Raw genomic sequence first — 144179 nt, 5'->3', positions numbered from 1 at the left:
CTTCATTCAACCACACGACTCCATTATGTAGCCTTGTAATGGCAAGAATGAAAAGATCACGACAGCATACACAACACTATGAGTTATACGTTGGCACTTTATTTTACAGCCCGGTTAAGCTAGTACTTACCTGGTATGTATTAACTCAGAAACGACGTGGTAAATGTATCATTTCTGATACTTAGGGATGGCTCGAAATTTACAGAGTGGTTACATGGAGGAGGGTCATGATTTTTCAATTTCAGTCAAGGGGAGGGTTTAGTATATATATTATTTTGTCCAGGGGATGGTCATGTAATTTGTCATTTGAATTTTCTATATTTCTCAGTGTTTTAGAATTATGATTATTAGGCTATACTGACGTGTGCCCGATGCTACCGCTCGTCTCTTACTCTCCGCTGGGCGCGCAATATCAAGTGTGCCTATAGGCTATTTAGTGTGGTCTCAATCAAAAGATCCATAGCCTAAAGGATAGGAAGTACATGCTCGTAGAAGCACAGAGAAAAGTTACATTTCTAAGATAGCTGCTGGGATGGTGTAATTAAAACAAGGCTGAATTACACACTGCGTTGGACATTCCAACCCTGAGCCCCGGCCTGCTCTGCTCTTGACGATCAAACACTTTTTTGTGTGCTGCCTCACCAATGGCTGTGCTGTGTAGGCCTAAGGTGGCAGTTCAGGAGGAGAGTCAAAGGCTTCTTCTGAAAATAATTGTTGATTAGGCCTAGCCTATAGACCCTTCAAACTCAACCCTGGACCTCGAAGCCAGTTCCACTGCATTTTTTCGTTGTTTTCCCCTAATCAGGGACTGATTTAGGCCCTGGGACACCAGGTGTGTGTAATTAATTATCATGTAGAACAGAAAACCGACATGGTCCGGACCTGGTAGGGCAAGAGTTGAGTACCCCTGCAGTATAGACTATGTTCTGTTCAGTTTGAGAAGGAGAGTTCGAAGATGAGGACTGGAGGTCAGCTTTGAGAGATTGCTACTACTATAATTGATTGAAGAGAAAGGCAGCACAGGCACAAAGCCTTGTTAGCTTAAGATGTTGAATAAAATGGAACTGATCAGATGATATAAAGCGATCTACGGTGTTTTGGTCAGCGATGCTTTATGCGAGAAACAAGCTGGAACTCTGATGGAGATATCTTTGTTTCCTTTCTTTTGACATTCAAAGGCTGAGCTACAACCTTCTATAGGCGAGGAGACAAAAACATAGACTTTGCTTGGGAAGTCATCTAATTCTGTCCCTAGAAATTGATTAAGCTATTCACTTTCTGTACAATAGAATATGTTTAAACACAGACAGCTTTTAAGGAAACACTTGTGACCTTCTCTCGTTGGGTTAAACCACTGAAGAAGAGTATCCAGCAAGCTTACATTTTTCAGCATCGGTAGGTCTACTCTGTCTGGGGTGGAAGGGTAGGCCTAACTTTTGAAAGTACCATGCTCAGATACCTAATGATGTCTCAGATTTAAGTATTTGTAAACGGACAATTTCATTACAAACGAGACACACTTATTTGTCAGTAGAGAAATATGATGAGCCTGTAATTTTGGTAATTTTTGTGCTATTAAAAAAGATTCTGCTAATATGTAAAATGACGTAGAATTGCATGTTTATAAAGTAAAATAAATTCTCGGATTTCCTAATACAATGATAGATTTATGCAATGCTTTTACTATAAAGGAGATCTTTCCACCCCTACTCTTGTCCAAGGTGGTCTGCGAACCCACAACCTTCCAGCCCGCAGCTGTCACGTCCTGACCATAGTAAGATGTTATTTTCTATGGTAGAGTAGGTCAGGGCGTGACAGGGGGTGTTTTGTGTTTTTCTATGTTTTGTATTTCTATGTTTGGGTTCTAGTTTTCTATTTCTATGTTGTGGTTTTTTGGGATGATCTCCAATTAGAGGTAGCTGGTCCTCGTTGTCTCTAATTGGAGATCATACTTAAGTAGGTTTTTTTTCCACCTGTGTTTGTGGGTAGTTGTCTTCTGTTTAGTTTTCTGTACCTGACAGAACTGATGGCTTGTTTTCGTTGTTTGATTTTTTTTCTTTAGTGTTCTGAGTTCAAATAAATATTCATCATGAGCACTCAACACGCTGCGCTTTGGTCCCCTCTCTACGACAGCCGTTACAGCAGCCCTGTGAGCGATCAAAATTCCTGAGCTGCCATGTAATGCTTACAGGACAAAGTGCAGTTTCTACAACTGCATAAATAAGGCTCTGGTCTGTCCAATATATGAGGGTAAACTGTAGACATGTTCTCTGCTATCTATTTGTTTTAATTATTATTTTGGGTGTAGGGAAGGGTTTTTCAAGCGTTCAGGGTTTAGGTAAAATATATTTTGCTGAAGGGAGGGCCATCCATTTTAATTTCAGGAGAGGTCCGATTTTCTCCATGTAACCCTTATTATAAACAACGTTAACTCCCTTGCCTCTAGGGTGACAAAATTCCAGGAACTTTCAATAAAATCCCTGATTTTCCCGAAATCCCGGTTGGAAGATTCCTGGAATATGGAGGGAGTAAGCAGGACATCTGTAAGCTTCCAACTAGGAATTCTGGAAAACCAGGGAATTTATTAAAGGTTCCTCGAATTTATTTTGCTACCCTACTTACCTCAAAGAATTCAAAACAAATGGTGACTACCTGGTACCAAATGGTAACCCTTTAGTCAATGAATCTTAAAGGAACTGACATGTTACTGCTATGCAATTAGGTAATTACTGTTTTACTGTAGAAAGTAATTTAATATATAATGATATATTCCATTTAACAATATCTAAGTATCTACCTGGTAAACATGATAGGTAAGCAGCGGTCTATAAAGAAAAGCGTCACCGGGTATGCTTTCATTCACCCTTTAGATGAGATGAAATTGTTTTTGTGTTTTCGTAGGCAAATTTACTTGCCCGTGTGCCTGTATGATCTTACTTGTTACATGACAAAAGGTGATGTTGTTATTTTTTTACCAGAGAGAGAGAGAGCTCAAAGTTGAAACACTTTCGTGATGGAAATGTCTCGGCGGCTCTACAACTCTGTAAATAAAGTAACCCACTCCTATTCACAGAGATGATCCTTTGACATCAGGCGTGTACAGTATAGCAATTTGGTTTCTGTGTTTTTCTTGGCTCCTCTAAAAATCGATGCGTAGGTGCACGCGTTTGTGAGCGAGCGAGCGAGCGTGTGCATGTGCATAGAAGTTTAGAGTTCATGCCCATTCGTTTGGAATAGGCTACACGTGTATAGTTACAGTACATGCAATATTTATGTCTCCGTGTCCGGATGTTGGTGCTTAGATACTGAGAGAGTCTGTATTGTGTGCCTACAAGTTGAGAATACGTGTGCAGATGCCTGTGAGTTAAGAGTACGCTACACGTGTATATGATTAATGCAATATGAATGTGTGTGTGTCCGATGTTTGGACTTTTGCGTGCGTCAGAGAGAGAAATGTGTGAATGTATGTGGGGATGTGTGTTTTAGCGTGTGTTGATGTCTCATCATCCCAATACTGTACGTGCCAATGTCCTTTTGAGCTGCCACATGTCTTCCCCCAGTCTGTCTCCTAAGAGGACTGCTGCAGAATGGACAGTGAGAGAAGAGAGATAACGACGAACACTATTTGAATCCACTCGCCCGAGGCTCTCCCGGTTACACACGCAGTATAAAAGCCAATAGCACAGAGCTATGTACTCAAAGACACTGCGCTTATGAATGCAAAAAGGAACTTCGCTTCACACAGTCCACGGCGCAGTGTTCTAAGTGTGGCTCTGCCATTGCCTCTGAAGACACACAAATGCCAGGGTTTACAGTAACTATACTAAAAGTGAATGAAAATTTGAGGAAAAAAACGAACTGTGAATGTCCAAGAGAAAACAAGGAAGGGAACAATGTTCTGCAACGCTCTGAAGACCATATTCCTGTCCATTCTGTCTGATTTGCACTGTAAGTGCTACAAGTACATATGAAAAGCGCGATAGACAATGTGATCATTTATAATAATGGATAACAAATGTTTTAATGAATAGCTCGGCGGAGAGAGGTAAAGGCGGAAGCCTATTGTGACTGACAATGGATGACTTGCTGTAGCTGGCTTTTGTCACTGTCAGTATGATTGATTGACAGGGTTGGTTGGAAGATGATATATGAATGCGCTTTTCGGTCCTTGGGGACTGGGTGAAGTGACATGAAAAAGCACAAGGTCTTTGGAGCCAGGGACAAGGGCACATCCTGCGTGTCTCTGTGTGCGTGTGTGTGTGTGTGCATGCATGGATAGGTGCGTCCGTGTGTGTATAGGCATGCATGTGTAATCTATTCACAATATGAATATCTGCCAGGTTTCAACAGAGACTTGGAATGGCACTCGCTGCCTCTGGAGCTATCCATTGTGAGCGTGAAAAACCTAACATTTCTGATCTTAATTACTGGCGGTGAAAGAGGGAGAGGCAGGAGGACAAAGAGGAAAGCTGAGCTTTGTTCCAATATTCTAAACCTGTCAACCATTATCCATTCCTTGGCTCCCCCCTTTTCCTCAAGACCTCAAAGCCATGAGGAATATCCCGAATATCTAATCAGTCCTAGCCATAAAGATGTGCAGTTCTAGATATTTTATCTTTATGGTCCTAGCTATCACCTGTCAGTGGGTTTGAGAGAAAACGTATATACGGAGATAGAAAGGCAGACGTGAAGTGAAGTGGTAGACTGAGTAAAGATAAAGGCAGACATGTCAAGTGAAGTGATAGACTGAGTAAAGAGAAAGGCAGGAGGGTGAAATGGTAGACTGAGAAAAGAGAAAGGCAGACGTGAAGTGATAGACTGAGTAAAGAGAAAGGCAAGAGGGTGAAGTGGTAGACTGAGTAAAGAGAAAGGCAGACGTGAAGTGGTAGACTGAGTGAAGATAAAGGCAGACATGTCAAGTGAAGTGGTAGACTGAGTAAAGAGAAAGGCAGGAGCGTGAAGTGGTAGACTGAGTGAAGATAAAGGCAGGAGGGTGAAGTGGTAGACTGAGTAAAGAGAAAGGCAGACGTGAAGTGGTAGACTGAGTGAAGAGAAAGGTAGACATGTGAAGTGGTAGACTGAGTAAAGCGAAAGGCAGGAGGATGAAGTGGTAGACTGAGTAAAGAGAAAGGCAGACATGTGAAGTGGTAGACTGAGTGAAGAGAAAGGCAGACATGTGAAGTGGTAGACTGAGTAAAGAGAAAGGCAGGAGGATGAAGTGAAGACAAAAGAGAACACACAGTCTGAAACCCCAAAGGGCCCGTTGTAGTCACCGCAAAAAGTCAAAGTGAGTGCAACAGACGACGCTTTAAACAGAATGCAATACATGCGTTGGTAACAAATAAACACACAGAGGGAGGTGGGCGGGAGAGGAGGGAGAAGGAGAGAGAGGGGGGTGTTTCAGACGATTTGTTTGCTTCTAAGGTGGAACGCAAATCTGACAGTTATAACAATGGGAGCATGAATCAGTGTCATTATTAAATTCGAGTCTTGGAACGGCGTGCGATAGGCACTCCCGATTAGCCCAGCGTGGTGCAGTCAATGGATTCTCCTCGCTGGCCACCGTTAATAGCTCTTGTTTCCTTAAGCGCTCACGTTGGTCAGAGAGAAGAGGGAGATGAGACTTGAAGTATACAGTGAGGTTATGGAGACGGGTGACACTCACAAAAACATGTAGATGGGAAATAACACACACACACACACACACACACACACACACACACACACACACACACACACACACACACACACACACACACACACACACACACACACACAAGCAATATACTGGATGGACACATATCAAGTATATATTGTTTGCAATGGACACATATCTATACAGTACAAATAGATGAAAATAAAAACCACTGATGAAATAAGATAGATACAGCAACTAATGATAGTAGCCCCCCTCGAAAGTTACTGTAAGTCTTCTAGCAGTGACCAGGGCTCTCCAACCCTGTAGGTTTTTGCCCAAACCCCAGTTGTAACTAACATGATTCAGTTTATCGTCCAGCTAAATATTAGAATCAGGTGCGTGAGTTAGAAATGGAGGGAAAAGCTACAGGATGGTAGCTCTCCAGGAACAGGGTTGGAGAGTCCTGCACTAGACACACTCAAGTATTGTAGGTTCCTTTTCTGATCCCTAGGCCAAACCACTGGACTGTCTCCTTTGTGTGCGATCGTTACAGCGAAGGTTTTTGCTCTCTGACTTTGTGTTTTCAGCTAGTCAATATTGAGCGACGATCGTCCGGCCCTGCGACTAGAGAAGAAACGTCCCACGGTGTGGTTTCAATCGACCCGTTTGACAAGTGTTTCGCCATGCTTCACAACACACACCGTTGATCCACGACACTCTTTTCGTGGCGCAGAAACGTCCAACATTCAACTTTTCCCATTTAGTGTGTTGTGTGTTGAGTTACTCGCTCAAACTAACTCGTAGCCTTGTACAGTTGCAGTTACCTTTCCTAGCAGTTGATGACTCGCTCACTCACTTACTCGGGTGTCTGTCTGTCATTCCAACAGTCACTCATCCTCTCACTTATACACTCACCAACTGCATCTCTCGCTAAAGCTTTATTACCAATTCTGTCTCTAACACACGTCCACACACAGGCACACAGGCACACAATCACACGTACACAGGCAGGCTGCCCATCAAAATGACCAAGATGGCATTTGCTGTTTAGCTCTCCTCCTCCCTCTCTCCTTTCTTCCTCTGTCCCTCCCTCGCTCGTTCTTTTTCACACTGCTGCCGTGGCAACAGAGAACCAGGAGGGAGATAGAGATAGATGGAAAGGAAGAAGAGAGGGAGAGAATTGGTCAAAATGAGATAGGCGTCAGGGTCCAGCAATGGTGTGAATCAGAGACGGGGGGGGGGGGGGGGGTAGATTGAGAGAGGGAAAGGTGGAGGGGGAAGAGGGGAGAGATGTGGGGGTCTCGGTCTGCACAGAGTCTGTTGCGTAATTCCCCCCCACCCTGTCGACCAGAGCTAAAAATGGCCACTTTTATGGCAAGCAATCATTCCGTTTGAAAAACACTGAACAAAAACACACCCGGCACACAAGTGACTGCAGTGAAGGACTGCAGTGAAGGACAGCGGGCTTACAAAAGCGATTTGCATGTGTGGAGTGTGTGTGTGTGTGTGTGTGTGTGTGTGTGTGTGTGTGTGTGTGTGTGTGTGTGTGTGTGTGTGTGTGTGTGTGTGTGTGTGTGTGTGTGTGTGTGAAGTGTGTGTGCATTGGCACATGTGTGATTATGCAGGTCCTTGTGTGTGTATGCATGAGCAGGTAGTCCATTATCAGTGTATGAGCGAGAGCATGCATGTAATTTTGTTTGGGTGTGTGTGTGTTAAGAGCTAGTATGTGCATAAGGGTAGTTGTGTGTGTATACTGTATCAGTGTGAGTGCAGGTATTTTTGTGCGAGAGGAGAGACTATTCTCTCTCAGTCTTTGTAATTAAATGTGAAATGTACTCAGTGCGGCAGGACTACATAATGCTCCCTCGTCGTGTTCATTACACAAACAGAAGTCCACCAATCAGGGCTGTGAACAAGCAGCTGTGTACAAATACGTATCCCTGCATTCAAAAGGTCTCCTGGAGGCCAACACTGACTACAACCTCATTAACAGGAAGCAAAATCTCACTTCGGCGCCAGAATCCATGATTAAAGCCCATATTTACCTCCTTTAAATAACAGGATATCAATTTGCTGCAGGGCATTAGCTCCAAATAGGCCTTTATGCACTATTACTTTGCCAGGAAGTCAAGGCGGCTTCTTAGCAGTTAAACATATGCAGGGTTGGGGAGTAACAGATTACAAAAAAATCCGTTACGTTACCAGCAAAAATATTGTAAGCAGATTACAGATACTTTTGAAAAACTAGATGATTACTTCAAGGATTACTTTTAAATTCAGAAAGGATGTTTGCGGAAATGTTTTGGGACACTTCTCTGTTTTCTCAATGACATTCAAATCAGCGTTGAAAAAAGACGCACGTTTAAGTTTGTTCCACTTGAGCGTGTCTGACCACAAGTCAGAGACCACTATGATGACACACCAAAATGTCTTTGATGGATAGCGGGAAAAGAGCAGGAATAGGCTTTTGTCAGCTACAGTCCAAGCTATGTCTTCCAATGGTGCGATTGCTGTTGGCATCCAGAGATGATCTAACTTGAATGAACGCTTAGAGGTAAGGATGACAGCAGTGGTGTAGTCTGCGGCGATATGGATATCACTTATTATTGATATCTACATAGCGCATTGAAGTGAATCACACTGCTGCTCTCTCATTTAGCTATTTGCGCCTTACGGTTTGTGGTTGTTGTGGATGGCAGTTCACAAATCTAAATGTGTATTTGAACCCAATAATAGTTCAATTCAAGAAGTTTAAGCTCCCTATCAATCATTGTTTTTTTAAACCAGTGGACAGCCAGTGAAAAATGCCCTCTTGCAACAGCTGCGTAGTGAGGATCCCAGCCTATGGAATAAAAGTGGGGCTTTTATTGCTCTATCTAATTCATGCTGATAAAATAAATCAATCCATAGGCCTAATGGACATATGCTCAATTTCGCACACTTTTGATAGACTTAAAAGGACAATCTGTAGTTGCTACATCTATTTTTGGACATAAATTATATGTATTAATGTAAAGATGTACTTTAGTCGTATTATATGTAGTAGAAAGTGATGGGTTAGAAGAAGCCTACATGACCAACCCATAAAGTAACATTTTACATCCACATATGGCCAGCCATGTAAACTTTAACTTTGTATTATACTGCAATAGATGTAATTCAATTGGTAACATACATTTTTGTCTTCTTCTAATGCCTCTTAAGGGGAAAGTAATCTAAAAATAACTGAATGTAATCAGATTACGTTACTGAGTTGGGGGTAATCCAAAAGTTACGTTACTGATTGCAATTTTGGAAGGTAACTAGTAACTGTAACAGATTACACTTTGAAAGTAACCTACCCAACCCTGAACATACAGCATGTTTGTCTAAGTATCTGTTCATATAGGTGTGTGTTTGAGTGAGTATCTGCTTGGATTTGTGACATTTGCCAAGTAAATGCAAGTTCATACACTAGCAAAGCAGAAATAGTAGGCTGAATGACTGAATGGTTGAGTATTATGCAGGGACTGTGTGTTTTGGCGAAGCATACTTGTCCTTACACTGCACTGCATGTTCTCCCTAGGGGGTACTTATTAGGCAGGTCCCTCTCTACACTGCTCTCCATTCAGTGAGCCGAGTAGCGTTGCAGAAGAAAGGGCCCGTTTCAGGATCAGCCTATTGATTTGCTTCGCAAATCCACCACCGCAGGCTAGTCCCATGTGTGTCGTTCTGACTGTGCCGTGGTTATACGCCTGAATCGGTGTTGGAGTGTATGTACCGCAGACATTGTCCTACTTTACGCCTGGTTTGACAATAGCTGGTGGATGGAGGTGGACAGTGCAGAATCTCAATGAGTGTTCGTCTGTTGCCGTGTCTATGATTCAGCATTTCATCCCCCTCCTCTTTCTTCACATCCTTCTCATCCCCCTGTCCTGCCTCCCAACAGGCAGTCTCCCTGGGGACATGATCCGAGGACCCCCTCCCCCTTTCACCCTGCTTGATCAGAGGTGGCTAGTGCTCTGCCTGTCAGACCGGTGGGTTAGCATTACGCTACACAGGGCCATATGCTCACATGAAAGAAGGAGACAGAAAGGAAGGGGGCAGAGAAAGAATAGGAGGAGAGGAGAAGGAAGCCTTAGGGAGGATGGGGAGTGAATGAAAGAACTGGGAAAGACTGTGAATAGAGGGAGATAATAGATAAGCAAGTGAAAACACATTGCTCTGAAATTTGTGAAACCTGATGAGGCCAGTTGTTACCTGTTGTGGCCAGTTGCTACCTGTTGTGGCCTGTTGTGGCCAGTTGCTACCTGTTGTGGCCTGTTGTGGCCAGTTGCTACCTGTTGTAGCCAGTTGCGAACTGTTGTTGCTGGTTGCGACCTGTTGTGGCCAGTTATTTTTACTCATATAACACCTGTGGGTTGTTTTGTCTACTGCCTCTTTTTGAAATGACATGTTTTTCAAATGAGCTAATGACATCTGAAAGAGAGGTGCGAAGGAGATTCGAGAGAGGTTGAAGATGTGAATTCTTTGGAATGACATCAAAACAAGACCTTTGAAGACTTGAGAAAATACTTCAAAGAAAGCCTTTCCTTAACAATATAGTTATTTTCACACTGATGTGTAGTTTCTCATTACTCTGAACAAAGAAACGGAATCATGGTCGGGGATTTTTTTTTTTTTTTTACCTTACTCTGATAACGTACAGATGTAGGATCTTAATTTGAGCCAGTTTACTACACAAGGAAAATAATCCAGGAAATGTGAATTATTATGTGGATTATAATTAATGGACATTTTTGTAGGGGTTGAAACATTTTTTGTTAGGCCAAATCAATTCTGAAATGTTGGAGTGGAAATGACAAACTTTCGAAGCCTTTTTAAAAATCAAATACACTACAAGTTTGTATTTCTTGCTGGAAAATTCTCAGCAACAAAAGAGTTATCAAATTAAGATCCTACATCTGTAGGGGCTCCCGCTGCATTCAAAAAATGATTGAAATCAAAAAGAAGATTATCCTGTTTTTGCAGCGTTTTGAAAAAGACAGATTTAATCGAATGTTTGGTTGAAACCTAACTGTATGTCTTTGTACATGCTGTTTACCTTTGTAAGGTGCAATCTACAGGAGTAGAGTGGTTTCATGGCCTTTGATCTCTTAGTTAATGGCCTGAGAAGATAAGTCAGAAGAAAGTCACTGAGCATACTGATAAAGTAATTAACACCAGCGGTGGCGTTCAATATACACTGATAATACAAAACATTAAGAACACCTGCTCGTTCCATGACATAGACTGACCAGTTGAAAGACATGATACCTTATTGACGTCACTTGTTAAATACACTTCAATCGAATGAAAGGGAGGAGACAGGTTAAATAAATATTCGTAAGCCTTGAGACAATTGAGACATGAATTGTGTATGCTGGGCCATTCAGAGGGTGAATGGGCAAGACAAAAGATTTAAGTTGCTTTTGAACCGGGTATGGTAATAGCTGCCAGGCACACCGGTTTGTGTCAAGAACTGCAACGCTGCTGGGTTTTTCACACTCAACTGTTTCTCGTGTGTATCAAGAATGGTCCACCACCCAAAGGACGTCTAGCCAACCTGACAGAACTGTGGGAAACATTAGGCGTCAACATGGGCCAGCATCCATGTGGAACACATTCAACACCTTGTACTGTAGAGTCCATGCCTCGATGAATTGAAGGTGGAGGACCAAAAATGGGCCATGAGACTCATAATGTCTGTATTAATACAGTACCTTGATAGAGAAGTTAAAACCATACTGCACAGCATGCAACATTTGAAACATTCTACTGCACACGCTCAGTGTGATCCTAGAGCATAGGGTGGCTTCATCCTGTGCACATGCTCAGTGTGATTGGTCTGCTGACCGGTAATTTACAGTAATGCAGGGATGGCGGAACGATATTTTGACAGGGGGTGAGGGGAACACTGTAAAAATGTATTATCTTTTGAATGCGGCGTGAACACAACCAGGCATGTTGTTTTCATCTGACTGTCAAGCAAATCACTTCAAAACGTAGGCTACTTGCGCACGTTCGATCCACTCTCTATAATGATTCCAGCATCTAAAACAGTGTAATTTGGTCAATGGAAAGAAATGTCTATTAAAACACCAAAAGTATACTGACATTTGGCGATCTTCATTAGGCACACTTGTAGTCTGACTTGATTGATGCGTTCACCTGCAGTCCGGGTGCGTCACGGTCCCAGCCAGTGATCTTTGCCTACTCACCACTATTTTAGATATTTTTTTCTCATATAATTTCCGACATTTTGTAGGCTATTTGTTAGTCAACTTGTCTATAATTATATAGGCCTACATGCAGCTTCTCTTCTGTCATGACTTGTTGCCCTAGAAGACAAAAAAGCGGTGCTCACCAGAACAACGTAATAAATCGATAATAAGACGAATCCAACACAAGTTTTCTTTGTGACATTATTCGGATAGTCCAACTGTAAATACTCTACAGACTATTAGCAACATTTCAACTAGCTATCTACTAACCCTAACCTTAACCCTTATCCTAACCCTAAACTTAAACCCCTACCCTAAACCTAGCCCTAAATTTAACCCTAACCATAACCTGAGCAAGCAGTTGCATATCAACAGATAGTTTGTTGATAGTATGACCATCTGTCGAGCTCTTCCATTTGTGTTCGCAGAGCAAGGACATGCAGGGCCCTGGGAGAAAATGCTAAAACAATGGAAAGATTTTCCCTGCAACATTTCCAAATAATTTCAGTTTGACCATTTTCAAGGAAATGAAAAGCTGTGAAAACTCTCCAAAATCAATCTCATTAGATTTCAGTTAGTCTTGGATTCATATTGTATGTGGTTGAAATAGCCTACTGTCAGCTTTTACTTCACTGACAAAAACAGCACGTTTGCACCTTGCATTCACATTCTCTCACGATGCTGAAAGAAATAAATCCGATTTCTCCACTCCTATTCCTGAGACAAAATTAACATTTGTTGTATCGTTATACTGCAAGAACTACTATTATATTAAGCGACATATGAGAGTTATAGGCATTTAGTCTGTGTCCATATTTCCCTTCACTTACTACAGTAGGCAAAAACGTAAGTATCCAAATATGTATTTTCAGTTGAGAGGGGCGGCTTCCTCACTCCCCTACTTCCATCATCTCTGGGGGGGGGGGGATGTGCTAGGGAGACAGAAGCTCACAGTCTTGGGCACAGTATCTGCTCGGACACCCTTTAATGTGATGAGTCATTATGGATTAACTATGATAAAGGCCACCCAGGACACACCGTGGCAGAACAGGGTCACCAAGCTCCACCAGGCCTGAACTATCACTGTCTGATGGTCGCTATGTCAGGGGAATCACTAAATAAAGAGTTTAGTTTTACTTCAATTTGATATCGCTATGGCTGACACCACAGTAATTAGGCCTTTGCATAAATCAACTAGTTATAACTGAATGTATGTACATTGAACAAAAATATAAACGCAACATGTAAAGTGTTGGTTCAGTGTTTCATGAGCTGAAATAAAAGATCCAGTTTTTCATAGGCAGAAGAAGCTTAATTCTCTCAAATTCTGTGCACAAATTTGTTTACATCCCTGTTAGGGAGCATTTCATCTTTGCCAAGATAAACCATTCACCTGACAGGTGTGGCATATCAACAAGCTAATTAAACAGCATTATCATTACACAGGTGCACCTTGTGCTGGGGACAATAACATTAGCAGTTTTGTCATACAACACAATGCCACAGATGTCTCAAGTTTTGATGGAGCATGTAATTGACATGCTGACTGCAGGAATGTCCACCAGAGCTGTTGCCAGAGAATTGAATGTTAATTTCTTTACCATAAGCATTCTCCAACGTTGTTTTTGAGAATGTGTCAGTATGTCCAACCAGCCTCACAACTGCAGACCACATGTATTGCGTCGTGTGAGCGAACGGTTTGCTGATGTCAACGTTGTGCTGTGCCCCATGGTGGTGGTAGGGTTATGGTATAGGCAGGCATGAGCTACGGACAACGAATACAATTGTGTTTTAACAGAGATACTGTGACAAGATCCTGATGCCCATTTTGAGGCCTATTTCTTTTATTAAGGTTTCTGTGACCAACAGATGCATATCTGTATTCCCAGTCGTGAAATCCATAGATTAGGGCCTCATTTATTTATTTAAATTGACTGATTTCCTGATATGAAGTGTAACTCAGTAACATTTTTGAAATTGTTGAATGTTGTGTTTATATTTTTGTTCAGTGTATATTATTGTACATGTATGTACAGGTAACTGACAAAATAAAGGAAACACAAACAGTGTCTTCATAGGTCATTGGGCCACCGCAAGCCATTCAGAACAGCTTGAATGCACCTTGGTATAGATTCTGCAAGTGTCTGGAACTCTATTGGATGGATGCGACACCATTCTTCCATGAAAAATTCCATAATTTGGCACCAGAATCTCCCATAAACGTTCAACTGGGTTGAGATCTGGTGAAAGACACACACTGATACAGCACAGACACACACACACACACTTTAAACCCCCTTTGCTTTTAGCCATGGTAGTCAAAATAATGGGCAACAGGGCATTTGTATACAGTACATGACCAGAAGCACGGTTGGGATGTTAATTGCTTAATTAACTCAGGAACCACACCTGTGTGGAAGCACCTTCGTTTGATACACTTTATATCCCTCATTCATTCAAGTGTTTCCTTTATTTTGACAGTTCCCTGTAGATGTAGGCTTCCTTGGTCATGAATACATACAATGCATTGATAGGCTGGCATGTGTAAGCAGTCAGTGGAGATTTAGCTAACCACTGAAGATTACGTTGGATAAAAGGCGTATTTTGCTCTTCAGCCCATGTGGTAGTTAAACCGATTACATGAGCAAGAGGAGCCGGGGAGGAGGTCATTGCTGAGAAGCGTGTTAAAATATAGATCATAGTGCTAGCTCTGTCTTGACGGCAACGTGTTATATCTGCCTCCCAGCTAATGTCTTCCACATCAAACAAAACAACAAAAGGGATCCTAAACTGTACGCGTCTTCTCTCGACCTCTAGTTTAGGGAAGACATCCCGGCTAAGAGTGCCAAACATTACTCATCCTCTCTCTCTGTCGACTCAAAACATCTCGATGTTACTCATCGTTGTGTTCCGTTCGATTGAAATGTGGATGACTGTCAGTTTGGGGATAAAATGGAAGGCTAGGCTGTCACCCTTCTGCTTTGCAGCCCATGGCTCGGGGCGTTGCGGAGAGCAGTAGTGGTGAGACTGAATGCAGTGTTGGCTATAGACAGCATCTGGAGATGGCTTGGTTGGGGGTTGAGGGCTGGATGCGAGCGAGAGGCTGGTGGCAGGATGGTCTCCAATGGCCCGTGTCGCTCCAGCTGTCACTCAGTGCCCCCAGGACTCTCCGCTCACACCTTGTCATCTCCTCTGTTACTCAGGGAGAGCCGAGAGAGAGGGCAAAAGACAGGCAGAAAGTGAGAGAGATTGAGGAAAAGGCTGATGGAGGAGAAGGGGGAGGGAGCCCATAGGCCTACATAGTCATTGGGAGAGAGTGTATGAAAGAGAGAAAGGGAGACAGACAATGGCTAAGAGAGAGAGAGAAAAAGACAGTCTTTCTTGACTGAGAAGATATCACCGTTTGCAGCCGTCCTTTGATATAGAATAGATATTGTCAGAATGGAGAAGATTAACGGGAACTCAAAACCTGCCAAAGGTGACTTCTTATAAAAAAAAATGTTTTTAAAGGATCAACCATAAGCCCCACATATATCATAAAATCTTGCCTTATGTATTGGATGAAACATAGGTGATATTATCAACACAATTGACTTTGTAATTGGTGAATGGGATTGTGGGGTTATGGCAATAGATAAAGATGCCGAAATCGCTCCCCATTTCCTGGTTACTAAAATTTGAATAGTCACCAAATTTCAGTTTATGTGACAAAACAAGCAAAAGTGTGGAGTATTATTGTACCATCTAAACCGCTGTGAAATATAGTTTCCCAAACCAAAAATATTGTATTTTCAGTTGTTTGAAACTGGTGTAAAAAAAACACAAAAATGCAACTGAAGAACAGGAAGCATAGAAATAGCACACATAGAACAGATCTACTGCTTCTTAGTCTTGCTTTCAATGAGAATGGCAGATCTATAAGTCACATTTCTATGTGAATTTGGTTGGGTTTCCCAAAAAGTTACATATTGCAGTTTTAAAGTGAGGTAGTAATAACAGTTGTTGTAATGTAGTAGTAGTAGTAGTAGTAGTAGTAGTTGTAGTAGCAGTAGAATAAGAGCGTCTGCTAAATGACTAAAATGTCAATGTAGTAGTAGTCTACTGGATCGGCCATTTCATGCAGCGTACACAGTCTAACAATAGCATTAAGCACTTCATTTGGCCGTGTGTGTGGAAAGCTCTGCATGTCCTTTGCTTTACACAGTGTGCTACAAAGGGATATACCTCAATCCCCTTACTGTCTAAAAAATTGAAACCAAGATTCAAGAGAAAAGGAGGGAATAAGAGAGGATGATATGAGAGACTTAATAGCCTATAATACAATTTATATTTTATAGAGAAGTCTGGGTCTGTGGGTCTCAGCTGGGGCCCGTGTTACCGTACTAGTGATATGCCTGAAATTGGGTCTGTATTCACGCTGCTTTATACCTGTAATCCGGCTTTGTTTCTAGTACCTGGCTGTAATCTGCAGGCATTTTGGTAGTAATCTATCTCAAATGCTTTTTCTCCCTGTAACCTGGCTGAAATGGTCCCAAATTATTGACAACAATATTTGTTTTAAAGACTGTATAAAATAAATAAAACATTTTCTTACATTATTTTAGACTAATATAATTGCTCAGAGAAATACACTACCATTCAAAAGTTTGGGGTCACTTAGAAATGTCCTTGTTTTTGAAAGAAAAGCACATTTGTCCATTAAAATAACATCAAATTGATCAGAAATACAGTGTAGAAATTGTTAATGTTGTAAATGACTATTGTAGCTGGAAACGGCAGATCTTTTATGAAATATCTACATAGGCGTACAGAGGCCCATTATCAGCAACCATCACTCCTGTGTTCCAATGGCGCGTTGTGTTAGCTAATCCAAGTGTATCATTTTAAAAGGCTAATTGATCATTAGAAAACTCTTTTGCAATTATGTTAGCACAGCTGAAAACTGTTGTTTTGATTAAAGAAGCAATAAAACTGGCCTTCTTTAGACTAGTTGTGTATCTGGAGCATCAGCACTTGTGGGTTCGATTACAGGCTCAAAATGGACAGAAACAAAGACTTTCTTCTGAAATTCGTCAGTCTACTCTTGTTCTGAAAAATGAAGGCTATTCCATGCGAGAAATTGCCAAGAAACTGAAGATCTGGTACAACGCGGTGTACTACTCCCTTCACAGAACTGGCAGCTTCATTAAATAGTACCGGCAAACACCAGTCTCAACGTCAACAGTGAAGAGGCAACTCCGAGATGCTGGCCTTCTAGGCAGAGTTCCTCTGTCTAGTGTCTATGTTTTTTTGCCCATCTTAATCTTTTATTTTTATTGGCCAGTCTGAGATATGTTTTTTTCTTGCCAAATCTGCCTAGAAGGCAAGCATCCCAGTCGCCTCTTCACTGTTGACGTTGAGACTGGTGTTTGCAGGTACTATTTAATGAAGTTGCCAGTTAAGGACTTGTGAGGCGTCTGTTTCTCAAACTAGACACTCTAATGTACTTGTCCTCTTGCTCAGTTGTGCACCAGGGCCTCCCACTCCTCTTTCTATTCTGGTTAGAGCCAGTTTGCGCTGTTCTGTGAAGGGAGTAGTACACAGCGTTGTACGAGATCTTCAGTTCCTTGGCAATTTCTCACATGGAATAGCCTTCATTTCTCAGAACAAGAGTAGTGTGACAGTTCAGGGCAGGGTATTGTGATGACTATTTAACAGTCTGATAGCCTTGAGATAGAAGCTGTTTTTCAGTCTCTCGGTCTCAGCTTTGATGCACCTGTACTGACCTCACCTTCTGGATGATAGCGGGGTGAACAGGCCGTGGCTGGGGTGGTTGATGGCCTTCCTGTGACATCAGGTGCTGTATGTGTCCTGGAGGGCAGGCAGTGGGGATGCGTTGAACAGACCGCACCACCCTCTATAGAGCCCTGCGGTTGTGGGCGGTGCAGTTGCCGTACCAGGTGGTGATACAGCCCGACAGGAAGCTCTCAATGGTGCATTTGTAAAAGTTTGTGAGTGTCTTAGGGGCCAAGACAAATTTCTTCAGCTTCCTGAAGTTGAAGAGGCGCTGCTGCACCTTCTTCACCTCACTGTCTGTGTGGGTGGACCATTTCAGATTGTCAGTGATGTGTACGCCGAGGAACTTGAAGCTTTTCACCTTCTCCACTGCAGTGCCATCGAAGTGGATGGGGGCATGCTCCCTCGGCTGTCTCCTGAAGTCCGCTATCAGCTCCTTTGTTTTGATGATGTTGAGGAAGAGGTTATTTTCCTGGCACCACTCCGCCAGAGCCCTCACCTCCTCCCTGTAGGCTGTCTCGTCATTGTTGATAATCAGGCCTACTACTGTTGCATTATCTGCAAACTTAATGATTGAGTTGGAGTCGTGCGTGGCCACGCATTCATGGGTGAACAGGGAGTACAGGAGGGGGCTGAGCACCCATCCTTGTGGTGCCCCTGTGTTTAGGATCAGCTTAGTGGAGGTGTTGTTTCTTACCTTCAACCAACTGGGGGCAGCCTGTCATGGAGGTCCGGGACCCAGTTGCACAGGGCAGGGTTCAGACCCAGGGCCCCGAGCTTAATGATGAGCTTGGAGGGTACTATGGTGTTTAAGGTTGAGCTGTAGTCAATGGACAGAATTCTTACATAGGTGTTCCTCTTATGCAGATGGGATAGGGCAGAGTGCAGTGCAATGGCGATTGCATCGTCTGTGGATCTATTGGGGTGGGTCTAGGGTCTCAGGTAAGATGGAGAAAATGTTCCTGTTTTAAAGCAAATTTCCTGCAATTCTACACATGTTATCATGGGGCAGAGAGAAAGATGTGTTGTTGTATAGCTAATCTCATGCTATTCTACACATTTTGCAATGAGACTGAGAGAATTTAGCATTTTTAAAGCTAAATTCCTGCTATTTTACTAATTCTTCCATTAGGCTAAGAGAAAATGTAGCAGTTTTACAGCTAATTTCTTGTAATTCAATTTTTTTAGATGCGCCTATACAATCGGAGGTGTGTGGTACGTCAGTGTCTAAGATCCCTCCCAATGTGTTCTCCAACTCATAAAACATTTTCAAAAAAGGCTCAGTGCCATTATCCTTACAAGGTGAGGTATTGAAAGGTACTCAAAACAGGGTTGTCAATCATTTTGACCCCTAACTTTTTGAGGAAAATAATTATTACTTGTTAAACAAAATATCTTTCTCTGAGCAATTGCAGTAGTATCAAATAATATAATTTGCCATTTTTGTTTTGCATACAATAGCCGTATTTGAATAATTTTATACTGTACAGTCATATTTCCTCATCTTTATAGAGGGTGACAGCAATTTCGGAGCCCACTGTAGTAGGTCAAGTTGTATGCATATGGATTACAACAAGAGGGAGGCTGATTTATACAAACTCAATTTGAATTTGATAAATCTTTCTCATCCATTGCAAAACAAAATCCCCAAAGATTTGCACGGATCAATTAGCCTTGTAAATGTAGAAAGCAAGATATGCTTCAACATTCTGGTTTTAATATGTTTTGGGAGGAAAATATAGAATGATGTTGATAGAAACCAATGAGGGTTGATGATGAGGCTATTTACGAATGTAAAAATGTAAATGTTATTAATTTTGGGATATGACATTTTACTCTAATTACTTCAATAGGTCACACTGTAGCATAGAAGAATCACCACTGTCTCCCCCCTTCTCTAAACCTCTCTTGCTCCCTCTCTCCCCTCTCTTCATCCACCCTTCCCTCCCTCCTTCTCTGTTCCCTCCATGTTAATCTACCACGTTGTTTTGATTCATCTCTCTTTCAGTACAAATCCTGGCCACCTCTTCCCCTACTCTTTGTATAGCGTTAGATGAGGAGCCGTATGTCTACATTTCCTGTTTGCAGTAGACATGAAATATGGATATCAGACCGTATCAAACAAACTGTGATTTCCTCTAATAGGTCATTTCAAAAGAACCAAAGCACTGACAGAGAGAGAGTGAGAAGGGAGAGGAGGAAGAGGGGAGAGAGGAAAGGCGATCCAGGGATTTTTCACTCAGTACTCGCTACCCAGCACACCAGCACAGTTTTGTTTTCTCCACTATCCACCCCGGGGATGGTGTGTTTCATAACCACAGGCTGTGATTGATGACAGACTTGGTATTTAGCGCCCAGATCTGACCATTTTGGAAAATTACATTCTGACAGAAAGCAAAAGGAGGACATTATTGCTATGCGGGGGGGCGGAATGCTCTTTAAGCCATTTCATTTACCTCCCATAAATCTAGCCTACTCACCCTTTTTTTTCTTTGGATGCGATGGGGAGATAAGAGAGGATGGTAAGGGGCCTTGGTGGGGGGAGGGGAGAGGGGGAGGGGATCGGGTACATTTCCATCAAACACTAGCCAGCCTGTAATGAATCTGATATGACACACGTTGGATGATTTCATGCAGATAACAAAGCATGAGGGAAATGTTTTCCTCTTCCTCAGCCTCTCAGAGTATATGCAATTTACTGAGGCAGCTCGTGTGAAATTGTAAAATGTTTGTTTCTTTTCCCGATGGTATTTACAGTTCTTATACCAATTGACAAGACTGAACATTCAGCGGCTGTGTTTACACAGGCAGCCCAATTCTGTATTTTAGATGTTCTGTAATTGGTCTTTTGACCAATCAGAACAGCTCTGAAAAAGTGCGGATGTGAAAAGATCTGATGTGATTGGTCCAAAAAACTATTAGTGGTTCAAAAAGATCAGAGTTATGCTGCCTGTGTAAACTCAACCATACTAGCACACATGACGATATAAGCCTATAGAATGAAGTAACAGACACGCTATACATACTAAGTAGGGAGTAAGTATGTATACTGAGACATATGGTAGGTTTCAATTAAGCCTGGCTGCATGGCACTTCAAACTGAAAACAATCCCTCTATTTATCTGTTGCACAGATTGTGAGGGCATGGCAAAGCTGGTAGAATAAGCTGCTGGCGGCAGAAGCTAGTGGCATATGGAGTGACTCGGTCACTATAGGGACAGCCTGCCGTTCGCAGCATTCCCTTTGTTTCCACGGCGATGGAGGTAATTAAGAGAAATTGTGTGTCCTTAGCGACTCCAGAGGGGTCATTCCCAGCTCCGCTAACTAACTCTCAATGTAAATACTTAATGTACAACAGTTTTTATAAAGCATGCAGCAATGAAAACAACGATGATGCTACTACTGCACTGGGATCCCGCTGCTAGCTACCGGCTCCCTTCTTTCTCAAAAACTGTCTCAATCCCACATCAACCAATTCCAAGAACTGTGTCCTCTGTCAAATCATCCAACTAGAAGGATTGAGAGTGATAAAGAGAGAGAGGGCATTCTCTGTCGAGTACAGTAACGCCGCAGCTCCGTAGAGCGGAAGAACCTGCCATAGCTCGGGGGCCATTTTGTTTAATTTTAGCAGCACTCTGACTAACTCATATTAGACTTAGCATGGCTCTACTTTTATAGGAGTGGTGGATGTGGGGAAGGCTCTAGGGGTGTTAGACTGTCATTTGGCTCTCTGCTGACAGTGAAAGACTGGCAGAGAGCCTACTTTTGCAATTGCAATTTTAATGCACCCCAAATTAGTGAGTCTCTAGTAGCATCCACAATGTTATGACTAGCTCAGTTAGTGGCGCCTTAATTGAATGTGTCTCTGCATGTTCTATCAGGCGTAGAGGCTACTTACTATGTACATCCCTTGATGTTAGCTATCTTTATTCTTTGGCCAAGCCTCTGTTAAATGTACCTTCATTGAATGTGTCTCTGTGTAAGGTATTTTCTTGTTATAGGTTGTACTGTAGACATTTTTACCAGGCTTAGAATCTGTTTACTATGTACATCACTTGTAGCTAGCTAGCTCTCTGTATTCTTAGCCAAGTTCGTGCTCGTGGAATTGAGAACGTTTTCTCAGAACCAGTCATGGTTGTGTTATGTTCCATCCGTAGAACCTTGCCATACATGTGTAACCTTGGTCAAGTTGGACAGCAAATGTTCTATTTTTCTCAAATTTGACCAATTTCTGTGCACTCTAGGCTCAGATTTTATATTGCAGTTACCCTCCTGCCCATATATAAAATATATCCACCCTCCCCCTCTCCTTCCCATCTACCTCTTTCCCCCCAATTTCGTTCTGTCTTCGCTGACACTGTACAATCTCACTCATTCCCCGCTGGTGTGATGTCTCATGTTCTCCTCTGCAGCTGAGCTCAGTCAGGCCACAGAGGTTCAGCCTCACCTTCGCACTGTAGTAGCAGTACCCTCTCCTCTGTCTATCCCTTCCTTCCTTCCTTCCTTCCTTCCTTCCTTCCTTCCTTCCTTCCTTCCTTCCGTCCTTCCATGTTTGTGATCAAGTGCTTTAACAATGATTGGAGTAGAGAAACACACCTACCACAAGAGTAAACCTGGAATGAACAGCTGAAGCAATAAAAAATAGAGCCACAGTGCATGTCTTTAATACATTTATTCACAAACCCTATATATACAGTACAGTCTACAGTGCAGCCAACTGTACACATACACAGTTGGTACAAACAATGGAACAACCATTTGTTGGACTGTGCAATACATTAACAATACAGTTTAGTGTCCAGGTGGTTTTCCCTAACCATCTGTGTCAGACAATGGGCCGCCGTTTAATTGAATAGTATTCAAGAAGACACAGAGACGTCAAAACCGCAATTAGTGGAGTCAATGTAAACAATATAGCTAGTTACCACCATTCACCATTCACTACCCATTCCAAATCAATTTGGCTCACTCTTTCATTTCCTGTTTGTGCCGCATGTGGTGACGGTAGCCTAAAGTGGCATGCTAGTTGTCGGAAGAAAAAGCACAGCGGAAGGGCGTGCTCGTGTTGAACCCATGCCACTGTTTGTAGGGAGAAATTTATGTAATGTGCCTCGGGCTAAATGAAAGGATTACCATGTCATTATAGCGTTTGAGTCAGCAAGACGGCTCCATGATGCCGGCAAAGCAAAACAAAACCGTCTTATCCCCCAGGAATATAATGCTAATATCCTATATTTAGGGACGGTATTAAGTCCCATTACCCAACAGACTAACAGTTGATCCGGATGGATTCTTTTAAATATGTTATTGGACCATAAACATATTTGGCTCATTAAACTATACGGTCCAAATAATGATGATCCATGCTTCTTTGAATATATATATATATATATAATAATTTATCAAGCCTACAAGCAATACAAGACTGGGAGATTATAATACAGTTTTAAATACCTCAATGAATCGTAAATGTCACGCCCTGATCTGCTTCACCTGTCCTTGTGCTTGTCTCCATCTTCCCTATTATCCCCTGTGTATTTATACCTGTGTTCTCTGTCTGCTTGTTGCCAGTTAGTCTTGTTCGTTCAAGCTTACCGGAGTTTTTCCTGTCAGCTCCTTTTGTTTCCCAGCCTCTCTTTGCTAGTCCTTCCGGTTTGACCTTTGCCTGTCCTGACCCTGTACCCGCCCGCCTGACCTCTCTGCCTGACCCTGAGCCTGCCTGCCATCCTCTACCTTTGCTCCACCTCTGGTTTACTGAACCCTGCCTGTCCCTGACCCTGAGTCCGCCTGCCATCCTGTACCTTTGCCTTACCCTGGATTTTCGACCCCTGCCTGCCTTGACCTGTCTTTGTCTGCCCCTGTTTGCTACAATAAACAGTGTTACTTCAACAGTCTGCATCTGGGTCTTACCTTGATCCCTGATAGGAAAGGACACCACATTATAAACTATCCCCCTCATGCACGAATATCATGGATATATTGGAATTAGTGGATATACAGTATGGAGGCTTAAATATCCTGACCTAGTGAGATATACATGGTATACATGATATACATGATATACATTAATCAAGTCATCTTGATTAAATTATGTAATTCTTTAAAAGAAAGTGTTGATAGGTGTCAAAATTGCTGAAAGTCCATGTGGGAGAGGATATTGGACATTTAATCGAAGCCTATTGGATGACAACTTGTTTTTGACTAGGACAGAAAAATGTATAACTGACTTTTTCCAATATACCATAGGTACAGCAAGATCCCCTTGTTGCTTGGCCTTTAGAGGCAATTGAATACTCATCTTTAAAACAAAAGCAATTTAGGTCAAAAGAGTTCATATTAACAAAGGACATTGAGGGACTAATAGTACAGATAGATAGCAATAAAAACTGTACCATAGAGGCACAGAATAAGTTAGAGGAACTTATTTTTAAGAGAGATTAAGTGTAATATTATTTAAAATTAAGCGTACTGGATGGAATATGGGGGAAAATGTCCGAAATTCTTTTTTAATCTTCAACATAGAAATGCTACCAAAAATGATTTACTAAAACGTATTACAAATGATGGAGTCACCCATGATTCACTAAACAATATTTTGAAAGAGGAACCAAAGTACTCTAAGAATATGTTTTCATTTCAGTTTCCTCTATCTCCACTAACCAAAGATAATTGTAAGGATTTTTTTGTTATATTAATAATGTACAAATAACAGCTGTACAGAAAGATTCATGTGAAGGCCAAGTTACAGAGGTGGAACTTGATGCAATTAAAGCCTTTAACTCCAGGGCTGGCATACCAGTTGAGGCATATCAAACCTTTTTTGATGTACTCAAAAAAGGTTTGTTATTAGCATGTTTTAACCACTCCTGTAAAAATGGTAGATTATCAGATACTCAACGAGGTTTTATTTCACTATTACTAATTCAGGACCCAGGGTGGTACATTTTATTTATTATTTCTTTTTTTATTTCACCAGGTAGGTTAGTTGAGAACAAGTTCTCATTTGCAACTGCAACCTGGTCAAGAAAAATAATATAAAGATCCAGTCCATTAAAAAAAGTGGAGGCCCCTTACACTTCAGTGTTGTGCCACAAGAATTTTAGCAAAATGCATAGCGCATAGAATTGAAAAGGTATTGTCGGATATTATTCATTCTAATCAGACAGGTTTTTTACATGGACGATACATTGGAGATAATATAAGACAAGTACTGGAAACAAAAGAACACTATGAAATATCTGGGAAACCAGGCCTGGTATTCATAGCGGACTTTGAAAAGGCTTTTGATAAAGTAAGACTGGAATTTATACTGAACAGAAATATAAACGCAACATGTAAAATGTTGGTCCCATGTTTCATGAGATGAAATTAAATATTCTTTACACAGGTGCACTTTATGCTAGGAACAATAACAGGCCACTCTAAAATGTGCAATTTTGTTTACATCCTTGTTAGTGAGCAGTTCTTCTTTGCCAAGATAATCCATTCACTTGACAGGTGTGGCATATTAAACATCATTATCTTTACATTACACAGGTCCATCTTGTGCTGGGGACAATAAAAGGCCACACTAAAATGTGCAGTTTTGTCACACAACACAATGCCACAGAGGTCAAAGTTTGAGGGAACTAGCAATTTGCAGACTGACTGCAGAATGTTCATTTCTCCACCATAAGCCGCCTCCGTTGTTTTAGAGAATTTGACAGGATGTCCCACCAGCCTCACAACCACAGACCATGTGTAACCACGACAGCCCAGGACCTCCACATCCGGCTTCTTCACCTGTGGGATTATCTGAGACCAGCCACCAAGACAGTAAATGAAACTGTGGGTTTGCACAACCGAAGAATTTCGAACTGTCAGAAACCGTCTCAGGGAAGCTCATCTGCGTGCTCGTTGTCCTCACCAGGGTCTTGACCTGACTGGAGTTCGGCGTCGTAGCCGACTTCAGTGGGAAAATGCTCACCTTCGATTGTCACTGGCACGCTGGAGAAGTGTGCTCTTCACGAATGAAGCCCGGTTTCAACTGTAATGGGCAGATGGCAGACAGTGTGTAAAAGAGTGTTGGAGTGCTGCATCAGATGACCTGGCCTCCACAGTCATCTGACCTCAACCCAATTGAGATGCGTTGGACCACAGAGTGAAGGAAAAGCAGCCAACAAGTGCTCCTTCAAGACTGTTGGAAAAGCATTCCAGGTGAAGCTGGTTGAGAGAATGCCAAGAGTGTGAAAAGCTGTAATCAAGGCAAAGGGTGGCTACTTTGAAGAATCTGAAATATATATTGATTTGTTTAACACTTTTTTGGTTTTTGATTCCATATGTGTTATTTCATAGTTTTTATGTCTTCACTATTATTCTACTATGTAGAAAATAGTAAAAATAAAGAAAAACCCTGGAATGAGTAGGTGTGTCCAAACTTTTGACTGGTACTGTGTGTGTGTGTGTGTGTGTGTGTGTGTGTTGTTATATATATATATATATATATATATATATATATATATATATATATATATAGTAGCAGGCTCAAGGGTGTGGGGTTTCCATGTCACCAAGTTCAATAACAAAACATGCACCAGTAGCACAAATAGAATGCAAATAGGGAGTTTATTAGGGATTTTAGTACACTGGGGAAGAAGGGGGAATTCACCAATCACCTCACAGTCCACAAGCCGTTCTTGTTGTTCGTTCCGTTTTCCAGGGGTAATCCTCACACCCGGGTCCTTAGCCAATCTGGTCCAGTACCCAAGGGGTGTAGTCCGACAGTCCAGGTCACAACGGGTAATCACACAGATATTGTTCTCTCTTCTCCCACTCTTCATATAGCACTTTGTTCTCTCCTTACTCTGCCCCTTTGTGCAGGCTGCTTCCTCCTTTATCCCCAAGCACTGCCCCAACGTCCACAGCCTCGCTTCGTTGGGGCAGGAAGACCATATAAGGCTCGGGGGTGGAGCCAGAGACCTGCAAGATATCTCCCCTCAATAACCCCTCCCCTCACCTCTCTCTGCTGTCTGCCACAATATATTTATAAAAAAAAGATATATGGGGGATTGGAAATGATGCAGACAATTACATTGATAGAAGCCACAATCTATTTGCAAAATTAAAACTGATGCACCCCTAAAAAACATTAAAAAAAAAACTTTCAGTATTTGTGGGGCTATCTTCTTCCACATTAGAGTAGTTTATGGCAACTACTTTTTACTTGAAAGGCAGAGCTAATGTTAACTCAAGTGTTTGCTTTTTGAACTTCTTTAAACTGGACCAAAAACACTTTCAAAGCAGCAGAAATAATGTGAGGTAGATTTTTATCAGGACCGTATTGTTTAACACGGTAAAGAGCTTTCAGATATGATTTAACGATGAGACAGCTCAATGTTGATATTTGCCATTTTATTCATAGGAAAGTAACTCATGTTTGTAATCCCCTCTTGATTTAAAGGGGTAATCTGCAGTTCAAACAATAACAAAGCCGCCACACCACCACTGTTTTGGTAAACAGCTGAGGGATGGGTCTGGTGATATGTAACCACTCAAATTCATAGACAGAGCTATGGATGCAAGGACTTACCATCGATGAGATCAACACAGTTCTGACCATGTTCTGTAAACAAAGCATATCATGTGGGTTCTGATGGGGTATGACAGTTTAACTAAGCTCATGAGGTGTTTAGAAGTTCTACTCTTCAAGAATCAATGGCTATATGTATCATTCATTTAAAAGTCCCCAAAAATGTATGTGCCAATCGCAGATTGCCTCTTTGAGCTAAAGCACCCAGAGGTGCAGTGTTTTGTAGCAGTGTACTGTAACAGCAGGCGCACTACACGGCACCACTTATAGCCTAGCGGAAGCTCCAAATTAATTAGGATCGTTATAATATTTATTTCTACCAGGCACCATTTCTCATTTTCTCCTACAATTTGTACCGTGTCTATTCCTACTATATTTTCTGTCACTCAGTACAGCTGTCTCGTGTGCTCTCTCTCTTCCTCTAATATTAGCTCAGTTCTCTTTCTTGATCTATTACCGCTCATCTCACACTGTCTTGCCCTCCTCTGTCTCTTGCCTTGTCAGCCTGTCCTACTCAACTCTTTCAATTTAAATTCCTTTTGGAATCCAGTTTAAATGCATGCAGGAAGGCGTCACTGTCAGGACAAATAAACATTTAGCAGGGGTAACAAATCAGACAGTTGACAAAATAACTCACTGTCCAGAGTTAAGATGAAGTTATGGGATGTGATGGAAGTATATTAGATTTGTTTTTACCCCGTGGCTACTTCCTGTGTTCAGTTATGCCGGCCCTCCCTAAATCTCACTACTCTAGCTGTAATCTACTTTGAAGATTTTTACACATTTTGCCATCCCTCCTCAACTAATTATCCTATTTTTCGATGCCTTTGTCTCTCCTTTTTTTCTCTCGCTCCATTTCTCTCTCTCTCCTGGCTTCCCCTATTTCTTACTCGCTTTGTGCTCTTTAAGTTTTCCTTGAGTGACTAATTCTGGTAGCCATGTGAGTTTCTATGTGAGTGTGAACTATCTGTGTGTGTGCTGCCTCCTTACCTCTGAAATATAGACATGAAGTCCTGTGGAGCATCTCAATTACATACTCCACAAGTCCTCTCTCCTCACCTCCTTAAAACCCATTGGAGTAGAAGGTCAGAGGGGAGGGACCTCTGGCTTGTTCATCCAATGGATTTTAAGAAGGAGGCGAGGGGAGAGGATGCGAGGTGTATGCAACTGAAATTCTCCCCTAGTCAGGTGTGTATCATATCACTTTGCTCCAGCCATATATTATGTCATATAGTTGTATATTATGTTATAATGAGTCCTCCCGTCCAGCAGGTGGTGGACCAGGCAGCCAGAAGACCATTCTCCATGAGGAGTAGTGGAAGATGCCGGCTCTGCCAGCGCTGCTGCTGTCGATTTACTTCCTCTTCCTGTTGCTGACCATGGCCCTGCTCTCTTTCACCCAGGCTCCCGCGCTCTCCTCCGTCAGAATGGGTGGGGTTTCTACTAGTTACCACAGCCACAAAGCTCTGGATAAGAGCGTCTGCTAAATGACTTAAATGTAGAAAATGTAAATGGGCTATATCATAAAAAGGCATGAAAACTAAAATTAGGTATTTGGTCTTAATTTAAGGTTAAGGTTAGGGATAAGGTTAGCAGTGTGGTTAAGGTTAGGTTTAAAATCAAATTGTATGAAGATAAATTGTAGAAATAGGCAGGGTATATGCCTTTGTGGCTGTGGTAACTAGTGATGACCGAACGTGTGCGATGGGATCACATCATCATGGCTGACAAGGCCATCTACTCCTCAATGTCTTTACCAACTGATTGTGGTTATTGACTTGCCATTTTGATTAATGCGATTATAGTTCATCATATTTACCATATGTATATATATTTTTAACCTTTATTTATCTAGGCAAGTCTGTTAAGAACACATTCTTATTTACAATGACGGCCTACCAGAAGGCAAAAGGCCTCCTGTGGGGACGGGGGATGGGATTAAAAATTAAAAATTAAATAAAAAATATAGGACAGAACACAGGACAAGAGGACATGAAAACACAGCATGGTAGCAACACAACACGGCAGCAGCACCACATGGTAGCAGCACAAAACATGGTACAAACATTATTGGGCACAGACAACAGCACAAAGGGCAAGAAGGTAGAGACAACAATACATCACGCGAAGCAGCAACAACTGTCAGTAAGAGTGTCAGTAAGAGTGTCTGCTAGCACAGGAAGCTGCAGTGCAGTACAGTACTGTTTACAGTACATTGTTCTATCAATGTCTCCATGGATACACATACTGTAGGCTAATTGAAGATCAGGAAGATAAGGCTTGGATCAGAGAATGCCTCATTCATCAGTAATTGTAATGTAAACAAGGGTCGTTACCATAAGGATGATAGAATAATTGATGAACTCATTTGGTTATGTACATCTCGCTGACTTCACCGATGTGATCATCATTCAGTGATCCTCCTAAATGTCAGACGACAGGTTGTCCACTTTTCCCCCTGAATAACCTTTCCTTGAAAATGGCTCTAGCCTGTGTGATTCTCTGTGACTCACCCCTGTCATCCATTTCGCAGATGGGTTGAATGTTAGTCAAAAGGTCAGCCTTATTGGAACATAGATCAGATAGACTTATTTTGAAAGGAACGACAAAACCCAACAGTGGATTTGAATCCATCTGCCCCCGGGTCTGGTTTTTCATGCTCCTTTATCTTCTCGTCTATCTTTCTATCGTTCTATTTATCCCCCCAGCGGCCATTTTGGACGACCAGTCGGTGTGTGGGCGAGGGGAGCGGCTAGCGCTGGCCCTGGCCAGGGAGAACATTAACAGTATTTTTGAGGGCCAGTCCAGAGCCCGGGTGGAGGTGGACATCTTCGAGCTGCAGAAGGACTCACAGTACGACACCACCGATACCAGTAAGCATGATTAGTACAAACCATTATTTTCTAAATTGAGCTGGATAGACATTTTATTCATTCAAATGTGACCGACGGGTTTCAAACCCAGGTTGAATCCTGAGCTAATGCCAATGTTCCACTTACTGTCAACTATATCTGGATAGATACTTTACTCGTACAAATTTGACAGATTGGGTTCAAACCAAAATCTCCTGAGAGCCACAAGACTGTTAGCGCTCTGAGCTAAAGACAAGACATTATCTCAGAGGAGCTAATGCAAGTCTTCTGATCGCAGGCATGGTTACTCATCACATGAGTTACACCGACATACACTCACACACTTACAGTGTACCGCCGACAGAAGTTATTGTCTTGGAGAAGGACGAATTGACCGAGTAAGCTAAGTGTGTGTGTCCAAGATCATTCTTTTTCACGTTATAGCCTTTTGTACTCCCACCATCACAAAGGGAGGCAATATGGTAGTGGGTGTTAACAGTTGCTCTTTAAACAGTGAGTGATCCACAAGTATTCACGTGCAAACACACACACACACACACACACACACACATACACACCACAGGAGGTTGGTGGCACCTTAATTGGGGAGGATGGGCTTGTGGTAATGGCTGGAGCAGAATAAGTGGAATGGTATCAAATACATCAAACACATGGTTTGATGGCATTCCATTCACTTCGTTCCAGCCATTATTGTGCCCCTTCCTCCCCTCAACAGCCTCCACTGATACACACACACATTGCTGATCTGTCTTGGATCTGGGAGAGCAGGTTTTTCTGAACAGAATAATAACACTCATCTCCAATAGACAGAGTGAGGATTCAGATTGCCGTTATGGCTCCAATTAATCAAAAGTGTCCGGCATTGACTCTTAATTTGATATATCATCCAAGAACTGGACCTCGTCCAAGACATTGACTCTTCCGTCTTGCTGGTAAATTGTCTGTCTGTCTGTCTGTCTGTCTGTCTCTGTCTCTGTCTCTGTCTCTGTCTCTCTCTCTCTCTCTCTCCTCTGTCTCAGTGTGTCAGATATTGCCGAAGGGGGTGGTCTCTGTGATTGGCCCCGCCTCCAGTCCTGCCTCAGGGTCAACTGTCAGTCACATCTGTGGGGAGAAGGAGGTGAGCTAGTTATGTCCTCTAAACCACATTCACACTGTTACTCATACTATATCCCCATACTCCCATAAACCACTACTCCACTACTTGTCTGCTTACTGGATGATTACCGATCATTGAAAGGACAGGATAGGTTTCGGACATTTTGTTTATACCTATCCTGCTGGGGTTACATATTAAGGAAATGTACTCTCCAATGTTGTACGGCGCTGTTATTTTTCTGTTTTTGGCCCGCCTGTTAGCTTACACAATTCTTGCCATTCTCCTTTGACCTCTCTCATCAAAGAGCTGTTTTCGCCTATGGGACTGCCACTCGTTTTGCCCATTCTAACGTTCAATTGAACAGTAACTGAATGCATGGATGCCTGTCTGCCTGCTTTATATAGCAAGCCAAGGCCACGTGACTCACTGTCTGTAGGAGCAATCCATTTTCATGAACGGTTGGTGTACCTAATAAACTGGCCGGTGACTGTATGTAGCACTGCAATAAATTCAAATCAAACTTTATTTGTCACATGAGCCAAATACAACAAGTGTAGACCTTACCATGAAATGCTTATTTACAAGCCATTAACCAACAGTGCAGTTCAAGAAGAGTTAAGAAAATATTGATCAAATAAACTAAAGTAAAAAATAATAAAAGTAACACAGTAATGAGGCTTTTTACAGGGGGTACCGGTACCGAGTCAGTGTGCAGTGTACAGGTTAGTTGAGGTAATTTGTACAAGTAGGTAGGGGTGAAGTGACTATGCATAGATAATAAACAGCGATTAGCAGCAGTGTACAAAACCAATGGAGGGGGGGAGGGGGGTCAATGTAAATAATCCGGTGGCCATTTGATTAATTGTTGAGCAGTCTTATGGCTTGGGGGAAGAAGCTGTTAAGGAGCCTTTTGGTCCTAGACTTGGCGCTCCGGTACCGCTTGCCGTGCGGTAGCAGAGACAACAGTCTATGACTTGGGTGACTGGAGTCTCTGACAATTTTATGGGCTTTCCTCTGACACCGCCAATTATATAGGTCCTGGGTGGCAGGAAGCTTGGCCCCAGTGATGTACTGGGCCGTATGCACTACTCTCTGTAGCGCCTTACGGTCAGATGCCGAGTAGTTGCCATACCAGGCGGTGATGCAACTGGTCAGGATGCTCTTGATGGTGCAGCTGTAGAACTTTTTGAGGATCTGGGGACCCATGCCAAATCTTTTCAGTCTCCTGAGGGGGAAAAGGTTTTGTCGTGTCTTCACGACTGTCTTGGTGTGTTTGGACCTTGATGGTTCGTTGGTGATGTGGACACCAAGGAACTTGAAACTCTCAACCCGCTCCACTACAGCCCCGTCGATGTTAATGGGGTCCTGTTCGGCCCGCCTTTTCCTGTAGTCCACGATCAGGTCCTTGGTCTTGATCACATTGAGGGAGAGGTTGTTGTCCTGGCACCACACTGCCAGTTCTCTGACCTTCTCCCTTTTGGCCGTCTCATAGTTGTCGGTGATCATGCCTACCACTGTCGTGTCATTAGCAAACTTAATGATGGTGTTTGCTTTGGGAAAAAGCCTCTGCTAAACGGCATATGTTTTAAGTCCTTTCAGGTCAGTGGATATAAGGGAGAGGAGACGTGGAAACAGTTCATGTTGGGACACAGCCAACACCACTCTAGGAAATGTCCTCTCTGACCTCTCTCGGTCATAGTTTAGTGAACTCTGTAATGAGTTAACTGTGGCTCATTCAGTTCGAACCTGCATGGTCACACTTCGGTCATGCAGAGATTTGACCTGGTTAATACTCCTTCGTTCACTAGCTACGATAATGAATCAGTCTTAAACCATGGTTAGATGACGATCTCTCGTCATATAAATCTGCAACTGGATGCTGTCAATCATCTACTAATGGAAATCTCTTCAGGCATTTTCAACCAAAAAATTCACATTACACACTTTATTTCAGTACGGGCCAAGCAGCATCTCATCCCAGGGGCGAAACATTTCAGACCTGGCCCTTAGCCAGATTAAGTCAAACAGGGTTTAAAATCTCGCCATAGGAAGAAAATGCAAATGTGAAAAAATGTAGCCTGTTTACCTTGGAGTATTCTATGGATGAAATACCAGTATAAAAACAGCTTTTGCTTTGTTGGGTTGAATTAGGTTGAATATGTCAATGTGATGGACAGAGCATGATAATAATGTCCAGGGTTAAAGCTTGAATGCTTAAATGCCCAATGCAGCCGTTTTTATCTCTATATCAAATAATTACCTTACTGTAATAGTTCTCAAGCAAGGATTTTGCTAGGACTGTCTGGGAGTGGTCTGAGTGACAAGGGGAAGGGGGAGAGATATGTAATCTGAAAACTAGCTGTTATTGGCAGAAGTTTTAAACTCACTTTGTTATTGGTCTATATGAACTTATACTGCCTGGTGATGTCACCAGGCAAGCCAAAACTCCACCCATGCAAAACCTGCTGATTAGAAGGTCCTGTATAGATTATATTTTCAACCAGCAACTATCAGGAAATATCCCCAATCAAATGTTTTCCCACTTTTACAGTGTTAGTTTCATCAGCTGTTGTACAATATGATACAAAACACAGGAAAAACATCATTTTGACTGCACTGGGCCTTTCATTTACCACCCAACCCCTTCCTCTCCCTTCCTTTACTCTTTGTGTATGATATGATAATAATAATTTAGCTTATTATAGTATACACAAGTATGATAATAATAATCTGTTATTATCATACATGACCATCCTTTTATAACATACTCACATAAACAATTATGAACACTTCCCATGACCAGTTCGTAATGCCTAAAAGTGCATTTATAACACCTTATGTTGCCTGCTGTCTCAGATCCCTCATGTGAAGGTGGGCCCGGAGGAGACGCCCAAACTACCATACCTCCGCTTCGCCTCGGTCAGCCTCTACCCCAGCAACGAGGACCTGAGCCTGGCTATAGGGGCCATCCTCCGCTCTTTCAGCTATCCCACCGCCAGCCTCATCTGCGCCAAGGCAGAGTGTGAGTGTATGCCTCAGGGTGTCTGATACTGCATTCATGTTCCTATAGTTCCCTACTTGTATAATTCCGTACTACGATACCTCCCTACGTACACATTTTGTGGAAAGGGTTCTACATGGAACCCAAAAGTGTTCTATCTGGAACCAAAAAAAGGTGCTATCTAGAACCTAAAATGGTCCTTTGAACCATTTTTGGTTCCAGGTTGAACCATTTTGGGTTCCAGGTAGAACCCTTTCCACATAATATTTTACATGGAACCAAAAAGGGTTCTACCTGTAACCAAAAGTGGTTCTACCTGGAACCAAAAAGGGTTCTCCTATGGGGACACCTGAAGAACCCTTTTGGAACCCTTTTTTCTAAGAGTGTACAGTCTATTTCCTTTACCTCCATACATCAACTCTCCACGGTTACGGTTTGATCTGAGCGAAGGTTGAGTGTGAGTGCAGGGTGTTGGATACTGCGTTTGTCTCATGCTTCTAGACCTTGCCTATTGTTGCGGTATCACCTGTGTGAGGGTGGAGAGTGTATAAGAAATTATACATTGTATACGTTGTCAAATGAGATGCCCTGCTTTGCTGTTTTCCTCAATGTGCATGTTTACATTTGAGTCATTTAGCAGATGCTCTTATCCAGAGCGACTAACATGAGCAATTAGGGTTAAGTGCCTTGCTTAAGGGCACATCGACAGATTTTTCACCTAGTCGGCTCTGGAATTCAAACCAGCGACCTTTCGGTTACTGGCCCAATGCTCTTAACCACTAGGCTACCTGCCGCCTCCATGCTCACGTAATCCTTTATTTAGCCGGTTCAAGTAGTCCAAGTAGGTTCAAGTAGTGCATCGCTATTTGTTGAGGTTCATGTATTGTGTATGTGTTTTGACGCGTTAGACTTGTCAGCGTACAGCCAATGCCCCTGAAGCTTCACCAGAGCAGTAGTGCGTGTCATTTTGCATTGGTCTGATGCTCCTCTCTCCAAGTAATACAACTCCAACAAAGACCCTGAACTGTACAAAAGTACTCCAGTAGCTCGAAGCCATTCATACTACCCCTCTATCACCCTCCCATCAGTCCTCCTGCGCTCCAGGGTCCCCTGCACACAGAGTGCAGCCGCCCAGCCAGTCCAGGTGGTGGATTAGCCCAGTTCCCCTCCAGAGTGGATTATGCCTTCCACTTATGAGCTGCTGCTCTACTCGACTGCTCAGGTCTAGGCCAAGGTTGGGTGTGCCGAATGCATCTTTTAACAGTCCGCGCCACCCTCCCGCTTTATGGAGCCCACTGTTTTCCACTTGGCTGGTCTGGTCTGCGCTCCGTGTAACGTTCTTTCGCAAAATGGTGTCTATTCTTTCCTCTTCCCTTGGTTTTTCTTGTTTTATTTTCCAGTCGGCTATTTTTCCACTGTATTGGTTTGTCTGTTCCCTGTTCAAGGCCCAGTTCAATTCCAGTCACCCTATTGTTGCGATTATCAAGGTCAGGCTTGTGATAGACTTGGTTTTGGATAGAGTAACTCACTGGTCACTGAATGTTATAAAAAGGGGCAGGAAGTAAAGATGGACATGTACTTTCTGTCCAGGGACGAAGATGAGGATGGTCCTCCTCATTCATTTAAGGAAAAAGTGAAACAATTTAACACGTTCAGAAATCCTTCTTGTAGCTCAAATGATACCTTTTGTTACACACCTCACCTAAAGATCTGATTAAACATACTGGTAACAGAGAATGTGAAAATATGTGTTAACAGCACCATCTAGACATGTACAATTACCTTCTGGTTACCAAAGTAGTTTTAAAGTTACTACCCAACATAATATAAAGTGATGGGGGGACAGAGAAATAGAGCAAAATATCATGTTTTTTCCGATAGCAGTAATCAAAATGTATTTTGAAATAGCAATACAGTGCTATAGTACTGTTTGGTTGAGGTATCACAAAGTATGTGTTTCATCAAGCCTCTGAAGTGCTCCACCTCCACCCCGTAGGCCTGCTGCGATTGGAGGAGCTGGTCCGGCGCTTCCTGATCTCCCGGGAAACACTGTCCGTTAGGATGCTGGACGAAAGCCTGGACCCCACCCCCCTGCTAAAGGAGATTAGAGACGATAAAGTGGCTACTATCATCATCGACGCCAATGCTTCCATCTCCTACCTCATCCTCAGAAAGGTCAGGACCCTCACCAGGCTACAGTCACAAAGACAACTAACAACAGTGTGGTCCTCTGTAGCTCAGGTGAAAGAGCAAGGCGCTTGCAATGCCAGCATAGTTGATTTGATTCTCGGGACAACCCGTACGTAAAATATATGCACGCATGACTGTAAGTCGCTTTGGATATAGGTCCTGCTAAACGGCATATATTAGTATTATATATTTAAGCAATAAGGTCCAAGGGGGTGTGGTACACAGTATGGCCAATATACCACGGCTAAGGGCTGTTCAAACATGACGCAACGCAGAGTGCCTGGATACAGCCCTTAGCCGTGGTATATTGGCCATATACCACAAACCTCCAAGGTGCCTTATTGCTATTATAAACTGGTTACCTATGTAATTAGAGCAGTACAAATAACTGTTTTGTCATACCCGTGGTATACGGTCTGATATACCACGGATGTCAGCCAATCAGCATTCAGGGCTCGAACTATCCAGTTTATAATGTAGTTTAAAATCTTTCAAAGAATCATGTAGCACTTTATTTGAAGATTACCTAGAGCTACATCAGGACTTCATAACACATGTATAACTCATACATAACACATTTGCAAGCAGTACATAAACATTCCATAAATGCTTATGTCAAGTTGATAATTGTATCATAGTGATGTTACCATGATATAATTCATCTACTTGAAGGTGTTGACATGAGCATTTATTACATTCAATAAATGCTTAAGCGCTGCTTATGAATCTGCTATGTATGAATTATTAATGTATTAGCAGATCCTTATGTAGGTTCGCCTTGCCCAGCTCAATGTCATTCTCTGCAGTATAACACATAGCACCATTTATCCTACTCAATATTGTGGCCAGAAGGCACATTATATATGTATGCTTTGAAATGATGTATTATTCTATTCTGTAGTCTACTGGTGGTACTACCAGTGGCGCCAGTACTGTAAGCTATGTAAACGCTAGATGTAGTGTTCACGTATGCTATGTGTATGCACGTGTAATAAACTGTCAAAAATAGCGGATATGCGCTGTTAGCTTTCAAGGTCAAAGCTCTACATGCTAAACACCTGCTCATGTGTCTAAAGCTAGCAAACGTGTTACCTGAATGCCATATGATAAAGTTACTGCATCACCCACAGTCCAGTGCAATTCAGTGTATCAGCACTGTTACAATGCCCCCCCCCCTCTCTCCTTTTCCACCCCTCAGGCATCAGAACTGGGGATGACATCAGCGTTTTACAAGTACATACTCACCACAATGGTAAGAGCATACCAATCAAAATTCTCCTCCTCTCCCTCTCCGTACCCTACCCACAATCCTGTCTGCTCGGCCTGTGGACGTCTATCGCGGCAGACCTCATCTGAAATGCATGATGGGAGTGCATCGCTTGTCATCATTATTTCTGTGCCCGGCGCATGCCCTTGTGCGAGGTGACTTACATAGCTAGTAATATCTTCTACATCTTATCCCGTCCCGTCTACAGTGCAGGGCATTTTTGCTGTGGTACTTACAAGGGGTGCACGCCTCACACACCCATGGGAAAAACGGCAGTTCCCTGAACATTGGAGAGGGACCAGAAATCTCAAAATCATGACCCTTTTCAGTTTCATAGCTGAATGGCACGCCGCTCTACTGTCTGGAACTAGAACCATTGGTGTCCTGCCTCCGGGCACCAAAACGTTGTCCCTGTATTGGACCATGGTCTCCTTACTGTATTCAGCTACTGTGAGACGCTGTGGTACCGTTGCTACTGTTGTCCAACTGCAATCAACTTTTCCAGAGCCGTATTTCAGATGTGCTGTATTTCAAAATGATTTTAAAAAAGAAGAAAGATGTACTTACTTACTACCCTTTTCTACCCCTATTCCACACTGCTATCTCATACCTCACTGTCAGTGGCGGTCAATGCCGTTCATGAGCATGGCCTTATTTCTATTACAGCATGTTGGATGACTGTCATTCATATTCCATTCACTCAGTTCAATGTAACAATGATAGGTTTAGGCTATAGCATGATACAAACATTTTCCCTATACCCATCATGAGGTTTCTACAAACTCGCCTATGAATGAAAGTATACAACATAGGTGCACACAGGTCGAGAGAATTTTGCGATGACAGACAGTGACGCATGGACAAACAGTGACACATTCAATACCTCCTTGCACACTCTTGCCTGCAACTAGTTTATCTTGGGTGTAATCATTAGTCCAATAGTTGCAAATGAGAGTTTCTATTGGACAAATTCAGGTATTTTTATCCCCGTTTCATTTGCTTCCGTTTAAGAAAGGTTTTTCAACAGAATCGGCAGAAGGAATACACATCCCTGATCATGCATAAACACAGTTCACTTTCATAGCAGCCATGTTGTATTCCTTCTCACCTTTATGCACTCTCCTCCTCTCACCTTTTCCCTTCGTTTGTGGACTTCAATGAACAACACATCAGCTTTATGTGGCCAGGCGAAAAACCTTTCCAAGCCAAACCATGTCATAACTGCTACACACAGCCTACATCGTTGTCCCCATATTTGCCAAAGTAACATCCTAGTCAACATAGCTAATAGAACTAATGCGTTAGTAAACCCGCTACAATCATGCAGTAACGTTACAGTGTAAGCAGTTAGGCAATATATTAATAAAACCAAAAGCTTACCTTGACTTGGAAGAGTTTCAGTGTTGTGTTGGATAGTCATAGCCAGCTAGATAGCATCCCTCTGTTTGAGCCGGGTGTTTGAGTAATTAAACTAGCTAGCTACATTTGCTAGCTAAGTAAGTGAAACTGAAACTGAAAGTGAAAAAATGACAATCTCTCTCTCTCTTGCTTCTCCTTCATTTTTGAAGAAATTAATTTGTTCAAAACTGTTCAACTATTGTCTTTATCTCTCTTTGAGTCAACTACTCATAACATTTTATGCACTGCAGTGCTAGCTAGCTGTAGCTTATGCTTTCAGTACTAGATTCATTCTCTGATCCTTTGATTGGGTGGACAACATGTCAGTTCATGCCGCAAGAGCTCTGATAGGTTGGAGGACATCCTCCGGAAGTTGTCATAATTACTGTGTAAGTCTATGGAAGGGGTTAGGAACCAAGGGCCTCCTAGGTTTTGTATGGAAGTCAATATACCAAGAGGAGGACAGAAGCTAGCTGTCCTCCAGCTACACCATGGTGCTACCCTACAGAGTGCTGGTGAGGCTACTGTAGACCTTCATTGCAAAACAGTGTGTTTTAATCAATTATTTGGTGACGTGAATATATTTAGTGTAGTTTTATTTAAAAAGGATCACTTTTTCAATGTAATACCATTTTTGTTTTGGTGAAATTCACTGAGGAGGATGGTCCTCCCCTTCCTCCTCTTAGGAGCCTCCACTGCTCACTGTTGAACAATCATTTAATTGACATGACTGGGGAGGGGGAAAACACTAACATTTTCCCCTACCTGTATGGTTTAGCTAGCTCTCTCAGATTGTTCACTCCCAAGCCCCTCCCACCTTCTTGTGTCAATCAGGACTTTCTCCTGCTGATATTAAACTAACTCCCGAGCCCCTCCCTCCCTCTTTTGTCAATCAGGACTTTCCCCTGCTGCGATTGGACGACGTGGTGGATGACCAATCCAACATCGTAGGTTTCTCCATGCTCAACAGCAGCCATCCCTTCTACCTGGAGTTCATCAGGAGTCTCAACCTGTCCTGGAGGGAGGGCTGTGACCTCAGCCCCTACCCCGGCCCGTCGGTGAGAACCGGAATCCTTGTATGTGGTTGTACTCATACACTATTACTGTGACTAACACTCATACTCATACTCACTCTCTTTCATATACTGTACTCATATACTCTCATATACTGTAACTCAATATCTTCTTCAAACACTCATATATTGTGTAGTCTTACTGTCACTCGTATACTAATTATTTAATAACACTCATACAGTGAGGGGGAAAGGTATTTGATCCCCTGCTGATTTTGTACGTTTGCCCACTGACAAAGAAAGGATCAGTCCATAATTTTAATGGTAGGTTTATTTGAACTGTGAGAGACAGAATAACAACAACAAAATCCAGAAAAACGCATGTCAAAAATGTTAGAAATTGATTTGCATATGAATGAGGGAAATAAGTATTTGACCCCCTCTCAATCAGAAAGATTTCTGGCTCCCAGGTGTCTTTTATACAGGTAACGAGCTGAGATTAGGAACACACTCTTAAAGGGAATGCTCCTAATCTCAGCTTGTTACCTGTATAAAAGACACCTGTCCACAGAAGCAATCAATCAATCAGATTCCAAACTCTCCAAGGATGTCAGGGACAAGATTGTAGACCTACACAAGGCTGGAATGGGCTACAAGACCATCGCCAAGCAGCTTGGTAAGAAGGTGACAACAGTTGTTGCGATTATTCGCAAATGGAAGAAACACAAAAGAACTGTCAATCTCCCTCGGCCTGGGGCTCCATGCAAGATCTCACCTCGTGGAGTTGCAATGATCATGAGAACGGTGAGGAATCAGCCCAGAACTACATGGGAGGTTCTTGTCAATGATCTCAAGGCAGCTGGGACCATAGTCACCAAGAAAACAATTGGTAACACACTACGCCGTGAAGGACTGAAATCCTGCAGCGCCCGCAAGATCCCCCTGCTCAAGAAAGCACATATACATGCCCGTCTGAAGTTTGCCAATGAACATCTGAATGATTCAGAGGACAACTGGGTGAAAGTGTTGTGGTCAGATGAGACCAAAATGGAGCTCTTTGGCATCAACTCAACTCGCCATGTTTGGAGGAGGAGGAATGCTGCCTATGACCCCAAGAACACCATCTCCACCATCAAACATGGAGGTGGAAACATTATGCTTTGGGGGTGTTTTTCTGCTAAGGGGACAGGACAACTTCACCGCATCAAAGGGATGATGGACGGGGCCATGTACCGTCAAATCTTGGGTGAGAACCTCATTCCCTCAGCCAGGGCATTGAAAATGGGTCGTGGATGGGTATTCCAGCATGACAATGACCCAAAACACACGGCCAAGGCAACAAAGGAGTGGCTCAAGAAGAAGCACATTAAGGTCGTGGAGTGGCCTAGCCAGTCTCCAGACCTTCATCCCATAGAAAATCTGTGGAGGGAGCTGAAGGTTCGAGTTGCCAAACGTCAGCCTCGAAACCTTAATGACTTGGAAAAGATCTGCAAAGAGAAGTGGGACAGAATCCCTCCTGAGACGTGTGTAAACCTGGTGGCCAACTACAAGAAACGTCTGACCTCTGTGATTGCCAACAAGGGTTTTGCCACCAAGTACTAAGTCATGTTTTGCAGAGGGGTCAAATACTTATTTCCCTCATTAAAATGCAAATCAATTTATAACATTTTTGACATGCGTTTTTCTGGATTGTTTTGTTGTTATTCTGTCTCTCACTGTTCAAATAAACCTACCATTAAAATTATAGACTGATCATTTCTTTGTCAGTGGGCAAACGTACAAAATCAGCAGGGGATGAAATACTTTTTTCCCTCACTGTATACTTGTTACTCATATCATTTTCTCATACACTGTCACATACTGTTACTGCTGTCACTCATATACTGCTACAGTAATTTACTCATATACGGTCAGCTAAGTATGTTTCTTGTGTACTCTCTACTGCTAAGTTATCCACGTGCTGTTACCCGTATACTCTCGACTATGATAACTTATACTGATATAGTATTATATATTTTATACTATAACAGTATAATGACATCCAATTCTACATTCTCACTCATACACTTACTCGTACGTGCAATGCCACACCTTTACGCGTACATTTCTAGGTCATACACAGCGGAGGAGGCTGGTGGGACGAGCTATAGGAGGACGGGCTCTTTGTAATGGCTGGAATGGAACGGTATCAAACCCATCAAACATATTGAAACCACATGTTTGACTCCGTTAATTCCAATCCAGCCATTACAATGAGCCCGTCCTCCTATAGATCCTCCCACCAGCCTCCTCTGATAGACAGACTTTATCACTATTCCTTTTGACACGGTCAAACTGCCAGTCAAAGTACACATATTGTCATGCTGTCACTCACGATCTGCGTTATTCACACTCTGCCAGGTTGACTGATGCCTGACCAGATGTCATTCCTTTTTAAAGGGATACGTTGGCATTATGGCAATGAGGCTCTTTATCTAGTCAGATGAACACATAGATACCATTTTTATGTCTCTGCGTGCAGTTTGAAGGAAGTTGCTAACTAGCACTATCACAATTGCTAACTAGCCTTAGCGCAATGACTAGAAGTCTATGGGTATCCTATGGGTATCTGATACCCATAGACTTTCAGTCATTGCGCTAATGCTTGTTAGCATTGGCTCGCAAAACTACCTCTAACTTCCTTCATACGAGACACAGAGACATAAAAAGGATATACACGAGTTAATCTGACTCTGAGGAAGTAGATAAAAGGCCTCATATCCAAAATCCTGAAGTATCCCTTTAAGGTTTGATTGAATCACACAGCTTTGGCACGGACCACAGTGCCACCTTGTTGACTGAGTAGCGTTACATCTATCCCAACGTTTCTTACTCTTTTTGTCTTTCTTTCTCTATCTCGAGCTTCATGCCTGCCTCACATCTTTCTCTCTTTTTCTGTCTTTCCTTCTCTCGCTTTCCTTCCCTCCCTCCCTATGTCTTTCTTACTCTCTCTCACATTTGTATCAACTATCCTCTTATTCTCTGCTTCCCTCCCCTCTCTCTCTCTCTCTCTCTCTCTCTCTCTCTCTCTCTCTCTCTCTCTCTCTCTCTCTCTCTCTCTCTCCCACAGCTGTCGTCGGCTCTTATGTTTGATGCGGTGCATGTGGTGGTGGGGGCGGTGCGTGAGCTCAACCGGAGTCAGGAGATTGGAGTGAAGCCGCTCAGCTGCACCACTCCTCAGATCTGGCAGCACGGCACCAGCCTGATGAACTACCTGCGCATGGTACTAACACATGCTCTCTCTTTACCCAACGCTGTCCCAACGCTGTCCCAACGCTGTCCCAACTAGCCCATCTTGTATTAGCCAACTGATTCATTTGTTAAGGCGACAATGTAATGTTGTTGACTACAGAAATTATTAGTTCACCTGTGTGTCCCAACTAGCCAGTTGTGCCACCTGCATATAAGCCAACTAATTGCTGTCTTGCCTAGGCAACAATGTAACATTGTTTAACCTTTTACTGCAGTGGGCTAAATCAGGAGAGAGTGTCCTCTTGATAGTCTTAAGTACACACATGGTTATGGGCTTGAAAATAGAAGACACCTGTACCATGTCAGATATAGAGTTCAAATGTATATTATTTTGAGTTTGCTTCCTAATATTACACTTTATATACATCACAGAAGACTGAAATATAATATAAATATAACAAAACAGTTTTTTAAATTATGTTTATTAATTATGAAATTATAAAAAAATATATATATAATATTCCACCTATGAGGCCACTAGATAATTTGACTGCAGGAAAGAACTACTAAAGATTGTGTCCCAATAGGTCCAAAGCTTAGTTGAAGTATGCAATATGGCATGGTACATTCACCTGTTGCTGAACACTCTCCCAACTAGCCTGGCTAGCTATTTATGCATTTGCCACCTTAGCCAACTCGTTCTCCTGCCAAGGCAGCAATGTTATGTTGTTGAATACAGAACAGTCAGGTACCAATAGATTCCATGCTTAGCTAAAACATGGTCCTGAACTACAGAAGTAACAAGGGTTGTGGGACAAATCCATTTAAATTCCGTATATTTGCGGAATGAATGGCATTTCAGCTCATGAAATAAATGTGATTGAATTGTTCAATTCATGAAGTGAATCCTGAATTATTGAGCAATTGACTGAGTTGGATTGGAATTTACCCCAACCGTACCAGTAGGCTAACTAGTGAATGGCACAGCTCCACTTCGCAATACATTAGTGCTTGAAGCACTGTCTTATTACCTTCCTGTTGCCTTTGGGACTTTCGGTTGTTGCCATGTAAACCACATTGTTTTGTGGGTGTTGTTGTTGTTGTTAGGGTGGTTGGTGTGTGTTGTGGTCTTGATGGTATTCTTCCTATCGTCATTGTTGCGCTCTGCTGGGCAGCGTATTTTCTCTCCATCCTCTCCCCTTCCTTCCTTCCTTCCTTCCTTCCTTCCTTCCTTCCTTCCTTCCTTCCTTCCTTCCTTCCTTCCTTCCTTCCTTCCTTCCTTCCTTCCTTCCTTCCTTCCTTCCTTCCTTCCTTCCTTTCTTCCTTCCTTCCTTCCTTCCTCCTTCCTCCTATCCTATCGGAGTCTGCCACTTATCTTCCCCCATCTGTTTCTCCCCTCATCTCTCCCCGTCTCAGACAATGTTTTCTCGCTCTCCGCACATCATTCCATCATTCCTACACTCTCTTTGGCAGTGGTTCCACTCCTCTCTCCCTTTCTCCCCCCTCCTTCCCCCGCTTTGTTGTTCCTCGTTTGGGCATCTCTTGTTCTTCCTCTCTTTTAGGGTGTAATTCATCCTGAATCTCTCTTCACACCCTCCGTCTTGCTGCATGCCTTTTGTTTTAGCCATACATCTCTCTGTCTCTCTCGCCACTGTCAAGCCTAGCTATTGCCTGTCTGTTTGTCTTGGCTGAATCTTTCCCTCTCTCTTTCTCTCTGTTCCTCTGTCCCTCTTTTCTCTTATTGTTCCACATACTTTTTCTCTCTATTTGCCGCTCTCTCTTTCTCTGGCTACTTGAAATAATAAATGTATGTTTTTCTCTCTATCTTGCTTCCCCTCAATACCTCTCTCTCTCTCTCTCTCTCTCTCTCTCTCTCTCTCTCTCTCTCTCTCTCTCTGTCTCCCCATCTCTCTCTCTATGTCTCTCTCTTGCTCCCTTCCTCTCTCAATCTCTCTTTCTTGCTCTCTCTCGCTCTCCCTCTTTCACTCTCTCGCTCTCCCTCTCTCTCTGTCTCTATGTCTCTGTCAGGTGGAGTATGATGGGTTGACCGGCAGGGTGGAGTTCAACAGCAAAGGCCAGAGGACAAACTACACCCTGAGAATCCTGGAGAAGCACCGTGGGGGTCATAAAGAGGTCAGGGGATCAAGGGTTCATGGGTTCAAATTTCACTGGGTCATGGTGGGGTTGGGGGGGGGGGCTCTATTTTGGAGTTGATTTGACAAGCACAAAACATTTTGACTAAAACATACACATTGATCATGGGTTCAACCTTATTCTCTATCTCTTCCACTTCATCCCCCTCTCCTCTCTTTCTTTCCTTCGTCATCCCCGTGTACAGATCGGGATCTGGTACTCTAACAACACGTTGGCGATGAACTCGACGTCTCTGGATAACAACATGTCGGAGACGTTGGCTAACAAGACGCTCATCGTCACCACCATATTGGTAAAGACATATTGGTTTCGCACATTTGCATTGGTAGATGTGAAACTGTTGGTTTTCTGTTGGCCATTTTGGGTCAAACAACATTTCTCAAGTGTTCAAGATTACTTTGGGGGGTGGCAGGGTAGCCTAGTGGTTAGAGCGTTGGGCCAGTAACTGAAAAGTTGCTGCATCGAATCCCCGAGCTGACAAGGTACAAATCTGTCATTCTGACCCTGAACAAGGAAGTTAACCCACTGTTCCTAGGCCGTCATTGTAAATAAGAATTTGTTCTTAACTGACTTGTCTAGTTAAATAAAGGTAAAAAATATATTTGAAAAAAATGACATTCAATTTACAAAGAACAAAAAAAGGAGACAGTTAGGGGTACACTAATCATTTTATTGTACAGTAACTTGTAATATCAGTTCTATACACCTCATCAAGTCAGTGCTAAGTACTGTAGATGTTAATGTCATTCATGGCTAATAAGTCACATATAGCCCCTTAATGACAAATCATTTCGCCAGTGACCTCTATGCAAGAAATGACAAAATATGTAAATGTAGGTATGTGCTCGCATTACAAGTAAAGAGTCAGCCCTTAGTAAATCCTTCAGGACACTGTTCCTCCTTTGAATAATGATGAAGAAATATTCAGCAGCTGTTGGTAGGATGTTTACTTCCAAGATATATAGTACATATAGATTTCCATTTTAGTCACTGAGCACACAATCTTATCCAGAGCGACTTAGTTAGTAAATTCATCTTAAGGTAGCTTTGAGAGACAACCACATATCACAAGTCATAGTAAGCAAATGTATTCCTTAAAACGTGTCTATTCGCAAAGTCAGTGCTAAAAAAGAAATCAACACGTTTCGGGAAAATGCCTTCCACTTCTTTGAATTATAGCTCTTGAAGGACTTTTTGATCTTCCTTCTATTGCAGGAGAACCCGTATGTGATGCATAAGTCCAACTACCAGGAGCTGCAGGGAAACGACCGGTACCAGGGCTTCTGTGTGGACATGCTAAGAGAGCTGTCGGACTTGTTGAAGTTCTCCTTCAGGATCAAGCTGGTGGATGACGGGCTGTACGGAGCGCCTGAACCGAATGGATCCTGGACAGGCATGGTGGGAGAGCTCATCAATAGGGTAAGCACACACGTGCGCGCGCACACACACACACACACACACACGCAGGCACACCGTCTAGACGACTGACTGTAAAAGTGGGTCAATGAGACGGGTCGTCAATCAGTCAAAGGCAGCCTACGATAATCGCCACCATAACTAATGAGAAGGCTGGCTAGAATCCTTGGTCGTGGAGAGCTATAGGGACGGGCAGGCTTTGTGACGATTTTTTGATTCATTGAATCAGGTGTTAGTGCCGGGATGGAGCAAAAACCGGCTAAGCTCTCTAGGACCATGGTTGGTGACCGCTGATCAAAAGGGTTGTGGAGTCATGCATCTCAATCAAAGTCTGCTGATCGTCAGGTTAACCTGTAGCTCTCTGTGGTAAGAACGTCTGGATAAAGAGCTGGTGTCACAGCTAGGGATGTGACCCTAGTCACCGTTTTTACCACATACACTATATACACAAAAGTATGTGGACACCCCTTCAAATGAGTGGATTTGGCGATTTCGGCCACACCCATTGCTGACATGTGTATAACATCGAGCACACAGCCATGCAATCTCCATAGACAAAACACTGGCAGTAGAATGGCCTTAATGAAGAGCACAGTGACTTTCAACGTGGCACCATCATAGGATGCCACCTTTCCAACAAGTCAGTTTGTCAAATGTTGCCCTGCTAGAGCTGCCCCGGTCAACTGTAAGATGCTGTTATTGTGAAGTGGAAACTTCTAGGAGCAACAACGACTGAGCCAAGATCGCTGTGGAAGAACTTGACTGGGCTGTACAGAGCCCTGACCTCAACCCCATCGAACACCTTTTGGATGAATTGGAACGCTGACTGCGAGCCAGGCCTAATCGCCCCCCACATCAGCGCCCGACCTCACTAATGCTCTTGCGGCTGAATGGTAGAAAGACCCCGCAGCAATGTTCCAACGTCTTGTGGAAAGACTTCCCAGAAGAGTGGAGGCTGTTATAGCCGCCAAACGGGGACCAACTCCATATTAATGCCCATCCTTTTGGAATGAGATGTTCAACGAACAGGAGTCCATATAGTTTTGGTCATGTAGTGTATTTTTATTATGATCAATCGTGTAAGCCGTGCCATATCCTGCAAGACTTGTGATAGAATCTACTATAATGAGGCATAGGACTGGAACCACAGCCGGCATGATGCAACATTTGAGAACTTCCCAGGCTCAAAGATATGCCTATTAAAACAGTCAGATCATTGAAAGGGCACGTGACAAGACGTGTCTGTCAGGGGCTAGTATATCAACTGAAGCTGGACACTCGACATTTATCAAACATAACCCAAATAGTGTGTATCAAGGTGGCTTTCCCTGGCACCCACCTGCGGTTCAGAGGAGGGGTTGAGCAGGAACCGGTCCCTGAGGAAGGGGGAGCAGGCAGCCAGGACCACTTTGTGACGCAGAGCAAAAATGTACCGGAATCCGCAAGACACTCAATGCTCCTTCAACTGCTATTGCGCTAGTAACAACACAGTGTCTAGCACTACTGTTGCTACTACGTTTGTGACTGATAACGATATTTTTGCCACAAACGCCATAGACTCACCCGTTACTTCTACCGCCACTGCTGTCGCCGCAACTAAAAAGGACAATTGCAATTACTGATGCTATCTGTGTGATTGCTGGCCCTATCTCGACTCCCGATAGCGTCTAATAATGCCGTTACTGAAAATGGTAATGATAATGATGATGGCATCCATAATGACCTTACTGGTGGGGTAGTGGAGCCGTGCGTGACCCATCCGGCGCGTTAAGAGGCTAATCAAATGTCTCTCTGTCGCTAATTATATGGTGGTGCAGCTTGTGATGCCCTAGCGTAGGTTGGCAAGCACAAACCCTGACGAACGCACGTGTACACACACGCACGTGTACACTTACAAAAAAAGGGTTCCAAAAGGGTTCTTCGGATGTCCCCATAGGAGAACCCTTTTTGGTTCCAGGTAGAACCCTTTTTGGTTTTAGGTAGAATCATTTTGGGTTCCGTGTAGAATCCTCTGTGGAAAAGGTTTTTACATGTAACCAACAATGGTTCTTCAAAGTTCTTCTCCTATGGAACCTTTTGGGTTCTAGATAGCACTCTTCTTTCTAAGAGTGTACACACTGTAAGTGCACACACGCATGCGCTCATGTGGAGTGAACACGCTCTTGGAGGCACACACGGAGAGACACACACTAATGGATATGCAGAGTGAGCCCTCACACAAAGTTATGTAAATTCCATGAAAATACACACTCACTAGATTTTTTAATATACCTACTTATGCAATAAGCACACACACACACACACACACACACACACACACACATACACACACACACACACACACACACACACACACACACACATACACACACAAATTAGCATTGCCTGAACAGTTCATTGAATAACACACTAACCCACCCCCTTCTCTCTCTCTCTCTCTCCCTCTCTTCTGGTACGGCATGATGAAAGTGGGTGAAACTCGTTAACGAGTCTGTCCTCGTTAATCAATTAAGCTGTAATTAAGGAACTGAGAGGTGTCTGGGGTCTTGTTTTTGTTGGAGCAGCCATGCACTCTATGATGACTATGGTGTTTCCCGCCCCTCTCCTTCCTCTAGACCTCCCTCTTGAAGACTCTTCCCCTCCTGCTTTCTTACATGTCAAGACTGCTTTCAAGTCCTCCTCGATAACATCTGTTTTTTTTATATCTCTCTCCATCTCTGCTCTCTCTTCCTCTCTCTTCGACTCCCCTCTGTCTTATGTCTCTCTCCCTCAATATTTTTCTCTCGCTCTGTTGTCTTTTCTCCCTCTCTCCCTTCTCTATATTGCTCTCTCTCCCTTCCTTCTCTCTCTTCATCTCTCTCTCTCTCGCTTTCTTTCTCTGTCTCTCTCTCTATCCCTCTATTCCTCTCCTCTCCCCCATCCCCCCTCGCCCTATCCATCTCCGCCTGTCCCTCTCTCCTACAGAAAGCAGACTTGGCGGTAGCTGGGTTCACCATCACCTCAGAGAGGGAGAAGGTGATAGATTTCTCCAAACCCTTCATGTCTCTGGGCATCAGCATCCTGTACAGAGTCCATTTGGTAAGATGACCACGGAGACCAGTCCATTTAGTTATGACTTACCACTAATGGTAAGGCACTGTCATTGAGTACAGATTATGTGTGCTGTTACTGTTAATGTTGGTGCTTTTCCACTGTGAGTGTTGTCACAGCTCTTGCCATGTCCTTAGTGTCAGTTCTAGCTATGAAAAAGCAATAGAAAGCAATGGAAAGTAATGGAAAGCAATGGAAAGTAATGGAAAGCAATAGAAAGTAATGGAAAGCAATGGAAAGCCTCCAGCTGGACCAGGGGTGCAGTGGAATATGCACTGTTGTATACATTGTTCCGTATATGGCTTAGTTGTTACTACCTCGGCTAACACTTTATTTGTGTGCCTATAAACTGTTTATAGCCCGTGATAAAATGCTTTGTTAAGCATTAGCAAAAATGTCTATCAGGCGTGTATGTATCTAGTCCCATAGGCAAGTACATTACATGTATCAATCACTCAATCAATCAGGGCGGCAGGGTAGCCTAGTGGTTAGAGTGTTGGACTAGTAACCGAAAGGTTGCAAGTTCAAGTCCCTGAGCTGACAAGATACAAATATGTCGTTCTGCCCCTGAACAAGGGGCACTGTTCTTAGGCCGTCATTGAAAATAAGAATTTGTTCTTCACTGACTTGCCTCGTAAAATAAAAAAATTAATTAAAATTCTTATGAGGACACGTAATCATCTACAAGTCATGAATAGGGATGTATTCAAACTACGATTATAAGCAGATGTTAAAATAAAGTGCCACTCCCAACCGGATTCATCCAAAAAGCAATTATCATATGTGGACAACAAATAAAACAAACCACACTTACTCTGTAGTCGAATATATTCCATTATCAATTTAATTACTCAAGCTGTCGTGGGTTGTATTCATTAGGTACCAAATTGAAGAAAATGGACTGAAACAACTTGTTTCCATTTTCGGCTGCAAAACCTTTTGCTCTGTTAAGTCCTAGTGAATACGACCTTGTACTCACATTGCCCAGTCTGTAATGCAATCAATGCCAATACTCTGCCCCATTGTGTTTGAAATCTGAACTGCACCGTCCACTATTGATCTCTGTTAACACTAGCTTTGTCCTCGTCCTCCAATCAGGGACGGAAGCCAGGTTATTTCTCCTTCCTGGACCCGTTCTCTCCGGCCGTGTGGCTCTTCATGCTGCTGGCCTACCTGGCTGTCAGCTGTGTGCTCTTCCTAGCCGCCAGGTAGCTAACTACGTCACCTAGTGGGCTGGGGGGGACACCTCAACCTGCATACACTAGTTAGAGTAGCCTGGTGGTCCTATATCTGTTGGCTATGCAACACAAACAGATCTGGGACCAGAGGTTATACAAGTCTTCTTTCCCTCATCTACTTATCTAATAGAGAGAAGCGAAATGCAATTTTGGGGATCTTTTTTTTCACTCATTAAGACACGATGCTAGTATGTGTAAATCATATGTTGAAGACTAAAGCTCATAGTCCACCTCTCTCTCTGTCCACCTCCCAGGTTGAGTCCGTATGAGTGGTACAACTCCCACCCGTGTCCTATGGGGCGAAAGGACGTGCTGGAGAACCAGTACACCCTGGGCAACAGCCTGTGGTTCCCCGTGGGGGGCTTCATGCAGCAGGGCTCTGAGATCATGCCCCGCGCCCTGTCCACGCGCTGCGTCTCCGGGGTCTGGTGAGTGTGTATGGGCTGTGTGGGAGGGGGGTCTAGCTACAGTATCAATCTCTGTATTCCTTCCTCCTCCCTTCCTCCACTTTACTCTTCTCTCAAAGCTACTGTTCATCAGATCAAGCAGATGGCAGTCATATACTGATGGGAATTATATTATGCCGCAGTATTGTGCCGCACCCAACCTCACCCACTTCTCACTCTAGTTTGTTAGCTCCATTAACTCTGAATTGTCTTGATACTGCAATGCACTGTTCAGAATAAAACTGGGTTCAACCTAAAGGGTAAAGTGGTGCAATAAGTTACTTTTTTTGATAGCTATGTACTGTAGATGCTCAGACGATCAACAAACGTTTCATTATATCAGTGCAACAGCATTTTGTGAATGGAAAGAGTTCAACAATTTGTCATTTTGACCTTCACAAGGATTCAGAAAAATAGCAGAACTTTGAGGTGTAGTAAAATGGGATGGTCTCCTGGACACAGATGAAGCCTATTTCTGGACTAGGGTTCTGGTAACTTCCCACATTTCCCAGGTTTTCCAGAAATCCTGGGTGGAAGATTCCAAGACTCAGGAGAGAATAAGTAGTGAAAAAGCAGGAAATGCAACCAGGATGTTTGTAAAAAAATTGCATTTTGGGAAAGGTACCATAATTCTTCCACCCTATTCTGGACAACAACTAAGATCATATAGGTATCTTTTTTAGTCCAGGAGTAGGCTAGGCTTAACTTTGCCATAGTGTAACTTGTGATAATATGCCTGTCCCCTGTCTCTCCATCCCAGGTGGGCGTTCACTCTAATCATCATCTCCTCCTACACGGCCAACCTGGCAGCCTTCCTTACTGTTCAGAGGATGGAGGTGCCCATCGAGTCTCCTGACGACCTGGCTGACCAGACAAACATCCAATATGGCACCATCCAAGGAGGCTCCACCATGACCTTCTTCATGGTAGGGATTGTATGATGTGAACAGGTCATACATGTATGTTTAGAATTACAAGGATTTAGCTTTAAATATGAAAAAGGCTCATTGCAATATGTGTAGAATTGCAGGAAATTTGCTTAAAAAAGAACATTTTCTCTCAGCTTCATGGAGAAGTGTGTAAAATGGCATGAGATTAGCTATAAAACTGCAACAATAAAAAAACGTGGTTGGGGCCTTGCTCAGATGTTGTGGGGGGGCCATTCTAAGCTGCGCTATGCCGCTGGTGCAGGGGTGTGTGTGTGAGTGTGTGTGTGTGTGTGTGTGTGTGTGTGTGTGTGTGTGTGTGTGTGTGTGTGTGTGTGTGTGTGTGTGTGTGTGTGTGTGTGTGTGTGTGTGTGTGTGTGTGTGTGTGTGTGTGTGTGTGAGAGAGAGGGGATGGGGGTTCATGTGTATTTGTTGGGGGTATCACAAAAAGTTCAAAAACCCTTCTTGTCTTGCCATGACAACCTTCAACACACCCATTAACAGAACTCGCGCTACCAGACGTACCAGCGCATGTGGAACTACATGCACTCCAAGCAGCCCAGTGTGTTTGTGAAGAGCACAGAGGAGGGCATCGCCCGCGTGGTCAACTCTAAATACGCCTTCCTGCTGGAGAGCACCATGAACAAGTACCACCGCCGCCTCAACTGTAACCTCACCCAAATAGGTGGTCTTCTCGACACCAAGGGCTACGGCATCGGCATGCCCCTGGGTGAGTGGAGAGGGAGTGGGGGGGGGGAGAAGGAGTGAGGACTGCCATCAAAATGCCACTGAGTGAGTGTTCGAGAGGGTGGAGGAGAGAGAATGAGGGAAGGAGAGAAGGATGGGTTAGGAGGCATGCTGAACACCAAGAGTTACGGTTTCACACCCTAACCACCAAGAGCTCTATTTTTATATGGTGTAATTTCCATCTAACTTATGTTAGTACACCTCTCTCATTTTATTTTGATGATAAACATAAATGTGACCTTGCATGTTCTTGCTGGAGGCCCACTTTAACATCAAACCCACCTGGTTTAGATTGATTCCTGGCTATGTATTACAGCCTTGGGACATTTTTTTCCCAAAGAATTCCCAGAATTTAAAAACATCAAAGTAGGCCTCAGAGATACAGTATCACATTTCCCTCAAGGACTGACCAGGGATACGGTTCCTCTTTCTTTCATCAACATGCCTTTACATTGGCCTTCCAGCCCAAAGGTCAGAAATAACTCCCATCTCATCACCCACATTTTCTTTAAGAAACCTGTCGCCATGGCTACAGTTACTTCTTCCTCAGCAACTTTGATGTTACACAAATAGGTGGTTCTCAGCGACAGATTTAAGGACAGGCTTGGATCCTTGTTTTTTGGGGGGGGAAATATGTATTTACATGACTCCAGCTATGTGTGAGCTCTTTCGCCTTCCCTATTAGCCGGGGATGGAATTGGGATGGAACGCTTGGGAACAGAGGTCCCAAAGTGAAAATCTCAGGGGGAACATTTTTGACATTTAACATTTTGTTAGCTTTGTTAGCGGAGATCCATCTGTGGAGTTCACAGATGGTTCCATCCCAGCTAACTAGCCTATTACTGAATATTAACAGTATGTCTGGCTGGCCTACCTTACAACCTCTGACTTACATGTACAGTATAATTGGTGTTTGTTGTATTTGCACAACAGCATGGATGCCAACCTCCATGGTTACAGTTGGCTCACATGTAGTGCAGAGTCCCAATTATAAATTTCTCTCTCTCTCCCTCCCTCTCGCTCACTCACCCCCTCCCTCGTTTTCTTTCTCCATCACCACGTTCTCTACCTCTTTTTAAAGCCCTCTCTATTCCCAATCCTCTCTTGCTTCCTCGCTCCATCTTGATTCGATTCAATTCATTGAACTTTATTGGCACGATAAGTCACTATCTTTAATCGGCAAGCAACGACACAGGAAGTGAAATCAATAATGAGGACATGGTGATACACAATGAGTAGTAAACACAATTAGCAACAGTGATATTGTTCTCTCTCTCTCTTTCACTCCTTCTCTCCCTCCTTCCCCATCTGTCTGTTTCTCTCTCTCCCTCTCTCCTTTCCTCCCTCTCTGTAACTCTTTCTCTCCCGCCCTCTCTCTCTTTCTCTCCCCCACCCTCTATCGCTCTCCCTCCTCCCCCTCTTCCCCAGGCTCGCCGTTTAAAGAGGAGATCACTCTGGGGGTGTTACAGCTGGCAGAGAACAACAGGCTGGAGATCCTGAAGAGGAGGTGGTGGGAAGGGGGGCAGTGCCCCAAGGAGGAGGACCACCGAGCCAAGGGTGGGTACAGCACCACCTGTGCCAGTAGTATTTATTTTATTTAACCTTTACTTAACCAGGAAGTCCCATTGAGGTCAGAAGACTTCTTTCGCAATGGAGACCTGGCAAAGTACCAGAACTAATGATCAGGGGGCCCCCATATCAAGCGTTTCAAAGTGGGCCTGCTCATCTGGGATCAGTTTTTCCTTTTTGATCTTAATCAATAAGATTAGATGGACAGGGTGGACCTGATCCTAGATCAGCACTCCTACTCTGAGAGGCATGAAAATGAATGAAACACTTGTGGGGAAATGAAATAGGACCCTAACCCTCACACACCCTCACAGCTCAGCATATCGTATACCTTAAATGAGGCTAGTAAATACACAACTTTTCCATCCAGGAGTGGATCTCCGTCAGGTCCTGTTCTTGGTAACGACTGCCCAGCAACCGTCAGCCGTCATACTAATCGCTGAGATAATCTTCATTTGTTCCAAACCAGCTCCTATGCAGTCACATTAGAATTGCACACTACTAATGTACACAATACCATTTGTACACAATACAATGCTGACATGTCCTCAAGTAGTAGCAAGCACTTGTTTCTTAGATACTTATAAAGTCAATGTATTTGGGTGTCACAGAATCGTGGACACAAGTGAATTGATAAATGTAGTCCATTCTATTCCCATCACAATGACTCACAGCTGGACATTACATTTGCGTTAGATATGTGTGTGTGTGAATATGTTGGGTTTATTATGCCTCATCCTTAAAGATGGATTCCGCAGTAGGGGGAAACTGCGTCACTGTCCGCTCCACCACCGTTGTTATTGTTTTGTTGACGAAGCATAGGTGACGAGCCACTCGCCACGTGAAAAATTGCGGTACATATAGCGCATGCAATGATGCCTGAGGAGAAAAACAAGGAGAAAAACAAGTGTTGGTTTAAGAACAAACTCAATTTGGAAGATTTATTTGATTAGTGTCATGATTACTGCATTTTACCAGGGGCATATAAATGTTTACATGGTGTGTGTGTGTTTGTGTGCCAAAGCAAATTTCGTTTTTGTATTTGCCTTGCCTGTGTGTTAGACATTTCCCCCCTTTTCTGAAATGTTTCTTATTTTTCATTTCTGCAGTTTCCTTTTGGGACATCTGCTAACCCTTCTCCCATTCCAAATGCTTAGATAGCTACAAGCAACAGACTGGACGATATAGAACAAGACGTAGCACGCTAGATGTTGCTTGTGGTTTGCATATTTGGCAGCCCCGCAGTAAGACACAGGTGCGACCCAAATGGCACTCTATCCCTATATAGTGCACTACTTTCAACCAGACACACTAGTTACGGCTGAGTCATCCATGGGATAAATAAGTGCCCTCAGGTTAAAGCAGGGAGACTTGAGCCTTTGTTTTGATACACTCAACATAACAAGGGTACTTGCTCAGAGCATTCTTATGAGACATTTTGAAGATAAAAAAAAAATAGAAAAACATGTAAAACCTTCGTGTTGAATATTCTGTCTTAGAAATAGAACAGGAAGAGCCAAAGGGGATTTGTGTGGTTGATTGACTTATTAAGTCAATGAATGCAGGCTTGTTGAATTGTACACACCCACAACAAATCAAATTTGTCACATGCGCCGTATACAACAGGTGTAGACCCTACCGAGAAATGCTTACTTACAAGCCCTTAACCAACAATGCAGTTCAAGAAATAGAGTTCAGAAAATATTTACCAGTCTTCCCTGTGGTTCAGTTGGTAGAGCATGGTGTTTGCAACGCCAGCATGGTGTGTGCAATGCCAGGGTTGTGGGTTTGATTCCCACGGGGGGCCAGTACAAAAAAAAAATGCATGAAATTAAATGAAATGTATGCATTCACTACTGTAAGTCGCTCTGGATAAGAGCGTCTGCTAAATGACGAAAATGTAAATGTACCAACAAAAAAAAAAAGTTACACAATAAAATAACAATAACGAGGCTATCTATGTACAGGGGGTACTGGTACCGAGTCAATGTGCGGTGGTACTGGTTAGTCGAGGTAATTTGTACATGTAGGTAGGGGTAAAGTGACTATGCATAGATATTAACAGCAAGTAGCAGCAGTGTAAAAACAAAGGGGGGAGGTGTCAATGTAAATAGTCTGGGTGGCCATTTGATGAATTGTTCAGCAGTCTTATGGCTTGGGGGTAGGAGCTGTTAAGGATACATTTTTCCTAGACTTGGCGCTCCGGTACCGCTCGCCGTGCGGTAGCAGAGAGAACAGTCCATGACTTGGGTGACTGAAGTCTTTGGCGACACACACACTCTCTGTGGGAACATTAGGCCGCTTAAGGTTCACAGAGCTTTTCGGCCCCTAAGGCTTTGTATAGAGAGCATGAAAATGACCTTATGAGCCCGTGGAGGCTATTTCATTTTGTCCTGTGCTTTTTCTGTGCCCTATGTGTGTGCCGGGGGTAATCATAAATATCTGTGTGCGTGCTTGCGTGTCGTGCATGTGTGTGCAAGTGTATGTCCTTACACACAGCCCTACCCTTCCCTCTCTATCCGTGTGTTAGAACTGTGTACATAATTCCTCGGTTCCTCCGCAGGTCTGGGCATGGAGAACATCGGGGGCATCTTTGTGGTGTTGATCTGTGGCCTCATCGTCGCCGTGTTCGTGGCCGTCATGGAGTTTGTGTGGTCCACCCGCCGCTCGGCAGAGACAGACGAGGTACGCCCTCACTCCTGCCCCGGCCGAAACCACAGACACCCTCCAGTAGGTTACTACGGCAACACAACTCCAGTCCGCCAGCTCGCTCTCTCTCTCCCTCTCTCTCGTGTGGTGTGTAGTGCAGTGCAGTGAGTGTTGTGCTTCGGCGTCGTCGTGTCGATGTGTAAATGGCTGCAAGCAAACAGTGGGGGATGGTTGATGTCTGCGTTTCCTTTCTTTATCCTGTGTTTCTCTCCATTTCTCTCTCGCTCCCTCGTCTCTCTAGCTCTCTGTCTAGGCTGTCTGGGATTCAGTTCTCTCTCCCCCTTTCTCTCTCTCTCTCTCTCTCTCTCTCTCACTCCTGTCTCTGTCTCTATGTTTTGTGTTGGTCATTGTTATTCCTCCCGCTAGTCCATTGTGTTGTTTATTTCATTGTCGTCTGGGTAAAACGCTGTTTGTGACTTTCATTTGCCCCTACTTTATCTCTGCTTGCTGCTTTCTTTGTTTTTGTGATTCCTGTCTCCGTCTTTAGCTTCGCTCTGAATGTGAGATCCTTTTGAATGTGTGTCAGTGTCACTGGAGGTAGCTACTTATTTGTCATATTTCCATTTCCCACCGTATTTGAACAGTGCAACAACTTTAGTAAACCTCGGAAGATTTTCCTCTGTCTTTCTCTCCCACATTCACACGATCATCCCCTTCTCTCTTTATCTCCCTATCCCTCCTCTCCCTCTCTCTGTCGCTCTCTGCCTCTATCTTCCTCTTCTCTCTCACCTAGGTGTCAGTGTGTCAGGAGATGCTGACTGAGTTCCGCAACGCCATCTCCTGTAAGAAGAGCTCACGCTCTCGGCGGCGGCGTCCCTTGGCCAGCACTGGCGGCGTCCTGCGCCACCCCACCCGCCTCCAGCTGGGTGTCCCGAGACCCATCCGCCTAGTCCGCGAGATGCGCCTCAGTAACGGCAAGCTGTACAGCAGCTCGGGCCACCTGACTGGCGGAGGGGGAGCAGCAGGGGGTGGATGCGGGGCCGTAGGGGGGGGGCCCTCAGACATGGGCCCGGGGCCACAGCGCCTCCTGGAGGACCCGCTGGGTGCCAACACCACAACTCCCCCTCCCCCGGCCGAGGCTGCCACAGCGCCACCCTCCCGGAGCTGTGCCCACGTGCGGATCTGCCAGGAGTGTCGGCGCATCCAGAGCCTGAGGTCAGCATCGTCCTGCTCACGCATCCCGCCCCACCTCGGCCCACACTCTTCCATGTCCCTGCCCCGCCTCACTCCACCCCCGCCACCCTCCTCCACCAACACCGACAGCGAGGGGGGCGGCTGCGGCACAGCGAGCCCCAAGCGACCCAAACCTAAGCCCACGCCCCCTCCGCGGCCCTTACCCCCGGCGAAGGCGCCCACCACAGACCTGCTGCTGGGGAAACAAGACTGAGGAGGGACGGAGGGATCGGACATGTGACAAGAGTCGAGGGTTAAAAGTCAAAGGTCAGGGTTCAACAGAGAAACGCGTAGGAACGAGGAGCGGAAGGGGCTGTGAGCTTGTAGCGCATTGACACGGCAGGATCAAACCACTCTGACCCGTTTGAGGGGGCGGCGAAGGGGTTATTCTCCAGGGCAGAATTTGCGGAGACACCAACCTAGTCAAGGCTGTCCTCCTAAACCAGGAGTCCTGCTAAGCAATGGAACAGGCTGTCTATGGAGTGGGAAATTACTTTTGACCACATATGACCGTTAGCTGCCTACGGTGCAGTGAGAGACCATGTGGTGACCGTTCAACAGTAGGCATAAGTGTGTTCAAGCTGCCTGCTTTGGCTTTTGACCTTCTCTCTCTCTTTCACTTGGATCTGATGGGAGGACTTGACCTATCCAACAAGCGCCGGAGAGGTTCAGGGGACCATAAGACTTCAAACACACAGAAACTCTAGCGCTTCAAGAAGTTGGTTCTCACAAGAAGATGCATATTTTTTTCCCCAGAGCAGCTGGAAGAGCTTGAACTTTGGGATCTGTGTTTTCGATTTGCTTTCTCTCAGAGTCTAACTCGCCTAATTTATTTTCTATCTTGCTTTATTTAGAATATCTTTTTATTGTCATCATTGGTTTCTTGGTCACTGTTTAGTTATTGACTCGTGTTTTTGGTCTGTCATTAAAGATCCTTAAGAAAGCCAATGTGGAGATCATAACCATTCGTGCATAAATGAGGTCTCTTTCCCACCAATCACAAGCCCGGGAACAAAGTTCAAAGGTCAATAGTCTAAAGTGGCCTTCTCTAAAACATATACTGACAGTACACCCAGATCACAGGACTCAATATTACAGTCTGTGTTTGCTTGTCAGAGTAGCAGAGTGTGGCTTTGCCTTCCACTGATCAACAAGCCAGTTTTGCCACAGAGTTTCAAACACAGAGTTAGTGTATCGTAGCCCCATCAAATGACAGAGCAGCGGAGCTACAGAGCACAGTTAAACGACACGGTACGTTGTGAATCCTTCAAACAGATCAGAATTTAAGAAAGTGGATATAAATAGCAAGAGAAAAGGAGAATACCAAACTCAGCACAAGGAATGACAAATGAGACGAAACGATGATTGCGTATAGTTATACGAAGCAGAACAGGAGAAACGTAATGCACAGTCCTGTCTGGCCAATGGTAAGAGGAAACCTGTGTTAATGTGTGTTCTGTGTGATTCATATGGTAAGAGGAAACCTGTGTTAATGTGTGTTCTGTGTGATTCATACGGGGGTCATAAGTGTGTATGTGTGTGTGTGTGCATACAGAGGAAAGAATGGGTCAAAGTGCATTTTGTCATATTTAATGCTCTTTCTTTCTTATTTCCCCTCAGATTTCTATACCAGTGCTAAATGGATTATTAAGAAAATGACGACAAAATGTATATTATTACGATTATATTGTTATTATTATTACTGTTGAAGTGTGGGGTACTGTAAGAGGGGCGTAGTCGTCTTATGTTAAATATATAGACTCACAAAAGGTATTTGGAATAAAAAACAGTACACAAACTTCTGAATCTGGTGCCGTTGCATATGTCTGTGCCTGTGTGTGTGTGTGTGCATGAACATAAACCTGATTTAATAGCTATAAGTTACAATTTCCTGCTGTATCTAGTTGTGTCATTGGTGGTCTGTCACACAGGATGGTTTACACTGCACTGGCCGGTCCATACAAGTCATGAGAGCCCTCAACAATACATTATGTCTCAGTAGAAGGAGCTACAGTGCAGTAGGGTACAGTGCAGTGCAGAATAGAGTCATTCAGTCAGTAAAAGCAACAAGTAGCATGCATTTTTCTCTGTCACTAGAAGGGTTTCAGACGTCCTGGATGGATTAGTTTATTTTGAGGTCACTTATGACTTTTGATGTCAGCTGTTGGTAAGATTACTGAATACATTATGACTGTTGCATTAAATAGCGGAGCTAAGAAAACAAAGCTTCTTGATGTATTCGGTGGATTGTATCTATCTTGCCACTGCAGATAGTTTAGGCCTATATCCATGCCATCCACACTTGTAAAACGAATCTCTCTCAGGATACTGCAATATAGATGGCATTCTGCCAGCTGGTCCTGAGTTTGTGGTACTGGGAAAGAACGTCACGTTTAATACCACCCTCGACCCCTCAGATGTGGTCAACTTTATCACTGTAGCATGGAATTTCAATGGTGGCAGTGGACTTGTACCTGTTGTCACTTCTGTGCCAAGAGGACAGACAGTTGAGGCTACGCAGGAAGAGTGTCATTGAATTCCTCTGCCTGCGTCCCAACTTGGACCTTTCATGACGAAAGATAGCAGGATTATTCCCTACCTTCAGGCTTGTTTGTATATATATATATATATATATATCTTTTTTAAATGATTACAAACTGCTATATCTGGTATTTTTGCATATGTCTGTGTTTTTGTGCGCAGAAATATTTTAATTTGGGATTGAGAGATTTTATAGATTTTCACAGTACAACATCCCCTGGCCATCACTAGTCTAACACAGGATCAGTAGTTAACAGTGTAGTACAGCCACTCCACAGTGCTACTCTGTGACACAGGGTGTCAGTAGGCCTAAGGTCAAGGCATTGAGGCAAACTGGAAAATACATTTCACGGAAAGGAGTTCTTAATTCACCTGACTCCTTAAATCACAGGTTATGAGATACAGTTGAAGTCGGAAGTTTACATATACTTAGGTTGGAGTCATTATAACTCGTTTTTCAACCACTCCACAAATTTCTTGTTAACAAACTATAGTTTTGGCAAGTCGATTTGGACATCTACTTTGTGCACGACACAAGTAATTTGCTTGACATCATGGGAAAACCAAAAGAAATTAACCAAGACCTCAGAAAAAAAATTGTAGACCTCCACAAGTCTGGTTCATCCTTGGGAGCAATTTTCAAACGCCTGAAGGTACCACAAACAATAGTATGCAAGTATAAACACCAAGGGACCACACAGCCGTCATACCGCTCAGGAAGGAAACACGTTCTGTCTCCAAAGATGAACGTACTTTGGTGCGAAAATGTCAAATCAATCCTAGAACAACATCAAAGGACCTTGTGAAGATGCTGGAGGAAACAGGTACAAAAGTATCTTATATCCACAGTAAAACGAGTTGTATATTGACATAACCTGAAAGGCCGCTCAGCAAGGAAGAAGCCACTGCTCAAAAACCAACATAAAAAAGCCAGACTACGGTTTGCAACTGCACATGGGGACAAAGATCGTACTTTTTGGAGAAATGTCCTCTGGTCTGATGAAACAAAAAAAAAATAGAACTGTTTGGCCATAATGACCATCATTATGTTTGGAGGAAAAAGGGGGAAGCTTGCAAGCCGAAGAACACCATCCCAACCGTGAAGCACGGGGGTGGCAGCATCATGTTGTGGAGGTGCATTGCTGCAGGAGGGACTGGTGCACTTCACAAAATAGATGGCATCATGGGGGGGGAATTATGTGGATATATTGAAGCAACATCTCAAGACATCAGTCAGGAAGTTAAAGCTTGGTCGCAAATGGGTCTTCCAAATGGACAATGACCCCAAGCATACTTCCAAAGTTGTGGCAAAATGGCTTAAGGACAACAAAGTCAAGGTTCTGGAGTGGCCATCACAAACCCTGACCTCAATCCTATAGAACATTTGTGGGCAGAACTGAAAAAGTGTGTGCGAGCAAGGAGGCCTACAAACCTGACTCAGTTACACCAGCTCTGTCAGGAGGAATGGGCCAAAATTCACCCAACTTATTATGGGAAGCTTGTGGAAGGCTACCCGAAACGTTTGACCCAAGTTAAACAATTTAAAGGCAATGCTACCAAATACTAATTGAGTGTATGTAAACTTCTGACCCACTGGGAATGTGATGAAAGAAATAAAAGCTGCAATAAATCATTTTCTCTACTATTATTCTGACATTTCACATTCTTAAAATAAAGTGGTGATCCTAACTGACCTAAAACAGGGAATTTTTACTAGGATTAAATGTCAGGAATTGGGAAAAACTGAGTTTAAATGTATTTGGCTAAGGTGTATGTAAACTTCCGACTTCAACTGTATTTCCCCAATTGTGAGGTAAATTGTTTTGTAACGCAGCTAGTGTCAACATAAAAGTGACTTCAAATGTAAGGTACCATTCAAAAGTTTGGACAGAGAGAGGGTTTCAACATGGCTACATAAAGACATGTTCTGAGGCCTCTTGATGCTTTTATGTTTTAACCTTTTATCTATCAATATTAGAACACACTTTGCACACCTACTGACTCTAGCAACATTCAGGTGGTACAAATTTGATAGGTCTGGAACTGGGAAAACGAGACGAAACGGTAAACAAGAAGATGCAACGAAGACCAGTAACAAGATGGCGGATGCTAGTCACCATCCGCGCAGAAATGGCTACACTACGCTCTGATTTCATGACCAAACTTCGCTCCTCTGTCTCAAGTCTAGGAGATGAAATTATGACAGAAGTCCAGTCAACTATGGCGACACAAACCCAAAAAATAAAGGATATGGAAACCGCTTACCTAATTGGAGACCAAAAACAATGAGTTTACCTCAGAGAACGTTAAGCTAAAGGTTAGTCTAGATGAACAGGAAAACTGTTCCCGGAGACAGAACATACGTGTGGTCGGAAACCGCAGAAGGAACAGAAAGGCACAATGCTACCGAGTTCATGGCCTATTTTCTGCAAGACGTCTTCGGGGGAGAGACGTTTGACAGGCCCCCAGTCATCGACAGGGTGCATCGCACTCTAGCGGCAAAACCACAGCCCGGTCGCCCTCCCAGAGCAATGCTGGTCGGCCTACATTACTTCCAGACCAAAGAGAAAATTATTCGGACCTCCCGCAAAAGAGGACAACTGAACTACAATGGCAAGCGGATCGATATCTTCCCAGATTAGTCGGCAGACCTGGCAAGACGCAGAGCTGAATACAAAGATGTGAAAGCCCGCCTTCACAAGGCAGGAGTCAGATTTGGCCTGATACACCAGGCTAAAATGAGGATTACTTTCCAGGGGGCTAGCCACACATTTTGACGATCCCCAGTCTGCGCTCACCTTCTACCGAGACATCGATATCCACTCTACACTCTACAGCGGCACAGAACCCAGATCCGTGAAGGTTGCTAGTTATGTTATTAGGGTGCACACATGGACAGTGTATGGACATGGACGTGAGTAACTTTAATTTACCCTAGTTGGGCAGTCAATGCACCGCATACAGATTGCTGACTAACGTTACTTCGCGACGGAACCGTCTACCATGCCATGGTATTCAAAGTAATCATTAATAAGCATTATGGTGTAATGTAACTAAGCTTTTCATGTCTAGAACTGAGGTTCTTCTTCATTTTTTTTATGAATGGATGAATAAACCAAAGCACAATGACGTTCCTGTTAATTTGCTCATTTAGTTGGGCCTCAAGGTAGGCGAAGGGGCGTTATTACTAGGATATATTCATTTACTTTAGGCCCGCAATTTGCATTTTTTTAAATGTATTATATAGGCTAGGCTACATGTGACTGTATGGTGTGTCTGTTCGGGAACGTGCATATGAGTGCTATAGCAATAATGCTTAGGACAATTTGAAAAATGAGGTTATTCCTTTTTCATCCACATGTCCATAGATCTATGTTAATTCCCCTTTATTCAACATAGGACATAGTGAAACTTTTTTTCCTCTTTTTTTCTTAAAAACCCTTAGTGGGCTTCCTGTTAGTAAAGTGACAGAAAACAGGGTAGATAGTGTTTTTGGGATCTGTCGTTTAATTTGGTGACTTGGCAGTGGGGTTCTTCTAAACTTTATTTATATGTTTCTTTTTTAGTTTAGGGTTACACAAACGTCTTAGTAATTGTTTTCATTTTTGTGATGCACTACTGGGTTAAGTTATTCTTTACTACTGCTGTAACATAAACAGTTCATTTAAAGCAGTCTCCTTGAATGTTTTGGTCATTCGGCATGTGGTCAAGAGGAAGAAAATTTGAACATTCTTAAAAAAAGGAAAGGGTTTCAATTGCCATTTATCTTCAACAGAACATGCTAAACTGAAGAGGGATTGGGTGGGCCAGGTCCACTTTTCTTCTTTTAGTTCAAACAAAAGAGGCACTGCTGTCCTCGTAAATAAAAAAAATCCATTTATATTTGAGCACCAAGATACAGACCGTGAAGGAGGATTTATTTAGATTACAGGTAGTATACTTGGTCAACATTTTACTATATTAAATGTACATGGCCCAAACACAGACTCCCCAAAATATATGTCTGACATGATTTTATTATTTAATCAACACTGCAAGGGACTTGGGTTTATTTCAGGAGAATTTAATTGTACTTTGGGTAAACTGGATAAATCATCAACTGCTCTAGTCTGGAATCATAGAGCCTCAAATGCTCTCAAATGCGATTGTGATTCATCTGGTTTAATAGACCTATGGAGAGAGTTACATCCTAATGTCAGGTATGTATGTACAGTGGGGGGAAAAAGTATTTGATCCCCTGCTGATTTTGTACGTTTGCCCACTGACAAAGAAAGGATCAGTCTATAATTTTAATGGTAGGTTTATTTGAACAGTGAGAGACAGAATAACAACAAAAATATCCAGAAAAACGCATGTCAGAAATGTTATAAATTGATTTGCATTTTAATGAGGGAAATAAGTATTTGACCCCCTCTCAATCAGAAAGATTTCTGGCTCCCAGGTGTCTTTTATACAGGTAACGAGCTGAGATTAGGAGCACACTCTTAAAGGGAGTGCTCCTAACCGCAGCTTGTTACCTGTAAAAAAGACACCTGTCCACAGAAGCAATCAATCAATCAGATTCCAAACTCTCCACCATGGACAAGACCAAAGAGCTCTCCAAGGATGTCAGGGACAAGATTGTAGACCTACACAAGGCTGGAATGGGCTACAAGACCATCGCCAAGCAGCTTGGTGAGAAGGTGACAACATTTGGTGCGATTATTCGCAAATGGAAGAAACACAAAAAAACTGTCAATATCCCTCAGCCTGGGGCTCCATGCAAGATGTCACCTCGTGGAGTTGCAATGATCATGAGAATGGTGAGGAATCAGCCCAGAACTACATGGGAGGATCTTGTCAATGATCTCAAGGCAGCTGGGACCATAGCCACCAAGAAAACAATTGGTAACACACTACGCCGTGAAACACTGAAATCCTGCAGCGCCCGCAAGGTCCCCCTGCTCAAGAATACATATACATGCCCGTCTGAAGTTTGCCAATGAACATCTGAATGACTCAGAGGACAACTGGTGAAAGTGTTGTGGTCAGATGAGACCAAAATGGAGCTCTTTGACATCAACTCAACTTGCCATGTTTGGAGGAGGAGGAGGAATGCTGCCTATGACCCCAAGAACACCATCTCCACCATCAAACATGGAGGTGGAAACATTATGCTTTGGGGGTGTTTTTCTGCTAAGGGGACAGGACAACTTCACTGCATCAAAGGGACGATGGATGGGGCCATGTACCGTCAAATCTTGGGTGAGAACCTCCTTCCCTCAGCCAGGGCATTGAAAATGGTTCGTTAATGGGTATTCCAGCATGACAATGACCCAAAACACACAGCCAAGGCAACAAAGGAGTGGCTCAAGAAGAAGCACATTAAGGTCCTGGAGTGGCCTAGCCAGTCTCCAGACCTTAATCCCATAGAAAATCTGTGGAGGGAGCTGAAGGTTCGAGTTGCCAAACGTCAGCCTCAAAACCTTAATGACTTGGAGAAGATCTGCAAAGAGGAGTGGGACAAAATCCCTCCTGAGATGTGTGCAAACCTGGTGGCCAACTACAACAAACGTCTGACCTCTGTGATTGCCAACAAGGGTTTTGCCACCAAGTACTAAGTCATGTTTTGCAGAGGGGTCAAATACTTATTTCCCTCATTAAAATGCTAATCATTTTATAACATTTTTGACGTGCGTTTTTCTGGATTGTTTTGTTGTTATTCTGTCTCTCACTGTTCAAATAAACCTACTATTAAAATTATAGACTGATCATTTATTTGTAAGTGGGCAAACGTACAAAATCAACAGGGGATCAAATACTTTTTTCCCCCACTGTATGTATGTATGTATGTATGTATGTATGTATGTATGTATGTATGTATGTATGTATGTATGTATGTATGTATGTATGTATGTATGTATGTATGTATGTATGTATGTATGTAGTGTAGCAGGTTCAAGGGTGTGGGGTTTCCACGTCACCAAGTTCAATAACCAAACACGCATAAGGAGCACAACTAGAATGCAAATGGGGAGTTTATTAGGAAGTTTTGAACACTGGGGAAAAGGGGGGAATTCACCAACCATTTCACAGTCCACAATCCATTCTCCTTGTCTGTTCCGTTCTCCAGGGGTAATCCTAAAACTCAGGTCTTCAGCCAATCCGGTTCAGTACACAGTGAGTCAGACAGTCCAGGTCACAACGAGTAATCACACAGTTATTTCTCTTACTTCTTACACTCTTCATAACACACGCTTCCCTCTCCGTTCTCTGCCCCGTTGTGCAGGCCGCTTCTTCTTTTATCCCCCAGTGTTCCCTGGCTTAATGATCCATAGGCTCGCCTGGGGCAGGAAGTCCATAAAATAGTAAAATAATATACATACATATATACATACATGCACACTGCATATATACACATACTGTACCTATTATGGCAGACGGCAGGAAGAGGTGAGGGGGTGGAACCAGCGGGCTGCAAGATATCTCCCTTCAATAACCACTCCTCTCAGATGCCCTGCCATCTGCCGCAGTAGGTATGTGTATATATGGCAGTGTGAATGTATGTATATATGAATGTATATTATTATACTGCTCTAGGGATGTAATTATTGTTTGGATGACATTACTTACTATTATGTATTTATCCACTCTTTATGTGATGCGCAATGCAGAGAACGCCAGAAGAAGAATTATCATTTAATTACCACAGTGAATTAATGTAATGTTTGTTTATGTGTCAATTAATCCCATAAGGGATGGGTTGCCAATTGGCGATTTGACACGAAAATAACATTTTATTCATTCATTCATTCAGTTAGAGACTATACTTTCTACTCTAGACCCCTGTCACGTTCGTTAGATGAAGGATCGGACCAAGGCGCAGCGTGAGTAGCGTTCCACATAATTTATTATAAAGTGAAACGTAATGCAATTACAAAACAAATAAAGAATAGACGAACCGTGACTACAATGCAACTATTCATAAACAATATCCCATAACCCCCAAGTGGAAAACAAGCTACTTAAGTATGATCCCCAATTATAGACAACGATTACCAGCTGCCTCTAATTGGGAATCATACCAATCACCAAACATAGAAAAACTAAACTAGAATCCCACATAGAAAATAACAACTAGAAAACTCCCTGTCACGCCCTGACCTACTCTACCATAGAAAATAAAAGCTTTCTATGGTCAGGACGTGACAACCCCATAATTCCTATTCTAGACTGGACCATTTTTTTATGCCCTCTACTTACATGCATGTTGTCCAGTCATGTGCTATTGGTTCAATAGTAATTTCCGACCATGCCCCAGTGTATATAGATATTGAAATCGGCAAAACAATTCTCAAAACGAGATATTGGATACTTAATACGTCTTTAAAAATGAAGGATTCTGCTCTGTGATAAAAGATCAATGATCACATTACTGACTCGACAATCAACTCTCCCCTGTTTCAGCCGAAACTGTCTGGGATGCTGCTAAAGCAACCATAAGGGGTCATATCATTTCCCAAGCCTCTCTGATCAAGAAGCTTAGAATGGAAGAAGCATTTAGTAAAGAATTTAGAACTTTTTCATAAACATCCACCAACCCAGGAGAACTGGAATTCACTAAGTTGTGCTGAGGCCAAACTCAATTTAGAGCATATAAAGCAGGCAAAAAAAATGTTGTTTTTTACAAAGCAAAAATATGAGTATGGTAACCATCCGAGCTATCTACTTGCACACCAACTTAAAAAAGAACAGAATGAAAGATTGATTAAGTCTATAAGAATGGCAGATGGCTCCACTTCTTATGATCAATTGCTTATCAATAATATTTTTTGCAACTTCTATACGTCTCTTTATAGTTCACAATGTACAAGATCGAACAACGAAATTGCAAAATATCTGAAGAAGATTATCTTGTTTTCTACACACCTGGTTTCATTCCCCAATTACATGTTCATGTATTTAACCCTCTGTTTCCCCCATGTTTTTGTGCGTGATTGTTTCTATGTTCATTCGGTACATTATGGCTGGTTTTCGACAGGTGCTGTTTTCACCCGTGTGTAATTGATTACCGTTTATTGTTGGTCAAGTGTATTGTTACCTTGTGCCTTTATTTTGAGTAAAGTACGATGCTCACTCATTCTGCTCTCCTGCGCCTGACTTCATGCACCAGCTACACCCACCTGCTGACAGAAATAGACTAAATGCTTCCTTTACTCCTGAAGAGGTTTGGGAAACTATTAAGGCAATGCCTTCTGGCAAGGCACCCGGCCTAGACGGCCTCTCTGCAGAGTTCTACAAGAAGTTCTGGCCTGCGATATGCCCTATCTTCATGCCTGCTCTAAATAATATGTTTGAAAGAGACAGGTACAATTTTGTACCTGTCAGGGTACAAAATTAACATGGATAAATCCATGGCTTTACCTTTGAATAACCCTTCTACAATCAACTTAGAAACGATATCTCCTTTCCAATTGACTGAAACAGGCTTAAAATACTTGGGCATATATGTTACTCCAAATCTTAAAGACCTGTTTACTTCTTATATGCCTTTGCTTACAAAGATTAAACAGGATCTGAGTAACTGGTCTACCCTACCAAACTCTCTTTTTGGCAGAATTAATGTCGTCAGGATGAATATCCTTCCTGGGCTAAATGACCTATTCCAAAATATTCCCTGCCATCTATCTCAGTCCTTTTTTCAGAAAATGAATGCCAATATATCTTCAAAAAAAAACATCTGGAACAAAAAATAAAACCTACAATCAAATTTACCAAGCTAATTAAGCCTAAGGATTTAGGAGGGGTCTCTTTGCCAAATCTGCAACTATATTACTGGTCTGCACAGATCAAGCACATGATTAGTTGGAAAGATGCAAGGAGGTACTTGCCGATTCCAGACCATATATTACTCTGGTCACCGATTGCCCTTAATCCAGATTTTCCCCTCCAAATAAGAAGTATTGGATTTCTGGAATGGAAGATGAAGGGTATTGCTGACCTTATGCCTTTATTTACTCAGGACATTCTTAAATCATTCCAACAGATAAAAACTGAGTTTGACTTACCCAACAAAGTTTTTTTTTAAGTACCTACAACTTAGACATTTCATAGAGGGTCAGAAGAAAGCCGATAAACTACGTTTTCAAACTAAAGAAGTTGAAAAAATATTTACGAAATCTACTGTTTGGAGAGGTTTAATCTCTGACATATATTCTATTTTATTGAACAAAAGTGCCTCATCCTATGATGCGTTGAGACATGTTTGGGAGAGAGACATTGGACTTGCACTCGGTGAGGAAGAATGGGCTTCTATCTGCAAAAGGGTCTACCCCAAATGCACCTCCATAAGCATACAATAATTAAATTTCAAAAATGTTCATAGAACCTACTTTAAACCTGTCCGCCTTCACAGAATGTTTTCCAATGCATCACATTTATGTTTTAAATGTAAACCGGATACTGGCACCTTCATGCATGTTTTTTGGTACTGTAGCAGAATCCAATCTTATTGGAATGCTATTCATTTACACATCCAAAAGATCTTGGGTAGACAATTAGCTTTTTCACCGAATGTATATTTGCTCTGCTTTGATTGTAAGGTTGTATTTGATCCTGACTCTAAACATCTGTTCAATCCCCTTGTTTACTTAGCCAAAAAATGCATATTATTATTATGGTCCACACCTGAAGTACCATCTGCGATAATGTGGCTTTCTCAAGCTTCTGCTATCCTACCTCTAGAGAAACTTACCTTTGATTTACACCAGGTCTGATACATTTAGGAAAATTGGGTCTCCATTTGGGTCCTATGTAGAAAACCTCCCATAAATTACCTATGTTACAATTGTGATGTTTTGGATATTTTTTTATGACTGCGTTTTTGTATAATGTTTTGCTCTATCCTTATTCATTTTATTATACTTGGTCTGTGTGGTGCAGTTTGTTCGGTTGTCTGTGTAACCCCTGTTAAAAGAAAATAACATTCAAATAAAAAGATAATTACAAATAATTCCAAAAAAGTTTGGACACACCTACTCATTCAAGGGTTTTTCTTTATTTCTACTATTTTCTACATTGTAGAATAATAGTGAAGACATCAGAACTATGAAATAACACATATGGAATCATGTAGTAACCAGAAAAGTGTAAAACAAATCAAAATATATTTTGTATTTGAGATTCTTCAAAGTAGCCACCCTTTGCCTTGATGACAGCTTTGCACACTCTTGGCATTCTCTCAACCAGCTTAATGAGGAAGTCACCTGGAATGCATTTCAATTAACAGGTGTGCCTTGTTAAAAGTTAGTTTATGGAATTTCTTTCCTTAATGCGTTTGAGCTTTAAGTTGAGCTTTCAGTTGTGTTGTGAAAAGGTAGGGGTGGTATTTAGAAGATAGCACTATTTGGTAAAATACCAAGTCCAAGGGTGGCAGGTAGCCTAGTGGTTAGAGCATTGGGCCAGTAACCGAAAGGTTGCTGGATTAAATCCCTGAGCTGACAAGGTAAAAATCTATTGTTCTGCCCCTGAACAAGGCAGTTAACCCACTGTTCCCTGGTAGGCTGTCATTGTAAATAAGAATTTCTTCTTAACTGACTTGCCTAGTTAAATAAATAAAAATATAAAGGTAAGAACAGCTCAAATAAGTAAAGAGAAAGTACAGTTCATCATTACTTTAAAACATGACGGTTAGTCAATGCAGAAAATGTCAAGAACTTTGAAAGTTTTTTCAAGCGCAGTCGCAAAAACCATCAAGCTCTATGATGATACTGGCTCTCATGAGGACTGCCACAAGAAAGGAAGACCCACAGTTACCTCTGCTGCAGAGGATAAGTTCATTAGAGTTACCAGCCTCAGAAATTGCAACCAAAATAAATGCTTCTCAGAGTTCAAGTAACTGACACATCTCAACATCAACTGTTCAGGGGAGACTGTGTGAATCAGGCCTTCATGGTTGAAACCAATACTAAAGGACACCAATAATAAGAAGAGACTTGCTTGAGCCAAGAAACACGAGCAATGGACATTAGACCGGTGGAAATCTGTCCTTTGGTCTGATGAGTCCAAATTTGAGATTTTTGGTTCCAACTACCGTGTCTTTGTGAGACGCAGAGTAGGTGAACGGATGATCTCTGCATGTGTGGTTCCCACCGTGAAGCACATAGGAAGAGGTGTGATGGTGTAGGGGTGCTTTGCTTGTGACACTGTCAGTGATTTATTTAGAATTCAAGGCACACTTAACCAGCATGGCTACCACAGCATTCTGCAGCGATACGCCATCCCATCTGGTTTGTGCTTAGTGGGACTATCATTTGTTTTTCTACAGGACAATGACCCAGCACACCTCCAGGCTGTGTAAGGGCTATTTGACCAAGAAGGAGGGTGATGGAGTGCTGCATCAGATGATCTGGCCTCCACAATCACCCGACTTCAATCCAATTGAGATGGTTTGGGATGAGTTGGACCGCAGAGTGAAGGAAAAGCAGCCAACAAGTGCTCAGCATATGTGGGCTCTCCTTCAAATCTGTTGGGAAAGCATTCCAGGTGAAGCTGGTTGAGAGAATGCCAAGAGTGTGCAAAGCTGTTATCAAGGCAAAGGGTGGCTACTTTGAAGAATCTAAAATCAAAAAAATATTTTGATTTGTTTAACACTTTTTTTGCTTACTGCATGATTCCATATGTGTTATTTCATAGGTTTGATGTATTCACTGTTATTGTACAATGTAGAAAATAGTAGAAATAAAGGAAACCCCTTGAATGAGTACGTGTGTCCAAACTTTTGACTAGTACTGTACATTGAATATTCCAGTTCCCACTGTCTCTACCTGTGGTGTTGGTGGTCACACAGGATGCCGTGCACTGTATTGGCACATCTATACAGGTCATGAGATATCTCAACGATTTACCATGTCACAAGGATCTACGGTAGAATAGAATACATACTTTACTGTCCAGACTTTATTTTTCTTTACTTCTGTCTGATATTCTGCCTCCAAGACCTGGTCTCAGAAATTCCAGACCTAGAAACATGGTTCATGTGGGAGGCAACCCGTCTGCGTAAGGAAGATACATTGTGCCCACAGTACAACTGAACTGTCAAGATGAAACCTTGTCTAGCTTATTCCACTGGGTGTCAGCACTGTCAAGGCAGATGGCAAAATCAAACGTTTACCTTAAACAATTACAGTAGACTAGCCTACAATGTTTTTTTAGGGTTTGGGGTGAATATCTTTTGAAAAAAATAAATTGATATTTTTTCTTTGAAATTGTTTCCCATGGTGGAAAAGTAAAGTCATTCCTACTTTTCAAGCAGTAAATTGTATTCGTTTTTTCTTAAATGGTTGAATTGCTAAATTCACAGTAATAGTAGCCGTACCATTCTATGAGCAGATATGATGACTTGTCATAAATTGTTAGGCTGTTTGAAATATTTTTGCCACAGAACTAGACATAATTTCTTCGATTTGTGTTTTCTTTCTCCGCAGTAGAATAGTTGGTAGTATGTCAAAATAGAGTGTAGTATGTGAATGGGTTGCAATCCATTCTAAGAGGCGGGCTTTCTGATGTTGACACCTTTACTGGGTGTGTACCATAAAGGAGTGTACTCATTCAGTTTGTAAAATCGACAGGCATTATTCTCTGTCAAGAAGGGTTCCAGACATCTGGGATGGATTTGTTTAATTTTAGGTCGCTTGTCATTTTGCTGTCAGCAGCTGGTAAGATTAATGAATATATCAATTATTGTTAGCCCTACATGTAATAGTGAACCGAAGAAAAAAATGTTTGGAGATGTGTTGGGTGGGTTAGGTTTTGGAGGCGCAATCTGAAGGCGCATTGATGTGGTTCTAGTAGAACGCCTTTTCAGGCCAATATTATAGGCTACCATTACAAACATTTATTCATAGTTTTTACTAGTGCATTGCATATAGCTTGCTTCCTTGATGTATATCACACACTTATATGTTGAAGTGAACACCTGTATTCAAACCGGTTTCTCTCAGGATGCTGCAACGGGCAGAGCGTACTGCCCGCAGGCCCGTTGGAGGGAGTACAGGGAAAGAACGTCACGTTCAAAACCCTCATCATGCCCACAGATGTAGGCGACTTTATCACAGTATCTTGGAATTTCAACGGTGGTAGTGGACTTGTACCCGTTGTCACTTCTGCGCCCAAAGGAGAGACAGTTGGCGCTGGCTACGCAGGAAGAGTGTCACTGAATTCATCCACCGGTGTATTGAAGCTGGGGCCCTTGACGGCGAAGGATAGCGGGGACTATGCGGTGACCATGGTCACAAGTGCTGCAGTACAGCGCACAGGTGTAACGGCGCTCAAAGTTCTAGGTGAGTAAGACGTTGATTGTGCATAAAAGACGTTAATTGAATGCGTAAATGTCCCGAAGTAGCCAACACATTTAGGCATATGTTTGCCAAAATCAACTTCGTTATTTACAACCAACTGTTTTCGTCTACTCTATTTATTTCCAAGTAGGCCCTACCCCACAAATACCTTTTGATGTATAATTCCCTAATACTGATTCAACCGAGTTTATTGATTAAATATGTAAAAGGAAAAAACTCTCAAAGTGAGAAATAAACCGAAAAGGTGCTTCGAAGCCTATATGTTCAGGGCTTTGAATTATATCCATCTTTAGGTTGTGGCCCTGTTGCTTGGAAAACGAACATTCTAACCTACTACCATGCTCTAGAAATATGGGATGGAGTTATGTCACTGGCGTTATACTGTATTGCTACAGACCTTGGCCTGCCTTTGGCAATGTGTGTGTCTGTGATGGCACAAGGCATTTCATGGATTAATGCTTATCCATTCCAATATCTCAAATTAGTTTAGCCATATCTCAGCTAGACACCTACACCGCACTGCCTTCAGAAAGTATTCATACTCCTTGACTTATTCCACATTTTGTTGTGTTACAGCCTGAATATGTTTTCTCTCTCACCCATCTACACACAATACCCCATAATGACAGTGAATATCTACATTTATATTAGTATTCCCACCCTTGAGTCAATACTTTGTAGAAGCACCTTTGGCAGCTACTGTATTACAGCTGTGAGTCTTTCTGGGTAAGTCTCTAAGAGATTTCCACACCTGGATTGTACAATATTTGCCCATTACTCTTTTCAAAATTCTTCAAGCTCTGTCAAATTGGTTGTTGATCATTTCTAGACAACCTTTTCCAGGTCTTGCCATAGATTTTCCAGTAGATTTAAGTCAAAACTGTAACTCGGCCACTCAGGAACATTCACTGTTTTCTTGGTTAGCAACTCCAGTGTAGATTTGGCCTTGTGTTTTAGGTTATTGTCCTGCTGAAAGTTGAATTAATCTCCCAGTGTCTGGTGGAAAGCAGACTGAACCAGGTTGTCCTCTAGGATTTTGCCTGTGCTTAGCTACATTCTGTTTTTTGATATGACGTGTTAAGAATTATAATTTGTATGATATGTTACGAATTGCAAGGCTAGGGGTTAAGGTTAGGAGTTAGGTTAAAAAGTTAAGGTTGGGGGAAGGATTAGCAAACATGCTAAGTAGCTAAAAAAAAAGTAGCATGTAGTTGCAAAGTTGCTAATTAACTCAAATTCTAAAGTTGTCCGTAATGAGATTCGAACACGCAACATTCAGGTTGCTAGATGTTCACGTTATACGCCCACCCATCCACCCTAATTACATTTTTTGTCTTAAGTAACCTTCTGCCTTATGTAACCATACAAAATCTATCATATCATACTGATTTGATTGTCACAGATGTACGTTTATTATATTACGTCTAGTCTATGAGACCAGGCATTACACTGATTTAAAAAAACTCTGTCGACTTCCTCTGTGACAACAACCCCCCGGGGAAAAAAAAATAAATAGGGGTATGGTTGTTGAGAATCAAAGGACCATGAATGTAATAAGAAACCTTAGGTGCTGGCTTAAGGCCGTGTAGCAACCACTACAGCATGTTCGGTCAGAACAAGGATGAGGCGGATGTCCAGGTTAAGAAGGGTTTCATGGCAAAAGATAGCCACATTCACACCGGTGTCACACACAGCTGACCACTCATGGTTCAGATAACTGAGAATCATGTCCACTGAGAACTGACCTTAACTATGGTTCTGAAAGGAAAGAGGGGAAAGAAAACAGGCTATAGCACTGCTATAAATAAAGGTTAAATAAATCAAATTAAAATATATATGAATAATATGAATGACATGGCTATAAGCTAGCGCAGGTTAAGTATAAAAAAGGAAAGGCTATACACTACAGCAGCATTTAACATTTGTATTAGTATTTATTTTTCGCATACTGGTTTGTAATTAAGGCACATGAAAGTTCACATGTTACAGAAGGCATTTCTGCCTCCAACAAATGCATTTTTGATGAAAAAAAAAACATATCTTTTTTTTATACTTTCAAATGCTTCTCCTTTAAAGTAATAACGTCCGTCGTCCGCCAACCCATTTGCATGCTGCGTCACATATTCAACGCTGGAAGGATGGCAGTGACGAGTCAGAACTAGGGAAACAGTTTACAAGTAAACTGGACTTTCAGGTTTATGGCAAAGTGTAAAACCAGTAAGAGGTCATATACCATTTTGTTAGGTCAGATTAGAATGACCCCTGTGTATTTTTGGCCAGTTAAACGGAAATGTATTTTATGACATCACAGCCATTGAATGATCACTTGTTCAGTTCACAACATGTTCAGAAAGCCTTTGCTGCCAACCTGTTGTTTACTTTTCATTAGTTGAATGCTTTCGCTCCCTTCCCCCTTAGCCTTAGAGTACAGCTTCATTAATATGCCATTCTCCCCTCCCTCTGCCTCAAAACTCAAGCACTGATAACAATTACCCTGACACCCCATGCCCTCTTTGCCATCACCTCTTCCTCCCATTCACCCTCCTCTACCTCCTCCCTCCCCTCTTCAGAACCGGTCACTGTCGTGACCATCAATTCCAACCTGAATGAAGCGGTCGAGTTCAACAGCACTGTGGTCTTGACCTGTTCGGCCAAAGGCTCCTTCCTCACGTACAAGTGGCTCAACGGCACCGCCCCGCTGGTGGCTGACGGGAATCATGTGACTTTGAGTGCAAACGCAACAGTGCTAACCGTGGCTGGAGTGTTCAGGAAGGATCTGGTCGGACCCATCTACTGCACAGCCTCCAACAAATTAGAGAGCGATACCAGTGCTCCCTTCAACCTCACTGTCAGCTGTAAGTACATATGTTCTTATAGCCTGGTCTCCCATCTGTTTGAGCTGTCCTACTCCTATGGTCATTGTTAGAAAGACAGCACAAACAGATCTGGGACCAGGCTAATATTCCTATCCATTGATTCCGCTCACGCCTCTGCAAGGCTATCTGAAAGGTTCAGGTGGCGTCTAGTTTAGAGTCTTAGGAGGCTTTGTGTGACTTGGGACACTCCCAGTAGGGGTTTCTACACCCAACTCTTCTGTTTACACCCTGCCTGTGGTCCGACGGTTATGCTGATTTACCCTTTTCAAGAGAGTTGAAATCACGGCAACATTTTCTTTGTCAATTTTATCAACATGTAGATATGATATTGAGCAGTAGATCAATTTGTTTGTGTGACGGCTTTAGAATAAGTCATGCCAGCCATTTGCTATATTGTAACAGGTAGAGGCTGCTGATCTAAATCAGCCAGCCAGCTCAGGGTAGTACAATGCAGGTGACAGGAAAATGCAGGTCAGATAAGATCCACATTTCATCAAAGCCCATCTGAGTAGAGCACCTGGGAGGGGATAGGCCAGGGCATGGCTTGTTTTCGTTAAGATTTTAATGAGCTGCTACATTGTGGTTTGCAGCCTTACTCCTAAGCCTACATTTAAAAAAAATGTTGTCTGGACCAAACTCCAATATACCTAACTCGCATATATTTGCAGATGGGCCAGAAAACATCGCCATGACTGTCACCCCCACGGCTGAGGTCCAAAAGAAGGGTTCCAACATTACATTGACCTGCTCAGCCCAGTCTAGCCCTGCGGCTGTGATTCAGTGGATCCACAATGGAGTCCCGCTCAATGTGATGGGCCCCAAGCTGGTACTGGCCAACATTGCCGAGGCACAGAGTGGAAACTACTCCTGCATGGCCAGCAATGCCAAAACCTTGCGATACCTGGAATCCACCACAGCCAAGTTCACTGTAGTAGGTGAGTAGAAGAACCACAAGAGCCAATGGGAAATCAAGGTTTTGTACATGGATAGGAAGGGTGCTTTAGCAAATACAAAGGGGAACCATGGACAGTATACTGGTAAAGACCTAGAGAGTCAAATCTTAGTCTAATGGAAAGCAAAGTAGGGAAACTGGTTGTTGCATTCAGTTGAGCTACAGTATTCTTCTGAGGTTCTTGTCAGTAACATATTTTTCAGATGTTACACTCATTTTATTTTATTAGACTTATAGACTGACTTGATCTTGTTTAACTAATTACAAGGAAGTTGTTATTAGTTGTTATTACCCGTTCTCCATTTAATGGTGAATATTTAATTGAAAAGGTTTGTTGCAGCCAAATCGACACTTTTAAAACAGTTTCTGTATCTGTAAGATAAAGAATGTCATTAGTCCTCCAGCCCTGCCTCAAAGAGATGGTATCATCCTTATTAAGCTAATACCATGAACAGACAGACTGAAACCTGTTTCTTGGCTTCGCACCCAGAAGGCATAACACCGAACACTGAATGGATTCCATATGATTTTTAAGCCTACGGTACAAGTTTCAAACCCAGTGACCTCGTATCATGGCAACTTTGTACGTTCCCTTGTAGGTTTTTAAAGCTTGTGAAGTATGTGCTGCATACCATACAGTACAAAGAGTGCATGGCCCTCGGTGTGTACTGAAACTGTTTACAACAGGAGACAGACAGTCTACCATGTTGTGAGTGACTAAAACCTGCTCGGATGGGGGGGGGGGGGGTCTTTCAAAATGCCTGGAGTCTTTGAGCCGTGTGTTTTTTTTTCAAAGGAAGAGAGATTGTGGGATGTGGGGGGGGGGCTGATTGCTTGCTCATTAGCAGTCGTTTCAGTCGTTCTATGAATGCTCCCCTCAACTTGGTAAACAGTAGTGACCTCAAGTCCAGTTATTCCGTCATGAATCATAGTGACACATTTTACTTGTAATGACTGACCAAAGCTGAGGAAATAAGAATTTGCCTCTGGAAATGTTTGCCTTCAAAGCCTAACACGTATTGGCCAATACGTATTGATTAGGCAGTTTTGAGTCACCTTTGAGGGCCATGAACTTTGTGTTTAAAATATACTGCTCCAAAAAATAAAGGGAACACTTAAACAACACATCCTAGATCTGAATGAAAGAAATAATCTTATTAAATACTTTTTTCTTTACATAGTTGAATGTGCTGACAACAAAATCACACAAAAATAATCAATGGAAATCCAATTTATCAACCCATGGAGGTCTGGATTTGGAGTCACACTCAAAATTAAAGTGGAAAACCACACTACAGGCTGATCCAACTTTGATGTAATGTCCTTAAAACAAGTCAAAATGAGGCTCAGTAGTGTGTGTGGCCTCCACGTGCCTGTATGACCTCCCTACAACGCCTGGGCATGCTCCTGATGAGGTGGCGGATGGTCTTCTGAGGGATCTCCTCCCAGACCTGGACTAAAGCATCCGCCAACTCCTGGACAGTCTGTGGTGCAACGTGACGTTGGTGGATGGAGCGAGACATGATGTCCCAGATGTGCTCAATTGGATTCAGGTCTGGGGAACGGGCGGGCCAGTCCATAGCATCAATGCCTTCCTCTTGCAGGAACTGCTGACACACTCCAGCCACATGAGGTCTAGCATTGTCTTGCATTAGGAGGAACCCAGGGCCAACCGCACCAGCATATGGTCTCACAAGGGGTCTGAGGATCTCATCTCGGTACCTAATGGCAGTCAGGCTACCTCTGGCGAGCACATGGAGGGCTGTGCGGCCCCCCAAATAAATGCCACCCCACACCATGACTGACCCACCGCCAAACCGGTCATGCTGGAGGATGTTGCAGGCAGCAGAACGTTCTACGCGGCGTCTCCAGACTCTGTCACGTCTGTCACGTGCTCAGTGTGAACCTGCTTTCATCTGTGAAGAGCACAGGGCACCAGTGGCGAATTTGCCAATCTTGGTGTTCTCTGGCAAATGCCAAACGTTCTGCGCGGTGTTGGGCTGTAAGCACAACCCCCACCTGTGGACGTCGAGCCCTCATACCACCCTCATGGAGTCTGTTTCTGACCGTTTGAGCAGACACATGCACATTTGTGGCCTGCTGGAGGTCATTTTGCAGGGCTCTGGCAGTGCTTCTCCTGCTCCTCCTTGCACAAAGGCGGAGGTAGCGGTCCTGCTGCTGGGTTGTTGGCCTCCTACGGCCTCCCCCACGTCTCCTGATGTACTGGCCTGTCTCCTGGTAGCGCCTCCATGCTCTGGACACTACGCTGACAGACACAGCAAACCTTCTTGCCACAGCTCGCATTGATGTGCCATCCTGGATGAGCTGCACTACCTGAGCCACTTGTGTGGGTTGTAGACTCCGTCTCATGCTACCACTAGAGTGAAAGCACCGCCAGCATTCAAAAGTGACCAAAACATCAGCCAGGAAGCATAGGAACTGAGAAGTGGTCTGTGGTCCCCACCTGCAGAACCACTCCTTTATTGGGAGTGTCTTGCTAATTGACTATAATTTCCACCTGTTGTCTATTCCATTTGCACAACAGCATGTGACATTTATTGTCAATCAGTGTTGCTTCCTAAGTGGACAGTTTGATTTCACAGAAGTGTGATTGACTTGGAGTTACATTGTGTTGTTTAACTGTTCCCTTTATTTTTTTGGCATTCGTTTTCCAACACTTATTAGTCTGGAAAGAAGACGTCAAGATAAACAAGACGGTGGTTTCTCCTGTTCCACCTGTTCACCTGGTCCAAAACAAAAACACAAACTTGGCCTTAGTCTCACTTTCAAGTGGTCTAGCATGACAGTGAGCATGTTAATTGCATTATCTATTCATGTAGGTCATTTGGTTTTGCTTGGTTGACAAGTTTTTGGTACATCAGCCCATTCAAAGACTCATTGTAAAATAACATTTTATTTGATGTCACATTTTATGGAAACATGGCCTGGTATAAGCTGTACAGTGATATTGTATAGTAGCTACCCACAGACGTCAAATCAACGTCTATTCCATGTTGGTTCAACGTAATTTCCCTGACATGATGTGGAAACAACGTTGATTCAACCAGTGTGTGCCCAGTGTTCAGATGTAATGTCATTAAGGTATAATGAAAGTACAATGTCTTCCAATTTAGTAGGCATCGTTAAATCCATCCAACTAAAATCGAATGAAGAGTTCATCAAGCTTCACGGGGTTTGTCAAGCTTCACGGGGTTTGTCAAGCTTCATGGGGTTCATCAAGCTTCATATATTCTAAATACTTTGTGGGTCTAGTACTCTGTAATTGTGAGTGAAACAAGCTGTTATCATCTGGTCCGCGTAAACCCTAACTCCATTTGTCCTCTGTGTTTGTAGAGGCCATATCGGGCACTAAGATCACAGGCCCCAATGGAACGCTCGTTGCCGGTAACAGCACGGCCACCCTGATCTGCCAGGCAAGTGCCGGCACCGCCGGCACCCGAGTGTGGCTGAAGAATGGCGTGGCTCTGTCTCCTAGCAACAGGGTCGTGGTCTCGGCAGACAAGAGCTCGGTCACGATCAAGCCAGTGCAGAAGGAGGACAGTGGGGAGTACCAGTGCAAGCTGACCAATGCTGTGAACACAGACTCTGCCAGTCTCAAGATAGGGGTAAACTGTGAGTATTTGCCCCCTGACCTCTACACTGACCATTAACACCAACGAACGAAGTTAACTTTATATTTTGTTGTATGTTCATAATGTTACCGTATCCAAAAAGAAAAGCGTTGTGTTTCACTGAAATCCACGATAAACTGTCTGAATGCTACAGTGTAGTATTATTGAGGTCGGAATGGCCAAATCCAGGTGAATTTCAGGTATAAATTCTCCTTTTCTGTGTCTCAGTTGGTCCTGAGGCTGTGTCGGTGAAGGGGGATACTGCCGTAGAGGTGAATGACCGTGTCACGCTGAAGTGTACCTCAGTCTCCCTCCCTGCTGCCACCTACACCTGGAAGTTCAACGGGACGCGGACCGACGTGATGACAGCCGAGTACATCATCGAAGCCGCTGTGTACAAGAACACTGGGATTTACACTTGTGAAGCCAGCAACGCCATCACCGGGTTGAGCACTGCCGTTGCCCACAAGCTGTCCGTCAAAGGTTTGATAGTGGAGGCTATAAGAGTATTCCACCATTTGGCACCATGGTTCTTAGGATGTCTTCTCACCCTAACTTTTGTTGGGATATTCTACTCATAAATCATGTACGGTAGCACTGTACACATTTATCTCAGATGAAGCTGTTGCATTACTTTGAGATGTTCTGATGATGACGATGATGATGATGATAAATGATAGATTGTTCTTGTGATTCCTCAGAGGAGGGAACACTGGATAATGGTCTGACGGGCGGGCAGGTCACTGGGATCATCATCGGCGTGATTATCGCCCTAGGGGCCATCATCGGTGGAGTTCTCTACATGAGACGGAAAAAAAGACAGTGAGTTCTCTTGGTTTTACCTTTGATCCACTTATGCTATTCCATAAAAGACAGTATGTCTTTGCAGACACAGCTGTTGCGTGTAATGACACCCAATTCTTCACCGTCTCTAAGTGCCCTTCCTGTGAATCTCCAGTCCTCGCTTCATTCCTCTCATTCTTTGGCATCCTAGAACTTGTACACCCGGTTCTTACCAAGTATCTTCACTTTGTTCGTAGCAGTCATATTCTCTGCACTTCCAAAGCCCTATTTTAGCAAACTCTTTGTAGCTTTTCATTTGCCTCAACACAGCTAAAGATACTGTTTTTTGGGGGGGATTTACAGCAAGGTTTCATATGGAACTCCAAAGTGTCATTTCTGATCAATCGTCTCACCAAAGTGAAAGTGATGCAAACGACCACATCCTCTGAGTTACCTGCCAGTGGGTTCAGGAATCGTTATCTTAAAGCAAAGAACAAACAGTTTAGTCAAGGCAGACACAGGCTGACACGCCTCGCACATTCCGGCATTTGGCAACAGTAATCTATGATAACACCCCTTCTGAACAAACCAGAAAGGGAGGAATATACCACAGATGTCATTGCTCACAGTTTTGCGTCAAAACCCTTTTTCTCATTGGAACTCTGTTGATGTAGTACACGTTCACATTCTCATTCCTCTCCCATTCCTCGCTAATAAGAGTGTTGTCAGGCAGAGCAGATAAAAAAGTTACCTGATGGGACAGAGATCACTGGAGGTCACGCGTACTGTACCTGCAGAGCACGGACTACAACCACCGCTCCAAGGTTCAGAGTTTGTCTCCCTGCTCCTCATTATCCGTATCTGACAAACTCGAAATTGATATTTGAGGCTATTGTTCCTTGACGGCGTTCGCACTCCTGGAGGTCTTAGACAGGAAACTGTCTGTATCCATTGACTAAGAATGTCAGGTTTGGATCATTGGCAGGCAATTATTGTAAGGTTGTCAATGGAAAAAACGGAACTCTGTAAGTGAAGATGAACTATTGGGATCGCTCACTTAATATTTCCCATTTACCTTGCCGATTTCCAGAGTGTGCCTGCAAATACATTCCTTGAAATAGTTTTTGTTTCATTAGTAGACGTCGTACAAAGTAGTATTAAGTATATCAGCTTTTTGTGCTTGTGGCCAGTAGAAAATAAAGAATGGGGGTGTGCGTAAAGGTTCAAAACAAGGAAAGGGAAATAAAGTTACAGGGATTACTGATGCAAAGACCAACCGCCTTCATCCAGTCAGGAAGATCAGCCTCCAGATAACCAACCAGCATAACACGCATTTCCCCCAAAGTGCAGACTTCCTACTGGATAACTAACAAGCTGATAAAAAGCAGAAGATACAACATTGTACTTGAGTTCCCTTTATTGTCGTGTTTACAGCCGGTGAACAAGGGGAATGCAGTGTGGCGTTAAAAGTAGGCTTGGTTGGTTACGTTTAGACAACCCTGTGTGCACAGCTGGGTTCACACAGACGCACACCTGTTTTAGATGAGGTAGGGACTGGCAGGTTCAAAGCCCGAAACACCATACTGTTCCTGATTAGTGTGATAGGTGACTGGCAAATTGGTGCACGGCAGGCCAAGCCCCTATGTAAAATGGGGGGGGATTAGCGATTATAGGTGCTGATAGTGTAGGTTTCTGGAAAAAGGCACTGTCTTTATAGGGAACAGATTATTTTCTCCGGTAGAGGATATAAATAGATGTATGTCTTGGGTGTACACTGAATTTGTTTAACCATGTTCTGATATACGTTACTGGACACTTTTACAGAGTATCCAATGATTGATTAAATCAACTAAGATATGATTCCGTTGATATACCATGACATGTATACAGTAGATAACTGTGATGCGTCACAGATAAACCACTGCCAAAGACCTGCATGTATTTATACTGGTTCGCTCTCCTCATTCTGCCTGGCCTTGTCAGCCTGGATCAACGCTGTGGGTTTCAGTATTTCGAAAACACAGTCGGACCACATTCCAACACTCTCTCTAGCCTCACACTCAGGAGAGGAAGATTCCATCTCAACAGGGGGGGTCCGCCTCTTTTCGCCCCTCTCTGAATCACCTTAAGATAACAAGCTGTCGGGGCGTGGTGGCCCCGGGCAGTGGAACGGACACTTCCAGCCGAGCTTAAGCCCCTCTCCTCACTTCAGATTCAGAGTATTTAATCGTCACGTACAGTGTTGCAGGTGTGATTGTAGGGTACAGTGAAAATCTTAGTCTTAGAGCTCCAACATGCAGGGCTAAGTGAAATAAAATAATGGAAAATGGTAATAAAAAACCACATTAGAAATAGAAATAGCGCTATATGCATAATAACAACTGTGGCGGTGATAAATAAATAAATGAAGTAGCAGGTAGCTGACTAGTGGTGGCTATTCAGCAGTCTGATGGTCTGAGGGTAGAAACGTTCCGTTTTTGAGACGATGCTCCTCTACTGCCCGTGTCTGAGTGATTGAAGCGGGGAGAACAGGGCGTGGCTTGGGAGGATGGGGACCCTGATGATCTTCTTGGCCTTCCTGCATCACCTGGTGTTGTAGGTGTCCTGTAGGACAGACGGTGTGCGTTCGGCTGCACGCATCACCCTCATAAGAGCCTTGCTATCCGCAGCAGTGGAGTTGCCGTACCAGGCTGCGATGCAGCTCGACAGTATGCACTCAATGGCGCTCCTGTAGAACACTGTGAGGGCCCTCGAGGACAGGCCAAATTTCTTCAGTATCCAGAGGTTGAAGACTCATCACGTCGGTCAGCGCCCCATTGAACTTCCAGGTGTAGGTGGCAGCAGGGAGGGAGACTGAGGTACACTTCAGCGTGACACGGTCTCTTACCTCTACATGATCCCCCTTCACAGGACCCAGTTGCATAGGGAGGAGTTCAGACCCAGGGCTGTGAGCTTTGTAATGAGCTTATAGGGCACTATGGTATTGAAGGCCGAGCTCTGGTCGATGAACAGCATCCTCACATATGTGACCAACCGGCTCAATCTTATGTAGCAAAATTTGAAATTGTGTTTTTTACATTAGATAAAAGTAGTGACTCAGAGCTACAAAATGGTATATCATACACTACAGTTGAGGAACAATGGGAAAGTAATTCTGCTTTGAAAGTTGATAAACTTGTAACCTCACTTTGGAGAAAATGGCCCTTGAATGTTTTGGTACACCGACGTGTGACTCTTCAACCTCTTCTTTGTCTACACCCATTCATTATCGTTCACACCCTCTTAAGCTTCAGCCCCACCCAGCTCTTTAAGGATTCACATGTGAGGCCATGTAGTAAACAACCAAATATTTCAAGACTGAAGGCTGGTTTATACTACGGGTGTGTTCATAAATTCAATCTGGAGTGCCAGAGCGTGCTCAGAGTGCGCTCTGGGCGTTCGTAAATTTGTCGCGTTGTCCGTTCGTAAATTCCGAGCATTTTGCTCTCGGAGCGTTCAGAGCGCATACTGGACGCTCTGGCCTAGGAGTAGGGTTAATCTGAGCGTTCTGACCTAACAACAACAGTCAAGCACCCACACTAACTGACTAACGTTGGCTAGCTTGCTAGCTACTTCCAGACACAAATGAGGGAACACCTCACTCTGACCATTTTACTCACCCTAGCAGAGCTGGTTAGGCTGTTTTTATGTTGGTGACTGCAACTCTGCTTCTGGCAACAATTTAATTAAGCTTTTTTTGCCAATGTTTACTGACACCAGCCATATTGAACAGGTGTTGAGCGTTCGTAAATTCGTCTGTTATTCTGCTCTCTGGCACGCTCAGACGAGTGCTTTGAAATCAGACTAGATAGCCAGAGTGAATTTATCAGCTACGTCTATCAACAGTTGTTGCAGTGACATCGTTAACATTCTATTGAAATGGTTACTTGCATAGTGGAGTCTTTTGTTTAGACATGTAGCTAGCTAGCTAAACAATGAACCATAATCCCAACTCATGACTTTACTACCCTGCATGAATCTGCAGGTAGCTAACCAACCAGTTCAATGTTAGCTAGCTAACATTCGGCTATAACTAGCAATGCAAATAGCTCTGAGATATGAATAATATTACTACACAGATCATACACGTAACATTTGGTCGTGAGCCAGCCAGCTAACTTTGACTAGCTAGCTAACAGTACACTTTAACTTGAAATGAAAACAACTTTCTGACAAAATTAGAAATGTGTCATATCTGAAAATATATCTAGTTTACTATTTTGCCTGTATACATGGATGGACGCTTCTCCCTCTCTGTCACAGATGCCATGGTTGCCCTTAGTTTGAAGATGTAATCCGGAGAGAGGTGTTTTATACAACAGCCTTAAGTGTGTTCTCTTTTCAACTCCGTCTGCATATTTGCAATCAAACGCCAGAATTTTCTTCATCTCCTTAGCTACTGTATCATACTCTAATTCCACCATGCATTCCACTGATTTCAAAACTCGGTCCTCCAGAAAGTGGAGAGCAACACTTATGCAGTTCTACTACGTGATATCTTAAAAAAAATCTGCATTAGAAAGGATTACCTACACATACTGACCAGCTCAAATAGACAGAAGCGTGCTACATGGCCAATCTGAACTCATCTCTCGACATGTTCAGCCCACCCATTATCTCAGCCAATCATGGCTAGCGGGAAGGTTCCTGCCTTTTTCTGTGGCTAAACCAACTAGGCTCGTAATTTAACAATTGTATTCATATTTACAGATTGCATATAAATTTGTAATTAAGGCACATGAATGTTCACATGTTCCAGAAGGCACTTCTGCTGAAAAAAACGCATTTTGATAAAGATAAAAAGTTAACTACGTTCAAATGGCTTTCCTGTGGAGTAGTGACGCGCGACATACGCCTAGTTTCCTGAAATGAATCACATTTGCATTCCTTTTGTCCAGCTGGGTAAGGGCAGTGTGCAGTGCAATAGCGATTACATTGTCCGTGGATCTGTCAGGGCGGTAGGCTAATTGGAGAGGGACGAGTGTGTCGGGGAAGGAGGAGGTGATATGGTATTTGACTAGCCTCTCAAAGAACTTCATGATGACAGAAGTGAGTGCTACTGGTCAGTAGTCATTCTGCTCAGTTACTTTCCCTTTCTTGGGCACAGGATGAGAGTGGACATCTCGAAGCAGGTGGGTATAGAGGCCGGAGCTAGGGAGCGATTGAAAATGTCAGAACACAACAGCCAGCTGGTCTGCACATGCTCTGAGGGCACTGCTAGAGATGCCGTCTGGGCCAGCAGCCTTGCAAGGGTTAACACGTTTGAATGACTTACTTGAATGGCAGCTCAGGATCATTGTGCTCGTATCTTGAGAAAAAGGTGTTTAGCTCGGGTGGCGTTGGTGACCGTGATGTGGCTGGCTTTCTTTTTGTAGTCCATGATCGTTAGGAGCCCCTGTCACATACGCCTTGTGTCCCGACCTGCTGAATTGCTCCTCCTCTTTGTCCCTATACTTGTGTTTCGCCATCTTGATCGATCTGCGTAAGTCATATTTGTACTGTTTAACCAAACTATTGTCCGCGGTCACCTTGCTCTGTTTATAAGCAGCATCTCTCTCTTCAGATTTCGGGTACGTTTTGATAGACTAGAGGTGGACAGAGATTGAGTCAGTGGAGTTATGATTAGATAAAGAGAAGTTATGCTCTTCTTTATTGCCATCACTTGGATTTTCCCCCTTACCATGGTAGTCAATGGTGATAGGGGAGAGGCTGAGTTGAGAGCATGGTTGGAATGTCACCGTCGTGTCTGCACAGGTCTCTCGCTCTCTTCTTTTTGTCCATCTCCCTCTTCTTCTCGCCTCTTCTGTCTGTTACTGTCTTTAACTCTTTCTAACATTCTTACTCTACATTCCTCACTTCCACTTGGTTCCATCTGTCCTCGCTTACCTTCCGCTATGACTTAAAGTTTCCTCGACGCGGTTTGTCCTGAGGGACATTCCTTACGGAAGTACTCATATTTTCTGGAGACATGCCGTAATTCAGCCATAGTAGACGGGCATACCTGAAGGATCAAAGTGAAACTGCCAAGTACTCATTGTTGATATTGTAGTTATTGAGTCATCCTCTTCCTGTGTTTGTCCCCATTGTTATGTCTACTGTTCTTATCAATGGCACAAAACTAGGCTAGATGCTTTCTGAGATGAGATCACAGCATTACAAAGGTTACAGTACCTACCAACACTGCTCGTATTCGTCAGGGCATTATGGTTTGTTCATTAACCATTTCAACTCATAGGAATTGGCCTATATGGATAGGGCTAAATATAAATGTTTTTCCAGAAGAAATATGAAAACCATATGTATAACCATGGTAGCAATTAAAAGGAAACAGTTTGGAAATTTGGGGGAAATTCTTAGACTAAAGGCGAGGACAAAACAGTTAATCTGACACTAGATTGAATCTTAACATTACACTGTTGATTGTATGTGAATTTTACATTTGCTGTACTTTTTTCGCCACATTTGTTGATAACGAAATCGTAAAATACTCTGGATACATTCAGTAACATGATAAGGATATTCAAATTTGGGGTAGGTACAACATAAGACAGGAAATGAGAAGGGTTTGAGTGAGAGGTCTAACTGGAGTCTCCAAGTGGTCACACACCTCTACAGTGTCCACAGTTCCTAAGCAATTTCAATGCAATTGTATGACTCAAAGAAGAGTCTTCAACAATAAGGTGCTATTTCAAGCTCTCCTAGCTGTGTTGTCGAGGAACTAGAGCAAGCAGACTTGTAGTTGTTCAGAACAACCCAGGGTATGACGCCACGTCATCTTGTAACTGAACATCACGCATAGTGATCATAAACGTTGACAATGTACTCTATATGACATGAGTTTTATGATATGGAAATGTGAAGTGTTTGGCTTGCTTGTATGGCATAAAAGCGATATTTATTATAATCCTCAACGTCTCGTCTTTCAAAATACTTTGAGTCCTCTTTATTTACAGCATTTCCCTCATTCAGACAACAAAACATTTGCTCAAATTGCCCAGTTACAGGGAGGGATGGGGCCAAGATCTTGTCACTCAGTGTGCTCAAGTTCAGAATCGCTTTCAGTCAAAACCCATACCGTGCTGTGAAGCGGAGACCTTGAGCTCTGACGTCATGTACACTCAGTTGGCAGTTGATTAGGTACACCACCCCGTTCACGTGGCCATGGCTTGCTATATAAAGCAGGCAGACGGGCATCGAGGCATTCAGTTACTGTCGGATTGAACATTAGAATGGGAAAAACGAGTGACCTAAGTGACTGTGAGCATGGTATTATCGTCAGTGCCAGACGCGCCGATTCCAGTATCTCAGAAACGGCCGGCCTTCTGAGCTTTTCACACACGACAGTGTCTAGGGTTTACCGAAGATGGTGTGACTATCAAATAACATCCAGTCAGCGGCAGTCCTGTGGGCCGAAAAGGCTAGTTGATGAGGGGTCGAAGGAAAATGGCAAGAAACGTGCAAGCTAATGTAACAGTGTAGGTTCCGTCCCTCTCTTTGCCCCAACCTGGGCTCGAACCAGGGACCCTTGCACACATCAACAACTGACACCCACGAAGCATCGTTACCCATCGTGCCACAAAAGCCGCGGCCCTTGCAACGCAAGGGGAACAACCACTTCAGGTCTCAGAGCGAGTGACGTCACTGATTGAAACGCTATTAGCACGCACCACCGCTAACTAACTAGCCATTTCACATCGGTTACACTAACAGGCGGGCCACAAACAGTGGTGTGGCACAGTACAACAGTTGTGTGTAGAACGGCATCCCAGAACGCACAACTCGATCCTTGTCACAGATGGGCTACTGCAGCAGACGACCACACTGGGTTCCACTCATATCAGCTAAAAACGAGAAGCAGCGGCTCCAGTGGGCATGCGATCACCAACACTGGACATTTGAGGAGTGGAAAAACATTGCCTGTTCTGACGAATCCCGGTTCATCTTGCTGATGGCAGAGTCAGGATTTGCCGTAAGCAGCATGAGTCCATGGCCCCATCCTGCCTGGTGTCAATGGTACAGGATGGTGGTGGTGCTGTAATGTTGTGTGGAATGTTTTCCTGGCACACGTTTGATCCCTTGATACCAGTTGAGCAATGTTTCCATGCCTGAATAATTTAGGCTGTTCTGGAGGCAAAGGGGTGTCTGACCTGGTCCTTGATGTACGTAATAAACTGGCCACTGAGTGTATAGCATGTTACTGTAAAGCCACTGCGTTACAATTTAGGCGCTTATCAATGTCCAAATCTGCCCATTTCAACCTGTATATGGCTACAAGAGTAAAGAGCAACCTATGGGGTTTCCATCAAAGAAATTAGGAGACACAATTATTTTTAATAGCTGCCTGCTTTATATTTGTTGCTGTCATGAACTAAAATCTAGTCATTCAGGTTGTCAAAGCAAAGTTTCCATCCCCACAACGAAGCGTCTTGTTTTCTCAAATCCCTTCAAAGCGAGGTCATCATTACACTAATCGCCACTCTTTTCTTTTATGTTCTGTTTCAGGGTCGAGTCGCCATACTAGAAGAGTGCCCCGAGGAAAGCTGGTAAGCCGCTCTTTGATAACTCTATATTATCCTGAAGTTGGTTCCCTTGTCAGGCAACGCAGGCTAGCATTACCCTCTGTTGTAACAACAGTTATCAAGTCTCCACTGACCTGGGACAAGCATTTCCTTGTTGAGGACATTTTTATTGCATTGCGTTTGAGGCTATAGCTACTGTTCTGTGGTGCCGCTCCGTATCACACACATTTTACCTGAAAGGCCTTTCAGATAAGAATGTTGACTTTATACGTAGGGAGTAGGCATTAAGTCCGAGTCTGGCATAGCTACAGTAAATCAGTGTATCCATCTTTCATCTGAATGAACATGTAAGGCAAAGGTCCTCATTGCTGTTATTATTTGATTTTGGCCTATTAGCATTTTGGGGAGTTGAAGTAGAACAAAAGCCAGTAGATACTGTATAGCCAAACTATTGCCAATGTTCACCTTAGAGGACTTTCAGATGAGGGATGGTGAAAACAAGATATTCAACTTCAGAACTTGTTCTTGTGGTTGTAAGTAGCACTCAGTGGTAAGCTATGAGTTTCTTCTTCCCCACAGGAGCTATCAGCCCAAAGAATCAGCCAATTATTCCCCTCCAAGATCAATCTCTGCAGTCGGGAAGACCACTCAGGTGGAAACCTCCCCCAGGTCTGTCCAGCCGTACAAGATATTCATCAAAGTCCATATAATCCCAGGGGTCACAACATCACCCCGTCCCTAACACTCACACATCAGAAGCCATGGTCATCTCCTTTGAAAATGGTGGTGTCCTTGGGCTTGGATTGGACCAGAAAGCTCCAACACATCTATCCCATCTAACATCTATCTGTCTGTATGGACTTATTTTCCTTCACACACCTTCCCTCCTCTCCATCCATCCCATTGGCTAAGGTAAACAGCTTCCAACAGTCCCTGGGATGCTGACTCTTCCTCTTATTCCTCTGTTTTGCAAGTCATTGCTTACATCAATTTCTCCACACATTCCCAGGGAAATGAATCGCATCATAGACTTGAGCGATGGTGAGAAACTGGAGGATGATTTAGTGGTGTAATACACTGGAGTCCCATGGGACTGTAGGGCTTAGTCACTTGGTCACTCCTCACTGAGTACACTCATCAAGGCGATTGGGAAAGTATCGTCTGAATCTTTCAAACACCTGACGGACACAGGTTCGTATATCTGACGTTATCACAGACAGGTGTCTGCTTGATCCCAAGGATTGCTTTTTTTCCCTTTTCTTTTCTGTCGTTACCTCTACAAGATCTGCTAGTAAGAACTTAATGTGAAGACAGCAATGACAAGATCCAACACGCAGCAAATATTCAGGGGAGAAGAAAAAAAAGGTAGGAATGTTTTTGTGGGCAAAGACATTCTTTGGTTTTGGAGGGAAAATGTGTGTGCTTCAGGGCTGTACTACTGAGTTCTGCTATTTGCTATATTCCACTTTTGAAATGTTTTAATAATTAGGCCTTTTTTTTGTAGTTTAAATCAAAAAAATACAAAACTGTGTTTTTAGAAACGTGAATGAACAAGTGACATTTTATGTTAACTGTAACACAACCCCTTTTTACCTGCATCTTAGTTTTGTTTTTGTCACTAGTATTTATTTTGTGTATGTGACAACCGGTCATACACACCTTCAATTAGAACACACAGAACTATGGGTTAAGAGTTCTTTATCTTTTAAGTTTTCTCCCACCATTTAAAGTCAATGGGGGGTTTTGTGTTGCATGAACAGTACAGGGCAGTTACTCTGGTAGGCCTGGTAATGTTAATGTCACTTGGCTGTGGAAGGTGTTTACTCTTGTGGTTTGACCTATTCTGTTAAAACATGTAATTACATAAAGCATTCCGTATATTCAAACAGAAAGACACACACATAAAGACAGATGCACAGACACCAGAACTTGAACACAGTAACCAAATACACTGAACAAATATTTAAACGCAACATGTAAAGTGTTGGTCCCATGATTCATTAACTGAAAAAAATATTCCAGAAATGTTCCATCCACACAAAAAGCTTATTTCTCTCAAATTTTGTTCACAAATTTGTTAACATCCCTGTTAGTGAGAATTGTATCCGTTGTCAAGATAATCCATCCACCTGATAGGTGTGGCATATCAGGAAGCTGATCGAACAGCATGATCATTACACAGGTGCATCTTGTGCTGGGAACAATAAAAGGCCACTCTAAAATGTGCAGTTTTGTCACACAACCCAATGCCACAGATGTCTCAACTTTTGAGGGAGCATGCAATTGGCATGCTGACTGCAGGAATGTCCACCGAAACTGTTGTCAGAGAATTGAATAAGCCGCCTCCAACGTCGTTTTAGAGAATTTGGCAGTAACTCATTCCGATTGGCTGGGCCTGGCTCCCCAGTATGTGGGCCTATGTCACGTGGCTGCGCCCATGCCCAGTCATGTGAAATCCCTATATTAGGGCCTAATGAATTTATTTTAATTGACTGATTTTCCTTATATGAACTGTAACTCAGTAAAATCTTAGAAATTGTTGCATGTTGCGTTTATAGTTTTGTTCAGCATAGGTACATTGGTCCAAATTGGTCCTGCCACTGCGTGTAATAGTCATTAGTTTTCATAGAGATCTAAGTAAGAAACTTGATTGGCTGAGGAAGAATGAGATTGTTCCGTTTTGGTCTCGTTGGTCTAGTTCTTGAAGATAAACAGGGAGAAATGGACACCTTTACCTGGACAGTGTTTTAGTGTAGCTGAGCATTCTTATTAAAGTGATAGACCAGCTCTGATGAAAAATGGAACAGCAATAAACTGCTCCCTTTGTAAATATGATTTACTTTATGTAAATGTATACTGTAATAAATATTGTATTTTTTAGGCTTGACGTTCTGTCATCTATTTGGGGTTTCTTGCTTTATCTTAATTTGAATATTTCAATTGTCAGAAACTTTCTCAGGTTGTTTACAGAAAGGCGTATTATTCTTTAACGACTGACCAGCCTATATTCATAAATCATTTTCTCGTTGTATAGACACGCCTCTGAGATGTTTTTATTTATTCTTCTGTCCTTACTGCGATTTGCATTTGTTACAGTCTTGTTTCTTTTCAAATGGAACTTTCCTACGTATGTCTAGCTAGCCAACCCCAGTCTCTGTGTTTCCAAACAGCCAATCACACCTCTCTCTCTTTCTCTCTCTCGTTCCTGGGATTTGGAATGACAGAACATAAAGGCGTTCTTGCTGCAGTTGGTGTGTGTGTGTGCAATGGTGCTCTCCTCTCCTGCCACACCAGTCCCCCTGTTTCTTCACAGATATGCCTCAGAAAGAAAGAACGAAACGATGTAAAAACCTGCTTTAACAAGAGAATCCCTGCAGAGGACATGTGTGCTCAGGGTGGGAAATCGACACCCTGAGCTCAGGGGTGGGTTAATTAAAGCATCCATATTTTATCTGAACCATAATAGACTGGATTTGAAACCACACATTTACATTCGAACTGGATTTGATCCTCTTGCAGACACATTCATATAAAATGAGCTAACCTGTCTAGAGTAATTGGAAAGGGAATAGGAATGCACGGTTGGATGGACAGACACTACAAGGTCCAGGATGCTCTTGGTGGTGACTAGTCTAGCAGGTTCATTTGCCTTGAGTCAACAATGGCTTTTTTTTTATTTACTTTTGGTCTGGTTGGGTGTTAAAACAATGGGACAACTGTATCACTGTACTTGAATGTAAACCAAAACTCAATAAAATGTAAGTGTACAAAAATATCTCTGGATCCCTTTTAAAACTGTCTTTATGTCTTATAAGATTACACCACATCTAGGAGCTCTAGCTTTTTGTTGCCAGTGTATTAGGTTTCTTGTGTGCAAAGTGTTCTGCATGAAATCAAATATACAGAATGTGAAGTGTTTTCGAGCAATTATCTTGAAAATGAAAGCCAAGAGGAGTTTGTATAATTCTTTAATAACTTGATTGTAACATGTTTGTTGTGGCCATGCAGGTTTGAAGGCTGTTGGATGTAGGCTACCTCTACCTGACTTTCACTAACCCTGTCACTGTCAGGAAGTTGTGCCTGCCAAGGACATTAGGTCATTAAAAAAAAGTCTGCTTGGCAGATCGAGTGAGTGTCTCTCATCTCACCCATGAACAGTGTAGTCTAAATAGTCCTGTCACAAATGATGACTTTCAGGTTTTTCTCATATGTCACGGGGACAGTGCCCAGAGCTCTTGTACAAGGCAGCGCAGCCTTGAGAAAGGAGAGGGGAGGCGGTTTCAGTGCTGTGGCTATGACTCACCAACCTGACTTTCTGCAGATCAGGGCTGTCATTACCCTACTCTGTAATCACACTCACACCGGCCAATGTGTCTCCGTTTTTTATTGTTGTAGTAGACAGATTAAAATGGCTGTAACTTGTTGGTACAAGTCCAGATGTATGGAACTTCAAACTGTTCCTTTTTTATATGTGTAAGTAACTAGTGGTAAATTATATTTTGTGATGTGTGAGTCATGACCTTTAACTGTATGTGCATATCTGTCTTAGCTATGAGTGCAAATTCATGTTCCCAAGTTTACTTTCTTTTTTCTTTTTTGGGGGAGGTGTCCATCCAGCTCTCTCAATCCTCTACCGTTGCATTTAAACACTTATTCTCAACATACAGACAGATATTATTTCCTAGATATTAAAACTTGGTGCCAATTACTTCTTTACTGTCTTGCTCACAGACCTGAAACGTAACCAAACAGGTAGCATCTTCTAGATGTGAGTACCTTGGAGTGAATCCCCCTCCGCGTGCAAGGCCCAGGTGTCACGGTTGTCGTATGATGAAGCGGACCAAAGTGCAGCATGATTATCGTTCCACATATTTATTGAACTGTGAAACTATGCAATACATACAAAATAAACTGAATAAACAAAAACAACAAACCTTGACGAAGCATTAACATACACGTACTCAAAAACAATCTCCCACAAACCCAGGTGGGGAAAACACCTACTTAAGTATGATCTCCAATTAGAGACAACGATGACCAGCTGCCTCTAATTGGAGATCATCCCCAACAAAAACCCAACATAGAAAATTTAAACTAGAAAACCCCCCCGTCACACCCTGACCCACTCTACCATAGAAAATAACAGCTTTCTATGGTCAGGACGTGACACCAGGGGCCTCATTTATAAACCGTGCATACAAACTAGATCCCAAAACATGTATGCACCAGTTTTCACGCAAAAGTTGGCATTCACAAAAACTGAACTTGATGTTAAAATGTAATCATGTTCCCGCAAATTTGAGACCATGCGTACTCACAGTTTCTAGTGGTTAAAGTGTTGCATTACAAGCAGGCAAGTAGATTAGTGTTTTGTGCAAATGGGGGACATGATGGACAGGCTTATTCATAACGATAAACAGGTTAATAACAAGATGCAATCCTTTGCCGTTAGTGAGAAGAGTGAAAATCAATTTTGTTTATCTTTGCATTTTAAAATAATTAGAAATAGGCATCTATTTCCTAGGCTATTATTTATTAGATTTCCATGATCATTGCATAATAAATTCCTCACCTTCTCTGTCATGGTTTCGTACTCACGGGGTAGTACAGGCCTACAACAAGGATACCATTCGTCCCATCTCTCGTTTAATTGGACCCACTTCGCAGTAGTAACGGCTCCAGAGACGTGCTCTGACCACCAACTGTCTGTCATATGCGCGCAGGAAAATAGATCATGAGCATAGAGAAGAAAAATACATGAATGCAATTAATTGATTATTGAATCAATCAATCAAATTTATTGGTAGCCTAGTGGTTAGAGCGTTGGGCCAGTAACCGAAAGTTTGCTGGATCGAATCCCAGAGCTGACAAGGTAAAAATCTGTCGTTCCCCGGGCGCCGAAGATGTGAATTTCGATTAAGGCAGTCCCCCGCACCTCTGTGATTCAGAGGGGTTGGGTTAAATGCGTAAGACACATTTCAGTTGAATACATTCAATACCCCCCTTTCCTTTATTTATTTATAAAGCCCTTTTTACATCAGCCGATGTCACAAAGTGCTATACAGAAACCCAGCCTAAAACCCCAAACAGCAAGCAATGCAGATGTAGAAGCACGTTGGCTAGGACAAACTCCCTAGATAGGCAGGAACCTAGGAAGAAACCTAGAGAGGAACCAGGCTCTGAGGGGTGGCCAGTCCTCTTCTGGCTGTGCCGGGTGGAGATTAGTACATGGCCAAAATGTTCAACCGTTCATAGATGACCAGCAGGGTCAAATAATAATAATCACAGTAGTTGTAGAGGGTGCAACAGGTCAGCACCTCAGGAGTAAATGTCAGTTGGCTTTTCATAGCCCAGCATTCAGAGTTTGAGACCGCAGGCACGGTAGAGAGAGAGAGTCGAAAACAGCAGGTTCGGGACAAGGTAGCACGTCCAGTGAACAGGTCAGGGTTCCATAGCCGCAGACAGAACAGTTGAAACTGGACAGACAAGGAGTCATCAGGCCAGGTAGTCCTGAGGCATGATCCCAGGGCTCAGGCCCTCCAGGAGGGGAGGGAGAGAGAGTGAGAGAATTAGAGGGAGCATACTTAAATTCACACAGGACACAAGATAAGACAGGAGAATCACACCAGATATAACAGACTGACTCTAGCCCCCTAACACAAACTATTGCAGCATAGATACTGGAGGCTGAGACAGGATGGGTCGGGAGACACTGTGGCCCCGTCCGACAATACCCCCGGACAGGGCCAACCAGGGAGGTTATAACCCCACCCACTTTGCCAAAGCCAGCCCCCACACCACTAGAGGGATATCCGCAGACCACCAACTAACTACCCTGAGACAAGGCTGAGTATAGCCCACAAAGATCTTCCCCACGGCACAAATCCGAGGCGGCGCCAACCCAGACAGGAAGATCACCCACTCTAGTGATGCACCCCTCCTAGGGACGGTATGGAAGAGCACTAGTAAGCCAGTGACTCAGCCCCCGTAATAGGGTCAGAGGCAGAGAATCCCAGTGGAGAGAGGGGAACCTGCCAGGCAGAGACAACAAGGGCGGTTCGTCGCTCCAGTGCCTTTCCGTTCACCTTCGCACCCCTGGGCCAGACTACGCTCAATCATAGGACCCACTGAAGAGATGAGTCTTCAATAAAGACTTAAAGGTCGAGACCGAGTTTACGTCTCTCACATGGATAGGCAGACCATTCCATAAAAATGTAGCTCTCTAGGAGAAAGCCCTGCCTCCAGCTGTTTGCTTAGAAATTATAGGGACAATAAGGAGGCCTGTGTCTTGTAACCGTAGCGTACATGAAGGTATGTACGGCAGGACCAAATCGTTAGGAACAAGCCCATGTAATGCTTTGTAGGTTAGTAGTGAAACCTTGAAATCAGCCCTTGCCTTAACAGGAAGCCAGTGTAGGTAGAGTGACTAGCACTGGAGTAATATGATCACATTTCTTGGTTCTAGTCAAGATTCTACCAGCCGTGTTTAGCACTAACTGAAGTTTATTTAGTGCTTTATCCGGGTAGACGGAAAGTAGAGCATTGCAGTAGTCTAATCTGGAAGTGACAAAAGCATGGATTAGCTTTCTGTATCATTTTTGGACAAAAAGTTTCAGATTTTTGCAGTGTTACGAAGATGGCAAAAGGCTGTCCTTGAAATATTCTTAATATGTTCGTCAAAAGAGAGATCATGGTCCAGAGTAACGCCGAGGTCCTTCACAGTTTTATTTGAGATGACTGTACAACTATGATGGAAGCAGCTTTGTAGAACCAAAACATACACAGCCCCTGCTCAACAGACTCGAACTCGAGAACGAATCGTTTGGGGGGCTGCAGTTCGCTTACCACCTTGCCTGGCTACCTAGACTACTTGCTCCGGCCAAACGCTATGCCACGCCCACGGACGTTAGTTTCTTCTCCATAAAGAGAAGTCTGTAGAATGACAGATCATCGGATCATCGAATGACAGATCATCGGATGAGTCGTCAGGCTACTTATCACCCTCATGACAGTCCAGCAATACATTCCATCATTCACCAGTCCGGTTGCATCCACAAATAGAGCTAGTTTCAAATGAAATAAGAAATAATCTTATTTGTGTGCCTAGCAATTAATAAATGTACGTTGTTTAAAGCACATGTTTACAAGTTTCAGTCACAAATGACAGCTCCAATAAGCCCCTATAACTCTGACCTCGCTCATAGTCACAATGCGCATAGCAGATTGAGTAGCCTAGCCTACAGGGTCACTATTAGTGACACCAGGGGTCAGGATCCTGTGGGGGTTCAGTTTCCACGGAACGGGGAGAGGAAGTTTAACAGTGAAACTTGAAGTAGTGAGATTGTGCAACTCCTGCGCTATGCCTTCCTTCCCCTTATCAGGTGTTTTGAGGCTTGGTCACTCTGAAAATACTCATGGAATGTGCGTTGGGTGTGTTAATTTGTGTTGGGATGTGTATGTGTGTATGTGTGTCTACCACCGTGTCATGTATGTTGGTTGACATGTCCATTTTCTTTGTGCAGTGTCATTGTCATTTTACGTTACGTGTGTTTACAGCAGGTGTGGTGTGTGCTTGTGTATTACATAGAAGTACTACAACAACCAAACTCGGACCAACTCTCTCGATCTTCTCGACCCTAACCAGTCAGGCTTCAAGACGGGTCACTCAACTGAGTGAGAAGGGTAACTCTTCTCTGTGTCACGGAGACTCTCCGTCCTGCCAAACCTGACTGTCTCTCCTCTGTTCTCAACCTCCTAGATCTATCCGCTGCCTTCGACACTGTGAACCATCAGATTTTGCTCTCCACCCTCTCAGGGCTGGGCGTCTCAGGCTCTGCACATCTTGGACTACAGTATATTCGTAAAGTATTCAGACCCCTTGACTTTTTCCACAATTTGTTATGTTCCAGCCTTATTCTAAAATTGATTAAATAAATACAAATTAAAATTTAAAAAAAAAAATCTCATCAATCTACACACAATATCACATAATGACAAAGTGAAAACAGATTTATTTTTTGGGACAATGTCTACAGCATTGAAGGTCCCCAAGGATACAGTGGCCTCCATCATTCTTAAATGGAAGAAGTTTGGAACAACCAAGACTCTTCCTAGAGCTGGCCGCCCGGCCAAACTGAGCAATCGGGGTAGAAGGGCCTTGATCAGGGAGGTGACCAAGAAGCTGACGGTCACTCTGACAAAGCTCCAGAGTTCCACTGTGGAGATGGGAGAACCTTCAGAAGCACAACCATCTTTGCAGCAATCCACAAATCAGGCCTTTATGATAGAGTGGACAGACGGAAGCAATTCCTCAGTAAAAGGCACATGACAGCCTGCTTGGAGTTTGCCAAAAGGCACCTAAAGGCTCTCAGACCATGAGAAGCAAGATTCTCTGAAACCAATATTGAACTCTTTGGCCTGAATGCCAAGCGTCACGTCCGGAGGAAACCTGTCACCATCTCTACAGTGAAGCATTGTGGTGGCAGCATCATGCTGTGGAGGATGTTTTTCAGCGGCAGGGCCTGGGAGACTAGTCAGGATCTGCAGGGAAAAATGGAAGAAACTCCCCAAATACAGGTGTGCCAAACTTGTAGCATCATACCCAAGAAGACTCAAGGCTGTAATCACTGCCAAAGGTGCTTCAACAAAGTACTGTGTAAAGGGTCTGAATACTTATGTAAATGTAATATTTTAGTGTTTTTATTTTTACTACATTTACAAAAATTTCTGAAAAACAGTTTTTTGCTTTTGTCATTATGGGGTATTGTGTGTAGATTGAGGGAAAACATCTATTTAATCAATTTTAGAATAAGGCTGTAACATAACAAAATGTGGAAAAATTCAAGGAGCCTCAATACTTTCCGAAGGCACTGCACATTCTACCTGGCAGGCCGCTTCTACCAGGTGATGTGGAGAGGATCTGTGTCTGCACCATGTGCTCTCACTACTGGTGTCCCCCAGGGCTCGGTTCTCCGCCCTCTCCTTTTCTCTCTATACACTAAGTCACTCGGCTCTGTCATATCCTCACATGGTCTCTCCTATCATTGCTATGCGGATGACGCTCAACTACTTTCTCCTTCCCCCTTCTGACACCCAGGTGGCGACGTGTATCTCTGCGTGCCTGCTCAGCTTGGATGTCAGCCCACCACCTCAAGCTCACCCTCGACAAGACGGAACTGCACTTCCTCCTGTGGAAGGCCTGCCCGCTCCAACAGCTCTCCATCACAGTTGACAACTCCAAGTCAAGGTACAAAGGACCTTGACTTGGCCCTGGACAATCTCATTTTCAATGAGGTTGACAACTTTAATAAACGTCTTCTTCTCCAGAACCACTGAACCAATTGGCACCAAATGTTATATATAGCATTTGTACAGTATTTATGTGCCACACCACGCTCACATGAATGTTTATTGATCTATTTTTTTTACATACTATCCTGGATAAACATAATTTGTGAGACCTTGGTCCATAGATCCTAAGTATCAAGTTTTGTGCAGATCGGTCATTCGGTACCAGAGGAGTAGAGTTGTGTTTCACAAAATTCAAAATCCATCATGGTGGATCTTATGGGTCTTTGAGGCATATTCGTTTGTTGTGAGGAGAGGGACCTATATACCAAATTTCAGTTCAAATGGGATGAGGGGCGTGAGCTTTCAAAGTTTGCATTTTCTATGGCTTGTTATAGGGCCACCATGTGGCCAATTGGCATGACATTGCATGAGAGGTTGTGGCCCTTGCCCCTTTACCATCAAGCAAGGTTGCAACTTCTGAGGTCTTACCATCTCACAGGAATTAGCATTTGTTTCACCAATCAACGCCACCAAATACAATAGAGTTTCACCAGCTTTGCTTCTGAACCCCTAATAATAATGAACGCCAACAAATACAACATATTTAGCAAATATGGGGTAGGCTATTTGAAAAACTAGGCTATAACGGACTAACATTAGAATTTAAGTTGATAACAAAGCAATACATGAAAGACCGTAAATACACAACTAAAAGCAACCACATATTTAGCCATTGAGCATGTTCTGATTGGCCAGTGAGGGGCCAAGCCTTGACACACCCACAGCTTGCTAATTCATCAAAACCCAGCCCTTTTGTGCCACTGCCCACTACTGCGCCTATAATTCCGGTTTTGAAATTAGCAAAAATATTTCTGACACACCCCCAAACTATTAAAACGCTACCACCAGCGCTAAGATTAACCAATGCGATAGGTTTGTTAAACTAGAGCCCAGACTGTATCCTGGTTGTGGGTTCAAGGTCTGTTACAAACGAGAGACATAATATAAAAGTATTTGCATTCATCATTTGCGTAGTGTATTGACGGCAGAATTACAAGGAAATCCTGATGAACCGGACCTGCAGGATCAAGAGTGAACTACTGCCACCATAGTAGACTGGGCGAGGTGTCGGTGACAATCTTTCCCAAAACACTTCCTTTGTGATGATTCATGAGCTAACTGCTGAGGCAGAACCCAAACTAGTAGCAACCTTTGCAGCTTCACTGGTATCTAATGTCACTGTTTGCCAAGGAGAAATTGATAACTGTGAATAGTTGTTAACGTAAAACATGTCTGTGAAATGTAAACTTAAATGTATCTCTTTCTTTCAATTATTTCCCCCTCTTTTACAAAACACGGAATTACAGCATTGATAACATGTAATAATGTAAAAACTCATTAACATTATGATTGACTATATTTCATAACTGATATTACAGATAGGATATATGGAGACATACACTGGGTGTATAAAACATTAGGAATCCAAGGGAAAGCTATGATCCCTTTATTGATGTCACCTGTTAAATCCACTTCAATCAATGTAGATGAAAGGAAAGAGACAGGTTATAGAAGGATTTTTAAACCTCGAGACAACTGAGACATGATTTGTGTATGTGTGCCATTCAGAGGGTGAATGGGCAAGACAAAAGATTGAAGTGCCTTTCAATAGGGTATGGTAGTAGGTACGAGCCGCACCGGTTTGAGTGTGTCAAGAACTACAAAGCTGCTGGGTTTTTCACGCTCAACATTTTCATGTGTGTATGAAGAATAGTCCACCACCCAAAGGACATCCAGCCAACTTACCACAACTGTGGGATGCATTGGAATCAACATGGGCCAGCATCACTTTGGAATGCTTGCGACACCTTGTAGAGTCCATGCCCGATGAATTGAAGCTGTTCTGAGTACAAAAGGGGGTGCAACTCAATATTAGGAAGGTGTTCCTAATGTTTTGTACACTCAGTGTATGTGACAGACTTGGCCCGAAAATCTGACATTCGAAGTGTCACACACCACAAAAGCAGTCTGCAGAAGCCAAAAACATGTAAAACTGTCATTCATATTACTCCTTAGCAGCGTTAAGCAGTGATGCTGTATGCCCTTCCATTTTGATACGGTTGGATTGAGCACTGACTTTGTGGCAAGTGGCTCAGAGCATGGAGGTACAGGTTTGGCTGGCAGGCTTTTTCCTGGTACGCCAGAGTGCAAAGGGTAGTCAGAAAAACCAAAAAATAACCAGACTAAACCCTGTGAGGGAGTTCTTATTTTAATTGTGTCCAGATCTCTCTTCTTAACAAACGTAAGGGAAATGCCATCAGGTCTTCCACATGTTTGAGATTCTTTATACCAACTTTTCATTGACCCTACAAGGTATTTACTACAAATTGATTTTATGATGAATATGATGTTCATTTAAATTAAGTTTGTTTCGGTTTAAAACTGTTTCATACATTAGGCTTACATTGCTGTAAGTGTTGCAAAAAAATCTACAAATTGTTGATTTCCTGTGAAACTATTTGTTTCATGGTTTCCAAAAGAGACCCCTAATTGTACAAGTTTGGGGTCAATTCTTCATGACTTACTGATTGTGGGAAAGTGTTGCAATAACGCTTACCAAGAAATAGTAACACCACACCCAGTAAGCCACAAAGCCACATCTTGGGTCACATCTCTTTCAGTGAAGCATACTTTCCTGTGAGGCATCAATGAACACATAATTTCCTCTCTCATAGATTCAATAAACCCAGTGTGGTCTTTGGTCACCTATTAGTCTGTGCGGAAGTGAAAGTAGTTTGAGGATTGAAACAGGCACCAATATATGTTTTTGTTTGGGAGAGTGTTAGTATGGTTTGATCAAGCAGCAATGCACAACAGGATGTGTATTATAAGAGGTGTTTGCATGTGACCATTTTGGCATTCACTCAAGATTTTTCTTCTTTTAAGTACATTGACCTTTGACCAGGTAGTGTTTGTAAACCATAACATTAGCCCTCCCCCTGAAAAAACATTATCCACTGTAATGATGCATCTGATTATGATATTTGGGAATGAATATTCATATGCAATGTACTTTATCATTCAGATGGAAACCGATAACATGATAATGTTTTTAATGATTTTATTTTTTAAATGTTTTTATTTAACCCCTCCGGAGGACAAATATCTTAGTTTTTTTACAGCTTTTTTCTACATATACATACATTTTACCTATATATTTTACATACACATTTAACATATACATTTTACATACATGGTACTTTTATATATATATAACAACAATACATTACCAAACAAACTATTTAATCCCAACCCTCAGCCACTCTCAGCCCATCCCACCTATCACCATAGACCACCCTTGTTTGGTTTCCATGTGCCATATATTGTTCCATTGTGCTGTGATGTTTTACAAAATGTTGGAATCTTTCATAGTTGTATATTATCCACAGATTGTGAGCTAAAGATGAAAACCTTTCCTACGAGTATATTTATGAGCTTTTCTTAATAATCTACTGGAGAACCATTTTGGGTTTTGGTATAACTTATGTATGAGTGAAGCTTTTAGTAAGAGGTTTAAAGCTTTAATATTGAATAATTTTAGCCCCCCAAACTCATATTCATTATACAAATAGGCACGTTTAATTTTGTCTGCCTTAGCATTCCAATTAAATGAAATATTTTTTGTTCATATGATTTTAAAAACGAATCTTCTAGAGTAGGCAATGCCATTAGTAAGTAAGTAAACTGTGATAGGACCAAAGAGTTAATCAGTGTAATTGTTTCTCTTCATGGTTGCAAAATCTTATCTATTTTTGAAAACTTTCTATTGAAATGAATTGTGATAAATTCATTTCTATTTTTTTGAGATGTGAATACCTAGTATGTCTAATTCACCATCCACCCATTTTATTGTTAAACTACAAGGTAATGTAAACAATGTATTTTTTAATGATCCAATATGTAATATAGTACATTTGTCATAATTAGGTTTTAATCCAGTGAGGCTAGAAAAGTGATCAAGATCTTCAATGAGACTATGCAGGGATCCAGATTGCGGACTTAAGAAAAAACTACAGCATATATTGATACTTTTGTTTTTATCCCCTGGATTTCTAACCCCTTGATGTTCTTGTTGGATCTAATTTTAATAGCAAGCATTTAAATGTCCATAATAAATAGATATGGAGACAACGGACAGCCTTGTTTAACTCCTGCGGTTTGTGACGGGGTGTGTATGACATGGAATGTACACATTGGAGGAAGTCTACTGTACCTGACTCAGTCGGTCAGTCAGAGACACAGGTCAGGTGCATGATGGGATAGAGCAATCTATCTGTCTGCCATCCATCACGTCACCTCTGTCCTGCCTCGCCTGGGGGAGTTGGGGCGGAGGAACGCCTCCCCAGGCTTTGTCCCTCTGTGACTGAAACACCATGCCCCGAACGGTGCTGAGCACACACACACAAACACACACACAGACAGACACTAAAAAATAACTCACTCAGACAGAAACCCAAATAGAGACACCCAAACATGCATACACACACACACGAACACACAAGTGTTCATACACTAACAAACATGCACAAAACAAAATGCATTGACACACACCTTCATACATGCAAACATGAACATGTTTGTGTCTACTACAAAGGAATAAGTAAGATATTAATGGGGTAAATGTCAAGGTCCAATGCAGCTGTTTTATCCCAATATCAAAACATTTCTGGGTAACAATGAAGTATCTTACTGTGTTTGTTGTCAGTCAAAATGGTCATTTTTTTTACCAAAATAGCTTCTCAGCTAGACCAATTTCTCAGGCAAGAATTTTCCGAGGACTGTCTGGGAGAGATCTGAGTGGGGAAAACTGAAAACTAGCTGTTATTGGCAGAAAGGTTTGGAACTCTCTTTCCTACTGGTCTGTTAACTAATATATCGTCTGGTGATGTCACCATACAGGCCAAAACTCTATCCCACCGAAACAGGCTGAAAATTAAACTCTAAAAGGGAATTATCATAATTTTCACAATATTATTCCACCCTCTTGGTGTGGAGCTATATATAAAATACAGAAAATCTCGTTTTTGACTGCACTGGGCTTTTAAGGCTGTGCCTTTCAGCCTGGGTGTCACAATGACTGTAATGCCACTTGCTGGTCCTTATATTCCTCTCCTTTTTGTGAGCAGATCGAGTTATCCTCAGTTTCTACTAGGGTTGGGGTGAATTGCATTTAAATTTCAGTCAGTTTAGAAAGTAAGCAAAACTACAATTACAATTTCCAAATGTGACTGACTGGAATTGAAATGGAATTGACCCTAACACTGGTTTCTACATTACTTTTGAATGTTACTCCCTTTTTGTCTTGGCACTACAGAGGGAGTGGCGCAACTGTCTACCTATCTATGCCTGCACAATCATAACATCCTTACCAAAAACAAACGCAGAATTCAATGCTGGTAGTTACAGTTGAAGTCGGAAGTTTACATACACTTAGGTTGGAGTCATTAAAACTCATTTTTCAACCACTCCACAAGTGTCTTGTTAACAAACTATAGTTTTGGCAAGTTGGATAGGACATCTACTTTGTGCATGACACAAGTCATTTTTCCAACAATTGTTTACAGACAGATTATTTCACTTATAACTCACTGTGTCACAATTCCAGTGGGTCAGAAGTCTACATACACTAAGTTGACTGTGCCTTTAAACAGCTTGGAAAATTCCAGAAAATGATGTCATGGCTTTAGAAGCTTCTGATAGGTTAATTGACATCATTTGATTCAATTGGATGTGTACCTGTGGATGTATTTCAAGGCCTACCTTTAAACCCAGTGCCTCTTTGCTTGACATCATGGGAAAATCAAAAGAAATCAGCCAAGACTTCAGAAAAAAAATTGTAGACCTCCACAACTCTGGTTCATCCTTGGGAGCAATTTCCAAACACCTGAAGGTATGACGTTCATCTATACAAACAATAGTACGCAAGTATAAACACCATGGGACCACGCAGCCGTCATACCGCTCAGGATGGAGACGCGTTCTGTCTCCTAGAGATGAACGTACTTTGGTGTGAAAAGGGCAAATCAATCCCAGAACAACAGCAAAGGACCTTGTGAAGATGCTGGAGGAAACAGGTACAAAAGTATCTATATCCACATTAAAACAAGTCCTATATTGACATAACCTGAAAGGCCGCTCAGTGAGGAAGAAGCCACTGCTCAAAGATCGGCATTAAAAAAAGCCTGACTACGGTTTACAACTGCACATGGGGACAAAGATCGTACTTTTTGGAGAAATGTCCTCTGGTCTGATGAAACCAAAATAGAACTGTTTGGCCATAATGACCAGCGTTATGTTTGGAGGAAAAGGGGGGAAGCTTGCAAGCCGAAGAACACCATCCCAAACGTGAAGCACGAGGGTGGCAGCATCATGTTGTGGAGATGCTTTGCTGCAGGAGGGACTGGTGCACTTCACAAAATACATGGCATCATGAGGAGGAAAATTTGGTGGATATATTGAAGCAACATCTCAAGACATCAGTCAGGAGTTCTGTCAGGATGAATGGGCCAAAATTCACCCAACTTACTGTGGGAAGCTTGTGGAAGGCTACCCAAAACGTTTGACCCAAGTTAAACAATTTAAAGGCAATGCTACCAAATACTAATTGAGTGTATGTAAACTTCTGACCCACTAGGAATGTGATGAAAGAAATACAAGCTGAAATAAATCATTCTCTCTACTATTATTCTGACATTTTCACATTGTTAAACTAAAGTGGTGATCATAACTGACCTAAGACGGGGAATTTTTATTAGGATTAAATGTCAGGAATTGTGAATGTATTTGGCTAAGGTGTATGTAAACTTCCGACTTCAACTGTAGGTTTGCTTGGCTTCAGTCTTTCTTGGGCAGACTAGCTAGCTAGGCCCTAAAGTAGTGTAGCCTAATGGTAAAAATTTCCCCCTGTGTCACTGTAACTCCCCTGCATTCTATCAGTTGCTTCAAAGCAGTAGTAGGAACACACACATTCTGGCAGGCTTGTAATGGTTTATAATAGTACCAGGAACACACTGTGACATTTCCCAATCCCTTCCCCACTCCCAAACACATACAGTATTACTCAACATCCTAAAGTAAGCAAGAACAGCATTCCCTTGAAAGGAGTCACCCACTTCCCATATCTATTTTGACATGGCCAACTTCCAGATAGTGAATGAATCCAGGGGAGTATCACACATCATTCTGATTTGAGAAGATTTAGTGACACAGTAACATATACAAAAAAAGGGAGTTAACCTTTTGATACTGTCTGGTTCAATGTAATGTGTAATCCAGTAAGCTTACACAATGTAAGTTAAAGGTACACATGTACACACACACATACACACACACATACACAAAAAGCACCTAAACACATTGAATTTGCATCATTACAGTATTTTTTTATCGCTTTGGTGCTTTTTCCACAAGCAGGTATTGAATTTTAAAAACTCAAAACTGATAACACTAGTAATGACACTGTCTTATGTTCAGAACCATTGATTGTGCATTCATTTGGGGTTCCACACATATTTCACCCCTGAGTCTTTCATGCAAGTTGTTTGAGAAATACCATGAGAACCTTCTGTGATTGGATCATCATTTAGTCATTTAACTACCTTTAATCCAATAGCAAAAAACACAAGATTTTTCTACATTTTGTTACCTTACAGCCTTATTCTAAAATGGATTAAATTAAATTATTACCTCATCAATCTACACACAATACCCCATAAGGACAAAGCAAAAACAGGTATTTAGACATTTTTGCAAATGTATTAAAAATAAAAAACACATACCTTATTTAAATAAGTATTCAGACACTTTGCTATGAGACTCGAAATTGAGCTCAGGTGCATCCTGTTTCCATTGATCATCCTTGAGATGTTTCTACAATGTAATTGGAGTGCACCTGTGGTAAATTCAATTGATTGGACATGATTTGGAAAGGCCGACACCTATCTATATAAGGTCCCACAGTTGACAGTGCATGTCAGAGCAAAAACCAAGCCATGATGTCAAAGGAATTGTCCGTAGAGCTCCGAGACATAATTGTATCAAGGCACAGATCTGGGGAAGGGTACCAAAACATTTCTGTATCATTGAAGGTCCCCAAGAACACAGTGGCCTCAATCATTCTTAAATGGAAGAAGTTTGGAACCACCAAAACTCTTCCTAGAGCTGGTCGCCCGGCCAAACTGAGCAATCGGGGGAGAAGACCTTGGTCAGGGAAGTGACGAAGAACCCGATGGTCACTCCGACAGAGCTCCAGAGTTCCTCTGTGGAGATTGTAGAACCTTCCAGAAGAATCATAACCATCTCTGCAGCTCTCCGCCAATCAAGACTTTATGATAGAGTGGCCAGACGGAAGCCATTCCTCAGTAAAAGGCACATGACAGCCCGCTTGGAGTTTGCCAAAAGGCACCTAAAGGACTCTCAGACCATGAGAAACAAGATTCTCTGGTCTGATGAAACCAAGATTGAACTCTGAATGCCAAGCGTCACATCTGGAGGAAACCTGGCACCATCCCTACGGTGAAACATGGTGGTGGCAACATCATGCTGTGGAGATGTTTTTCAGCAGCAGGGACTGGGAGACTAGTCAGGATCGAGGGAAAGATGAACGGAGCAAAGTACAGAGAGATCCTTGATGAAAACCTGCTCCAGAGCACTCAGGACTTCAGACTGGGGCGAAGATTCACCTTCCAACAGGACAACGACCCTAAGCACACAGCCAAGACAACGCAGGAGTGGCTTTGGTATAAGTCTCTGAATGTCCTTGAGTGGCCCAGCCTGAGCCCGGACTGGAACCCGATCGAACATCTCGGGACAAACCTAAAAATAGTTGTGCAGCGACATTCCCCATCCAACCTGACAGGGCGTGAGAGGATCTGCAGAGAAGAATGGGAGAAACTCCCCAAATACAGGTGTGCCAAGCTTGTAGCACCATACCCAAGAAGACTCAAGGCTGTAATCGCTCCCAAAGGTGCTTCAACAAAGTACTAAGGGTCTGAATTCTTATGTAAATGTGATATTTCAGTTGTTGTTTTCAAAAATTTCAACCAAAAAAAAATGTTGCTTTGTCATTATGGGGTATTGTGTGTAGATTGATGAGGACAATTTTTTGAATCCATTTTAGAATAAGGCTGTAATGTAACAAAATGTGGAAAAAGTCAAGGGGTCTGAATACTTTCCGAATGCACTGTAGATGTCACCTTGATACATAGCCTACATAAAGTCTACTACTCTATAGAGAGGGCATGAATGGCAACACCGGGACAAAGTGCCCTTCGCTCCCGCTTGACAAGCACTACGGTCCGGCAACTGCGTGGGAAGTAGCTACCTAGTAGCCAATATCAGGGTGACAGTACACCCATCATAAATACTTTTAATAAAAAATAAACAATCGTCAGTATTATATGTACAATTATTTGCGTAAAACTAAGAGACTCATCTTTTGGCTTAAAAACGGAAGTCCAAACTCTCGCTTGGGTGGTAAGAAACTGACGAAAAAAACACTCGTCAATCAAGACCGTCTAACCTACAGCAGAGCGTTTTCGGCACACCCACTCCTCTCTATACGCCCACTCCTTTCCACACGCCCACCACTTTCCTTTTGATACACCAGCGACCCCCTTCTCATCCAAAGTGAAAACACTACACAAGAATAAGGTCGCCACGACCTGCGGATTTGAATCAATGCTGAAAAAACATTCATGATTTATCAATTTAGTTTTTGTATGCAATGTGTATGTAGGCCTATACAACTCCCTTTCCACATTTGTCAGTCAACTAATAGTCAATTAATTGTACACACCTTTAATCAATAGACAGTAGTTCACCTACAGGAAAAATTTGACCTCAGACTCAGTCATGGAAATAAAACTGTTTACAGAAGTGCATTATTACCGTAGCTGTACAATGTTTATAGCCAACTGTACACGCTGTACATGAAAGTATTTTAAAGGCTAGTGGTGCACTCTAGTGGCTGATCACAGGAAAAAAACTGCAGAAAGAAAATACACCCTATTTTTTTTTTAAATAGCCTACATGGAACCGTTTTAAATCATTTTCAAGAAGAGTTGGGCACTCTGCTAATCATAATCTGTAGTATATTGATTGCACTGTATATATACTGAACAAAAATGTAAACGCAACATGCAACAATTTCAACGATTTGACTGAGTTACAGTTCATATAAGGAAATCAGTAAATTGAAATAAATTCATTAGGCTCTAATCTAGGAATTTCATATGACTGGGAATACAGATATGCATCTGTTGGTTACAGATACCTTAAAAAATATGGGCCTCACAATGGGCATCAGGATCTCGTCACAGTATTTCTGTGAATTAAAATTGCCAACGATAAAATGCAATTGTGTTCGCTGTCTGTAGCTTATGCCTGCCCATACCCCACTGCCACCATAGGGCACTCTGTTCACAACGTTGACATCAGAAAACCGCTCACCCACATGATGCCATACATGTGGTGTGCGGTTGTGAGGCCGGTTGGACGTACTGCCAAATTATCTAAAATTACATTGGAGGCAGTTTATGGTAGAGAAATTAACATTAGATTCTCTGGCAACAGCTCTGGTGGATATTCCTGCAGTCAGCATGCCAATTGCATGCTCCCTCAAAACTTGAGACATCTGTGACATTATGTTGTGTGACAAAACTGCACATTTAAGAGTGGCCTTTTATTGAACCCAGCACAAGGTGCACCTGTGTAATGATCTTTAAACAGTTTCTTGATATGCCACACCTGTCAGGTGGATGGATTATCTAGGCAAATGGGATATGCTCACTAACAGGGATGTAAACAAATTTGTGCACAACATTTTAGAGAAATACAATTTCTGAGACCAACATTTTACATGTTGCATTTATATTTTTGTTCAGTGTAAATTAGTCCTATTAAATGTCCCACAAAACAGACATAAAAAACACAAAACGATACATAGGTTACTAATCTTATATTCTACTTTAATAGTTAATTAATGGTGTATTAAATAGTACAGTATATTACCTTTTTTTAAATTCTAATAGGTAAATCTATAAAATAATTTCCAGACGTTTGATATAATAAATGGACATATTTTGCACATTTTGTAATACGTTTTTTTTCTCCAGAATTGTCATAAAAAAATTCTAAAACTGCCTATGTATGGCAATGCACCTATGTCATTATTATGTAATAACATCATTGGCCAATAAATTGCTCCAGGCACATGAAACTGCGCAATGTTGAACAGACACGAGTTTAAAACAATCAGAAACGTCATTATTCTTGTTGTCCAATGTCCATGCTACATTCCAAAACATGCTCCCCACCCCTTGCTGAATTATCTGTTTATTTTCACCTCGCATTCACATAAATTGTGACTGGGGTAGAATCACAATAGTCTAGCTCTAGCTGCTGAATCATTTTCTTATTGACGAGGATCACGGTGCGAGAGGCGAGATGGTTGATATGGGATCAACAGCATGCGATGGGATGTATTCTAAACTTATCGACAAAGATAGTCAATATTTGGACGATTCAGAACTGCGCGGTCATGAAGTGCACGCGGGTAAGAACATAAAAAAGTGTTTATTGTACCAGAAAAATTATTTAGGGAAATTATACAAATGATCTAAAATGATACAGTAACGAAAGCAGCAGGAATTGGAAATAGCCTTCATGGTTTTTAAATGTATGGCATGTCGGACAAGAACACAATTGAATTAATGTGACTACAATATGACAAAAACAATATGCATCATTTCCAGCAAAGAGAGTCTGATATGAAGGTTTTTACATGGTAAAGTTTCGGTAGTTACTTTGGTTATGCAGTGTTCACCCAGGCACGATGTGTATTGCGTTCACAATAAAGTTCTCTCAGGGTTTCCATGTCTGTCTTTCATCATTACCTTCTTGTCCAATCAACTCAATATGCTTCCTCCCACGTATCTGACACCATAGCTAAAAGTAAAATAAGTATATAATCGTATAATATTATAGAACTATCAGAAGTTCTGAAAAGCAATAGTTCTTTATCAGGAGATGTTAGTTCAATTAAATCTAGCATCTAATGTGAAAAAATATATTTGCGTGCTGTGGCCTTAATATTGCGACGTGAAAATATTTTCAATTTGAAAATGTGTCAATCTGTTCATCTGGCACCCCCATCAGTTGCATTCCAGCACTAGCATTCCTGATTGAACTTGTCAACTAATCTCCAAACCATTGCTGCAATATGACAAAATGTGCAACAGCTGGGTTCCCCGAGGAACAGATGTGAAAATACTGAGTACATACAGTGCACCACAGGAAATATTATTTACAGGAATCCTATCTAAAATGGTGAATTTTCTCCAAAATCTAAAGAAGCTACACCCCCTTCCCATTCAGCCCATGTAGTTTTCCCGGAATCCTCCTACTACCCCGGGGTGCGGTAAGCAACGAATCGTTCAAACATGCTCATGACGTTTAACAACAAGATAAATGTTCTTTGTGTAATCATTGCACATTTGCGTGGACATGTTTAATTTCCTGTCCTAGAATATCAACAACCATAATCCTGCATTACAAATATTATGGGAAATGTGATTCAACAACAGGCATTTTGTGTATCATCGGAGGGGGGCAAGATGTAGGCAACTAGCAACACAGAAGAGCAGAATAGTCACGAGTTTTCTTCTTTACATAACTTCTGTTCTTCTTTTAACAGTTGGCTCAAACAAACATCAAATCAACAGTTCTTCAACAATTCTACAAGTACAGAATTCAATTGATAGGGTGTATACAATACCTAATGATTAGTAGCCAGTAGCCTGTTTCCTTCTCAAACACCCACAATAACAATTGTGTATTCCAATCATTAGGGTTATATTTCAAGGATTATAAAATTCTCATTTTATTTTAACCCTTTTTTATTTTTGTGCAAACCACATAAAAAAATGCAGTCGCACCCACAATACTCTATGCATTGGTTGAAGCTCAATGTTACATGAAAATCGCCCTACCATCATATCTAAGCCAACATAACATCAATGTCGATTAAAATTTGCAAATCAACTTCATTCGAAGTTGATTTGCAACACACATTTGCAACACACAACACATTTCCCCGCCTTTCGTCCCAGCCGTCCGGCCATTACCGAGAACAACATAGTGTTAGCGTTACATGCTGACCAGACCCCACACGTCGCGTGCGCGAGCGTTGCAAAATAAATTTTGAAATCCATGTTATTCAATTATTGCACCCACACTACTCGTGCGTGCCAACGAGCGTCTGCGTTGCCAAGGGCTAAAATAGAAGTCATTCCTATTTCTGACGCAGATCGCGCTGCAAGTCCTTCCTCTCCCATCTCCTCATTGGTTTATAAAAGCAGGTACTCACGTGCCATCTCCTCATTGATTATACCCACGTGGGTGATTGAAAGACGAACTGTTTTGCCGGTCGTCGTGGTAATACTATGAAAGTTTAGATGCCAATCACCATATAAATTCAAAGATGAAAAAGCCTGGAAGGAGGAGAGATGACTAGAAACGATTCGGTTGACCGTTTTATGTGTGGATTAATTGTCAGAGTAGAGGACCTTGTGCATTTCAGGTAAAATAACAACTCAATGTTTATATCCCATGACAAATTAGCTAGCAACAGCAAGCTAGCTAAATAGGACAAATTAGCTAGCATGTGCAAGCTAGCTAGCTAAATTGCCATACATTAAATTTTTTACATTTTAGTCATTTAGCAGACGCTCTTATCCAGAGCGTCTTATACATGTTTAATGCTTTTCGACCTGTCCCCAAATTAATGTAATTGGTTCAGAGGGTTTGTATTGATATTTTAACCTGAGTGTTGTGATCGCGTTTGGTGTGGGGGGATAAAATAAATGTATGCACGATGGCGCACAATGGGTTCCGTGTTAGAAGAAAAATATAATTGTTGCCCTGACCTAGCTCAACATAGACGTTGGATAAGAACATGACGACAGTGTCCATAAAGTGACAATTAGACTTACCACCTTTCAGACTGAATAAGTTTGTAGCGGCAACAGTTATGATAACATGTATAATTTATCCTCTCACGTGATAATTTCTGTCCATTAAGAACCAACGATGTGCTGCTTCCTTTTTGTAGCAATTCTGACAATGCTAACATCTTTTCAGCTGAATCTCAGAGTTCTAAAACCAGATCAAAGCAATTGGGTTGCGCAGCAACAGCACTAGTAGCTAGCTAACACCAGTCGGATGAGAGGCAAGTACAAGAAAAGGAAGTTAGCTATATTTTGCTAAGGAAGGTTTTTCACAACGCTGAAGTCATCTGTGTAAACTGTTGGCCTTAACAATTGCATGTAAACAGAGTTCAAACAAATAAGCACAAATAACGTCTTGATCGCTCCGACAGTCATTGCATTTTGGTACAGTAGAAGTACATTCACGCCTCGATCACACCAACAGTGTGATGGCATTTTGGTACACCAGAAGTACATTCATTTCCAATGGAACGCTGCGTTTGTGAAATGCTTGATAGTGTATGTGATGTAAACAGAGAGGTCTACTTTCTTGGGGACCTGAATATTGACTGGTTTTCATCAAGCTGTCCACTCATAAGGAAGCTTCTTACTGTAACCCGTGCCTGTAATCTGGTTCAGGTTATTAAACAGCCTACCAGGGTGTTTACAAACACTACAGGAACAAGATCATCCACATGTATCAATCACATTTTTAATAATGCTGTAGAACTTTATTCTAAAGCTGTATCCGTACCCATTGGATGCAGTGATCACAATATAGTGGCTATAACCAGGAAAGCCACATTTCGAAAAGCTGGGCCTAAAATAGTGTATGAGAGATCATACAAAAGATTTTGCTGTGACTCTTGATGTTAAAAATATTTGTTGGTCTGATGTCTGATGTGATTAATGAGGAGCATCCAGACGCTGCACTTGATGCATTTATGAAATTGCTTCTTCCAATTGTTGATAAACATGCACCTGTTAAGAAACTGACTGTTGGAACTGTTAAGGCTCCATGGATTGATGAGGAATTGAAAAACTGTATGGTTGAAAGAGATGGGGCAAAATGAGCGGCTAATAAGTCTGGCTGTACATCTGGCTGGCTTAAAAATTGAGAAATGTGACTAAACTCAACAAAAAGAAGAAACGTTATTATGAAGCCAAGATCAATGATATAAAGAATGATGGAAAAAAACTTGATTACTTTAAATTAAATTATGGGCAGAAAGACAAATTCAACTCCATCTTTCATCGAATCAGATGGCTTATTCATCACAAAACCATTTGATGTTGCCAATTATTTTAATGAGTATTTCATTGGCAAAGAGGGCAAACTTATGCAGGAAATGCCCACGACAAACAGTGAGCAATTATATTCATGCATAAAAAAACAAATAATGAAAGAAAAGCAGTGCAAGTTTGAGTTTTGTAAAGTTAGTGTGGGAGTGGTGGAAAATAATTGTTAATGATCAATAATGACAAACCACCTGGCATTGACAACTTAGATGGAAAGCTACTGAGGATGGTAGCTGACTCTATAGCCACTCCTATCTGTCATATTTTTAATCTGAGCCTAGAGGAAAGTCTTTGTCCTCAGGCCTGGAGGTAAGCCAAAGTAATTCCGCTACCCAAGAGTGGTAAAGCGCCTTTACTGGTTCTAACAGCAGACCTATAAGCTTGCTGCCAGCTCTTAGCAAGCTGTTGGAAAAAAATATGTTTAACCAAATACAATGCTATTTCTCTGTAAACAAATTAACAACAGGTGATTTTCAGCATGCTTATAGAGAAGGGCACTCAACTATCATACCACAAGGTGAGACCCAGATGCAGACACAGGAGGCAGATGGTTGGAGTCTTACAATGTTTATTAATCCAAAGGGGTAGGCAAGAGTGGTCGTGGACAGGCAAAAGGTCAAAACCAGATCAGAGTCCAGGAGGTACAGAGTTGCAGACAGGCTCGTTGTCAAGGCAGGCAGAATGGTCAGGCAGGCGGGTACAAGGTCCAGAAACAGGCAAGGGTCAAAACTGGGAGGAGTAGAAAAAGGAGAATGTAAAAAGCAGGCGAATGGGAAAACCGCTGGTTGACTTGGAAACATACAAGACGAACTGGCACAGAGAGACAGGAAACACAGGGACAAATACACTGGGAAAACAAGCGACAATAACGAGGACAGGTGAAACTGATCAGGGTGTGACATCAACATGTACTGCACTGACACAAATGACTGATGATTGGTTGAAAGAAATTGATAATAAGAAGATTGTGGGAGCTGTACTGTTAGATTTCAGAGCAGCCTTTGATATTATTGACCATAACCTGTTGTTGAAAAAACTTAGGTGCTATGGCTTCTCAACCTCTGCCAGATCGTGAATTCAGAGGTATCTATCTAATAGAACTCAAAGGGTTTTCTTTAATGGAAGCGTCTAATGTCAAAAATGTAAAGTGTGGTGTACCGCAGGGCAGCTTTCTAGGCCCTCTACTCTTTTCTATTTTTACCAATGACCTGCCACTGGCTTTAAACAAAGCATGTGTGTCCATGTATGCTGATGATTCAACCATATACGCATCAGCAACCACAGCTAATGAAGTCACTGAAACCCTTAACAAAGAGTTGCAGTCTGTTTTGGAATAGGTGGCCAGTAATAAACTGGTCCTGAACATCTCTAAAACTAAGAGCATTGTATTTGGTACAAGTCATTCCTTAAGTGCTAGACCTCAGCTGAATCTGGTAATGAATGGTGTGGCTGTTGAACAAGTTGAGGAGACTAAATTACTTGGTGTTTCCTTAGATTGTAAATTGTCATTGTCACAACATTCAATGGTTGCAAAGATAGGGAGTAGTCTAGCCGTAATAAAGAAATGCTCAGCTTTTTTGACACCACACTCCAAAAAGCAAGTTCTGCAGGCTCTAGTTTTGTCGAATCTTGATTATTGTCCAGTCGTGTGGTCCAGTGCTGCAAGGAAAGACCTAGTTAAGCTGCAGCTGGCCCAGAACAGAGCGGCACGTTTTGCTCTTAATTGTAATCAGAGGGCTGATATAAATACTATGCATGCTAGTCTCTCTTGGCTAAGAGATGAGGAGAGACTGACTGCATCACTTCTTCTTTTTATAAGAAACAATGTGTTGAAAATCCCAAATTGTTTGCATAGTCAACTTACACACAGCTCTGACACACACGCTTATTCCACCAGACATGCCACCAGGAGTCTTTTCATAGTCCCAAAATCAAGAACAATTTCAAGAAAACGTACAGTATTATATAGAGCCCTTATTGCATGGAACTTCCTTCCATCTCATATCGCTCAAATAAACAGCAAACCTGGTTTCAAAAAACAGATAAAGCAACACCTTGCGGCACAACGCCTCTCCCCTATTTGACCTAGATATTTTGTGTGTATGCATTGATATGTAGGCTACGTGTGCCTTTATAAAAATGTACGTAGTTCTGTTCTTGTCTAATGTTGTGTCACGATTCCTACCGACGGTGGCGCCCCCTCCTGCTCGGGTGGCGCTCGGCGGTCGTCGTCACCGGCCTATTAGCTACCACCGATTCCCTTTTTGTTTTTCCCTTTTTTTTATGTTTTCTCACCTGCCCTGAGTTAGGTAATTAAGAGGGCTATTTAGTTCAGCTGGCCCGCACCCTATTGTGCGGGATTGTTTTTCTGTATGTCAACTGCGTTTGTTGACTGTGCTTGTCCATTGTATTTTTCCCTGTTGTTGGGAGACCTTTTATTTTGTACGGGTGGTTCCGTTAAAATTACCACACAGTGTTCGCTGCTTCCTGCGCTTCTTTCCGCCACACCACAGACAAGACGATACAGAATCCCGCACCACCAGAAGGAGCATGGAATCAGCGGGAGCAGCGGGCACTCCACTACCCTCAATGGAGGAACGTGTCCAGCACAATACATCGGTCCTGCATCGCATCGGATCCGCCATGGACCAGATGATGGAGAGGATGGAACGATGGGAGAGGAGTGGTATCCTCTCTCCACCTACACCCCCCCGATACAACCATCTCTTCCTCCTACGACGTCTGGCTCTGGCGCGCTTCGCCTGGCACTCCCGAGGGAGTACGATGGGACGGCGGCTGGGTGCAAGGGGTTTCTTCTCCAGCTAGAGTTGTACCTGGCCACCGTCAGACCTGCTCCTACAGGAGAGGAGAGCGTAAGTGCCCTCGTTTCCTGCCTGACGGGCCGAGCTCTGGAGTGGGCTAATGCGGTCTGGAACGCTCCAGACTCGGCGAGGGACCACTACCCAGAATTCACCCGCCGCTTTCGGGCTGTTTTCGACCACCCCCGAAGGTAAAGCGGCGGGTGAACGGCTGTTCCACCTCAGGCAGGAGACGAGGAGCGCTCAAGACTTCGCGCTGGAGTTTAGGACCTTGGCTGCTGGAGCGGGGTGGAATGACAGGGCCCTCATAGACCACTACCGGTGTAGTCTCCGGGCGGACGTCCGCAGGGAGCTGGCCTGTAGGGACACCAATCTATCCCTGGACGAACTCATTGACATGTCCATACGGTTGGACAATTTGCTGGCTGCCCGCGGGCGTTCGGAGAGGGTCCTGCCCGTTCCACCCCCGTGCACCCCCGCCCCTACCCCTATGGAGGTAGGGGGGCCGTGCCAAGGGGCACCGGAGGAGGTGGCTCCTCCTGCACCAGCTGTGGTCGGAGAGGACACACGGCCGACCGGTGCTGGAGGAGCCAGTCTGGGAGTCGAGAAGGCAGGCAGAACACTTCTCGGTCACCTCAGGTGAGTCAGCACCAGACTCGCCCAGAACCCCCTGTTGGTCATGTGTTTTTGCCTGTTTCATTTTCTAATTTTTTTCCCTCTTCCCAGCATAGGGCGCTAGTCGATTCAGGCGCAGCTGGGAACTTTATGGACCGTGGACTTGCCATTAAGCTGGGCATTCCACGGGTGCCGATAGATTCCCCCTTCCCCGTGCACTCCTTAGATAGCCGACCATTAGGGTCAGGGCTAGTCAGGGAGTCTACGGTGCCGCTGGACATGGTAACGCTGGGGAATCATAGGGAAAGCATTAACTTTTTCCTTATTGATTCACCTGCGTTTCCAGTGGTGCTGGGGGTCCCCTGGCTGGCTGGTCACAATCCCCTCATTTCATGGAAACAGGTTCTCCAGGGGTGGTCGGAGGAGTGTTCAGGGAAATGTCTAGGAGTTTCCATAGGTGCCACGTCGGTGGAGAGTCCAGACCAGGTGTCCACCGTGCGCATTCCCCCTGAATACGCCGATTTGGCGATCGCTTTTTGTAAAAAGAGAGCGACTAAATTACCACCTCATCGACAAGGGGATTGTGCGATAGATCTCCAGGTTAACGCTGCGCTTCCCAGGAGTCACGTGTACCCCTTGTCACAAGAGGAGACGGCGGCTATGGAGACATACGTCACGGAATCCTTGGGACAGGGGTACATTCGGCCCTCCATCTCACCCGCTTCCTCGAGTTTCTTTTTGTGAAGAAAAAGGAGGGAGGTCTGCGTCCGTGCATTGATTATAGAGGTCTAAACGCGATCACGGTGGGGTTTAGTTACCCACTACCTCTTATCGCTACGGCGGTGGAATCATTTCACGGAGCACAGTTCTTCACAAAATTGGATCTCAGGAGCGCGTATAACCTGGTGCGTATCAAGAAGGGAGATGAGTGGAAAACCGCCTTTAGTACCACATCAGGCCATTATGAGTACCTCGTCATGCCGTATGGGTTGAAAAATGCTCCAGCCGTCTTTCAATCCTTTGTTGACGAGATTCTCAGGGACCTGCACGGGCAGGGCGTGATTGTCTATATCGATGACATTCTGATATATTCCGCCACCCGCTCCGGCGCATGTGTCCCTGGTGCGCAGGGTGCTTGGTAGACTGCTGGAGCATGACCTATACGTTAAGGCTGAGAAGTGTGAGTTTTTCAAACGAGCCGTCTCCTTTCTGGGTTATCGCATTTCCACCACGGGGTGGTGATGGAGTGTGACCGCGTTAAGGCTGTGCGTAATTGGCCGACTCCAACCACGGTGAAGGAAGTGCAGCGGTTCTTGGGCTTTGCCAACTACTACCGGAGGTTTATCCGGGGGTTTGGCCAGGTAGCGGCTCCCATTACCTCACTGCTGAAGGGGGGCCGGCGCGTTTGAGATGGTCGACGGAGGCGGACGGAGCCTTCAAGAAGTTGAAGACCCTGTTCACCGACGCGCCCGTGTTGGCGCACCCGGACCCGTCTTTAGCGTTCGTAGTAGAGGTGGACGCATCCGAGGCTGGGGTGGGTGCCGTGCTATCACAGCGCTTGGGTGCGCCACCGAAACTCCGCCCCTGCGCTTTCTTCTCAGGGAAGCTCAGTTCGGCGGAGCGTAACTACGATGTGGGGGACAGGGAGTTGCTAGCGGTAGTCAAAGCCTTGAGGGTGTGGCGACACTGGCTTGAGGGGGCTAAGCACCCCTTTCTCATCTGGACCGACCACCGAAACCTGGAGTACATCCGGGCAGCGAGGAGACTGAATCCACGTCAGGCAAGGTGGGCCATGTTCTTCGCCCGGTTTAGGTTTACCATCTCATATAGACCGGGTTCCCTTAATACTAAAGCCGACGCGCTGTCCCGTCTGTATGACACGGATGACCGCCCCATCGATCCAACTCCCATCATTCCAGCGTCTAGGCTGGTAGCACCAGTGGTGTGGGAGGTGGACGCGGACATCGAGCGGGCACTGGTGTTGGATCCTGCGCCTGCGCAGGTGCCCGTGGGGCGCATGTATGTGCCGCTCGATGTTCGCGATCGGTTGATTCGGTGGGCGCACACGCTACCTGCGGCGGGTCATCCTGGTGTAGAGAGGACAGGGCGGAGTCTAAGGGGGAAGTATTGGTGGCCCACCTTGGCTAAGGACGTGAGGTCATATGTCTCTTCCTGTTCGGTCTGTGCCCAGAGTAAGGCTCCTAGGCATTTACCGAGAGGGAAGTTACAGCCCCTCCCCGTTCCGCAACGGCCATGGTCGCACCTGTCTATCGACTTCCTGACAGATCTTCCCCCCTCTCAGGGGAACACTGCGATTCTGGTGGTTGTGGATCGGTTTTCTAAGTCCTGCCGTCTCCTCCCCTTGCCCGGTCTCCCTACGGCCCTGCAGACTGCGGAGGCCCTATTTACCCACGTCTTCCGGCACTACGGGGTGCCGGAGGATATTGTCTCTGATCGGGGTTCCCAGTTCACATCCAGGGTCTGGAAGGCGTTTATGGAGCGGCTGGGGGTCTCGGTCAGTTTAACCTCCGGTTATCACCCCGAGAGCAATGGGCAGGCGGAGAGGGTGAACCAGGAGGTGGGCAGGTTCCTGAGGTCGTATTGCCGGGACCGGCCAGGGGAGTGGGCGAGGTATATTCCTTGGGCAGAGTTAGCCCAGAACTCACTTCGCCACTCCTCTACTAACATGTCACCCTTCCAGTGTGTGCTAGGGTACCAGCCGGTCCTGGCACCAGAGCCAGACCGAGGCTCCTGCGGTGGAGGACTGGGTTCAGCACTCCAAGGAGACCTGGAAAGCAGTACAGGACTCACTGAAGGAGGCCAGTGCTAGGCAGAAAAGGAGTGCTGACCGCCACCGCAGTGAGGCGCCGGTGTTCGCACCGGGAGACAGGGTCTGGCTCTCGACCCGGAACCTGTCTCTCCGCGTGCCCTGCCGGAAGCTGGGGCCGCAGTGTGTGGGCCCTTCAAAGTCCTGAGGAGGATAAACGAGGTGTGTTATCGGTTGCAACTCCCTTCCTATTACCGTATTAACCCCTCGTTTCATGTGTCTCTCCTCAGGCCGGTGGTGGCTGGTCCCCTACAAGAAGATGAGGTGCCGGAGGCTCCTCCACCCCCTGGACATCGGGGGTCCCCGGCGTACAGCGTAAGGGCCATTCTGGACTCGAGACGCCGGGCGGGGGGCCTGCAGTACCTTGTGGACTGGGAGGGGTACGGTCCGGAGGAGAGGTGCTGGGTGCCGGCGGAGGACGTCTTGGACCCATCCATGTTGAAGGAGTTCCACCGCCTCCATCCGGATCGCCCTGCGCCTCGTCCTCCGGGTCGGCCTCGAGGCCGGTGTCGGCGCGCTGCAGGGGCCGCGCGTCAGGAGGGGGGGTACTGTCACGATTCCTACCGACGGTGGCGCCCCCTCCTGCTCGGGTGGCGCTCGGCGGTCGTCGTCACCGGCCTATTAGCTACCACCGATTCCCTTTTTGTTTTTCCCTTTTTTTATGTTTTCTCACCTGCCCTGAGTTAGGTAATTAAGAGGGCTATTTAGTTCAGCTGGCCCGCACCCTATTGTGCGGGATTGTTTTTCTGTATGTCAACTGCGTTTGTTGACTGTGCTTGTCCATTGTATTTTTCCCTGTTGTTGGGAGACCTTTTATTTTGTACGGGTGGTTCCATTAAAATTACCACACAGTGTTCGCTGCTTCCTGCGCTTCTTTCCGCCACACCACAGACAAGACGATACATGTTGTTCTGTATTATGTCATTCTATATTATGTTTCATGTTTTGTGCGGACCCCAGGAAGAGTAGCTGCTGCTTTTGCAACAGCTAATGGGGATCCTAATAAAATACCAAATCAAATTTTGTTGGTCACATACACATATTTAGCAGATGTTATTGTGGGTGTAGTGAAATGCTTGTGTTCCTAACTCCAACAATGCAGTAGTATGTAACAATTCACAAAAATACAAACAAATCTAAAAGTAAAAGAATGGAAATAAGAAATATATAAATATTAGATTGAGCGATGTCAGAGTGGTATTGACTAAAATACACTAGAATAGAATACATATATACATTTGAGATAAGTAAAGCAGTATGTAAACATTATTTAAACATTATTAAAGTGACTAGTGTTCCATTATTAAAGTGGCCAATGATTCCAAGTCTAGGGCAGCAGCCTCTACACAGGTGCACCTTGTGCTGGGGACAATAAAAGGCCACTTTAAAATGTTTTGTCACACAACACAATGCCACAAGTGTCTCAAGTTTTGAGGGAGCGTGTAATTGGCACGCTGACTGTAGGAATGTCCACCAGAGCTGTTGCCAGATAATTTAATGTTTATTTCTCTACCATAAGCTGCCTCCAACGTCGTTTTAGTGCACCTGGCACCTACTACCATACCCCATTCAAAGGCACTTAAATTTTTTGTCTTGCCCATTCACCAATGGTACACATACACAATCCATGTCTCAATTGTCTCAAGGCTTAAAAATCCTTCTTTAACTTGTCTCCTCCATTTCATCTACACTGATTGAAGTGGATTTAACAAGTGACATCAATAAGGAATCATAGCTTTCACCTGGATTCACCTGGTCAGTTTTGTATACTCCATGTATTTAGGCTTGCCATGGCATGTCATAGCACCTCTCTTTCAATTATACTTAATAGTTTTTGATTTCATACTTATTTTCCATACTTTGTATATTGATTGATGAAGTCTACTTTTTTTTTTTTTTTAAACACATATATGTTTCTTTGTCTGTAGGATTAGTTGAAATTCTGAGAAGATTTCAGTGTAAGCATGTTGTCCATCCTCAACCTGCAGACAGTAGGCTGTAGTATAGTATCTGACTGTGCCATCAAGTGTTTCCGGTGCACAAAAGCCCCCCAAAACTGCATACAGGGCAATTAGCACCAACATTTTCAACTGAAACATAGCTCAATACACTGGTGTCATGTACTTCTCTGTGTCCTCCATAACAGTGTCTGTTCCCTCACTGAGAGCAGGCTCCAGACAGAGTGGCCAAGGGCCCTACAGGTTAGCCACGGGCTGCCTGGCCACACTCTGCGCTGTCTTGCTGCTGTCAGTCATCGCTGTGAGCGCCCACTGTGAGTAATCAAACACACAACCACCACACAACCACTTCCTGATGTACCGTAGTGTCCCAATGAAGGGGTGGGGTGGACTCATGGAATCTGAATGCAGTGTGTGGGGCTGTCGGGGAATTACATTGTGAAACAAACATGTCTTCCCCAGCCAACAAAGTTTAAGTGCTACCAGATACTTATTTGTGTTGTATCATTTATTTCCCAAATCTCAACGGTCCCAAGGGTTAGTCATAAGGTTAGCATTGTGGTTAAGGTTAGTTTTAAAATCAGATTGTATGTCTCCAGTACATGTGTCACCCCTGTAAATGCAACCTGCATAAAACAACTGATATGAAACTCTACTTGCACACTGACAAAGTGTGAGGTCAAAAAGCGGTGTTGAGTCAGTGATCGTTGCTCCTGAACAAATCTTATCCTGAACAAATCTTAGGGCCGCAGTTGACGATTTCATACTCAGCTCGTTAATGAATAGACATTTGCTTGTTTTGTTCTATGGGGATACCTTCCTATGACTTATGGCTGCCAAGTTCAACTAGCCTTATCAAAGGAACCTCGCCACATCTGCCCTACACTCATCTTATACTTTGTCTTTGCCTTCCATTCTTTAAAGACTTGTTGTTTTTCCTGGATGCTTTGGACTGAAGTCCCCTGCTTCTTGTCTTCCTCTCAGATAAGAACCTTAATCAGAGCTTGCGCAATGAGCATCTGGCTCCTCTGCCTCAGAATGAGTCTGGTGGTCAAATCCAGATGCAGAGGCAGACCACCAATGTGACCACCCTGACTGAAGCCCTGAGCAAATTGCAGATGGAGAAAGAAGACCTTGTGAAGGAGAGAGATGAACTTCTGGCTAGGTTGGCCAAATCAGGTCAGCTGTGTGTGTGTGTGTGTGTGTGTGTGTGTGTGTGTGTGTGTGTGTGTGTGTGTGTGTGTGTGTGTGTGTGTGTGTGTGTGTGTGTCATGACATTAGGGGTGCAACTTTCATTGGGGACGGGGGGGGACATGCCCCCTCATTCTGAAATAGCATTTTTGTCCCCCCAGTTTTATCATTGGAATGTGATTCAAAACGAGGAAAAGGTGTGCTTTAGGACCATGCGGACGCCTCCGAGCAGTTGGGTAGGCTGTTTGGAGTGTTTATCCGACTGGATAAAAAAAAGAAAATAAGTTATGTCTATGGGATCAATATCATGCCAAATGTCTTCACAAATGTAAATCACCAATCCACAAATATAAATCACTTTCCAAAAATGTTAATCACCAATCCACAAATGTAAATTACTATCCACAAATGTAAATCACTTTCTAAACATGTAAATACACCACAATAGTGGTGCAAATATAAAGTAATCTAGGGCAAGCGTTTCGATTATTTACGTTGGACATACTATGGTTACACATATGGGTAACATATTATGGTTACCATACTATACATTTCTGCAGCCTTGAAAGGCAGGCATCAACATGGCCGAACGAGAGGCTGCCAGCAATTTATGGAAATCGCATTCTATATGGGTACAAACCTTTTTTCTACGACTACAAATCGCTTTCTACCGTGAGAACTTTTTTCTACGTGTGAGAACTTCTTGTCTATGAGTGAGAACTTCTTGTCTTTTTCTTGTCGTTAAATCCCTGCCAAAAGTCAGGTGACCTAAGCGCTTCCAAATATGGAGTTGCAGGTTTTCCAGATCTGTCATGTTTGCGCATATCTCTCCTATGTGAAAATCTTTATGGCAGTGATTTTACTTAAGGCCCTCGATTTACAAATACAAATCAAAAGGTGTTTGTTTGTGGACAGTGAATTGTATTAGTGGAAAGTGATTTACATTTGTGGATTGGTGATTTACATTTGTGGAATGTGATTTACATTTGTGGAAAGTCATTTACATTTGTGGATTGGTGATTTACATTTGCGAACACATTTGGTATGATATTGATCCCATATATGTCCCCTCCACTTCTAAAACCAAAGTTGCGCCCCTGTGTGACGTGATGCCGAAGTAAATCAAACATTTGCTGTCGATCTAAATCCTACCTTCTGCTGTGTATGACAGAACCAGAGCAAACATCACCCCCATTACTCCCATCTCCACTGGCACCTAAGTCAACCCCATTGCCCCCTTCAACCCCACTAACCTGTCCTCCGGACTGGCTGGTGTTCAACAGAAGCTGCTACTACATCTCCACCAGGAGTATGAGCTGGCCGGACAGCCAGACCTGGTGCAAGGAGAAAGGAGGACACCTGGCCATCATACACACTGCTGAGGAACAGGTGAGAGAGAGGGGAGAGAGAGGCAGGGATGAGGGAAGAGGGGAAGAGAGAGAAGGGGAGAAGGGGGTGGAGTTAAAGATGGAAAGAGAGGTAGGAAAAGGGAGAAAGAAGGAGGGTGGGAAACAGAGTGAGGGAAAGAGAGTAGAGGAAGAGGGATGTGGTGGATTTTTGTTGATTTTCTCAAATATCTGGCAAGGCTGGAAATAACCAATCAATAGGGAAGGTAAAGTCCAATGTCAACAAGAGTGTATTGGGGTTCATGATAATAGTCTAAACCAATTTCTCCTGCTAGAATGGAATAATTGAGGGAATGTTCTTTAATCTTGTCTGCTGTTATAGACGTCATCATTCACATTCCAATGTAATCTTGTCTGCTGTTATAGACGTCATCATTCACATTCCAATGTAATCTTGTCTGCTGTTATAGACGTCATCATTCACATCTCAATGCAATCTTGTCTGCTGTTATAGACGTCATCATTCACATCCCAATGTAATCTTGTCTCCTGTTATAGACGTCATCATTCACATTCCAATGTAATCTTGTCTGCTGTTATAGACGTCATCATTCACATCTCAATGCAATCTTGTCTGCTGTTATAGACGTCATCATTCACATCCCAATGTAATCTTGTCTCCTGTTATAGACGTCATCATTCACATCCCAATGTAATCTTGTCTGCTGTTATAGACGTCATCATTCACATCCCAATGTAATCTTGTCTGCTGTTATAGACGTCATCATTCACATTCCAATGTAATCTTGTCTCCTGTTATAGACGTCATCATTCACATCCCAATGTAATCTTGTCTGCTGTTATAGACGTCATCATTCACATCCCAATGTAATCTTGTCTGTTGTTATAGACGTCATCATTCACATCCCAATGTAATCTTGTCTGCTGTTATAGACGTCATCATTCACATCCCAATGTAATCTTGTCTGCTGTTATAGGTGTCTTCATTCACATCCCAATGTAATCTTGTCTCCTGCTACAGACATTGTCACATCCCAATGTAATCATGTCTCCTGCTATAGACATTGTCACATCCCAATGTAATCATGTCTCCTGCAATAGACATTGTCACCTCCCAATGTAATCATGTCTCCTGCTATAGACATTGTCACCTCCCAATGTAATCATGTCTCCTGCTATAGACATTGTCACATCCCAATGTAATCATGTCTCCTGCAATAGACATTGTCACATCCCAATGTAATCATGTCTCCTGCTATAGACATTGTCACATCCCAATGTAATCATGTCTCCTGTTATAGACGTTTGTGTGGAACCAGTTACCTCGGGGCCACTGGAATGCCTACTGGTTTGGAATCAGTGACGAGACGGCTGAGGCAGACTGGCTTTGGGTCGATGGAACCAAATTGGTCGGGGGGTAAGTTTTTGGCTTTGCTGGGCTACAACAAAAATGTCGGCGGGTTTTGTGGATGCAGATTAAGGCCTCGATTCAATTAGATCAGGCGTAAACTGGAGATAGCAGACACCCGCATAGCGGGATGTTTTGGCGGAGTGTCAGAGGTAGAACTGCGTTGGAGCCATCATATCGCTGCTCTTGCTATCATTGTCACACCCACCCTACTCACATTAGAAGTTCAGAGCGAGAAAGTGCAAGCTGTATAGAAATAATGACGCTCAAATTCAAAAATCCTGAAATTAAATAAGAAGGGTTTCTATCATCATAATGGAGGTGTAGATTACATCTCACGTTCTAGTGTTCCAACTTGTAAACAAGGCTGCATGGGATTTCTGTTCATGTGACTCCCTGCAGCCAATAGCAATGCCTGCTTTAGGTATAATGCCAGGACAGCTAAAGCAGTTCCACCTCCGACACCGCCAAAACAACCGCTATGCCGATGTCTGCTAAAGCAGATCTGGTTGAGTAGAGCCCTAAATCTACCCCAGGATTATATTGGATTCAATCAACACTAAATGATTGGCTTCATACACATGGCCTATATTATCCCTGGACTATGGTGGTTCATTAAAAAAAATATTGAATCACAGACCATAGGTCTGACTAAGCATGTAAACCACGATTAGGTGAGGTTCATTAATCAATCAATCAAATGTATTTATAAAGCCCTTTTTACATCAGCAAATGTCACAAAGTGCTATACAGAAACCCAGCCTAAAACCTCAAACAGCAAGCAATGCAGATGTAGAATCACGATGGCTAGGAAAAACTCCATAGAAAGGCAGGAACCTAGGAATAAACCTAGAGAGGAACCAGGCTCTGAGGGGTGGCCAGTCCTCTTCTGGCTGTGCCGGGTGGAGATTATAAGAGTACATGGCTATTAAGGCCAGAATGTTCTTCAAGATGATCAAACATTCATAGATAACCAGCAGTGGTTGCAACAGGTCAGTACCTCAGGAGTAAATGTCAGTTGACTTTTCATAGCCAAGCATTCAGAGATCGAAACAGCAGGTGCGGTAGAGAGAGAGAGAGAGAGAGAGTTGAAAACAGCAGGTCCGGGACAAGGTAACACGTCCAGTGAAAAGGTCAGGGTTTCATAGCCGCAGGCAGAACAGTTGAAACTGGAGCAGCAGCACGACCAGGTGAACTGGAGACAGACAGGAGTCATCAGGCCAGGTAGTCCTGAGGCATGATCCTAGGGCTCAGGTCCTCCGAGTGGAGAGGGAGAGAGAGAGAATTAGAGGGAGCATACTTAAATTCACACAGGACACCGGATAAGACAGGAAACTTACACCAGATATAACAAACTGACCCTAGCCCCCCAGCACATAGACTATTGCAGCATAGATACTGGAGGCTGAGATGATACCCCCGGACAGGACCAACCAGGCAGGATATAACCCAACCCACTTTGCCAAATCACAGCCCCCACACCACTAGAGGGATATCAACAGACCACCAACTTACTACTCTGAGACAAGGCTGAGTGTAGCCCACAGAGATCTCTTCCACCGCACAAGCCTGAAGGGGACGCAAAACCAGACAGGAAGATCACGTCTGTGACTCAACCCACTCAAGTGAGGCACCCCTCCTAGGTACAGCATGGGAGAGCACTAGTAAGCGAGTGACTCAGCCCCCGTAATAGTGTCAGAGGCAGAGAATCCCAGTGGAGAGAGGGGAGCTGGCCAGGCAGAGACAGTAAGGGCGGTTCGTCGCTCCAGTGCCTTGCCGTTCACCTTCGCACCCCTACGTCAGACTACACTCAATCATAGGACCTACTGAAGAGATGAGTCTACAGTAAAGACTAAAAGGTCGAGACCGAGTCTGTGTCTCTCACATGGATAGGCAGACCATTCCATAAATATTGAGCTCTATAAGAGAAAGCCCTGCCTCTAGCTGTTTGCTGAGAAATTCTAGGGACAATATGGAGGCCTGCATCTTGTGACCGTATCTGTACGTGAAGGTATGTACGGCAGGACCAAAACGGAGAGATAGGTAGCCCATGTAATGTTTTGTAGGTTAGTAGTAAAACCTTGAAATCACCCCCAGCCTTAACAGGAAGCCAGTGTAGAGAGGTTAGCACTGGAGTAATATGATAATTTTGGGGGGTTCTATTCAAGATTCTAGCAACCATGTTTAGCACTAACTGAAGTTTATTTAGTGCTTTATCCGGGTAGACGGAGAGTAGAGCATTGCAGTTGTCTAATCTAGAAGTGACAATAGCACGGATTAAAAGTAAAAAATTGCTGCCATCCACTTCCACTTCCAGGGTAGGCAATTTTCGAGCTTCACCATGTTTCATCGAAATGTAAAGCTGTGTGTACAGCTGTGTGTCGTGAAGTTGACATTGTGTTTCCGAATGACATCACCAAGAAGTAGAATATATAGTGAAAACAATAGTGGTCCTAAAACGGAACTTTGAGGAATGCCAAAACTTACAATTGATTTGTCAGAGGACAAACCATCCACAGAGACTAACTGATATCTTTCCGAGAGATAAGATCTAAACCAGGCAAGAACTTGTCCGTGTAGACCAATTACGGTTTCTAATATCTCCAAAATAATGTGGTGATCGATGGTGTCAAAAGCAGGTCTAGGAGCACGAGGACAGATGCAGAGCCTTGGTCTGACGCCATTAAAAGGTAATTTACCACCTTCACGAGTGCAGTCTCAGTGCAATAATGGGGTCTAAAACCAGACTGAAGCATTTCGTATACATTTTTTGTCTTCAGGAAGGCAGTGAGTTGCTGAAGGGGGGGGGGGGGTCTGTGCGCGTAGTGTTCATGTTAATGTTACTATTTAGGTTTTTCGGCTGGTGGAGGTCCTGTAGAACCATGTCCAGATAAAGCGTCCGGGGTAAAAGTTGAATGAAAAGGTTGAGCGAAGACAAAAACTAAGACATTGGTAGATGTATTAAAAGTTAAAAATGAAAAGTTTGGCATATAGCCAAGTAGCAACAAACAGCCCAACAGCACGGAGATAAGTCTGTAAACCAGGATTCAGCTACACCTGTTTAATTTGGGTCTGTGGCCCTAATGTAATATGAGAACCTGCTTTATCTTGTACAAATTAGTATATTAATGTAGTTTTTCACATTTTTGTTGTTTACTTATGATTGTTTGCTTATGGTTCATTTGACTGTGTTTTTCATACCCAGGTGTGTGCTATTCTGTAGGCCCTACCCATTTGTTTGTCCATCATTACACGTGTGCCGTTGAGCACCTGTCCATTTGCATTGATGGACAGGATCGCAATGGATGACTCTGCCTTTTTATATGCTGTAAATGTGACTTTTTAGTGCTATAGCATTCTGACAAATTCATGTTTTGCCTTCTGCATGCTCTGAGCCATCCAAAAGATTACTAGAGAGTCTGTATACTGTTATGAGACAATCAACATGCTGCCTAAGGTTCACAGCCTTAGAAAGATAGCTGGGATGCACCTATGTAACTTCTGGGTCAAGAATAGCCCCCCCCCCCACAACTTTCATTCAAGATGAAATTGTCACGTTCCTCGTATTCTCCCTCATCGGAAGATATGTCGAAATCACTCGATGACCAATACGCAGCAGGTTGACTGTTCCACATCATCTTTATTTTAGATGGAAACGACAAAACAAAATAAACACTCAGAGGAGAAAGGTGACAGTTTCACAGGTGAAACGAAACACAGTGCAAAATTACAATTACCCACCAAAATCAAACAAACACACCCCACTATATGGGACTCTCAATCAAAGGCAGATAGACAACACCTGCCTTCAACTGAGAGTCCCAACCCCAATTAACCAAACAAACATACACTCACTAAACTCCACATAGAAATACCTAACCTAGAACCTACCCCAACACTCACAACCCCACTATACCATAACCAAACATAACTGCCACGTCCTGACCAAATATAATACAAAAAAACCTAAGTATATGGTCAGGACGTGACATTACCCCCCTAAAGGTGCATACACTGAATGCACAAAACCAACAGAAAAAAACAAAACAAAAAAAACAACACACAATTAACCTCCTAACTAAAGGGAGGGAAGGGAGGGTGGCTGCCGTCAACGACGGCACAGTGCTACACCCCCTCCCCAACCCACCTCTATTGGAGGTGGCTCCGGTTCTGGCCTACTGTCCAACAGACCGTAGACAGACCTGTTGGGCTTAGGACAGTAGGCAGACTTCTTTGGTTCTGGTTCGTGGGCCGACTCCGTCGGTCCCAGGCTGTAAGCAGACTCCTTCGGTTCTGGGTTGTAGGCAGAATCATCACAGTCATAGTTAATCAACTTTATCTTAGAATTGTGACCAGACTCACCCGGTTCTGGGTCACAGGCAGCTCCCCTCAGTCCCGGGTCGCAAGAGGTTGTCGGATACTCTGGTCCGCACCCCGGTGTCGGATCCTCTGGGCCGCACCCCGGTGTCGGATCCTCCGACGGCCCTGACCCAGGATTCACCAGGCTGGGGAGACATGATGGATGCCTGGCCCTGGGCACAGGCACAGGACTCACCAGGCTGGGGAGACCCACTGAAGGCCTGGTCCTGGGAGGTGGCACAGGATGAACCAGGATGGGGAGACCCACTGGAGGCCTGGTCCGAGGAGGTGGCACAGGACGGACCAGGATGGGGAGACCCACTGGAGGCCTGGTCCTGGGAGGTGGCACAGGATGAACCAGGATGGGGAGACCCACTGAAGGCCTGGTCCTGGGAGGTGGCACAGGACTCACCAGGCTGGGGAGACCCACTGAAGGCCTGGTCCTGGGAGGTGGCACAGGATGAACCAGGATGGGGAGACCCACTGGAGGCCTGGTCCGAGGAGGTGGCACAGGACGGACCAGGATGGGGAGACCCACTGAAGGCCTGGTCCTGGGAGGTGGCACAGGACTCACCAGGCTGGGGAGACCCACTGAAGGCCTGGTCCTGGGAGGTGGCACAGGACGGACCAGGATGGGGAGACCCACTGGAGGCCTGGTCCTGGGAGGTGGCACAGGATGAACCAGGATGGGGAGACCCACTGAAGGCCTGGTCCTGGGAGGTGGCACAGGATGAACCAGGATGGGGAGACCCACTGGAGGCCTGGTCCGAGGAGGAGGCACAGGATAAACCGGGCTGTGGGGGAGCACTGGAGTTCTGGTACGGACACTCTTTACCCACACTCCAGGCTGAATGCCCACTTTGGCCCGGCACGGGCGGAGAGCAGGCATTGGGCGAACTGGACCCTCCCAGCGCTCTGGAGACACAGTGCGCAACGCCGGCGCAGGATAACCTGGACCGAGGAGGCGCACTGGAGACCAGACGCGCTGAGCTGGCACCATCCGCCCTGGCTCGATGCCTGCACTCGCATGGCACTTGCGGGGGGCTGGTATGTAGCGCACCGGGCTTTGAACGCGCACTGGGGACACCGTGCGCTCCACAGCATAACACGGTGTCTTACCAGTACCACGCTGCTTCCGGTAAGCACGGGGAGTTGGCTTAGGTCTACCACCTGACTCCGCCAATCTCCCCGTGTGCCCCCCCAAAAAAATTGTGGGGCTGCCTCCCGTGTCCGTTGCGCTCCCTCTCCTCATACCAGCGCCTCTCAGCTCTCGCCGCCTCAATCTCCCACTGTGGGCGGCGATAATCGCCAGCTTGAGTCCATGGTCCTTTCCCGTCCAGGATTTCCTCCCAAGTCCATGACTCCAGATAGCTTTTCTCCTGGTGCCTCTCCTTGTGCTGCTCCTTCCTCTGCTGCTTGGTCCGTTGTTGGTGGGTAATTCTGTCACGTTCCTCGTATTCTCCCTCATCGGAAGATATGTCGAAATCACTCGATGACCAATACGCAGCAGGTTGACTGTTCCACATCATCTTTATTTTAGATGGAAACGACAAAACAAAATAAACACTCAGAGGAGAAAGGTGACAGTTTCACAGGTGAAACGAAACACAGTGCAAAATTACAATTACCCACCAAAATCAAACAAACACACCCCACTATATGGGACTCTCAATCAAAGGCAGATAGACAACACCTGCCTTCAACTGAGAGTCCCAACCCCAATTAACCAAACAAACATACACTCACTAAACTCCACATAGAAATACCTAACCTAGAACCTACCCCAACACTCACAACCCCACTATACCATAACCAAACATAACTGCCACGTCCTGACCAAATATAATACAAAAAAACCTAAGTATATGGTCAGGACGTGACAGAAATGTTCAATTTCAGTGGGTTTGTCAAATACTTGCAGCCCAACCCCTCCTCCCCAATGTTGTCAATGTTCTATATTTGCATTATCTCATTTTGGGCTAATGTAACTTGCAGCTCATTAGGCCTAGTTTCCACATGTTCAATGCAAATGCGGCATTTGAGCTTCTAGAGATCTAAAGACAAGATATCACTGCAAGCATAAACGTTGTCTTGTCAGAACTGCAGGATCAGTACGTCGAGATGGACAACCTGGCGTTTGTCAGAGTCAATGTGACTTTCATTGCAATCAGCGTATTTGCAAACTTATTTTTTGCCTTCTGCCTGCTCTGTCCTCAGCGAGGCAGAGAGGGACTCAAACAGCCTATGAAGACACTACTGGACTCTTTAGTTTGCTGCACCATTGTTTTCTTGGTTTCTCTTATTGCAATGAAATATTTCCTCTTCACGGAACATCTGAAGCTCAGGCTTGCTGCTAATATGCTAGTGGAGTACACTTTCCCCACTAGTATGACAACCTCCGTTTGGCTGAATTTCTTTTACTACACCCAGATCGTCCCTGCTCAGCAAGCTCTCTTCATCTGGGTGAAGAGGAACATCAAAATCATCATTTACTGGGTCCTGTTTATCAACAGGGTCTTGTTTTTGTTTGACATTTCTCTTCATATTCCAGCAATAGTTGATTTACTCAACAATGTCTCTGGAAATGCTAACAGCACTTACACATCAATGAACAGCACTGCGTCTGCCTCTCCAAATGCCCTGTTTTACACTGAGAGGACACGTCTTGTTTTGAAAATTCTATACATCTGTTTTGGACTCTGTGTGGTAGTTGGGTCGAGCTGTGCCACTGTGCGCTACCTGCACAGACACATGAAGAGCATGAAAGAGAGCGGCAGCCCCTTCTCCTCTCCCCGTCTGCGCAGTCAGATGAGGGCCACCATTACTGGGACCCTGCAGGGAATTCTCTACGTCATTTGCTTTCTGTGGCTCATCTTTTATGTCTTCAAGGACTTTTTCTTTACAACTTTTGACAATAATAGAAATATCTTCTACACAGTCCTCTCTCTCTACACGTTTGGCACCACTGTAAACCTGGGTATTGGTCAGTCTGTTTTCAGACAGAGGGCTGCTGATATTTGGCTCAAGGCTCAACAGGCTGTAAGGTCGTAAAAGTTGTGTGGATGAAACAATCAATCAGGTGTGTTACATAGAGACTTATGCATTGGTATATTTAAATGTGTAATGCTGTGTTGAGTTAAGTAGTCTACCCCAGGATTATATTGAGATATAGATATAATCAATGCTAATAATAATCATTTGGCTTCATAGACATGGCTTAAATTATTTAAGATTCAATAGTTTACCAACAAAGTTCTTGTTTTATGAACCAGAATTAAGCCTTCAACTGTAAGCCTTAAACTGGGTCTGTGAAACTGGCCCATAATGTAGTTGGCTATAATCTTTTACAAATTAGTCATTTAACTTTATTTATACTTTTTTCTGTTTTTCGTTCATTCTGTGGTCCTCATTTGGTAGAGAATGGCACTTGCAACGCTAGTAGGTTTGAATTCCGGGACCACCTTAAAATGTATGCACACATGAATGTCGCTTTGGATAAAGGAATCTGCTAAATGGTATATGTTATTATTAGATTTATGTTTCTACATTATGTTTTCCATCTGTATCTGAGATACAAATACTTTATGGTACATTTGACTGTGTTTTTCATCAGGTGTGTGTGATATTCCCATTTGTTTTTCCGTCCACTTAACTTATTAAGTGGACTATGATAATGGATTTGAAATAATAATAGATGATATATAATCTGTTTAGTACATAATACAGTATGAAGATTACCAAGATGGATAACTATACCAAGATGGATAACTAATTGACCTCTATATTCTCTACTACATGACTGTACTTAAAATAAACTTGTGAAATGTAGGACTGTGCTTTGTTTGCCCCATAAAGAAATAATATAAAACAGAAAAATAACAAAAAATGTGTAACCCAATGGATCTACATGCAGGATAAATAGGCTATTACAAACTACTGTTCCGACCCCAGAAATAAAATTACTTCCTGCTTTACTCCTATGGGTACACTCAATATGGCCACCGGTCCACCCATCACAGAGCATTGACTTGAATGGCAATGACCATTCTAGTCGTTCTATTTCTATGGGTCCAAATAACTACCTATAGCTCAGGTAGAGGGAAAAAGAGAAGGCTGCGGCTCCGGATACATATAACCGCCCCGTTCGTCCCCCGCCCCGCCCCCCCTGAATCCCCTTGAAAGATCTGTATCACGTTTTGCTCATTTGTCTTTCTTTACCTCTACTTTACACATACATTTTTTGTGGTCACCCTCCCTTCACATTTCTCACTGTCAATCGTGTATGATCATTCTTTAAGCTTCACCGGTGAAACGTCCGTGCAGCATCTGCACGCCAAACCATTTGATCTCAAATTATACTCTTCTTAGTTATGTACAGTGTTGTTTCGAATTCTGTACAGTGACCACATTTGTTTTGCAGATAGTGTTAACAAACTATAGCATACCTGTGTTTTGTTTTAATCAAAGCAGATATTTTGCCTAGTGGTGCACGCTGTTTAGTTGTGGCTGCATGAGAGAAAAATGGTTGATATGCTTCAGTTTGCTGACTGGTTTCAAATTTGTCTCCAGCGATCATAAAGTTAAATAGATCAAAAACAATTATAATTAATATTTACAATCACCTTATCCAAACGACTTACTCATTTACCTAGCTCTTATCAATAGCTCAGCCTCTTATCAGTTTGTAAGTTACAGTACATGGAGAATTGTTATTTCTATCATAAAAAATAAAGTTTCTCCACATGGACCCAACAGGTTGTTTAACGTTATTCATTGTTTAATTGAGTGTAAAGGGGGTGGAATTACAAGGGAATTAACTAGACACACCTCCGCCACATCTTCATTGCTTTGATCTCCACCCCAAGCGAATAGCGGGTGAATAGTTTCAAGTTGTATTAGTCATATGTATGGGATAGGCATGGTGTACATCCTCCAAGGAAATGTCTTACTTGCAGGTTCTTTCTCGACAATGCAGCAATTAAAAAATAATAAAAGATAAGAATAGAAACATAAAGTAAATGGCAGTAGAATAGAATACCCATTTTAGCAAGAGTATAATTTATAGTCCAATATTTACACGTGTATTGGGGGGGGAGGGGGCAAGAAGTGTTATTGTCATGCTTAAATTCAAGGTCAGAATACACAAGAAAAAAAGGCTTTGGGACCTTTAGTCCCCGGAAAGAAAGGTCCAGAAAATATGGATCTGCAGCCACTCTGAAAACAGAAACAGCTACTAACTTACTATAGCTTGTTGTCACCCTAGATCTAGTTCATATGGACACTGACCTCTAGGACTGTGTGCTCAGGCAGCAACAGTATTGATCTTCAGTAATACAGGACAGGACAGTCTGTGTATACACACATTTACTGGTATGTTTTGGTATGCATACTTTGAAAGAGAACCTTTCCCCTTTGGCCCAGTTTCCCTTCCTCATTGGACCATAACCTCACTTGTTTTCTCCATGTTCTTCTTCCCTCCTTCAAATTTGTGTCAGCCTGGTCATCATCATATGATTTCTCTTCCTCATTCTTAATGTGTTTTCAAAGGATATTATTTTTTGTGTTGCTTCAGATGACCTCCTTCCTATTTTTTTGCTTGTCTTATCCTCCTTCCCATTCATCAGTATTTCTTTCTTTATTCTTCCTATTTTATTAATAAATAAAAAAAAATACTGCTTCGTCTTTCCTTACTACTGCTGCAATTAAGATGGCAGTGACAGAGTGAAGGAGATGGTACATTATTGTGCAAGGTACATGATGCAAGGGTTTTTATCTAACCTTTCTTTATAACGCTTTGTCTCATTGAGACAAAGTTAGACCTGTAGAGGCACTGCAGATAACCCAGTTCAGTAGCGCACACAAATGGCCAACAGCTATTCTAGTGAAACAACATATATTATACGCACACACATATATATATATATACAATTGAAGTTGGAAGTTTACATACACCTTAGCCAAATACATTTAAACTCAGTTTTTCACAATTCCTGACATTTAATCCTAGTAAAAATGTCCGGTCTTAGGACAGTTAGGATCACCACTTTATTTTAAGAATGTGAAATGTCAGAATAATAGTAGAGAGAATGATTTATTTCAGCTTTTATTTCTTTCATCACATTCCCAGTGGGTCAGAAGTTTACATACACTCAATTAGTATTTGGTAGAATTACCTTTAAATTGTTTAACTTGGGTCAAACGTTTCGGGCAGTCTTCCACAAGCTTCCCACAATGAGTTGGGTGAATGTTGGCCCATTCCTCCTGACAGAGCTGGTGTAACTGAGTCAGGTTTGTTGCCCTCCTTGCTCGCACATGCTTTTCAGTTCTGCCGACAAATTTTATATAGGATTGAGGTCAGGGCTTTGTGATGGCCACTCCAATACCTTGACCTTGTTGTCCTTAAGCCATTTTGCCACAACTTTGGAAGTATGCTTGGTGTCATTGTCCATTAGGAAGACCCATTTGCGACCAAGCTTTAACTTCCTGACTGATGTCTTGAGATGTTTCTTCAATATATCTACGTAATTGTCCCCCCTCATGATGCCATCTATTTTGTGAAGTGCACCAGTCCCTCCTGCAGCAAAGCACCCCCACAGCATGATGCTGCCACCCCCGTGCTTCACGGTTGGGATGGTGTTCTTCGGCTTGCAAGCTTCCCCCTTTTTCCTCCAAACATAACAATGGTTATTATGGCCAAACAGTTCTATTTTTGTTTCATCAGCCCAGATGAAAAAAAGTACGATCTTTGTCCCCATGTGCAGTAGCAAACCATAGTCTGGCTTTTTTATGGCGTTTTTTGAGCAGTGGCTTCTTCCTTGCTGAGTGAGTGGCCTTTCAGGTTATGTCAACATAGGACTCGTTTTTACTGTGGATATAGATACTTTTGTACCTGTTTCCTCCAGCATCTTCACAGTGTCCTTTGCTGTTGTTCTGGGATTGATTTGCACTTTTCGCACCAAAGTACGTTCATCTCTGGGAGACAGAACATGTCTCCTTCCTGAGCGGTATGACGGCTGCGTGGTCCCATGGTGTTTATACTTGCGTACTATTGTTTGTACAGATGAATGTGGTACCTTCAGGCGTTTGGAAATTGCTCCCAAGGATGAACCAGACTTGTGGAGGTCTACAATTTATTTTCTGAGGTCTTGGCTGATTTCTTTTGATTTTCCCATGATGTCAGCAAAGAGGCACTGAGTTTGAATGTAGGCCTTGAAATACATCCACAGGTACACCTCCAATAGGCGAATTGACACCATTTGAGTCAATCAGAAGCTTCTAAAGCCATGACATCATTTTCTGGAATTTTCCAAGCTGTTTGAAGGCACCGTCAATTTAGTGTATGTAAACTTCTGACCCACTGGAATTGTGATACAGTGAATTATAAGTGAAGTAATCTGTCTGTAAACAATTGTTGGAAAAATTACTTGTGACATGCACAAAGTAGATGTCCTAACCGACTTGCCAAAACTATAGTATGTTAACTAGAAATTTGTGGAGTGGTTGAAAAACGAGTTTTAATGACTCCAACCTAAGTGTATGTAAACTTCTGACTTCAACTGTATATGTAAATATATATACACTACAGTTTAAAAGTTTGGGGTCACTTAGAAATGTCCTTGTTTTTGAAAGAAAAGCAATTTTTTTGTCCATTAAAATAACATAATTTTAAAAGGCTAACTGATCATTAGAAAACCCTTTTGCAATTATGTTAGCACAGCTGAAAACTGTTGTACTTATTAAAGGAGCAATAAAACTGGCCTTCTTTAGACTAGTTGAGTATCTGGAGCATCAGCATTTGTGGGTTCGATTATAGGCTCAAAATGGCAAGAAACAAAGGACTTTCTTCTGAAACTCGTCAGTCTATTCTTGTTCTGAGAAATGAAGGCTATTCCATGCGAGAAATTGCCAAGAAATGTTGATGTTCCAGATACTCAACTAGTCTAAAGAAGGCCAGTTTTACTGCTTCTTTAATCAGTACAAGTTTTCAGCTGTGCTAACATAATTGCAAAAGGGTTTTCTAATGATCAGTTAGCCTTTTAAAATGATAAACTTGGATTAACTAACACAACATGCCATTGGAACACAGGAGGGATGGTTGCTGATAATGGGCTTCTGTACGCCTATGTAGATATTCCATAAAAAATCTGCTGTTTCCAGCTACAATAGTCATTTACAACATTAGCAATGTCTACACTGTATTTCTGATCAATTTGATGTTATTTTAATGGACAAAAAAATTGCTTTTCTTTCAAAAGCAAGGACATTTCTAAGTGACCCCAAACTTTTGAACGGTAGTGTATATAGGTTGTTTGTATATGATGTACATTATACCAAGAGATGTTTGGTTGAATTTGTGTGTTTTTTATTTTAAAATAAAACCATTTTTTCCCCTGTGTAGCTTTTGGGAGGAGGGTGAGCCCAACAACCACATTGACGAAGACTGTGGCTACATCGTGAAGACGCGCAAGCTGGAGCGCAAGGCGGTGAGCAGCTGGTACGACGCCCCATGCCAGATGTACTGGCCCTTCATCTGTGAGATAGAGATGTAGGCCTATGCTCCTGATACTTAGAGATAAGTACTTACCAGACTCGTGTTGGATCCAGAATTCCTTCCTGTCTATGTCCATAGTGATAGACCAGTGATGACCAACCATTTACCTGCAAAGCTACTGGGTAGTCAGGTTTTTTGCTCCAACCCTGGTCTAACACATCTGTTTCAGCTAACCAAGGTTCGGATGAGCAGCTGATTAGTAGAATCAGGTGTATTAGAGCAGGGCAAGAGCAAAACCTTGCAAGACCTGTAGCTCTTCAGGAGGATGGTTGGCCACCCCTGTCGTAGACTTTGGTAGACTTTTACAGCATTATCAGGTCTGAAGGGCAATGCTTTACTTTACTAGTATCTGCTTTCATTTGCTTTTTCAATTAAAATTTTACTCCAGGAGGATCTTATATAGTTACTATTGTGCCATTGAAGTGGTCACCAAAGTTCAAAATCCTTCTAAAGCAATGCCTGTCAATCAATGGCCATGTTATTTAGATTCATAGAAGAAGAAAAAAAGTATATATAAAAAAACGATTTATGTAAATGTTTTTCATAAAACAGATGATCAAATGATCTATTCATAACAATGCTAATACATTTGATTGGTTTTGTCAATAAAAATGTTGAAAATGGAAAATAGTTATAAGCCTATTTACTATTACATATTCTGTTGGACGACACATTTTTACTTCTAGTGGTTACGGTTAGTGTTGGGAAAGGATCATCCAGTCCAAGGTAATCTGTCTAGACCGACGCAGTTATAGAGTATGTCCTTTTTCAGTGTTGTTCTCTAGGTGATTAGTGTTTGGGGCTGTCAATCGCCAAAGGAAATAACAGAATAGGTGTATATAGGTGTACAGTTAGCGTATAAGTTACTTGTTTGCTAAATGATTGCTTTGCCTCACCTATTTACATGTGGGGTGTTATGCTATTTGAATACTGTGGAGTGAAATCATTCTAGAAAAATGGTACAAGATTTAGGACAATCTAACAAGATTTTGAAGCTTTTTGGCTTTATTGGGCTTTCAGAATTATTACAGGTAATTCAAAAATGGAATTACTTTGCTGTTACCATGAAAAGCATACACTACCGGTCTACATTGTAGAATAATAGTGAAGACATCACAACTATGAAATAACACATATGGAGTCATGTAGTAACCAAAAAAGTATTAAACAAATCAAAATAGATTTGAGATTCTTCAAATAGCCACCCTTTGCCTTGATGACAGCTTTGCACACTCGTGGCATTCTCTCAACCAGCTCAACCTGGAATGCTTTTTAAACAGTCTTGAAGGAGTTCCCACATATACTGAGCACTTGTTGGCTGCTTTTCTTACACTCTGCGATCCGACTATGGCCAAACCATCTCAATTTGCTTGAGGTCAGGGGATTGTGGAGGCCAGGTCATCTGATGCAGCAAGGAGATCCCCAGCTCTGCTAAAACCATTGACAACTACATGCTGTTTTCAAGGGATTGTTAAATAAGTGTTAGAACCATTTTGTTTTAATGCCATCACCTCTTCAATTACATAGTCAGAACTTCACACTTCCTATCATTAAAAATGTAGCTCTATCATCAGAGTTATACAGCAAATCAAACAGTATTTGGGTATAGCCATCTAGTTTATCCCCTGAAAGTTAGCTTGTTAGCTAACTAGCCAAATTGACGTGGTCCATCAATCAATGTAGCTATCGTGATTAAACACTTAAAAACAATGCTGAAAAGGAGATCATGTTAGCTAACTTCGCTAGGTAGGCCTACGTTCGTTGGAGAAAAAAGTACATTAATTCTACTTACAACTATGTTTAGCCAACTGTACAAAGTTTCTACCGGTAGCTTGCAAAGTACACATTATCAGCTAACAGTACATTGGCAAGTGCGCCCTTCTGCTGCTTGACAGGCAGAGCCCACAAAGGATGGGAATTGGAAATGAACCTCAGCCATTCGTACTTGTCACAGATAGTTCACTTTGATTGTATGTCAAATCAAATCAATTGTCATTTGTCACATGCGCCG

General features: G+C 43.1%; 3 protein-coding genes across 8 annotated transcripts; all 3 read left to right on the top strand.

Moving 5' to 3' along the window:
- The first annotated feature begins 26185 nt into the window (after window positions 1–26185).
- LOC106588418 (glutamate receptor ionotropic, kainate 5) lies at window positions 26186–60552 on the top strand. 4 transcript variants are annotated; one of them, XM_014177376.2, is made up of 19 exons: window positions 26186–28654; window positions 29932–30096; window positions 31116–31213; window positions 34049–34214; window positions 36190–36368; window positions 37582–37635; window positions 39945–40124; window positions 43171–43323; window positions 45321–45425; window positions 45631–45738; window positions 46662–46865; window positions 49827–49940; window positions 51051–51160; window positions 51445–51618; window positions 52397–52562; window positions 53067–53292; window positions 54738–54866; window positions 57442–57563; window positions 58321–60552. In XM_014177376.2, exons 1-19 carry the CDS (start codon window positions 28546–28548, stop codon window positions 58972–58974), a joined length of 3216 nt encoding a protein of 1071 aa, XP_014032851.1. In that variant the 5' UTR covers window positions 26186–28545; the 3' UTR covers window positions 58975–60552. The 4 variants fall into 4 exon arrangements, with proteins under 4 accessions (XP_014032851.1, XP_014032852.1, XP_014032848.1 ...); XM_014177377.2 differs by having other exon boundaries at window positions 26187–28654; window positions 39945–40106; XM_014177373.2 differs by having other exon boundaries at window positions 26188–28654; window positions 57442–57608.
- Window positions 60553–73872: 13320 nt separating this feature from the next.
- On the top strand, window positions 73873–101775 carry LOC106588419 (carcinoembryonic antigen-related cell adhesion molecule 2). Of its 3 annotated transcripts, XR_006762345.1 has the most exons (11): window positions 73873–73996; window positions 74282–74620; window positions 77209–77493; window positions 78183–78449; window positions 81821–82099; window positions 82327–82581; window positions 82800–82920; window positions 91423–91463; window positions 92019–92804; window positions 100027–100121; window positions 101536–101775. XR_006762345.1 is itself a non-coding variant. In XM_014177379.2 (9 exons), exons 1-8 carry the CDS (start codon window positions 73948–73950, stop codon window positions 91439–91441), a joined length of 1614 nt encoding a protein of 537 aa, XP_014032854.1. In that variant the 5' UTR covers window positions 73873–73947; the 3' UTR covers window positions 91442–91463; window positions 92019–95214. The 3 variants fall into 3 exon arrangements, 1 of the variants encoding a protein (XP_014032854.1); XR_006762344.1 differs by lacking the exon at window positions 100027–100121; XM_014177379.2 differs by lacking the exons at window positions 100027–100121; window positions 101536–101775 and having other exon boundaries at window positions 92019–95214.
- Window positions 101776–113157: 11382 nt separating this feature from the next.
- LOC100136448 (C type lectin receptor C) lies at window positions 113158–142793 on the top strand. The gene is given in 6 exon segments (NM_001123581.1): window positions 113158–113343; window positions 125481–125606; window positions 126277–126471; window positions 127655–127872; window positions 129152–129267; window positions 142016–142793. Coding segments are annotated over 6 exon segments (915 nt in total). The 5' UTR covers window positions 113158–113234; the 3' UTR covers window positions 142167–142793.
- The last annotated feature ends 1386 nt before the right edge of the window (window positions 142794–144179 follow it).

The sequence above is a fragment of the Salmo salar genome, chromosome ssa27, assembly GCF_905237065.1.
Source record: "Salmo salar chromosome ssa27, Ssal_v3.1, whole genome shotgun sequence".
NCBI lineage: Eukaryota > Metazoa > Chordata > Actinopteri > Salmoniformes > Salmonidae > Salmo > Salmo salar.
Note: the sequence above shows the minus strand (reverse complement) of the source record. Positions and strands in the feature narration are given on the sequence as shown.

Coding starts and splice junctions, on each gene's coding strand:
- LOC106588418 (XM_014177373.2), top strand. CDS start 28,546: ATGCCGGCTCTGCCAGCGCTGCTGCTGTCGATTTACTTCCTCTTCCTG. Junction 28,655..29,931: donor GCTCTCCTCCGTCAGAATGG/GTGGGGTTTCTA, acceptor TTATCCCCCCAG/CGGCCATTTTGGACGACCAG. Junction 51,161..51,444: donor GTGCTCTTCCTAGCCGCCAG/GTAGCTAACTAC, acceptor TCCACCTCCCAG/GTTGAGTCCGTATGAGTGGT.
- LOC106588419 (XM_014177379.2), top strand. CDS start 73,948: ATGGATTTGTTTAATTTTAGGTCGCTTGTCATTTTGCTGTCAGCAGCT. Junction 82,100..82,326: donor TCTCAAGATAGGGGTAAACT/GTGAGTATTTGC, acceptor TCTGTGTCTCAG/TTGGTCCTGAGGCTGTGTCG. Junction 82,582..82,799: donor CCACAAGCTGTCCGTCAAAG/GTTTGATAGTGG, acceptor GTGATTCCTCAG/AGGAGGGAACACTGGATAAT.